Below are 144,179 nucleotides of genomic sequence, written 5' to 3'. Positions count from 1 at the left end.
TTGGGGAAATAATTCCCTTTCAATCCTGAGGGACCCTGGCGGCCAACTAGCCCACCAGGTGCTTCCAGTAAGCGCCACTGCTCTGCGTTGCAGAGAGGTGGTGCAGGCCGTGCCCCTTTTTACACCTCTCTGCAATGGCGCTTACTGGACGTACCTAGTGGGCTATTTTGCCCCTAGGGATCCTCAGGATTCAAGGGGACTTAATCTCCCAACTTAAAAAACGGCCACAGGGCGTGTTTATACAGTGGGGAAGGGAGGGGACGGGGCCTGAGGTGACGTGTGCAAACACGCCCTATGGCTTATTTTAAGTTGGGGAAATAATTCCCCTTCAATCCTGAGGGCCCCTGGGGGCTAACTAGCCCACCAGGTGCTTCCAGTAAGCGCCACTGAGCTGCGTTGCAGAGAGGTGGTCCAGGCCGTGCCCCTTTTTACACCTCTCTGCAATGGCGCTTACTGGACGTACCTAGTGGGCTATTTTGCCCCTAGGGATCCTCAGGATTCAAGGGGACTTAATCTCCCAACTAAAAACGGCCACAGGGCGTGTTTACACAGTGGTGAAGGGAGGGGACGGGGCCTGAGTTAACATGTGCAAACAAGCCCTGTGGCGCATTTTAAGTTGAGGAAATAATTCCCCTTCAATCCTGAGGGACCCTGGGGGCCAACTAGCCCACCAGGTGCTTCCAGTAAGCGCCACTGCGCTGCGTTGCAGAGAGGTGGTCAAGGCCGTGCCCCGTTTTACATCTCTCTGCAACGCAGCTCTGTGGCGCTCAGTGGAGGTACCTAGTGGTCTGGTTGGACCCTAGGGACCCTCAGGATTCAAGGGGACTTATTCTCCCAACTTAAAACGGCCACAGGGCGTGTTTACACAGTGGGGAAGTGAGGGGACGGGGCCTGAGGTGACGTGTGCAAACACGCCCTGTGGCACGTTTTAAGAGGTAGTTTTAATCCACTGCCCTATTATATACTAGGGGCTTACAGAGGAGGTCATGCTGATCACAGGTGGACCCCAACACATAGTGTTCCCTAGTGTATGTAGGTGTTTTCACTGTATTCTGAGTGTCTTTTAACATAGCAGTGGTTCTAGGACTGGTTAGTCAGACTCAGTTACCACCAGTATCCGTCGAGTTGAGGGTACAGGATGATTTTGCAACAAGGCTTCTTTCTGCTCTTCTGTTTGTTCTTTCTGCACGTTATCCTTCTTCCTGCACTTTTCTTCGTCTTTGAGGACTTCTGTTGCTTCTTTCTGCATTTCTTTTTTTTCTTTCTGCGCGTTTTTTCTTCTTTCTCCACAAGTCCTATCTCTGTAGGCATAGTTAGAAATTAGCATTTAAAAAACCTTTGAAATTCACTGAAAAAACCATAGGTTACAGGCATGTTATAGTTAGGAATTAGCATTTAAAAAACCTTAGAAATTCACTGAAAAAACATAGGTTTCAGGGGCGTTATAGTTAGCTGGACTTTTCACTCGTACAAAACCATTGAAATTCCCCCGTTATAGTTAGTTCAGCTAACTATAACTCGCGCGCCCGCAATGCACTGCTGATGAAGTCACATATTACATCACTCATGACATGATCAGTGACATCACTCATGACATCACTGATGACATCTCAAATGTAAATGTAAATGTATGTGTCTTGTAAAGCACACTGCTGCGCTGAGGCGTGGTGGCGCTGTAGACCGCTGGGGAACCCGTCCTGGCTATCCCTGTGAGATGGTCCCTCCAGGGTATCTCCAAGGTGAAACCAGGCATCCCCGGTGAATGTGGGGGGCCGTTGTGGAGATGAGGCAAGCTAATGCCCAGAGTTGCCGAGTGTGATCCCTGGTTAGAGTAGGCATCGAAGCGAGAATTATTGAGTCCGCTGGCCCTGGTCCACGACCCTGCCGCATCGGGAATTGAACCCTGGTCCCGGGCCGTCCTCTGCTTCCGGGTCTGCTGCCTCTAACCAGTGAGCCACACCACTCCACCAAATGACATCACTGATGACATCATCCTTGTGATAGAGTGGCAGACCTCCTCTCCCCCTAATATAACCTTTGATACACACATTCAAAAATAGAAACTAAAATTTTCAAAACAATGGACATACCAATATCAGTTACAACAACCTATTCAGTATTTCTAAGATCCACATATACATCCACTCATTCACCAACAGTCCTATACAGTCACTCATACATGTACTCACTCATCATATGTACTCATACACCTATACATCCTGTTACACAACGTCACTCATCCATAGAGTTACTCACACACATAGTCACTCATGCTATTAAAGAATCAAACATCCATTTACTTGCATATACAGTTATACACACACCACCACACTTACTTCTACAGAAACTTACACATACTTAGTCTTTTAAACAATCACTTATAGAAACACATATTTATTCATACAGGAACTCTTTCAATCTCTCACTCTCACATATACTCACTTATATACACCAATAGTCACATATACTAGTTTAAAACATATGTAGTTACTCATAAAGACACTATTGAGACAGTCATTCACTCACTAACACACCCATGCACACACTCATCCACCCATACAGTCCTGCACACATGCTGTCTTCAACACATACAAACAGTGAGTCACTCATTCATGCACCTATGCACTATGTAATACCCCCCACCGAACCATACAGACACTCAGACACTCATACTGATACTCAAAAAACCAACTAATAACCTATATAGACACTCATGTAGCTACTCACCAACCCATGCAGCCACGTATACACAAAGTGAGAGACTGATATGGATATTTACATATTTAAACATTACTTACTAAGCCATGTATTCACTAAGATACACTTAATCAGTCAGTTATACAATCAATTTTTAAAAAACAAATCATCCATTTAGACCCTTATATACCCACATATTCTTCCATCGACCTTGAGATATACATATATAAAACATATGTAATTTTCAGAAAAACACACATTTACTGGATGATGTCACCAGTGATGTCATTTGAGATGTCATCAGTGATATCATGAGTGATGTTACTGATCATGTCATGAGTGATGTAATATGTGACGTCATCAGCAGTGCATTGCGTGCGCGCGAGTTATAGTTAGCTGAACTAACTATAACGGGGGAATTTCAATGGTTTTGTACGAGTGAAAAGTCCAGCTAACTGTCTATAATGCCCCTGAAACCTATGGTTTTTCCAGTGAATATATATATATACATACATATATGTGTGTGTGTGTAAAGGCCATGTCAAGAGTGATATATTATGTGAGGCCATAAGCAGTGCATCACTGATGACATCGCGAATGACATCATTGAAGACATAATCCAGTGACGGAGTGCTTTTAAAACGTTTATGAGCGTTAAATATATACCAAGGAGTATTGATGAATGAGTGTGTGTATGAGTGCATGTATGGATGATTCAGTGGGTTCTTAACTGACTGTATAAGTGAGTGATCAGGTGTCTCAGTGAATGTATGGGTGAGTGACTGGTTGTGTGAATATCTGTAACTGTCTGTCAGTTGGTGTCTAAGTGGCAGTATGGGTGTATGAGTGGGTATGTGAGTTTCTGTATGGGAGAGATATTGGCTGCCTGAGTATCTCAATGGGTGTCTGAGTGGGTGGATGAGGGTGTGTGTCTCTGCCCCAGCGCTGCCTGACCCACAGGTTGGTGTTCGAAGCCTGTCTGAGCTCGTGCTTCTGCCTCTTCACTCTGCCAATTTCTCTTTTCTTTCTCCTTTATTTCTCTTTTCTCTCCTGGTTGCATTTATTTTCACCTCAGGTCACTTTTTCTCTTTTCTTATTTCCTTGTTTTCCCTAGGACTCTCACCCTCTTTCCTGCTTCTGCTGCCCAGCGGCCCCTCCCCGCGTTTCCCCCTCCCTCCTCCCAGCTGTCCTGCCCTCTCCCGACCCCTACTTAATGGCGGCCTGACCGCGACCAGCGCCAGGAAGCCTGGACCTCTGAGCCGCCAGCACTACAGCTACTTGGCCCTCCATGCACTCAACACAGGCCAGGACAACTGCAAGCGTTTTTCACCGATTAACACCCACAGACACTTCACCTGCTGCCACTGCCGCCACTTATTCGCCATCACCAAGACCCAGGACACACCACAATCCTCCTGTCTCAACACCACTGCACCCAAAACCCTGCAAAGCATGTTCCTCATATTCCGCTCCCTCCACAAATATGCCACAGAAATCGGGGACCTCCTCAACAGCACCACCCCCGTCCTCACAGAAACCTGGACGTACGCCGCCTCAGGACCATATAGCGCCATCCCCGAAAGATACAAGATCTCCCAGAAATACAACCTCAACTGCCCCAGAGGAGGCATCGCCATCGGCATCGCCCACAAATCTGACCTCTGACTGAGCGCCCACACTGGAGAACACACAAACCTGATGGAACACCTACACTTCAAGATACAGACCAACCCAACCAGCACCCTCCGGGGCACCCTCATCTCCAGACCCACAGACCTCGTACACCATTCACCGACTCCATCACTGACATCTTGCTGGGAGACCTCAACTTCCACCTCGACAGCCTCCAAGACCCCAACTCCACTTCTCTCCTGGACAACCTCATCTGCATCAGACTCAAACATATCGTGCAATAACCAATGCAGTCAGCAAGACACATCCTCGACCCCCTTGTCACAGCAGGAGACTCCATCACCTTCAGCCACACCTTCAAACTCCCTTGGACAAGCCACCACTGCATTAGCTTCACCTTCAAAACAACCATTACGTGCAAACCTCCACACCAGCTTCCAAGCTGAAACTGGAAACAAGGCCTCTGACTACCAGCTCACTGCCTCCCTCAGCAGCCCCACTCCAACCATCACGGACGACGACCCAAACACCACAGCCAGAACCCCACACAAATACATCACCGACTGCACCAACATCATTGCCCCCTCAAGAAAACCACCAACATATACACCAAGAGATCTAGCTGGTTCTCCACCAAACTCCGAGAATCCAGACGAACCTGCAGGTGCCTCAAAAAGATCTGGAGAAACTTCCAAACAAAAGTAACCCATGACAACTCCAAAGCAGCCAACACCGCCCACCATCAGCTCATCAGAAACACAAGGAAGGAAGCACTGCAGGAAAGAATCTCTACCCACGCACACAACAGCAAGGAACTTTCCAGCAGCATCAAAGAGTTTGCCCAATCCAACAGTGAGACTTCAGACATCCCCCCTCCCAGGACCTCTGCAACAAACTCAGCTCCTTTTTCAACCACAAAATCAAGACCATCTATGACAACTTCAAAGCCGAAAACCAACATATGGAACCTACACCTTCCATTCCTGACACCACGCAGTCAACAATGGACCGCTGGACCTCCCTCACCACAGAAGACACCCTGAAGACAATGAAGTCAATATACTCCGGGACCCCCACGGACCCCTGCCCCATCACATCTACCACAGAGCCGCCAACACCATCGCCCCTGAGCTTCCTTTCCCGATGACTAGAAACACACCGAGATCAACCGTCTCCTGAAGAAACCCATGGCAGACCCCACTGACCTCAAAAACTTCAAACCCATCTCCTTACTCCTGTTTCTGGCAAAAGTCATCGTAAAAGCCATTAAGAGCCAGCTCACCTCAATCATTGAAGAAAACAACATCCTCAACACCTCCCAATACGTCTTCAGGAAAAACCTCAGCACCAAAACCGCCTTCCTCACCGCAACTGACGACATACTCTCCCTCCTCGACAGAGGGGAGACTGTGGTCCTCATCCTCCTGAACCTCTCTGCAGCCTTCAACACACTATACCACCGCACACTAGCACGCAGACTACATGAAGTAGGGATCTGGGAAAAGGCCCTCGACTGGATCCAATCATTCCTCTACTGCAAAACACAGCGGGTCAGATTCCCACCCTTCCTCTCGGATCCCCCACTGATCACCTGCGGAGTTCCCTAAGGATCCTACATCAGTCCCACCCTGTTTTATTTATATCTACATGGCTCTGCTCGCCCCCATCGTCAGATCCCAGGGACTCAACATTGTATCCTACACAGATGACACCCAACTCATCAACTCCCTATACAACGAACCCAACGTATCCAAACACAATTTTCAAGTAGAAATTGAAGCAGTTGTCAAGTGGATGAAGAGCAGCTGCCTAAAACTCAACCAGGACAAAACAGAAGTACTCATCATGGGCCCACACATGGAACGATCCCTGGGGGCCCCTCGCCCTCGGGAACCCACCTACCTCCATGGACCATGCACGTAACCTCAGAATCATCCTGGACTCAGAACTCAAAATGGATCACCAGATCGACGCAGTCTCATCCTCCTGCTTCCACACTCTCCAACTCCTATGAAAGACCTTTAAATGGATCCCCCTTGAACACAAAAAGATCGTCACCCACATCCTCATCAGCAACAGAGTCGACTACAACAACGCTGTCTGCGCCGGAATCAACAAGAACCTCACCCGTAAACACCAGAACGTCCAGAACTCCTCTGCCAGACTAGTCCTCAACCTTCCACATCACTGCCATATCACCCAACACCTACGTACACTACACTGGCTCCCCATCAAGAAGAGAATTACTTTCAAGCTTCTCACCCACACCCCCAAACTCCTCCACACCACCGTACCTGCATACCTGAACTACGACCTCACATTCTATGCACATTCAAAGATCCCTTTGCTCAGTCTAGCAGCCCCTTGCTATGGTGCCTCGCATCAAGAAGACCAGAAGATGAGGTCTTTCCTTCTCATTCCTCATGGCCAAGGCATGGAACAACCTCCCGATCCACCTCAGACCAAGCCAACACTATCCAAGTTCATGAAGGACCTCAAGAACTGGCTCTTCGACTGATCTCCGTGAACATCCTAGACCTGCCCCCTCCCAGTGCCTTGAGACCCACGCGGGTCTAAACAAACTTATGATTGATTGATTGATTGTGACTGCCTGTATGGATGAGTGAGTGGGTGGTCACTGGCTGTATGGATTAGTGATTGTGTGAGGGGCTGTATTGATCGATGAATGTGTGTATAGCTGCATGGGTGAGGGAGTGGATGTGCCAGTGGTATATGGGTGAGTAACTAGGTGTGTGAATGGCAATATAGGTGGGTGATGGGGTATATGAGTGTCTGTATGGGCGAGTGAGTGAATGTTAGAGTGGCTGTATGGGTGAGTTTATGCTTGCATCACTGACTGTATTGGTGAGTGAATGCATGTTAGTATATGTATGAGTAAGTAACTAGGTATGTGTTAATTGTATGGGTAAGTGTGAAAGACCGAATGGGTGAGTGATTGGTTGTGTGTTTAGCTCTATGGGTGACTAACTCAGTGTGTGAGTGGCTGTATGGGCATATGAGTGGATATGTCAGAGGCTGTATTAGTTAGTGAGTGGATGTATGAGTGGCTGTATGGGTGAGTGAATGGATGTGTGTGTAGATCTATGAATCAGTGAGTGGGTGTGTAAATATTGGCATGGGTCTGTGGAGGGTCTGTGGATGGGTTTTTGAATGGTTATGTGGAGGGGGAGTGTATGAAAGGTTCTATGGGGTTTGTACCAGGGGGGGGGTTCAGTTCGGCCAGGCCCTGGTGACTACCTTAGAAGAAGGAGGCTTGTCAGAGACACGACAGAAACAAGTACTATTTTCAGAGTTGTTGCTTCTTTTTAATTGGTTTGCCTTTCTTAGCTGCTGGGTCACAGTACACCAGGGGTTCAAGAATAAGGAAAAACAAGGGTGGAGTGTCAGGCGGAAGTGTTCCGTGTGGGACAGAGTCTTCTTCCTTTGCGAAGTCCGTCGGCTGTTCTCGCCTCTCGTGGTGGACTCCAGGTCTCAGCGACATGTAAAAGGATGAATACACAGGGTTACTGGTTTTGTTCAGACGCTAGTCGGGTTGGGTGCCCCCGTCACCAGGGGTTGTGGGGGTGTTTAAGGATGCTTAGATGTGACTAAAGGGAACTGGTCGAGGTGTGACGGGGTGCTGTTATAAAGGCTAGGGCAATACACACTTCCCCTCCAATCCTCTTGTGCCCCGTTTCACAGCCCCATGCAGCTCTGCCCAGCCCACCACCACAGTGAACCCCGAGCGGTCACTTGCCTTGAGCCACGACCCAGGAACTGGGCCGCGGCGCTGGGACCTTGAGCGTCCTCGGTTGTTTCTGCACTCCCGGACCCTCCGGTCTTCGGATCTGCTGCCTTCCTCTCTCTTGGGTACCCGCTGGGCTCCTCACCACTGGGTGCCTCTCCGCTGGGCTCCTCTCCACTGGGCTCCTCTCCGCTGGGCTCCTTTCCGCTGGGCTCCTCTCCGCTGGGCTCCTCTCCCTTGGGCTCGTCTCTGCTGGGCTCCTTTCCGCTGGGCTCCTCTCCGCTGGGCTCCTCTCTGCTGGGCTCCTTTCCGCTGGGCTCCTCTCCTCCTTTCCCGGGGTCGTTCGCTTCTCTACTCTCGCCTTTCTCCGTCTCGCTGGCGGTCTCTTCCGGTCGGCAGACAGCGCTTTCTGCATTCCCCGCCTCTTTTCTACCCTCTCTCCGCCTCCTTGTGGCCGTTGCACCAATCCCAGGTCCGTGGTGCTGGTGACGCAAGGAGGTGTGTCTGGAAGGCTCGGGCCACTAGACCGCTCCGAGCATCCGGAGCGGATTCGCCGTCCCCCTCGCCTGGATTCCGGGTTCCGGAGTCATCGGAGCTCTCACAGGGTTGTTAGTGGGTGCATTAGTGATTTTGTAGATGATGTCATCAATGATGCCATTTGAGATGTCAACAGGGATGTCACTTACCATGTCATGAAAGATGTAATGTGTGAGGTCATAAGCAGTGTATTGCGGGACGCAAGCTTTAGTTAGCTCAGCTAACTATAACTGCTGAATTTTACAGGTTTTGTAATAGCGAAACCCGAGCCTTAATTATAACGTCCTTGTAACCTTTGGTTTTTTCAGTGAATTTCTAAGTTTTATTAATTCAATTTCCTAACTATAATGTCTCTGTAACATTACTCTTTTTAGTTAATTTCTAAGGTTTTTTAAATGCTAATTCCTAACTATAGATTCCCTGTAAGCTTTGGTTTTTTCAGTGAATTTCTATGTTTTTTAAGTAGTAATGGCATTTGCAGAGTAGTGAGGAAAGGGGGTGGGCATCTGACCAGCTCACAGGAATCCCGCATTATAGGACTTACAGAAAGTACCAGGAGGGCTTCTTGGCCCCCAAGGTCCCTTAGCATCCAAGAGGAGAGTGGTGTAAAAAAGGGCACGGCTGCTGAAAACCTCTTAGCAATCATGCTCTGTCAGACTTACTGGAGGTAACAGGAGGGATTATACACTCCCAAGGGCACTTCATCCCTCAACTAATAATGCACCAGAAGGTGTGTTTGCAGAGTGGTAGAGAAAGAGGTTGGGCCACGAAGACCTTTCAGCAATCTTGCAGTGTGGGACTTACTGAAGGTAACAGGAGGGATAGTTGGCTGTTTGGAGGCCATGTCCCCTTTCTCCACTACTCTGCAAATGTGCCTCTTGGTGCACTGCTGGCTGGCTTCGGAGGGTCACTGGGGGCCAACTACCCCTTCTGTTACCTCGAGTAATTCCCGCACAGTAGGATAGCTGAGAGGTTGTTGAAGGCCATGCCCCCTTTCTCCACCACTCTTCGAGCGCACCTCATGGTGTAATACTGGTTGAAGGAAGAAGTCCACTTTAGTCCAGAAGCCCTCAGAAGGCAAATGGGTTATCATCCCCCAACCAGCAGCATGTCAAGAGGGGCATTTACAGAGTGTGGCGAAAGGAGGTCTGGCCTCCAAAGATCTCACTGCAATCCTGCTGTGTGGGACTTACTGAAGGTAACAGGAAGCCTTGTTGTCCCCCAAGGACACTCTGGATCCAAGGGGACTTAATCCCCCAACCGGCAGTGTGCCAGGATGTGCATTTGCAGAGTGGTGGTGAAGTAGGTGTGGCCTCTGGTGACTTGCCTGAAGTATTTTTTCTTTTTCATTTTTTTAAGGGAGGGGGCTGCGTGGCCTATCTTCCCTGGACCTTTTGTTGGCCCCAGGGACCCCCATACACGGGGGCGAGACCTTTTTTCAATAGTTGAGCGGGACCCCCGGGTTTATTTTTAATTTATAAGGAGGAGGATGGCTCCTTTAATTTTTTTTTTAAAAGGAGGCAGATTTCGGCCCCACTGACCCCATCACCTGGGGCCTGCCCTCTCCGTTGGCAACCGCAGTGGCATTCAGGCTCCCCCCGCCGGCTCCCATTGTCCTTCGGGAGCCAGCATTGCTGTTGGACAGAGGGAAATGCTAACATGCAGCTCCCTCTGTCCAAAGCAGTTCTTGAAGCGGATCAGAGTTTGCTATGGCTTGGCGGTGCTCCCACCAAACTCCAGTGTCCCTGGGTGGACACCCCTTGACATTGCTAGAGCCAGCCCTGGGGGTGGCAGTCCTCACATCCATCTAGGGCTCCAGGAGGGGGCCATACAGCTCCCTGCTTTGTTTGTATTTGGTTAGCCCCGGGTGTCACCAGTCCCTCAGGGCTGTGTTTTTTGGGCCTGTGGGGGTCCCAGTAGGACCCCCCAAGATGCCTAGGGAGTCAGGGTGTTTCTACCCTGCCCCTTTTCTTTTTTTACAGGATGGCTGGCAACACTTCCTGATTGAAGTGTTGGCAGCCAATCAAATTTCAGCAGGGTGATAGCCTCCCAGATATCTATATTTTCTAAACGTAAATATCTCTGAAACTACTTAACAGAATTACACCATATTACAAAAAGCACACTTTCTGGACCACCATCTAGCACTCTGCTAAATTTGGTGTTTTTACCTTCAGCGGTTCGGGTTGTAGTCGTATTTTAAAAAGTCAAGAATCCCCAGACATAACATGGGGAAAATGTGCTTTGCGACCCCTCCTTTTTCTCAGCCCCCCCCCACTTCACGTATCACCCCCAAACTTTGAACACAACAGCTAAACCAAAAAGGGGAGGTTTTGTGAAAATGTCATGAAGATTGTCAAGTGGCACCAAAGTTATTGTCAAAACCAAAAACGCTTTTCTTATGGAAACTTTGGTCCTAACTATAACTGCCTATTGGCGAACGCCATACATGCTAAAAACCCAGTGCCATAGGTCAGCGTTTCCTTAGGAAATACGTTCTGTTATTGCTAATAACTTTGCACAGTTTGACGAATCTTCAAAAAGCTTTCCACAAAAGTGCTCATCTGTGCCTACTTTGTGCGTGGAAAGTTTTGGGATGCTGTAATAATTCCTGATGTTGAGCCGTCAAAGTAAAGACATCATTCCACATTATGACAGTCAATGGGTTGGTTATCTATAATTTGATTTGGTTGTTCTACATTTAGTTTAATGTGTTCTCAACATTTTTGTTTTCAATATTGTTTGTTTTCTGATATTTTGAATGCCAATATTTTTGTATATGTTTTTTCCTTTGGGGAGTAAGAGAGTTGATATTAGGATTATCAAGGTTGCTGTAACAGAACATTTTTCTACTAGATGTTGTAGCATACAGTCATGAAAAGAGCTCAAGAATAATAAACATTTTCTTTTACTTTGAATGAAGATAATAATCTATAGTGGTTTGAGAGGTAAGGTAAGGTAAAACAATTATTGTTTGAGGTTCTTTAAAACCATAACAATGTACCGTAGAACACACATACAGTTAAAAATAGGATAAAAACAGGATAAAACCAAATTATCAGTATGAGCTTGTAGCCAATAGTTCTGTCCTGCCTAGGGAGTATGTGGACTTTAAGTTGATCGATAGCCGGCAGGATGACACAGTCCAGGAGTGCAAAGCCATTAACGAAGATAAGTCAGCCATGAATGAAGATAAGTCCAGCTGCACCGTGTTCCCACTCATTCTAAACTAGGGTCGATTAGTATTCTAACACAAATTGCAGTGGACCAAGAATTCCAAGCCCTGTGCAGCTTTGTTGGACATGTGGAAAAAAGAGTCTGAACTCTCATTAAAAACATAAAGTGCAGGTTGTGTGAAACAAATGGCCTACAAGCCTGTTCGTCCCTGACTGTTGCAAGAAAGTAACAGCAGAACTGTAAAACAAGGGCAAACAACAGCAGTGGCTTAAGTTCATGACGGGAGCTGCGGCCATTTAATTGTCCATAGAGCTCTAGTTCAATAGTATAAGTGCTTCCCTGAGAAATGTCATGTATCTGGCTGAAAGCTGTACATCAGCAGTGCTCAGGCAAGTTTTGTTGCATTGACTGATGCCCAAGCGCCTGGATATCGGTTTTAGCCAGTAGCACATTAGACTCAAAAGGGCGGGACAAAGGCAAATGATGTGTAGAAAGGATTCTTTTCTAAAATAGTACAGTTGACAATTCTGATCTGTGGAGCCTTTTAAAGTCCCAAACTTGTAAGCTTTCAGGCAATTAAAACTAATTGCAGCCCAATAAAATCCTTTTTGAGTGCCAGTTCCATGGGCCTGGATAGGTGTGAAACTTTTCCCTGTTGCAATAGAATGTTGCACATAAGTCAGAATGGGCTTTTTGCTCTACTTCTTTCAAATCTTTTTCCCTTTATTTCATTTTTGCATTTTTAATTAGCATTTTGGAAGTTAGCTTTGGGGGCAGATTTTGGCTCCCAAAAGTTCCATTGCAGTTCCAATCTGAATTTTGTTTCATGAATTCCGAACCAGATCAGCTCTTTGAGGGATACTTTAGGGGCTGCCATGAGCTTGGCGCAATAACCCAGGAATCGGGCATTCAGAACGATCAGTTGTTTCAACAGACCAAATGCCAGCCAAGTTTGAGATGATGTAGTGGAAATGAGAAGAATAGCATTATATTTGTGCTTTATCCAGCCATGAATCATTTTGATAATTGAATATTACTGAACATTAAGCTAATGTTGGAATAAACTTGCCCTCGATCACTTTACATATGTCTGTGAGATCCAGGCTGCACATCTTTATTGACAATTTTTTAAAGCATGTCGTCAAGGACATGGTGGTTCCTTTTAAAGCAGAGAGATGTGTTATGTGTGATGGTTAAAATTAAAGCCCAGGGACTTTAGACTTGGGACTTGCTCCAGTCATACCCCATTCATAGTGAACTTAAATTTAAGGGTTGAGTTGTTGTTTCTGGCACCACACACCAAAACTTTATTTTTTGAGTGAAAGAGGATAATGGTACATATTTATTGTTTGATTAATTAAATCATTACAATCCACATATACAAATCGAAACTTATAAGACATTAGAGAATATTTTTCACTGAGCTCCTCCCATCGTTCTCAATAAAAATAAAGCAAAAAAATTGTTAATATAAAATTTCTTCTAGTACAGGGTAACCTTTGTTTAAGTGAAACCACATGGCGGCATAGTATCAATAACTACAATTAATAACAAATAGAGGTTTCTTCAAAAAAGCAACAGGTAGAACACTAACTTGAAAAAGAGCATCCCAAAGTTAATGGACAGTTCAAAGTAACAACAGCCAATAGTTAATGACAAGTTGTTGAATTTGGGGTCCATGTTGTGAGGCTGGGGCTGAAAACACTGGTTTTGCTGGACAGCAGCTTCAAAGATGTACCATTAATACAACCACCTGTGCTTATTCCCTGGTTTTGACACGGGGCCTGACATTTACTGATTAAGCTTGCGATCTGCAAGATGGATAAAGAGTGTGAAGCTAATATTTAAAGCTTTGTTCTGCAGATTCAATGCCGCGATGATACCCTGCCTACAAGACCGGACTCCCAATCATTTCCACTCTGACCTCAGTTTTGATCTGCGCAAGGACAGCAATGCCGGGCAGATGCATACAACAAGCTCCAAAGATTCGACCGATTCTCTGCAGCCCCTGCACAGAAGCTCATCTGATAGGCGACGCCAAAGGGGTAGATGTTTCAAAAAGTGCCGCTCCCCCAGCCTAAGTGTCATAAACCACAGTTTTATATACCGGGGGTATGTGCAGGGCATATATGATGGAAGAGAGGCCAACTGATAAGAACTGATTACTGCCCATGCGTGCTTGCATTTGGCAGGGGTCACTTTGTTAGAAGAATAGGAACACATTCAGATGCGCTTCTTGATACTTATTTTGAAAACTGTATTACTTGGGATGAGATTCCAGAGGTCACTTGCTGATAGTTGCTGTACGCATTCATGAAAAAACTGACTGTATGACCTGCCAAGATAGCTAGAGCTGATATCTGACCATAACAAAGACTCAAGGGAACCAGCTCCAACCTGCCTTAGCTTCTGGCACATTTTTAAATAAGTACCTGCGCTTAACATTTAATAGTTTAGGAGGTCTAGTTCTAATCGAAATTGTGCAGTGGATGCAGATTTTGGCAGCTGAAGGACCCTTTTGTAAATCTTGGTCACATGTTGATTTAATGTAGTGCTGAATTTACCCAAGGAGTTTTCGAAGCCGTACAACAACGTGGGGCCTATTTTAGCTCTCACGACTTCCAACATTGTGGCTAGGCTTGGACCTGTCTATTTTTAAGAAAGCTTTGAGTTTCACTTGAAGGGCCATGGCTTTCATGGCGATGTCCCAGCGATGTTTGACAAAGGTGCCCCTAGAGTCGATGTTGATCCCCAAGTATTTATATGATTTTCCTACTGAGAGTCCAGAGTTCCTATATGACCAGCCACCACCTCCATGATGCTTCCTGCCAAATATGACCACTTGAGTTTTCTTTAAGTTTACCTCCAGGTTGTTCATGGCAGTGTAACTATATAATTTGATTAGCAGTCATTGCACCCCAACTTGCCTAAGGCTGAAGAGGACAATGTCATCGGCATACAGAAGGTTGCTTAACTGAACACCACCAATCTTGGGGGATGGCTATTTATTGCGTCTAGCTCCGCTGAGAGGTCGGCAATGAACAGATTGAAGAGCAGCGGAGCTAGCACGCATCCCTGTTTGACTCCCCTTGTCGTCGTGATTTTTTGAGATAGGTGTGAGCCAGTGCCAAGCTTGACTTGTATCCAGGTGTTGGTGTATAATTGGACTATTGCCTCCAAAAGTTTGGCTGGGATTCCTCATTTCGTTAGCTCGGCCCAAAGTACTTCCCTTGGGACCCGGTCAAATGCAGTTTTGAAATCAACAAAACAGCAATAAACCACCTTGGATGAAACTATTGCAGTATCGATAAGTATTGACAGGGCCAGTAAGTTAGACATGGTGCCAGACTTTGCAATGAAGCCTGTTTGATTTTTTGTGATCAGTCCTTTCCGGTCAGCCCAAGAGCTCAGTTCTTTGAGTAGAATGCTCACAAAGTGCTTGGCCTCATTGTCCAGTAAGGCTATCAGCCTGTAGTTGTTTGGGGCGAATGAGAGCCAGACTTGTAGATTGGATGAATTTTTGCTCCTCGCCAAGTGTCAGGTATAATTGTGGTCCTTAGTGAGTAGTCAAAAAGGATTGCTAGCTGCTTTGACCAGAGAGGGATGTCGATTTAAACAGAGCCTGTGGCAGGCCTTTTGGGCCTGGCGCTCCATCTGATCTTACTTTAGGTAGTATTTTAGCCAGTCTTGTTTGGGTGATAGATATTTTCTCACTTGGATGTTGCCCCAGCTCTTGTGAGTAATCCTGGCAATCCTTAGGGGCATCCTTAATCAATGTGGCATTGTTGATTGCTATAGATTCTACTCCTCCATTAGCCTGGAAATGACCAGTCAAACATTTTACCCATTCTGCCTCAGTAATATTTTCACTCCCCTGGCTGATGTTTCTGTTGGATTGCCTGTTCACCAGCGCCCAGAATTTTCTTGAGTTCCGGTATTTACTTTCCCAGAGGAACAGGCACCAAAATTGTTCAAGTTAGTGTTGTTTATCCTTTTGCTATGCCCTTCTATAGTTTTTTTGTGCGATTTTATATTCGTTCAGTAGTTCTTCAGAGTCAGGATGCTTACTGGAAACAACCTGCTGTAAGTAGCAGGTATGCCGTCATTTCATCTTAAACGTTTTAGGTTTTCGGAATGAACTCCCCTATGAGTAATTGTAGCAGGATCATGATAGACTGAGTTTGGGGGTAACAGTAACGACATGTGGGCGGTGATCACTCTCGGATCATGCTATGATGCTGTAATTTTCCAAGTTTGGAAACAGGTCCAAATTACAGATGGTATAGTCTAAGTAAGAATGCTTTTAACCATTTGTCCATATCCAATTCGGTGTGATATCATGTGAAAATCTACCATTCATCACGATAAAACCAGCACTGTAAAGTTGCAACACACAGTGTTCCCCTAAGCCACAATACGATTGGAGTGTGGGTTTGATCTGATCCTTCAAAACCGGCGGAGAAAATGGTAGGAGACTTCCCAAATCCGCCGGGTTTCCCTGAAAGAGGTTGGTGTTAAAGTCCCCTGTAATCAAAGAATCTGCGTGAGGAAAGTCCCCAGCCAGGTCACACAGAACTGTGAGCAATCGGTTTAAGTGAGACCTTTTTGTTCATGCACTCAGATTAATGTAACATTGACAAGCAGCAAAGGGCGCTGTTGTCTCCACAAATTAATTTTAACTCCAAGCAGCCAAGCCTCATCGAGGTCTAATAACTAAATTAGGACTTTTAACTGCAAGACGTGTAAATGGACAAGCCCCCCCTTGGGCCGTCCATAATTGCAGAACCTTACAGCTGGCTTCCAGTATTCGATGTATCCTACTAAGGGGCAGTTTTGAGTAGCCCATGTTTCCTGGAAGACACGTAGGTCATTTCTAAGAATAAAGTTTTGAGTCTCTAATGAGGCCATTTTGTGTTGAAGGCCACTAATGTTCCAGGAGCATAGAGATGAGCAAGACTGTGACTGCGAGTTGGTAAGAGTTATGGGTTGAGGGTAAAGTTTGCTAAGTTTGACAACTTCCCTATGTTTTGAATTTTTGTGAGCATTGCCCGTCTGGTCAAGCTGAGTTATTATGGGACAGAGCTGCTTGCAACCATCCCCAATCTTGAACTTTGTTGAGAATAGGGGGTGTGGTCCATGGTCTATCATTTGTGGCTGCGTAGCCTACGGCATTTTTTAGGATTGAGTACGGCTTGATTCAGCCACCATTCGAGGTCCGGCAAGAACTTGGCTGAGTAACTGGTAACTTGGCTAGCTCTGTAGGATAGCCTGGTTTATAATGTGGGTAGATTTTAATTCCCAATGACTGGAAGATGTCTTTGCTAGCTAAGAGGGCGTGGGCCCAGATAGAGGATTTAAATGTTACCAGTGTTACTTCTGAGGGTTGTAGCCCTCTTGGAGGGAGAAATTTGATATACTCGATGGGCCCGATTCACAGAACTAACTTAAGACAAAATCCTAAACTTACTACCATTTTGGTATTCACAGAAGGCACTTACTCATTTTGGTATTCACAGAAGGCACTTACTCATTTCGTTATTCACAGAAGTTAGGAGTCCTAACTTTAGGACTCCTATATGCCTTCTGTGAATACCAAAAGTCTTTTTTTTTTTTTTTTTTTTTTTGTTCCTCATTTACTGCCATGGTTCCAGACTACTGAGAGCCAACTGTATGGGTGGCGAAAGTTGCGAGTGTACCAATGCGCTGTCACAGCTGATGCTGGAAGGGCAGTAGGTGACAAGTCAAATACAGGAGCCCTACAGCTGCCATGGTCACCCCAGCAGCCCAACCCTTACTAGTCAACAGACAGAAGTTAACCAACTTTAAGGTTATATGTGCTGTTGCCGTAGAGACCTACGAGCCTGGACCATCGGAAAAAGAGAAGAACAGCAAGATAGTACCAAGGCAGGATAATCATCTGAGCTGGGGAATAGAAAAAAAAAAAAAAAAAACCCCAGCCAGCACAACAAATTCAAACCAGGCCATCCAGCAACCTCCAAAAGTTTATCCTGTCACGATTACCAGCCCTGGCGATATCTAATATAGAGAACTGAAGCAGGGATCTACGCCACTCAAAGAAAGATGGTACAGTGGGCTCTTTCCAGCGTTTACAGATTTCTCTACGAGCCACCAACATTGCGTAGAATAGAAGATTACCAGCCGTTGATCGTGTGCAATCTGCTGTTCCAAAAATTACTAGCTTCAGATCTATTAATAGCGGACGACCCAGCCAGGCCGAGAGTTTGCTACTAATTGCGTCCCAAAATGGAGTTAAGTGAGGGCATTCAAAAAACATGTGAGCATCAGTAGCCTCCATAAGTCCACATCTCGGACAAGCCACCAGACCACCAGCCGCGAATTTCGAAAGTCTATGTGGAGAGTAGTAAGCCCTATGTAATGTAAACAAGTGATTCCTGCGTAGCCTAGCTGGTTTCACTAATTCCCACAGCAGTTTACAGGAAAACAACCAAAGATCTACAAGATTGGGGGTCGGTACCAGGGTACTCCACAGCTGTTCCGGGAGAAGAAAATCGCCGTCCATTTCATCCATTATTAAGGAGTACCATAGCGAGACCTCTTTTTTCACAGCAGGCTGATCAACTAAGAGGGTTTCCAACTGACTTCCTCCCCCTAGAATGAACTTAATAGAACGTGTAGGTCGCATTCTTACCGCTTGGGCCCAACTTACTATTTGTAGATATTTAAATCTCGAAAGATTGGGCCCAACTTTACGAACTAGGTCCTCCCAGGGGAGCAAAGTCCCTTCCACAAAGAGATCCCCCCAAACAACCAACCCAGATTCCCTGAGTGGTAAAGCCAGTGCGTCATTTAGCCAGGTTGGCGCCTCAGGGAGGTCCCATAGAGGAGCTCTGCTAGAATAATACCCCAAGTTAATACAGGATTTTATTTTTGCCCAAGTTCTTGCCAGACCCTGTAGGATCTTCAACTTGACCTTTTTGAAGAATTTGGGGTCTCCGAATTTAAACAGAAAACCAGACTGCCCAACTCCTTCGCACTTCAACAGAGTGGCAAACAAATTGCCGATCCTGACGCCAGAAGGTGTTTTTAAGAGCATACGTGAGTGGGAAAGCTGGAATGCCCAGAGATAAACCTGTAGGTCAGGCCCGGCCAAGCCCCCCTTCTCTCTCCGACGCCTTATCTTTTTCCAGGCTATCCTTGGGTTTTTATTACACCAAATAAAAGAGCTTATCTCGCTCTGGAGTTTAGCCAACAAAACGGGTTCAAAGTAAAGAGGAATTGTATTAAACAAGAAAGAAACCCTAGGGAGAATAGACATTTTCACCAGGTTAACTCTACCAATTACAGTAAGGGGAAGGTGTAGCCAAGCTCTCATCAATTTGCGACATTCTTTTGCAATTCTAGCAAAGTTGGTAGGGGCGATCTGAGAGATATCCTTAGTAATGTTTAAGCCCAAATAACGAAGAGTCTTATTTGAGCCATTACCAAAGCTGCTACCGACATCGTTCCACACCAATGTTTCTGTTTTGGCTGCGTTTACCTCATAACCAGAAACATTTCCAAATTCCACAGTCAGCCCAATGACAGCCGGGAAGGCAGAATCGATGTCAGAGGTCATAACCATGAGATCATCCGCATATAACGCAACCTTCTTCTCCCATCCCCTACATGCGAAAGGTATGATGGAGTGTTCTTCGCGTATTTTTTGAGCGAGAGGCTCAATATAGAGATCAAATAGGAGGGGGGAAAGAGGACAACCCTGACGGGTCCCTCTGGAGATAACAAATGCATCAGAAAGACCTCCGTTAACAAGTACCCGAGCTGTTGGGCGATTATATAGCAAACGTACAGCCCTTCGAAAATTTCCTCCCAGACCAAACTTGGTCAAGGCCCCCGACAGGTACAACCAATTGACCCTGTAGAAGGCCTTAGTCGCGTCGAGTGTTAAAATGGCCAGTGGAGCTGCACTCAAAGTGGCCATGTCGATAGCCCCTATTAGGTCGTATGTTAGCTCGAAGAGCTGACGGCCTGCAATGAAACCTTTTTGGTTGGGATGTACTAATGTTGGAATGTTACTTCTGAGGGTTGTAGCCCTCTTGGAGGGAGAAATTTGATATACTCGATGGGCCCGATTCACAGAACTAACTTAAGACAAAATCCTAAACTTACTACCATTTTGGTATTCACAGAAGGCACTTACTCATTTTGGTATTCACAGAAGGCACTTACTCATTTCGGTATTCACAAAAGTTAGGACTCCTAACTTTAGGACTCCTAAATGCCTTCTGTGAATACCAAAAGTCTTAAAATTAGGATTTATCTCAGTTTAGTAGTAGTATAGTTAGGACTCCTAACTTTAGGACTCCTAAATGCCTTCTGTGAATACCGAAAGTCTTAAAATTAGGATTTTTCTCAATTTAGTAGTAGTAAAGTTAGGACTCCTAACTTTAGGACTCCTAAATGTCTTCTGTGAATACCAAAAGCCTTAAAATTAGGATTTTTCTCAGTTTAGTAGTAGTATAGTTAGGACTCCTAACTTTAGGACTCCTAAATGCCTTCCGTGAATACCGAAAGTCTTAAAATTAGGATTTTTTTCAATTTAGTAGTAGTAAAGTTAGGACTCCTAACTTTAGGACTCCTAAGTGCCTTCTGTGAATACCGAAAGCCTTAAAATTAGGGTTTTCTCAGTTTAGTAGTAGTATAGTTAGGACTCCTAACTTTAGGACTCCTAAATGCCTTCTGTGAATACCGAAAGTCTTAAAATTAGGATTTTTCTCAATTTAGTAGTAGTAAAGTTAGGACTCCTAACTTTAGGACTCCTAAGTGCCTTCTGTGAATACCGAAAGCCTTAAAATTAGGGTTTTTCTCAGTTTAGTAGTAGTAAAGTTAGGAGTCCTAACTTTAGGACTCCTAAACTGAGAAAAATCCTAATTTTAAGACTTTCGGTATTCACAGAAGGCATTTAGGAGTCCTAAAGTTAGGACTCCTAACTTCTGTGAATACCGAAGTGAGTAAGTGTCTTCTGTGAATACCAAAATGAGTAGGTGCCTTCTGTGAATACGAAAATGGTAGTAAGTTTCGGATTTTGTCTTAAGTTAGTTCTGTGAATCGGGCCCCAAGTCTTCAGATGCCAGTGTATCAAAAATATCCGGTACTCCTTTTAATAATTTAATGATTTTGGCTCTGTTGAGGACATCATGCTGTTCTTTTGATTTGTATTCAGGTACAAAGAGAATTTGGATGTTCTTAGGGTCGCTGGCAACTCCCTGTTGGCAAGGACCAGAGTCAATTGGATTATAGTTTTCTGGTGCTGAGCCAGAGGCTGTTCCTAGTTTTATGCAGACAATTTTCTCGATCGTCTAGCTGACAAGTCAGGGGCTCCCCAAGTGACTTTGGTGAGTGCTTGATGGTTACTTTTAGGTGGTCATCTCCAGCAATAGATCAAAGAGTCAGAGGTCGAGGGTGAAGAGAAAATTGAGTTGGAGTGGTCAATTCGGTTGGCGAATTTATTTTCTCTACTTGTGGTTGACCGTTTGCTTTTTCCATGCCAGTTGAGAGCTCTTTTGATTCTTCAATAATTGCCACATCGTGGGGGTTTGATGAAGGTCTTCTTAAGCAAGGAGGGGAAGCATGATGAACCTGGTGGTGTACAAGAGTGGATTGTTGATTATTTAGTGTTGGGTTCGCAGTAATAATTTTCTCTTTGTGTTTCTGTGAGCAAGGACTTAAAGCTTGTTTATTGTCCAGTAATTTAAACAATGGATACAGCTTAAGAGACTCTGCTGTAGTTTTTATCATTAACGTATTTCTTTGCTTATGTTGACTTTTCCTTTCTCTCTTGCTAAGGGGATGGGATGATTGAGAGTTAGGCTTAGGATGTTGTGAGGCCAGTATGAGTGGCATAGGGTCCGGCTCTGGGTCAGCTGGGTCAACTAGAGGAATTAAGTCACTCCCAACTTGAGGCGCTGCTGGGAAGGTAATGGGACCTTGTCCGGCAGCATCAGAACTTTATTGTTGTAGAACGGATTTGATGCTATGCAGGGGTTTACCTCTCCACTCCCTGTCACCCCATGGGCAATTGGTGCCGGAGTTTTTTAATTTATTTTAGCAGAACTTGGTCCTGCACACTTTAATTGAGCTTGTTCTTGGCACTTACTATCACTGCCTCCAATCAGTTGTTTGACTTCGTCCAGGACACAGTTCAAAAGAGCTGGAAGCGCTGAAAGACTGTCAATGATGGGTGAACAAAGCAAATCCCCTGGTTTTGCTTTGTTCGCCTTAAGTTGGCAGGGTAGGCCCAGACGTGGGTCCCTTCCTCACTTTGCCACTGGATTCAAGATAGCCTGGCTGATGAGGGTTATGATGAACCCGAAACCGGTCCCAGGATGCTTGTTTTCGGTCCAGGGAAGACATGGCTTGGCAGTTCGGGCTGGACTTTTCCTATGGGGCACAGGGTCAGACTGATTTGCATATGGCCATGTCTGAACTGGGGTGGTGGAGTGAGCTAAAGAATGATGATAGATTAAACCCAGATCAGTTGACTGGGGGTGAGTGTTTGATTTGCTCACACGCTCCATCCATCATCCCCTTTGGTATCGCACCATTTTCTCCTTAGCAGCCCACAAGCACTTTCTTTGTTGGCAATTTTTTAACACTTGGAGAAACCTAGAGATTTCACTGGAAAGGGTGCACACTAGTATTGCAATATCTCTGGTCAAACTAATTAGGACTTCTCTGGGGAAAATTCTGTCTGGATTCCCATATGTAATCAATCAATAAGGAGATTGAGCTTGTTATACGCATACAGAATGCTTGTTGGTCCCAAACGCTTCTTCCATTAAGAGCTCTGCGGCCCAGAAAGTTGAGAGCAGTGGCAAGTTTTTATCCTGCCTTATCTGTTTTTCTTTTTTCCCAGAACACTTTCAGGGATTTGCCAAGCAGTGTATTCTTCACATTGCCACTGCAGTTCCAAGTAAAAACATGTTAAAATCTCCTGCCATTACCCACCAGTCTGCAGAAATTGTTGCCGTAAGCTTTTGGTGGTATTTGAAATTTCTATGGTAAGTAGTTTTTTCTTCGGCTCTTTGGGATTTATGTAGATGCTTCTTGCAGGAAGATTATGTCTCTTTTACATATTTCTTCTATTGCGTCGTTGTTAGTTAGGAGGCTGCTGAGGCCTCGAATATACCATAAACACAGTTGCTGGTCCAAATTGTAAGAGAGAGAGATCCTGTGAACTAGTTTGGTTTCTTGTTGGATTGTGGTGTGGAATACAACAGTTCACAGGGTGTTAGGGGCCAGCCAGCACGCTCTCCTATTTGTACTAAGTTCCATGGAGATCAAGATCGATTCTACTGTGATTTTTGGATGTTGTGGGCCCAAGGAACAACAGAGAACAAACTCCTGTTGATGAAGCTGATGGCTAATTTTGGCCAGTGGCCAATGATATTATGGGTTTTCCACTATGCCCCACTTTGCCAATGCTTTAGACTGGCACTTCACTTGCCTTATTATTGTTTCATCACAGAAAAACATTTTGGTTGCTTCCCCAGGGTGGTCCCTGCTCAATTGGATGAATGTGATTTATAACAAGTCTTTGGATGGCAGGTTCTCCTGATCGGGCAGGGCCAAGAGGAGTTTGAGTAGGTTTCCTCTATTCAGGATATTCTCCCTTACACGGAAAATGTATTCAGGGTGTGTAGGAAGCTGGCGCTGTATATACTATACCAAAGTGAGGTATAGTGTGCACAGAGTCCAGTGGAACCCCAAAGGAAGGCAATTGTAAAAGTAGATAGCACCTTACTCTCTATTTGTGGTAGTCTGGGAGAGCAGTAAAGCTTCATCAGAGGGCAGTGTTAAACATTTGTTGTACACACTCAATCAGCAAATGATTGCACACACTCAAATACAGAACTTCAAACCAATTGGTTTTGTATAAGAAATGTCTTTTGGTTATTTTATTTCCTAGAACCAAGCAAGTCTGGCACAGGTAAGTGATTTATACTTTGCAATAATAATACAGTTTGAATTACAGTTATATATATACTTTAGTTTGATTACCGTAGAATTACTGGTAATGCAATACTTTTACATAGTGTGCATATACTTTGTATTGGCTTATCAATAGGATGTCAAGTAAATTACTTTACAGATTACTTTTCTTACACAGTGCAGTATACCTGGACTGCACTGGACTATTTCCTGTAAACAGGTAAGTAAAAGCATTTTGGTTATTTGGTTACAGTTTTAAAGACTTTAATAGATTTTCCAACTCCACACTTAGAAACCTTTTCATGGAGAAACAGTCAATGTTATCCTAAGGGAGAACATAGTGTTATCGTTTCAGAGGTAAGTACTGTCTTGTGGGAGTTAGGTTTCTGGGGTTAGACTCAGGGTTGAGGATGCACTCTCAAAGCACCCTCTGCGGTACTATGGCAGCCGGGTGCAGAGTACTAAGGCCCAATGTTATCCAATGAGAGATAGGGGGCCTCTGGTTGGTGGCTGCTTACGAGCAGGCCATGAGGTTGTGGGAGCAAAGCTCCTGGACTTAGGTGCAGGGCAAATGGGGGTTCAAGTTAGCACCAAAGGTACACCCTCAGTGGCATTAGGGCGGCCGGGTGCTGGGTGCTGTTTTGTCGTCGGGTGCCTTGTTACTTTCAATGGGGATTCTCCGGTTTGCAAAACAAAATGCAGCCTCGGGGACGAAGGTCTTCTGGGAGTGACCACCACTTGGAGAGGTATGTTGGGATGCTGGGGGTTGGCTAGACACCGTTGGTTGGGCCACCCAAGGCCGTGGGGTGTCGAGTGCAGGGGTGTTTTTTAGGCTCAGATCTTCTTACCAGCTCCTGGTTGGGTCGCGTTTCAGGGGACCTTCTGGATTGAGGCTGCAGGCATCGGCTGGAGACTTGAGGCAGGTCAGGGATCACTGGATCTTGGGTCTGGATCACCTGGGAGACCTCCTCATGGTGTTGGGCCACTCAAACTCAGGCCGTGGGCAACGGCTGGAGAGTGGTGCAGACTCACGGATTTTGCTTGAGCTGTGGGTGAACAAATCCAGTGTTCACGGGAGACAAAGACCTTTCCATGGCTGGCAGGGCAGGTCCTCTGGGTTCTTGAGGTTGATGGCTGCAAGACACATCTGACTTTCTATACTGCAGGTTTGAGGTGGGGACAGGCCTGTAGAGCTGGGCCCAAGTCCGTGGACGTCCTTCTCAGCTTCAGCAAGGCTGTACGGTCCTTCTTCTTCTTTTCTTCTCGGACATTTCTTGTCTGAGGAGGCATGATTCAGGGGTGCCCCTAAATACTAGTTTTAGGGGTGTTACAGGTAAGTAAAAGGTTGGGACCAATGGGTCCCTTCCTTGGGGTGGGTACACCCCCTATTATGCCACCTTCCAGTGGAAGGGGGGATATGCCACACTCTGGTTGGCTGGGTCCCCCATCTGCTAGATAGCGGGTACTGAGAGTTGTGCTTCAACTCACCTTCCCCACCTGAGGGGTGGGTTCGCAAAGGTGGGCGCAACTCTTTTCCTCACTTGGTTTTCCCGCCGGGTCTTCCACCCAAAGGCGGGGGGGTCAGAACCAGTGGGTACCAGTTGCTGGAAGCAGCAAAAGGCCTAGGAAAGTTCACAAAGGCAGCAAGCCTTTGAAGCTTACCCTTTGTGGATCTTGCCCATCCTGGGGGAGGAGGCTTGGCACATCGTCCCAGGATGTGCATTGTTCAGTCCCCCGAGAGCAGCAGGCTCTTGACCCACGGGTCCAGAAACATGTTTGGTGGTGGCAGCTGGGGAACAGCCACTCAGTCTGGACACTAGTGTTTGGTCATTTTTCAGGGGGCATCTCTAAGATGCCCTCTGTGTGCATTTTTCATTAAATTCCACACTGGCATCAGTGTGGGTTTAATGTGCTGAAAGTTTGATACCAAACTTCTCAGTTTTTCAGTAAAACCATTATGGTGCTGTGGTGTTCGGAATGACAAACTCCCAGTACAATATACTCTTAATGGCATTACTGCACTTACAAAGAATTGGCTTAGACATTATAGGGGTACAGGGCTCATGCACCTGTACCCTCACCACTGGTATAGTGCACCCAGCTAGAGGGTGGCTGGTCTATGCCAGGGCAGTGGGTTGTAGGCATGGCACACAGGGATGTGTGTCATGTCGACTCTTCACTTTGCTCTGCACCAAAACACGCAGCCTGCAAAGGCAGTGTGTGAGTATAAAGGCACAGGGCCTCTAAGGGCAGCACAATAAGTAGTGCAGCCCACAAAGTCCTGCACTGGTCACAGTGCCCTGGGTACCTGTGGGACCATTTACTAGGGGCTGACCTGTGGCCAGAGAGTGCCAATTGGGTTTGGTTTTTCAGTGCAGTTTTAGGGAAAGAACTTAGGCCCGGTGGTGCACGAGCGGAATGGCCGAAATGGTGTGAGGCTCCCGCATCCTGGCACAGAAATCCTGTAATTATCCTCACCTTCATCAAAGAACTCGCCCTGAAATATGGCGGCAAGTGGAGCCCAACGTCCAGGGCACCCATGTGCTAAGTTTGGGGACAATTTATCACAGGACGTTATCTCTGCAGCCTTCGGAGTGAGTGCCCGTAAAAAGACCCTGCGTGGCGTGGAGCTGCCTGGCGGGCACAGTTGGCATGCAAGTGCCGTGGCGCCCACGTGGTGACAGGGCCGCGGCGCTGCACAGAGATGGAGCTTGCGGTGAGTGCCATTACAGCGTGGCTAGTGAGCATAGGCTATCTGCGACACAGAGGGTTCAAGTGATTGCGCTGCGAGGAGGTGGACTATGTTTGTGCAGCTCAGCAGATATCGGGCCTGGGGTCCCAAACGGGTGGCGGATCGGCCATAGGTGGCGGCCATAGTTTATGTGCGCCCTTGCTGTCTGCCTGTGATGAGCGCAGTGTACATCAAAGCAGCACACAGGAGGCTCTCCGCTGTGGTAGGCGCTGATAACGGAGGAAGCGCAGCGCTTCTTCACAGCACTGAATATTTATCCTGAACCCTGGGATGAGGATTTGAGACGGTGACACTTGGGCGACAGGATGGTGTGACTTCCCAAGTAGGAGGGATCACGCTGCTAATGTATTGGCTCCTGTGTGTCCCTTGAGGCTTGGGGCACCACTACTGGGACACAGGAGAATTGAGGACAGGGGACCAGGCTACCCCAACTACACCTCCTGGGTGGCACCCTGAAGGCTACGCTGGGTGCACGCTGACTGTTATCTTCCCCCCTCCCCCCTGCCATTGATACCAGCGGCCCTCCTACAGTACACATTGGGGGTAGACTGTTAACAAGGCGCAATGGGCAAGCCTGACACGCACCAGCCACGCCTTACATTCGGCACAAAAAAAGGCCCACGGCAGCACAGAGGTGGTTAATGACTCAGAGTGCTCAACACATGACTCTAATTCTGTGCAGGGGGATGAAATGCAGGCCAACCGACAAAAAGTATGACAGGGGATTACGAATATGGCTGATAAGATGGATACTCTAGTTACGCGAATGGATGCGATGGTCCACAAGCTTGAGGGCCATGATACGCGAATAAAGGAAGCTGAGCATCGCATATCGGAGACTGAAGATACCACGAGCCACCTCCGCAACATGGTCACACAGATGGACAAGCTGCTCAAAATAATAGCCGCGAAAAATGAGGATATCGAAGCGCGCAGTCGGAGAAATGATATTCGCGTGATTGGCATTCCGGAAAGTACCAACATGGGCAGGCTGGAACAGTACATTTAAAAATTGTTGCTGGAGGTGGTGGGGGTGGAGCAGTTATCTCCACACTTCATAGTCGAAAGGGCCCATCGCTCTCTTGGACCGAGACCTCTCCCAGGCGGTACCCCCGTCCCATTATAGCACGATTGATGAATTATTGGGATCGTGATGTGGCCATGAAGGTGGCAAGGGAACGGAAACAGCTACATTTCCCAATGTACCCGGACTTCACCACACATGTCCAGTAGGAATGAAGCAAATTCCTCCAAGTGAAAGAAAAACTGCGGCAGGCTCAAATTGATTATGCCCTTCTTTATCCAGCGCAACTTCGGATCACATATCAGGGCAAACAAATGATCTACGTTAAGCCCCAGCAGGTCGAGGATTTCCTTAAACAGATTAAGAAACGGGCAGCTGCATCCTCCACACAGGCGGGCTTGCCACGATCACAGTCACCTCCCTCGGACTGATAACTAGGTCGACTGTTGGATATTCAGCAGGTCACTTACCCGTTGGTGCGGATGTGGTCCTGCGGCTGAATGGACTGTGCCTCTATCATATGATCCATGACACGACGGGGCATTTCTTGGATTGGTTAAGAAACTCTCCACATGGGGGCGTGACGACTGAACTGACCAGGCACCCCTGACGCCTACTAGGGGACATCTTTGACATCACAGGTGTTCCTGGAAAGGCGAAGGGTTACCCGTGGACCACCTAGTTGTTTCTCTCCCCACAACGGGTGATCCTCCTTTTTGTCTCAATTGAGACCCGGTCACTGACCGTTACAGTTTGTAGCACTAATTGTTTACTGGGTATAAGGGAGGGGTCGGGATGTTTAGTGCTGGCATGATTGGGATGCTTCAGTGGGTGGGGGTGGTATATGGTTGGATTAACGTACTTCATGGTAGACATAATTCAGGGCTCATTTCCTTTTATGGTGCTTCTCATGTTGTCCGGTTGTGGTACTACGTAATGTGGTGCACTAACAGTTATTATATCACGGTGGAACATGGGGGATGGGGTGGATAGACACTCAGTGAATATAATGTCCTGGAATGTTAGGGGCCTAGGGGATCTGAGGAAGCGTAGGCAGATATTAGAGTATTTAGATCGGCAACAGATAAGTGTGGTGCTGCTCCAGGAAACTCATATAGACCCACGCTCCCCGGGTACCTTCGTATTCATCGTGTGCTAGGGGCACAGTTATCCTGATAAAGAAGCAAACTCCCTTTGCATTGGCTGGTGTCTTGACCGATCCACAGGGACGTTATGTGTTAATATGGGGCCGCTTGGGTAGAGATTCCGTAACTATAGTCAATTGCTACGGCCCCAATGTTGACACGCCTGACTTCTTTAATGCCATCTGGGGCAGGGTCGTGGGTATAGGATCCACACGTAATTTGGGGTGGTGATTTTAACGTTGCACTCAATCCAGCCCTGGATCGCTCTAATACCTTGCCGCATCACTACACTGACTCTCAGGCATCCTTACAGGGCTTAATGGCAGAGGGGGGATTAATAGATAGTTGGCGTTACACCCACCCACAGGTCAGGGACGGCATGCACTTCACACCACATGCTGGGACGTGGGCAAGACTAGACTATTGTTTGCTGTCCAAGGGTTTGGGCCAGGCCATTCAGAGGGTACTTCACCTAGCTAGGACCTTTTCTGATCACTGTCCCGTTAAACTCGTACTTACACTTCCAGGTTATGACACCCCTAGGCCTAGCTGGCGGTTACAGCCTACCGCTCTATTGGACATGGTCTTTCATACTGAGCTGGGGGAAGAGATACAAGATTTTTTCTTAAGAAATAAGGGCTCTGTAGACGATGTGGAAATCATCTGGGTGGGCTTTAAGGTCACAATACGGGGATACTGTATGGCAAAGAGCTTTGGTGTACTCAGGGATATCCAAACAAGGGTCCGAACGCTGGAGCGGGACCTAAGAGGTATGAAGGTACGGATGGGGTCTGGGGAAACGGGCCTGGTACAGACTGATTTTCGTGAGAAATTATCAGATTACGAGGAGACCGCAGCACGTGAGGCTAAATTTAGAGGACAGTATTGGGTGGGCCGAAGGTATGGAGAGGGCGAGAGGCCAGGGAGGGCTCTGACGGAAGTGATTAGACGCCTGCACTTCTCTACTCATACCCTCGAAGTTAAGGGGGTACTGTTTATCGAGACACACCCGACATACTTAATACCTTTACTTCGCACTATACAATGCTGTACACCACGCAACGCAGTGGCTCACTTGATATGGACAGCTTTTTGGGGGGTGTCGCACTTGGGTGGTTAAGCTATACGCAGAGGAATTTCTTATGCCTCCCATTTGAATTGGATGAAGTTAGGGAGGCGATCATGCAGCTTAAAAATGGGAAGGCACCCGGCCTGGATGGCATTTCCGCTGAATTCTATAAGCAGTACATAGATATCATGGCTCCGGTCCTTAGGGAACTCTATGAAGAATCCCTTGAAAGGGGAATACTACCCCCCTCGATGCATGAAGTGCTGATCACTTCTCTTTTGAAGCCAGGAAAGACCCCAGAGGTTTGCAATTCTTATAGGCCACTCTCCCTTATAAATTGTGATACAAAAATACTGGCCAAACTGTTGGCTAATAGGCTAACTCTCCTGTTGGATAAACTCATTCTACCCGATCAATCGGATTCATCCCAGGTAGGGCCACAACTCCGCACTCTTTTTTCTCTATTACAGAATGTTGCGCCTGATTTCCCGCCGGCCGCAGTTTTTTTAGACGCCACCGAGGCGTTTGATTTGGTGGAGTGGGATTATTTATTTGGAGTTCTACAATGCATGGGCTTTCCTAATTTGTTCCTCTCTTGGGTTTAGTTGTTATATCAGCAGCCCACTGCTAAGGTGTTAACCAATGGTCACCTCTCGCCGGCATTTTCCATAATGAGGGGCATGCGGCAGGGATGCCCATTGTCCCCGCTTTTATTTGCCATAGCGGTCGAACCATAGGCGTCTAAACTTCGCCAGCATCATCGCGACCGGGCGTTCCGCTGCTGTATGCATCACATTTTGATATCTCTATACGCAAATGACATTACCTTATACATCAGAGACCCCCAACAAAATGTGAACCCTATCTTGAGAGAATTCCTCGTGTTTGGCAGATTATCCGGGATTAATATCAATTGGAGTAAATCCCAGTTCTTTCCCCTAACACCTGCGGTTGATTGATTTTTGCTGGTTTTCCCCCTAGAGTGGTGCGGCACTGACCCGCGCTATCTAGGTATTCAGCTGACTGGAGACAGAGAAGCCACCATATGGCTCAATTATGGTACAGCTATTACGAAACTGTCAATGTCACTCGCTGGATTTGTCTCCCCCTCACGCTTGCAGGTCGGGCCTCTCTTATTAAAATGGCTGTCCTCCCGCAGTTTCTATAATTATACATGAATATTCCCTATAACCCTGGCTCTTATTTTTTTTTAAATCTGCGCACTGAACTGTTGCGTCTTTTGTGGGGAGGGAAGCAACCACGGCTCCAATGGTTCACGCTGACAAGGGACTATGTTCAGGGGGGTTACGACATACCAGACTTCGAGATGTATTTTCTTAGTGCACAAGTGCACTATGCTTACTATTGGGTACATCCCCCCAGGTACATGTCAGAAGATTGGCTCGCAGACCCTATTCCACTGTCTGGTCTCATATATGCCCCTGCTAGGACACGAGCGACGCCACCTACTACAGTCACTGGCACAGTGGACGCCTGGCATCGCATTATAGATATATCAGATACTCCTTTGCTATACTCTCCGTTGTTACCATTGAACTATCATCCTAGTATACCACTGCTGCAAGAAAAGGGATTTCATAAGCTATGTGTGCGGGTCAATATTGCAACATGGGGTGATTTACTTCCGCTCTGCAGATCATTTCTTTCATGACGAACGGTCCTCTCCTCTGGACTATTTCTTATATATTCATCTACGACAAGGTATGCGGTCAGTTCTCCCTGATTTCCCGCAGGAGCCAGCAACTCTAGCACCCCTGAACTTATTGCTTGGCTCTACAGATGGTAAACATTTGGTCCCAAAGTTGTATAACAGTATATGTATGCAGCGGGCGGATGTTTCAAGCTTGCCGCGTATACGATGGTCCGCAGAACTGGGTGAGGAAGTTTCCGATGAACAATGGAAGTATTGCTGCCTTCAGACTTCACCGATCTCTTCTAGTTGTAGGCACCGAGTCATACACTACAAATTCCTACATCGTCTATATTATACCCCGGCCAAGAAATTCAGGTTCAAACTATCTGACAATGATTGCTGTGAAAGGTGTGGGAGGCCAGAGGTCGACTTTCTCCATCTGGCGTGGGAGTGCCCCGGGGTACAGGACTACTGGGAACATTTCAATGTGGCAGTGGAAAAAATGATGGGCAGCACGCTAGTGAGGGATCCACGGGTGGCGCTTTTAAGTTGCACTGTGCAGATACCCAAGCCACAACGTAAGTTCCTGGCACTGTCCTTCTTACTGGCAAAGCGTAGAGTAGCATGTCGCTGGGACAGGGGAGGACCCCGAAATTCAAGACTTGGCTAGGTGACTTGCTGTCAGGAACAATCCAACATTTAAGCTGAGACACTTGCCTCTAGGCCTAGAGATATCTGGGGCCCACTACAAGGCTACCTTCTTTTAGGGGATGCAGAGGGATCGGACACTACTGTTCTGGAAGTTGCTGCTTAACTGTGTTGTACGGGCATTCCTTGCGGGCACTACTCTCCTTCGCTGGCACGGATGTGTGTTGTTCCCCTAATCCAGTGTCTTTGTGCGTGGACCCTTCTTGCCTTGTCATCTTTGCGAGACCATACCCACGATGTGCCTTGACGCATTATGTATGAAATTGTATCCTTCCCCTGTCTGCGGATATGTATATACAGCATCTTATGATTCTGCCTGCCCTGCACTTTTCATGTTCAATGGTCACCTGACATTGGGATATGTATGTAAAGATTCATCTGATTTCTATGTTGAAAAATGTCCCCGCATGATATTGGGTGGAAATGCACGATCTGTTAAAAAATGTAATGTTCATGGTACTTGAAGTACGTCTCCTCAATTTTTTTTTTTCATTTTTCTCGTTTGTTTTTCTCGTTTCAATAACAATGTAATGTTCATTACTTGAGATGAAAATACAAAAATAAAGGTTAAAAAGAAAAAAAAAAAGAGCATAGGCCCTGGGTACCTGATTAGCAGGAGGCCAGGGCACACTCAGTCAAAGTACATCAGCAGTTCAGCAAAAAGTGGTGGCAACCATGCAGAAAGAGGGCACTTTCTCACAGGGTGGAATATTAGAATTGCGTCTAATGCCTCAGCTTTAGATTGCTCTGGGTCATACACAGTGGGAGTCGGCTTGGCACCCACAGTTGACTTGCTTGACCATGTACCGGCGATCCTGGATAATTCAGGGGGACCGGGTATTCTCACTTCTCACTTGCTGAGTAGATAACTAGGGCGGATTTGCGTGATGAGGGGTTTGGGTTAGCCCATCGGGTCAGCTATCACCAGATCCATTCAACTGGCTATGTCCAAGGTGGGAGTCAGTGACGTGAGTCATGACTGATCATTTTGCTGGAAGCAAAGAGATATCCTTCGTTTGCCAGGTTTTGTTTGTGCTAGCTGACTGTTGGCAGTTGTGATTTGTGAAATACGTTTTGGTTTGCTGGATATAAGGTGACATCTGGTCCTTTCTGGTTATTTCCAGATTGCTCTGCTGAAAGGATTTTCCTTCTCCTGTCCTTGAAGTCGCATTTCCCTTACTTAAATGATTGCTTTCCATTCCAAGTGCCAACATGTGTGAAATGGTGATAATTTCCTCTCTTTGTGCTATGACAGAAGCTGATGTTTTAGGGGCACTTGGTGAAGAGCACTTTGCATCACTACTCCTATCTTGAGATACCCTAGGATTTGTTCCGGTCAGCGTGCGCCTCTTCAAACAGGTGATTCAAAGTTTAGGTTACAGGGATCTGTAGACAGGTGTTTAAAAGTTCAGGGTGCCTCCTATGAAACATCTCGTCCTGATAAGGACTCATTCATAACTAACATTTTAATATGGGTCAAAGCGTCAACAATACTAAATGTAGTTGATTGTAGATTACCGACACTTGTATTATGAGTGAGTCAGTCACATGTATATCCTGCCTTGTAAATAACACTGGTGCACTTTATGCTCAATTATTTCACTTGCACTGTGCTGTCACTCAATAGGAGCACCTAGTATATAAATTGAAGTTAAGAGGTTCTTTGAATCTTGAATTGTTCCTGATCAGTCCTGTTTGTCTGTCTAGATATAAAATGTATATATTGCATAGCAAACCTTACCTGTAGGAAGGGTTTTGTGTGAGCACTGCTATGGAGTCAAGGGTTAAACCTCATCTGTAGGGACCATCTTTGGTGTTGGAACTTGTCATTCCAAGGTCCCTGGGTTACTGGTTTGCACGGATTGTTTCAGAATATTGAGATACAGCAGGTCTGGTCATTCCAGAAATATGAGATGAATGAGTTTCCTCAAGAAGCGGTTGCTGATCCCCTGGAAGAGAGGTCGCCTGTAGCTTACAGTTTCTCCTTCCTTGGTGAAGTGCTCAGTATCTTGTTCTTTGTTTTAGGTTTTTAAAATATAGGAAATCATTTTGCATCTGATTTTGTCTGGTATTTGTATTTTTGTTTAGCTTCTTCAGGTGCCTACTGTTCTTTTTTGAGAGCTTACTTATTTGAGGATAGCCGCTCAATGGATTGGATAATTCAGTGAATTTGGAGTCTGTAATGCCCTCCACCTTGAGTGTAAAATCAGGGGAATTGGAGATCTCCAAGGCTTGATCGTGAGACTGCTGAGCTCCCCCTTTTGGTCTGAGATTAGATGGATTGACAATTTACAGGGCTTGGTCATCAGATGGAGGTAGGGAAATTAGATCAGAGCACTGGCAGGATAATATTCTGTTTGATGATATTCTGTTTGATGTTTCATGAGCAATTCTTAGGTTGTTGATACATTTATTTGCTTTGAACTCAGTTACTAGGTCGGATATAATCCCAGGCAGGCCAGAAATTATTTTCTAGCAGACGTTGGCAGTAAAATGGGTTGGAATATTGGATCACCATCTGCTGAGCTTTCACGATGACAGAGTTCAAATTATCTAATCGTGCATCTATCGTTTTAACTTAGGCCATTATTGCAGGATTAGTATTTGTTTATCTAATTTGCCTATGTGCATTATGACTGACTTACTCATGGTTGTCAGGGTACTGCCTACAGCTGACCACCAGCAGGAAACATTTTCTTCTGCAGTACCCTCTGAGTTTGTTAAAAAGTGTGCTTTGGAGTCTTGTTTTCAGCTATCTAGGTGGAATTCCTTGCTTGATGAGCTCTGATTAGGGGACTTAGTGCCTTTGCAGATCACAGGGCTGATGACATAGCACCCGCTTGTGGCCAATGGCTCATGGGGGCAGCCCAGTAGGTCCAACTGTGTTTGATCTTTCAAGGGAGAAACAGATGGGTGCATGAATAAGAATCTCATCATCGGTTATATGTTGTTTTTCTAGCTTCTCCTGGAATTCCCTATGTACAGTTGCAAGGGAAGTTGGCTCACATTCTGCTGACTTTACAACAGGGCGATACCAAAGGGGATGATGGGCGAAGCGATTGAGCAAATCAAACACTCACCCCCAGTCAACTGATCTGGGTTTAATCCATCATCATTCTTTAGCTCACTCCACCACCCCAGTTCAGACATGGCCATATACAAATCAGTATGACCCTGTGCCTCATGGGAACAGTCCAACCCGAACTGCCAAGCCATGTCTTCCCTGGACCGGAAACAAAGCATCCTGGGACCCGTTTCGGGTTCATAACCCTCATCAGCAAGGCTATCTTGAATCCAGTGGCAAAGTGAGCAAGGGACCCACGTCTCGGCATACCCTGCCAACTTTGGGCGAACAAAGCGATACCAAAGGGGATGATGGATAAAGCGTTTGAGCAAATCAAACACTCACCCCCAGTCAACTGATCTGGGTTTAATCCATCATCATTCCTTAGCTCACTCCACCACCCCAGTTCAGACATGGCCATCTGCAAATCAGTCTGACCCTGTGCCTCATGGGAACAGTCCAGCCCGAGCTGCCAAGCCATGTCTTCCCTGGACCGGAAACAAGCATCCTGGGACCGGTTTCTGGTTCATAACCCTCATCAGCCAGGCTATCTTGAATCGAGTGGCAAAGTGAGCAAGGGACCCACGTCTGGGCATACCCTGCCAACTTAGGGCGAACAAAGCGATACCAAAGGACCTGGCTTGGCAGTTCGGGCTGGACTGTTCCTATGAGGCACAGGGTCAAGACTGATTTGCATATGGCTGGGTTCAAACTGGAAAGGCATAGTGAGCAAAAAAACGATGGATTTAGGCCCAGATCTCTGTACTGGGGTGAATGTATGACATTGTTCTGCATTCTGTCCATCAACTGTTGTTTTTGCTTTTGTCACCCCGAGTGGGAAGGGCATGCCCAGCTGTGGGTCCCGTGCTCTCCATGCCACTGGAATCAAGATATCCTGGCTGAAGAGGGGTGAAACCCCGAAACCGGTCCTGGATGCTTGTTTCCAGTCCAGGGAGGACCTGGCTTGGCAGTTCGGGCTGGACTGTTCCCATGAAGCACAGGGTCAAGACTGATTTGCATATGGCTGGGTTCATACTGGAAAGGCATGATGAGCAAAGAAACGATGGATTTAGGCCCAGATTTCTGTACTGGGGTGAATGTATGACATTGTTCTGCATTCTGTCCATAAACTGTTGTTTTTGCATTTGTCACCCCGAGTGGGAAGGGTATGCCCAGACGTGGGTCCCATGCTCTCCATGCCACTGGAATCAAGCTATCCTGACTGAAGAGGGGTGAAACCCCGAAACCGGTCCTAAGATGCTTGTTTCCGGTCCAGGGAGGACCTGGCTTGGCAGTTCGGGTTGGACTGTTCCCATGAGGCACAGGGTCAAGACTGATTTGTATATGGCTGGGTTCAAACTGGAAAGGCATGGTGAGCAAAAAAACGATGGGTTTAGGCCCAGATCTCTGTACTGGGTCAAATGTATGATATTGTTCTGCATTCTGTCCATCAACTGTTGTTTTTGCATTTGTCACCCTGAGTGGGAAGGGTATGCCCAGACGTGGGTCCCGTGCTCTCCATGCCACTGGAATCAAGCTATCCTGGCTGAAGAGGGGTGAAACCCCGAAACCGGACCTAGGATGCTTGTTTCCAGTCCAGGGAGGAAATGGCTTGGCAGCTCGGGCTGGACTGTTCCCATGAGGCACAGGGTCAAGACTGATTTGCATATGGCTGGGTTCAAACTGGAAAGGCATGGTGAGCAAAAAACGATGGATTTAGGCCCAGATCTCTGTACTGGGGTGAATGTATGACATTGTTCTGCATTCTGTCCATCAACTGTTCTTTTTGACTTTACAACAGGGTCAGATTCACCATTGAACAATCTGAAGTGAGATAGTGTTGTCAGTGTCCCCGGCAGGCTGAGTATGGGCAGAATTGGTGTTGTGAAGAGCCAAGGATTCAGCAGTTTCCTGGCAGGGTTTCTCCTTAAACGCGGGCACCCTCTGAAGGATCTTGAGGGCTAGCGAATGCGCTATTATGACTTCTAGGGAAAGGGGCCAAGGCAGATTTGTAAGCAGTCTCTCCTCCCCGAGAATTATAATTTGGTTAGTGAGTGAGAAGACTGGATGGCTGGGGGATTTCTTTTTCTAACCCATAGATAGGACTGATTCTGGAAGGCTGTCTGGAAAGCCTTCCTGAGATGCTGGGAAGCTTCTGGTGTTGTCTCTTAGCTGTATCGTATGATCTCCGCGAGCCGCTTAAATGGCCTCCTGCGTCTGGGCCTCCTAAGTTACCACAGGATATTGGTTGGAATATATGTATGGCTGGTTAACCACTTGTGACAAAGATCTGGCTAAGGAATGGCACCACCCGTGCTCTGGTAATTTGGTCTCTTTAGCCTTTTAATACTTTTTTATTCTGGTAAAGAGGTGTGGCTGTTACTCCATAGTTTCATTTATGTCTCTAGTGTCCTCTGTTTCTAGTGGTGATGATTTAAAAAATATTAGTTCACTGCTGAGTTTGTGGGAGGGGAGTTTCCCCTGTTTTCTCTTGCTAGTGGTAGCTCGCACCCTGCTTGCCCTCAACGCTCTTGTTGTCCAAACTTTCAGGAGTGGAGAGCTTCTTGTTTGCATTTCAGGCACCTGGCTGTAGCCCAACTGTTCACAAACCAGCCAGTGGCTAGCTGGGGATTATGCAGAGCTGGTTAGGAGGTAGGAGGGTGGGCTTAGAAGCTGAAAGTCTTTATTACAGTTTGTGTACTCCTATCCAGTTACTGGGTTGCTGGGGCGCACTGCACGAATGTGCTTGAAGGTGCCCGAAGACAGACGTCAGCCAGGGGCAACTGGAATGGAGTGTGCAGTGTGCTATTCATGCCAGTTTCTGGAGTTTTGTTTTTACTACACCCCTCCTTGATCTTCTTCAAGATTTTCTCTGATTGTCTCCCTCTAGACAAAGTGGTTACTTGTGAGGGCTGAGAGGGGAGAAGGGAGTCACAGATGCCCTCATTTTCCTAGTTCCTGTGCGGCGCTGTAGATAGGGCTACCCCAGCTAATGGTGGGGGCAACAGTGGCAGGTTTCCCTGAACAAGCACAAGCCACACCTGCCTACAACTGGCCACCTCCATGCAATGAGCAGGAGCCACGACCTAGTGCTTACTGTCCACCTCAACCCCGGCACACTGGCCTCCCGATTCCACCACCGCCGCTATTTTGCAGAGTTACTCACACACTCTCATTCACCTTGCAGCCTCCTCACCTTCTATTGCTGCCGTTGCTGAGGCTCCTCTGGCTGCTTTTGGTTGCTTTTGCTGCCCAGGACTTCGGGACGTCAAGGCTCAAGGCTCCAGCCAAAGCGAAGCGAATATCTGAGCGCTTGTGATTAAATTAACTGAGGGGTCTGGTGCCCGCTGCTGCCTACTGCACGCGCCATGTGCGCAGTGGCTGTGCGGCCCCTTGGCCCCCTCCGCAGTGGTGGTGATATCAGTGGGCCAAGCAACCAGGTGACGGTGAGGCAGGATGGCGGTAGATAGTCAATAGAGCTGCTGTGGTAGACCTACACGCTGGCCAAACGATAACTCCTCCTACTCTCCGGAAAAGAAAGGTCACATGGAAGAGTCAGAAATGAACGGTTTGACAGTTTAAGGTCCCAGTGAATAAAATGTATTGCATAGGGTCACCTATTGATTTTATTTTAAGACTTCATCACTATACCTATTGGATATAAGTTGGTTGGTCTTGGGGGATATGTACTTTTGCTAAGATTACAATTCACTTATCGCCTGAAGAATGGGTGATTGAATATTAATGGCCATCATCTGTCGGATCCCTGTTTTTAAATAAAAAACTACCGGAGCTTCTATGCTAACTATAAAAAGTTGCTAGGCATCTCCTTCATTACCTTTTGAAAGAGCAAATTACAATATATTACTGAAAGAGAAAATCATCCCACATCCATTGCTCCGCTAAAATGATAATGACAGCATTCCCAAAACTAAAAGCACAAGTAGTTGTTAAAGGTGCGACTGTTTGTGCTTGGATCTTAAAGCTTGACTTTGACAGTTTTGTGACTTTATCCAACCTTGAGGGTACAGGCATGACCATATTTAATTAGAACGTGCAAATCCCTGCACTTTGAGCTCCCAACTGCGCTTATTGGCTCTGCCATGGAATATCAAGCCAATCTTTAGGAGTTGGTGAATATTTCCCTGGAAGCGAAATAAATAAACTGCTATCTGTGTCACCTCCATGCTCTGCCTACCTTGTGGAGTGATTTATTGAACATCACGGTCCGTAATGGGCTAATGTGCCATGCAAATAGGGGGCCCTCGTTTGCAAAGGCAACCTATACTTAAAGGAGCCAAATGATCAAAAGATTCTGTCATAAGACTAGAAACAAATTACTGCTCATGCTCATTCATTGCCTATTCCCTATTACTGTGCAAACCCCAGCATATTTTAGGATTTGTGTAATTATCAGTAATCTTATCACCCTAATTCTACTCTAGGGAGATTCCACAGTTGGGCGGAGATCTCCACAAGGTAAAATATAGGGAAGAATTGAAGTTTATTTAACTCAAAATTAAATATTAAAACTATTTTAATGTTAAATATTTACATAAATATATATTATTTATTTATTTAAAATTTAGGACTATATAGAAAATGCTACTGCACATTTAACTTAATTTTGAAATAAACCTTTAATTAATAAAGATATATTAAATTAAGTTAAAATAGTCTTTTTGCAATTTAGCTCTAAAAATTAATTTTCACCTAGGGAAATATAAACAAGTTTTTTACTATGCATTTATAAATATTAAAAGTGATGTAGTTTAAAATTAATTGAGATGTATTTTAATAAAAAATATTGTTACATTCATTTGTAAATTCAAAATATTTTATAATTCAATAAATACATATTATTCTTATATAGTTTAACATTATTTACTCATATTGTTACCTATAAACATTTAATTTTAGTTTACTAATATTTTCTGTGTTGTTTTTTTAATTCTACACTTTCATTATTTTCTATGTATGGAAGTGTGTTGGGTACCAGTGGTTGGCCATGTGTGGTGCTGGACCTACTACTTTTTATTGTTTTATTTTTAGTCGTAACTTACACTCAGATTTTGTGAATAAGCAAAAAGCCTTAAAGGTACCTAAAAACCTAAATTACTCAAAAGCATAATTTAACTTTACGAACCAAGCCTAGAGTAGAATTCCGGCCCAGATTTATCAAAACATCGCGATGCTCTTGCATCATACATGGTGACGCAAGGACAACAAATCCTTAAGTTAGTTTTACCTAGCCACACAATGCCACCTTGACTTGCTTGGTAAATCTGGAGTAACACAAGGCAGTGCAAGTCGCTGACTTGCATAACTCTGTGCTGGGAAGGCATTACATGGAGCGTGGGTGTTCCCATGCATCCACTCAGACTTTTTGGCGCATTCCTAAATTTCCCACGACTAGTAAACTTGGAAATGCCTCAAAATTGTATGCCTTCCCAATAGAGGTGTGACGAGGAGAAATTTACTTTTGTCTCCTCTTTGTTTCCAGATTCCAAGTGTGCTGCATTCTGCAAGGCACTTAGAAAGATGAAAACGCCTACAATGATTGTTTTTGTGCAGGAAGGTGTCCCTTTCTGAACAAAAAATAATCCTGCCTGCAATGCAGGAACCCTTCCACCATGGTGCTAAGGGACCTGCATTGATGTTAGGCTTCACATAGAGCGCCAGTGTGGGGATAGAGCAGGAATGCGCCATATCTTGGTAAATGTGGCACATTCCTGGCCATTTGAAGCAGTACAGCAAGCTGTCTTGCTACATTGGGCTGCATCAAATAATGATAAATATTCCCCTTTGTGTTTATGACTTTGGAGCTAAACTGACGACTTTTGAATGCAGCAGAATGTCACAAAAAGGAACTGTTCTGCCGCAACTACTGTGCGGTCTTGTTCACTTACTCAAATCTTGCATGCATCACGCACAATTGCCACACCAAAGCACCGTGCTATTTGCACATTATGCACCATCATACAAATTATATATATTTATGGCTTGAAATTAAATCCATTGTTTGTATTCTAGAAATACAGAGCTAATCATAGCTTCCGCTTCAGTGCAATTTTACTGATGTGTTCACTCAGTAACTAATTAGAAGATTTACCCAGAATCCTTGAATGGATAGGTAATTCCCTTATTCAATTTGAGTGAACCATCTGAAAATAGCACCATTTTGTCTAAAAGCACAATAGGAAGGCAGTGTCACATAGCAGTCACAAGGCAGGGAGACAGGACACAAATCCCACAAGCCCCAAGCTGAGACAGGTAACAAAGAAGGTAATCTGTGTCCAGTCCATACGCCTCACGCAGCAACCACACTAAAGGAAACTATTTGGGGGCCATACAGTTTATCTCAAAAGATAAGAATCCAAGTCTCACTCTAAGGACAAGTACGCTCCATCCCCAGGCCTAGGATGGAAACATTGGAGAGGATGCAAATTCTTTCCACCACACCAATTGACATCTTTTCCAAAGACTGCGACCTCAATACAATCCTACTAGGGTAGATGAAGCACTTGAACCAGCCCTGCACAGGATGGAAAGTAAGGAAAGTATAAAGGCACATACTGCAAGTCTAGTTCAGGTTACAAGCCCAGTAGGAGTCAAGGTAACCAGCAAAGAGTAGGATGACACCTCACTGGAGAAACTGCTGGCAAAATGAAAGACAACTCACAATGGCCTAAATGGAGCCTGGAAAGGGTAAGCAGGAACTTGTATCAAGACAGAGCAAACACATAGGGACCCATTCATAAAGAACCTCTGCATTTGTGGCAGACATTCTGCAGTCATGGTGGGACCTCAGCACTGCAATTGCTCATTAAGGAGATCCAACCATGAGGGTTGAGATTGCAGAGCTTGCACCACAACTGCATAGGCACATAGTGACTAACCCCAGAGGTCAAAGACAAAACAAAAATCTTCTGGGTACAGGTGCTCTTTTTAGGCATACCTAGAAGCTATGGGGTTGAACATGTTTTCTTTTAGATGGGCAGTAATTTCCCCATCTCCATTCTTAGCAACCGGTTGTGAAGGTAATGTCAATTTGAACAAAGAATTAAGATAAAGGCAGAGGGCACAGGCTCCATTCGTAGTTAAGATGCTTTAACCACTTGGACATTTTCTAATTTGCCTTTAAATAATCAAATGGCAGCTGGTGATAAAGTGCTTTGTTGGCATGGCGGGAATGATCTTTAAAGGATCCCAGGAAATGAGGAGCATATTTATGAAAATAGTGGCGCAGGGCAGCGCTGCAAGTGAACTTCCTGCTCTGCCCTTGGTCATTGCGGAAGGGCAGGAATGCACTGTATATATCCAATATGGCGCATTGCTACCCTGTCCCCTTGCGTTATTTTGGCAGCTTAGCCTCAATGCAGGCACCCTTGCACCATTGTGATATGCTTGACCACAGATTGTATGAGGTCAGTAGAATGTTGGGAGGTCGTGTAGTCGGTGAGCTCACAGGTAAAATGTTCGGTGTGCTTTGAGGAGAAGGACGGTTGTGGAAGTAGTTGTTTCCTACCCTGCTAATGCCAGGGCTTTGAGTCTGAAGAATAAACCTTTGAAACTAAACTGCGTGTCATTTGGTTCATGTACTTAATATAATGCAACACTTCGATTTGCGTGTTTTGCCTCACTCCAGATATTCGAAGCCATTCAGAGCCATGCAAAGTGGCTTTGCATAGCTTCATAAATAGCTTCATAAATCTGACATAGAGGCGTGTGCCATGCATGCACCACTTTGTGTGGTGCAAACGTAATGCAAGCCTCTCATAAATATGCCCATTAGTGTCTGCTAATGTACGTTACTCTTCGTTAACCTGTAAATGGATGTTTGCTTGCCCAATAAGACTCCTAGTTGTCTCTGTTAATAAAATGAAATGTACGTCAGTCTAACTTGTGTGCTTAGATATTATGTAAAGTGATAACGCTTTTCCATTTCTGTATCTTCATCTCCTTAGACATTGTAGTTAGGGCCTTAATGTGATTGATTTAAGTGTCTGGTGTCTATGGTGTCTGCAAAGGAATTACAAAGTAGAGAACCAGAAGCATGCACAACATCCCTAGCACAGGATTGCGTATTGACCACAGTCATGTAGCATATCAAGGATGTCCGGCCAGAAAATATTCAGTTGGAAGAGAGACTGGTATCGTTCTGAAAGGTGAAGAATAAATTATCAGTTAAAGAAGGTCTTGCTGAGAGCTGACAGATTGGTACCACCTGGAGAGTTGGGGGAAAGAGTTGTCAATCTGTACCATGAAGGCCACCCTGGTATAGTAAAAATCAAGAGCAGAATCAAAGAATCCTACTGGTGGCTAGGAGTAGATAAAGATATTGAAAAGAAGGTGAGAGCTAGCATCAAATATACTAATTCTGACAAGGAGATAGTTACATTTAAACCACCTTTACATCCTACTGAGGTTCCACAGATGTCATGGGAAAGAGTAGGTGTGGACATTTTTGGTCCTGTGCAGGATGCTAATAGCATATCTAAACTTATCCTGGCAATGGTGGATTATTTTTCTTAATGGCCTGAGATCAAGGTAGTACAGAAAGCGGATTCATGGGCATTGATGAATATCCAGGAGGAAGCGTTTTGCCAGGAAGGCCTGCCCAAGGTTGTTGTTAGGGACAATAAATGACCAAGTATAAAAGGAAAATTGTGAAACCCAAACGCTTTGATGATTTTGTAGTGGTAACTGCATAACATTGTACACTTATCCTGTTCAAAGTGTAAATGTAGTACTCTGTAATGCTTAATCTTAACAAGAATGATGTTAAGTAATAGCAAACACAGCTGTGTAATATGTTGCATACTTCAGGAATTGCAAGTTATATGTGATATAATCTGTATGCATGTACATGTTTAGAAAGTATACTTGTTATTTGTATATTTATTGATTATTATTTGTTTCTATTTTTAGGGTGTGTGTGTTGTGATATGCTTGATATGCTTCACCACAGATTGAATGAAGTCACTTGAATGTTGTGAGGTCATGGAGTGTGGTGAACTCACAAGTGGAATGTAGAGGGGTGAGTTCACAGGTATTATGTTGGGTGCGCATTGAGGAGAAGCACAGTGTGGGAATAGTGGTTTCCTACCCTGCTGATGCCAGGGCTTCAAGTCTGAATAATGAACCTTTAAACCTAAGCTGCGTGTCGTTTGGTTCATGTACTTAACATAATGTGACGCTTCGATTTGTGCTGTTTTGTCTTACTCCAGATTTTTGAAGCCATTCAGAGGCATGAAAAGTGGCTTTGCGTAGCTTCATAAATCTGACAACGAGTCTTGCGTCACGCATGCACCACTTTGTGCGGTGCAAACGTAATGCAAGCCTCTCATAAATATGCCCCTGAGTGTCTGCTAATGTACCTTACTGTTCGTTGTGTTGTAAATGGATGATTGTTTGCCTGATAAGGTTCCCGGTTGTCTCTGTTAATAAAATGAAATGTTCATCAGTCTCACTTGTATGCTTAGATATTATGTAAAGTGACATTTCTTTTTTATTTCTGTATCTTCATACAGTATAAAGTAGAAATTTTAAGAGCAACACCGTCAAAACAAAAAGCTGAATCAACTTGTGACTTGTGATAATTCTACTGGACATTTAAGTAACTGTTATGATAAGGGATGACCAAAAATAGGTAAGGTAGAGTATGAACGATGGGAAGGCATGGCTTTGCCGCAGGTGAGCTTGTAGTTTAGTAACACGAACCATTTTTTGAGGGATGGAGGCAGTGAAACAAGAGAAATCTAAATCTTTCTAGCCATAAACCTCTGCTGGTGTATAGAAGGTATAATTCAACGTTCGGAATGTTCTCTTGTGAGCTCCTGGATGGGGAAATATCATTCATTATCTCACAGACACCTGTCCAAATGTTCCAATACCAGGTTTTCTTTATTCTTTAGGATTTCCTGTCTGGTCAGAGGCACTAATGCTGATTTTGTTTTTGCGCCCACGGGGAGATTTTGACAGTTAAACTGCACTTGTCACAATGTTCCACCAGTTGCTCTCTTGAGATTATTTGGCAGTCTTGGAGTAATCACAAAAGGTTAGAGATCGTGACTGTGTTTTCTTGTGTATCTTTCCACCTTTAACTCGTAACTGTAATTGGTCATTATTTTCCACTCAGTTTTACATCATCTAGGCATTAATTATTTTAGGTTCAATATGGTATACTTACATGCTCAAATGTGTTGTACCTTTGTTCTAGAATGCGTTGCAGTATTGATATTAAATGTGGGAGGGGCAAAGCAGTCGGATAACACAAAATGAGGCATCCCTCCTGAAACATTTGCCATGAAGTTCATGAGATTGCCTCGCTTCACAGCTGTGAAAGAACTTGGACTGAGCAGGGGGCCTATTGCAATTACACTTGCCCAGATTTACAATGATTGTGCGTTGGGGTTGCATCACTTTAGTGGCATATCCTGGACTCAATATCCTTTTTGGCATTTACTAAACCACACAAAGCCACTTTGAAGCATTGATACTCTCTCCCTTTTACACAACGCATCACAGCAAGCTCTTAGTAAATGTGCCACTGCATTTACACACAATTTTACTACAGGACTTAATTGAGTCAGTACCTGCCATACGCTGAACAGCAATCGTAATTGGTTTTATTTAATATGAAGAGAACAAGTGAAGTGTTTGAAAAAATTAAATTAGCAGCATCATATCTCTAACTTTGTACTTGGAAGTCATCCTGATAGTCTTTATTGCAATATTTTTGATATGAGTTGAGGACCATCATCAACTTCAAAAACATGATCAAGCCAGTCTCCCATTGTTTCCTTGTGCTATCTCTCTCTTTCCATCATCTGTCTCTCTTTTTCTCCTCTCTCTCTTCTCCCTTCCTGATCACTTTAATTTTACCTCCCTCCTCCATCTCTTTCATCCTCTCGTTCTTGAATCCTCCCCGTGCCTGTTGTTATTAACCTCGTGGAGCTAGGGAAAGTGACAGAAGCACCATCACTGGCCTTAGGCTTTCAAAATCGGCCTCTGATGGGAGATGCCTGGTGGAATAAAAGACCAGTCCTGCAGACGGGGTCAGTAATGATAGTTAGCTGACCGATCTGCATTACGAGGTCAGCAATAACTCTGCAGATTGTGAATATTTCACGCCAAGATTATGGCTAAAAAATCTTTTTTATATATGTAAGGCATTTCGGAATCAGTGCAGAAAAATAAATTTTCTCTATGAGCCGTAAATGAGAATATTCCAGGATTTACCAATGACACAGAAATCAATAATTCTGTTGCAGATCTGAATTATTAAGCAGAAAGTAACAAACAAATAGAGTACGTCTGCGCTGTTTGGACTATCTTTCCACTCTTCTGTATAGTTAGAAACCAGAAAGTTTTCTTAAAATAACCCTCACTCACCAAGATTTCCCTTGGTGGCATGCTTCATCATAGAGTTCTTCCCGTCCCGCTGTGGAATGGGGCGTACTGCTACCAACAGAGATGTGGGAGCACTTTTAGTCAAATACTATGAAGAATTAGGTGATGTAAGAGTGGGGCTTATTCGCTTGACTCCTATGCTATCAATAAAAACAACCGACTACAAAAGTGAAAGTGTGAAAAAAAAGTGCAGTATTCCTTCTGGAGAACAACTAGAAGAGGATGTAATTAAGACCCTGTTGGACCCGGCCCTTCTGGCAGGTTCACCCCGGAACTTTTTGCTTTTTATTGGTGACTGGGTGTAGTGATTTTTTGGTTTCTGCACACTTTACCGCTGTGTCCCAGGGTAAAGTGCGTGAGTGTTGTGAGGTTGGCCTGCCCTCCCATAGGAATGCATGGGGGAATGTATGTGTCCTGGTAGTTCCTGATGCGTGGGGTGTGCAGGCCCGAGTTTGGTATGTGCGGACTCGTGTGATTGAATGCTGCGCGATGATGTGTGCGGCGTGCATGTACCTAGTGTAGAAGTGCCACTTCTAGAAGTGGGCACTTCAGTGTGCAGTATGAAATGTGTGGCTTGTCTGGCGATTGGCTGGTGGAGGTCATGTGACGGACTAGGAAAATCCCCAGAGTCAGGAGGAGTCACCCAGTGGTGAATGGGGAGTTTAGCATACTGATGGCTGGGGAGGAGTACACCTGGGTCCTGAATAGGACAGGGCTTTCCCCACACAATGCTGGCTCCGGCCCCTGTGGTGCGTCTAATGACCCTAGCCCTGCCAGTGAATAGGGAGAGGGGCTGAGCAAAACAAAGTGCTCAGGAACCTGTTGTAACTGGTTCGCCCCTTCCCTGCACCTTCAGACAAAGACTTTTTACTGTATAAAAAGGGGCTGTGTCCCCTTACAATTTGTTCTCTTGCAGGATCAATTTGAGGGGGGGCCTGCTGCTGCTGGGCGCCAGGAGAGACCGCCACTGGGGACTGCCTCCCTGCTGGAGGGCCCTGTGAGCTGGCTCTGGGCCCAGTCTTTGCCCCCCTGCTCTTGAAAGACTTTTTGTTGCTGGACTTTTGCTGGCAGCGCCTGGGAGCGCTTGGATCTGCTGTATAGCGCTAGGAGCGCTTGATTTGGTGGCCTGGCACTTGTAGCGTGCTCCTGTGTATCCTCGGTGCAAACAAGGGAATCCCCGGCGTAGGGATTCCCCCCCTCGTGTGCCAGGTCAGGCGGGAGCCCACCCCGCATTGTGGTGTGTTGGCAGGTGCCCACCCCGCTTATGTAATCATTATTGAGGGCGGGAGCCCACCCCGCCTACTGGTGTTATCGCGGGTGCCCACCCCGCTGATTGCAGTGTCCTCATTGAGGGAGCCCCCCCCTCATTGCCGCCGTTTGGGAAATCACCGCCGCGGCCGAGGAACAAGGAAGTCAGGCAGCCTGCTTGGGACGTGGGCGGGACTGCTAGAAACAGGAAGCAGACGGGAGCCTACCCCGCGCTCCTGTGACGGAGATCAGGAAGTGGCGCCAGCGACTCGACGCCGCGCAGGGCTCCCGTGGGTCAGAGGGAAGCCCCGTGCTGGGAGAAGGAACGCCGCTGAAAGAAGGTGCCAGCGGGAGCGGGCGGGAACCTACCCCGCACTCCCTCGACCCAGAAGGACTGCCGGCCAATGAGAGCCTCCCTCAACGAGGTCCGGTGAGTGGGGCTCTGACCTGGGGTGAGGCAGTACTTCTCGAGCCTGTGAGGCTCCAACGAAATCACCGCATCGAGGGTGCCAGAGAGCGAGTGCGCTTCAGCATAGAGGAGGCATTTGTTGGACAGGAACGAGCGGCCCCGGAAGGCAGCGGGCCGCTCCCACGTGGCCCCCACCTTTGTAAAAGAACCGGCAAGGCTCCAATGCTCAGGGGGCATATTCGTTTAAAGAGCCTGAAGGGCTCCAAACTACGCAGCATTGTGTTGTCTAGAGCCCCGTGAGGCTCCCGCAACGAGGGGGCATTCTGGTGTGCAGAGCTCCGCTCTCCAACGTCGGGGACAATAGTTTAATAGAGCCCTGAAAGGCTCTAGGGGGCATTTTGCGTGGCTAGAGCCAGGAGAGGCTCCACGAGAGCGGCAGATTTGTGTAGGAGGGCACAGTGGTGCCCACGCTCATTCCTCCAGCTGCCCAGCACTTAGTGGGCAGCTGCAACGTTTAGGTTGGGTACTCTACGCTAGTTTGCGCAGCTGGCGCAGCCTGACTGGGACAGAGCGTCCTAGCCCCGACAAGGCCAGTTGGCCCAGGGACTGCCACAGGTAGTGGCTCAGGTGGAGTTTTGCGCTGTTGTTCCAACCTGCACCTCTGAATGTATGTTTATGCGTCATGTGCCTTGTTTTACACCGCTGAATGTATCTTGATGCATCATGTGTTTTCTTTCGTAGCACCTCTGAATGTTTTATGCATCATGTGTTTTTCTTCCTAACACCGCTGAATGTTTTATGCATCATGTGTTTACCTGCCCGGCACCTCTGAATGAGTTTATGCATCATGTGCCATGTTCTACACCTCTGAATGTCTTATGCATCATGTGTAATGTGCTCATACCCCTACAGGTATTGTGATACTTAGGTGGTTGTTTGTTTTCTCCTAGTACAGGTGGTGCTAGTGAGGTTCTGGTTCCCTGCGCGATTTTCCTAAGGTAGTTAGGGTTGCGTAGGTGATGCTTACATGTTACCAGTGGTTACTGGTTGTGTTATATGTGTATTTTGTGCTACAGTAATTTTATATTCTAAAAGTGCTGATTCCTGACAGTGGTCCATGTGGCCCTGTCCCCTGTACATATAATCCCTTGTAAATTCTGCCCGTGCCTGTTGGCACATTGTAAAGTGTGTGTTTTTATCTAATGTGTTTCACTATAATACAAAGGCTATTTTTATAGAATACCTTGTGTGGAGTTTCCTTTGTGGTGGGCCTTGGGTGTTGTTGCTGGGTGCGCGCGCAAAAGCTTTACGCCTTGCCTCAGAGATAAGCCTGACTGCTCGTGCCAAGCTACCAAGGGGGTGAGCAGGGGTTATCTTTGGCGTGTAACTTCCTTGCCCTGACTAGAGTGGTGGTTTCTGCCTGGCTTTGGCGCAAGCCCTAGCCAACCAGAAATCCCAGTTCTAACAGACCCCAACCGTGACATCCAGGATACTCGCAAATTGGCGAGGGAAGAGCAACTCAGTTTGAGGTCCTCCGAAGCATGGGACCTACCCCTGTTAGGACATTACGGGGGTCTTAATTATATCCAAACCAAAGGTGGCTCCTAAAGCCTCTAAAACTCCTAATGGTGGTATGTACCGCAGTTGCGGAAAGGAAGCAATTCCTTTTGTTATTTAACCCTCAAACACCCTATTGGTGTCATGCTTCATCATCGGGTTCACTCAGACTCCTAAAGGTCTGGGTGGGCTCGACCGTTTTTCAGGGAGCTCTTAGGAGATGTAGGCCATGGGGACTTAAAGATAACAATTCTACTACCACCCCAGGTATCCATTTATTAATGGGGATGTAGTGGATATTAAAAATTAATAAAAGTGGGTCTTTTCAGAGATCATGGTCCTAAGACCCTACAACACTGCCAACATGTTTCAGCCCAAAAATAAAGAGGCCAAAAAATTACCCTGGGCTTTTGTCAGGGCACGATAGAGTTCCCTCCCTGGATTGATCAAAACATATTATGCTGACCTATATATTGATTTTTTTTGAAGGTGCAGAAAGCTGCCTCCTTCGTAACAAGAAGTGACAATAGAGGTTAAGTGACAATAAAAATTATTATAAATCACAGTGGGGAGAATACTAATCTCCCTTCTTCTGTAATGAAAAAATTCCGCCCAATTAGAGAGGAATATGCGTGTCTCGGGATCAAGATAGGGTAGCCTTGTAGTCACACGTACTCCAGAGGTCCTGCCCGGCAGTATACCTATTTGGTATCTATGATCCCCCGGCTTCCGGAATTTTTTCATTACAGCAGAAGGGGGATAATATTTCTCCCCACTGTGATTTATAATAATGTTTATTGTCACTTAACCTCTATTGTCACTTGTTGTTACAAAGGAGGCAACTTTCTGCACCTTCAAAAAAATGTTTTAAATATAGGTCAGCATAATATGAACGATGAAGCATGACACTCTTTGGGGTGTGTGAGGGCCCTTGTTCCTAATTGGAGCTATCCAAATCTTAGTTTCCCTTCTACACCAGGAACACCAGGCATCCACTATCCACCATCCCCTTCCATCTCCCTTTTACCTTCCATGCCCCCTTTAGGGAATGCATACCTATGTTCTTGCCAAGTAGCTTTAAATGCCAAGTCGAAGTGACAGCAAACTGCACACACAACCCTAAGTTGACAGGCCTGAAACACGGTTAAGGGGCTACTTATGTGGGTGGCACAATCAGTGCTGCAAGACCACTAGTAGTATTTAATTTCCAAGCCCAGGGCACATGTAGTGCACTTTAACTAGGGACTTATAAGTAAATCAAATGAGCCAACTGGAGATGAACCAATATTACCAAGTTTGGGGGTGAGAATGAAAGCACCTTAGCACTGTTTAGTAATGATACAGTGTTCAGAGTCCTAAAGCCAGCAAAAATGGGCTCAGAAGAATTGATGGAAGGGGGCAAAGATTTGGGGAAAGATCACCCTAAGGCTGTCAGGTCTAACAAAGTTTAAATCAAAGTAATTATAGAAGAGAAACACAAGATTGAGAGACCCACCACAACTACAACTCTTCTGTTCTTCCTCTTCAGATGGCCAAGATGGTGGCCAAAGAGTCTTGGGTTCAGCCAGTATGCTCCCATGAAAAAATGTCCAGTTTTCTCCTTGGGCATGGGGATCATTTTTCTATTTTTCTCTTCAGCTGGCCAGGCTTTTACTGGCAGTTCCACAGAGGAAAAGAATATCAGATCATCCACTCTAAATTGGGTGGTCAATCTGATGTTCTTATGCCAATGTCCCCAAGTCCATCAAGCTACTGCGCCAAGGTTTCCATAAGCAGACCCCATGGTTGCACCACCATCAACTCTAAAGAAAGCTGGTGGACCTTCAATGTTTGGGTCAGGGAACACTGCCAAGTTTGTGGTGGAGTACCTTCTTCTTTGCCAGTCTCTAAATCAGGCCTGGTAAAACAAAGAGATAAATTAGTTGTGTGGGGGCAAAGATTGCTAAATGAGACAAGGACATTAAAGAAGACTGGAAAGTGGAAATTATGGAAATGGGAAAGAGAGAGAGAGAGGCAAAAACACAGAAGGGTGAAATTTAATCAAAGGGGAAGGTAAGACAAGTGTAAAATAAAAACGGATACATGAAGAAAAGGGAGGAAATGTGAAAACAAAGAAGGCTCATGGGAATTAAGGAAAGATTAAAGAACTGATGGCTGTTTGGAGAGCTGAAAGACTGGATAGGAGGGTGAACAAACAGCTGCATAGTAAAAAGGATGGGTGGATAGATGAAAGGGTTGATAGGGAACATGGTTAGAAGACAGGATGCATGGGAAAAAAGAAACTCTAATAGGGATGGTCGAGTGTGATCTCTTTGCTTAGTAGGTGTAATAGAAGTCTGGTTCCAACCAATGACGCTTATTTTAGTTTTCTAAACTCTATCTTCTCCAGCAGTATCTTTGCATGCATCTTCACCTTAATAAATATCTGGGTTATGGTATACCTCATCAAAACCATATATAAAGGTGGGGTAGGGCGCAATCCCTCCAAATACCTTACATTATTGCTAATTTGATTCAGTGTGAGTAAAGGGGGCAAAGTCAAAGAATCCTCTTTAAGGAGAGCAGCAAGAAGCCTCTTTGTGCCATATGCACAACATGGCCTGCATCAACCCATTATGTTTGCCACCTTCTCCTTAGTTATTTCAGTGTTTGTTCTATTCACACTTTTGACAGTTGATGAAAATAGTCCATTGAATTACAAACATACAAGTATTTTATAATTGTTAAACAGACATGGGTACTAATAAAATAATTATTTCAAGTGTTAATAAAAGGCCCAAACTTCTTGTAATCTCTAGTCTTTCAGATTTCAAATATGTATGCCGATTGATGTTCAACTTGCTTCTTCTTTGCAATCATCTATGTTTTGATATACTTTTAAATACTGTGCATTTTCCAACTTACTAATTGCATTGTAGGAAGGATCAAAAGGCTCCTCCAATCCATCCCAATCAGAGTAGATGGCAGCACCTTTGCTCCCTTCAAGGTCTGCTGTGTTAACTGGAAAGACTCGCCTTCTAGGATTCATTAGGGAAATCCATATTAGAAGTCGGGATGCACTGAAATAGGCTGCATGGCCTCCAACAGAGTTCAGCTCTAAGATGGCAAAAGTTTTTGCTCACTGAGGAGACTGTGTGCCAGGGATGGGTGGCTGGGATCACTCTGAGATTAGCAACATTCTGGAGGCTGAGCCACACTCTACAAGTGGAGGGCTGTGGCTGCATCAGCAATTCTGGTTGCCCTGGTACTTGGCAGCCTTAGCTCCCTAATCCTTGCACAGGCAGAAGCCTGAGGTGGTGTGTGGAAGGGTCCTTGCCTCCGCGCACATCTGACTATGATGGCTGTTGCTTGTTCAACATTCTCATGGTTTATCGGACCCTGGGAGGGGCTGTTTGTACTGTGGTCCTACCTTGACTGCAGTGGGAGTTGATATGGTACCTGTGGACCTTCAGTCCCCCATGGTACATGCAGTTGTTTGCTGCCCTGGGGTTTTGGGTTCCTGGGAGGCACATACTCCTCCGCATATTATAGCTCTGGGTAAATGTACAACCCATCACACATTTTCAATATAGCTGTATTATGTGCACAGCTAGGCGTGGATCTCCTGCTTGGACTCAGACGTACATGTAATAACATGGCCTGACTCCTCCTCTGATCTGATTCCCTCTTACTGTGCAGCACTGCACTGATGACCTTGGGAATGCTGTAATTTGTATCAGCCACATTTGAGTCTGCTATGCATTGTAATTGCTTTACAGGTGATGGGTGCCTTGCACTAGACTTAATGTGCCAAGTCAGCTACTACCTGATAACCTAACCATTCAAGTGTGCAATAAAAGGCAACAACAATTTGGCAATACAATTATGAGCGACCCAACCCTGCTCCCCTATGAGGAGCACTTACTCTCTCCCTGTGTGAACCGCCACCTTACTGCACAGTGTGCTTTGGTTGATGGCCTGGGAACAGATCTCACTGGTTCAGATTTTCATCATGGGGAAGGGTGATGCTAAGTAGCCAAAACTACTGGTTGAGTCAAAGAAAGGTGGTAGAGCACACTCAACTGACTGTGAGATGCCTTTGCGGGGGCCTGCGATGACAATGAGGACCATCATGTAAAAACAATGCTACTTAACATGCAGAAAAGCTTAAAGTCAATTGATGCCAAATTAGATATGTTGACATCCATATTAGACAACCTTAACACCACCCTTAACAAACACTAAAAAGAAATAACCACCACAGAAGCCCAAATATCAGCTAGAAACAACAAGAAATGACTGTATATGGCCAAAGTCTTTAGATCATCAAAGCAAACAATTAAGACTTGGAGGCCAAGTCAAGGAGAAGTAGTCTGTCAAAAGTTGGTATTCATGTGTCTGCCAACACTGGGAGCATGGCTAGCTGCATCAAAGTTCTACTTAAATCAATCTTTGGCTCAGACAGTTTTCCCATTGTTCACAGTAGAGTACACTCAATGTTCTCTGAAGCCCTTGCCCCCCAAAGTGTGGCGCTTCACTCAATCATGGCCAGGTAATTTAATTTCACACAAATGCAACCTCTGTGCAGTCCACCGGCACCCTCTACATCTAGGAAGCTTTTATAGCACACATGCTTGGGATCTTTATAGCCAAGCAGCATGGGATCCATCAAACCCTTAAATTAAAGACAGTCTTAACCAGCTACAGTGAAATATTCAGGAACTACTCAGGCACTAGACAGACAATACATGTATTATCATAACCCTCATAAATTTGCAAAGATTGGAACCAAGACATCAGAGTTTTCAAAAGTTGCAGAGTAAGAGGTCAAACACTTAAACAAATACTATAAAGCTAGAGTATATGGACTGGAATATGTGATGAAGCTGAAAGATGTGGCAGAACTCCCACACTACTAGCTCATCAGACAAGAGAGCCACAAGAGGTACTGCAACTGGTAGGGTACATTGGTGACATGCAGTATGATGCTGATAGTATACTGGCAGAATGTTTTGACTATTACTCTAGGCTATACACATTCTTCATCTCAAGAACACAGGAGGAGTTCGCGACCTACCTTGATCACATTGCCTTGGCAGGGATTGAGGGCACCCAATGTCTATTTTTGGACACAACACTTATGATAAAGAAATCACAATGGTCATTGCAGAGCAGCCTTCTTGTAAGGCCCCTAGAAATGATAGGTTCCCCTCAGAATTCTTGAAGATTTTTTTACACTCAAAAGCCCCCCCCCCCCGACTTTCGTTGCTAACAGCAGAGGCTAAAGTCCTGACCAAGGCATTGGCCAACCGCTTAATCCCAGTTATAGGTAAGCTTGTCCACCCCGACCAGTCAGGATTTATGCCCGGCCGTAACACAAGCCTAAATCTCTGCAGACTTCACAGAGTGCTGGGAAGAGTCAATACCATTTTGGAGGATGTGGCATTATTGTCAGTGGATGCTAAAATGGTGTTTGATACTATTAAATGGCCCTATTTATTTGCCCGGCTCGAACGCCTGGGGTTTGGCACTCACTTTATACAGTGGGTTAGGCTGTTGTATACGGGTCCCATAGCCCAGGTGGTGGTTAACCATCATACTTGCCGATGCTTCCGCTTAGAGAGGGGGACCAGGAAGGGTTGCCCCTGTCACCTCTCATTTTGCTGGTGACTTGGGTCAGGGGTGACCCCATGATTAGAGGCCTGAAGTGGACAGACCAGCATGAGGACAGGATCTCCCTCTATGCTGACGATGTCTAGTTATATGTTGCAGCTCACTATACCTCGGTCCATAACATCCTGCACATTTTCGCAATCTTTAGCGCTCACTCTGGCTACACGATTAATTGGTCAAAATCTGTTCTGTTTATGCTGCGGGGTCCGCCGCCACGGATGCCTAGGGCCACCAACATTGACGAGGCCACGGAAGGCTTTCGATACCTTGGTATCTATATTGCCCCCCACCCAACCCACTTTTATGAGGCTAATCCTCAACCCGTGTGGTCAGATTTCAGAAAGACGTACTTCACTGGTGTATGTTATCCCTAAAATTGCTGGGAAGAGCGGCGTTGTTCAAGATGCTAGCTCTCCCTCACTTTTTGTACGTACTACAAAACTCCCCCCACAGGGTCTCAGATGCCTATTTTGTCAGTGTGGAGAGCGAGGTTAGGACTCTTTTATGGGACGGGAAAAGTCCATGCATAGCAACACACAAGATAACCAGAGGGTCGTATGAGGGGGGAATTGCGCTGCCTGACTTAAAACAATACTTCCCAGCTCGCAGTGGTCAATCAATGGGTCTTTGCCCCACCATCTGAGCCAGCGTACCGCACGTACAGATGGGTAATGGCTAAGGGAGGCAACCAGCGTGCGCTCTACTCTAACCCCAAAAGATTACATCTTACCGGCCCTACTGCACACACAGTCTCGCTCTGGAATAGTGCGACGAAGAAGTTGGGTTGGCACAAGAAATTAACATTGCTCACTCCCCTATGGGAATCCGAGCAGCTTGGTGTATTGAGTAGATGCCCAGGCTTTGACAAGTGGGACCTCATTGGAATTTCCACGGTGGGGGACCTTTGGAAGCAAAAGTCTATGTTTCATTCGCTGATCTCCAAAAAGAATACAAGTTGGCTGAGTCTGAGACATTTCACTACCTTCAAATCCGACACGCAATTCCCACTGGAGGATAGGCGCCTGACAGATCCCCTACCACATAAATCGATTTCGCTCACCCATCGCAAACTAATTATTAACAGGCCTGATCCACTGGTACGACTCAGACAACTGTGGGAAACGGACTTGGGATACTTAGACGACGACGACTGGCAGGAAGTCCTTTCCTCCCCGAGGGAAGTTGTCATCCCAATGTGTCTCCGACTTATCCAGCTTAGAACTCTCCACAGAACATATCTCTCTGCACACACACTGGTCAAGATGGGCAGTCGACCGGATCCTAGTTGCCTTAGAGGGTGCACATCCGGTGGTACTTTCTTTCATTTAATCTGGGAGTGTCCAAAGCTCCAGCCATACTGGGGTAAATTGTTTCCACTCTGGGAAGGGTCAGTGGGAAAGATATCGTCCACTCCCCGCGCCTATGTCTGTTGAATGTGTGGGAAGCCACAGACCTGACCCAAACAGAATGTACATGGGCGTCCTTGGGATTTGTCCTGGCTAAGAGAAACGTGGCTCAGGGGTGGGGGACCAGAGTTCCACCTAAATACTCAAAATGGGCCAACGATATGGACAACACCATGATAGCGGAGAAGGATGTGTTTAAGAATAGAGGTTGTCCCGGAAAGTGGGATCACAAGTGGGCGAAGTGGAATAAGTTCCGTGGCAAAATTTGTATCTGTCCTTCAGTTGAATTGTGGAAAAATTAGGAAGTTCTTGATTCCCTTGATGTTTAATGTCAAATTCCGATGTGATGTAATCTGTGAGCATGTTCCTGTGGCTCTTTCATTGAATGTTCATACTGTCACTGTACCATCACAACTGTTTAATAAAAAGAGTATTACAAAAATAAATGTCCCCGTCTTCTCCAAGTTTATAATTAGGTGCTGAAACAGGGCACTCGTCCTCCCTCATTTACTGGGACTGTCCTCATTACCCTTTTAAAATCTGATAAACTGCCTTTACACTCTCATAGCCCACTCTCGCTTATTAACACCAATGCAAAAATGCTAGCCAGATTCCTGGCAAGTAATTTTCTCTTGCTCCTTTCTGACTTGGTCCTCCCTGACCAGGCAGGCTTCATCCTGGGAGGGTCAATGGCTCACAACCTTAGGGCTCTCTTTGCCTTGCTGCATTAACTAAACCCTGATGAAGAGGCAGTGGTGGTATTAGATGCCATAAGACTTTTGATTCCTTAGAATGGCTCTTCCTATGTGCTGTAATATCTTGCTTGGGATTAATGACAAGTTTAATTAGTTTAGTACAATTATCATACACAAATCCCACACAAGACTCCACCTTAATGGTTTGCTATCTGACCCATTTCACATAGGGAGGGCACTAGTCAGGGATGCCCACTGTCCCCTCTATTGTATGCCTTGGTGTCAGAGCACTTGGCATGCACAATCAGGCAGCTCCACCAACATAGAGGGCTTGCCTTTTCTTCACATAATATAATTGTATGCCTTTAAATTGATAACATTGCGCTCTGTTTGTGCAATCTGGCCCAAAATCTCAAACCGATCAGTAGGGAATTCCCTCTATCCAAAGCATTGCCAGGTATAACAATTAACTGGAGTAAGTCAAGCATTTTTCCACTAATACCGGCCACGCGGACCCATGAGCTGATCTTCCCACTCACGTGGTCTATGACCTCTGCTGAACATTTAGCAACATGAATCAATAAAAATAAGGTCACAGTAATCAAGGAAAGTTATGGTGTTGTCATTGAGAAAATAGGGACCAACAACAAACTGGAATAATTTCCCGATATCGCTAATGAGCAGGACAGCTCTTTTTGAAATAAAATGATCATACTCCCCAAATTACCATACCTCCTCCACAATATTCTGATACTTCTTACTCAACAATCCTTTTTATCAATTATGTCTACTCTGGTGTGGGCAAGCAAACAGGCCCAGCTCAGTTAGGAGACACTAACTATATCATACAAACAAGTTGGCTTGACAGCCCCAGACTTCGAATTTTATTATCAGTGTGCACACACACTATGGTCATTATTGGCTGAGACCACATTGTATATGGCCCACCTGGCAGTAGAACATAACTCAGAACATACTGTTCATTTTTGAAATATGAATAGGCGAGTACCATGGAGTCACTATGTAGAGATCAGTTCCGTGGTAAGCACTCAGCTAGCATAGGGTGGGCTAAGCAAAAACCTGGCATGTTCCCTATTTTATTCCCCCTTTAAACCCATAATGGATTTTTCACTGTCCCTTTTCAGTAGTGAGGGAGCTGTCCATTCAAAACTGCACAGATCAGGAGTTCACTCGCTGAGGGGTTCTTTTTCCCAATGGTCACTACCTGGTTTACCCTACATATGCTGATGTGGAGAGTCCCACTGTACTTGATACGTTCACATATTTCTAACTTTGAGCCCTCTGTAAGGACTGCTATTTCACCTTCCCTCCTGAGCCAGTCATTTTTGCAGTCACTATAATTACTGTTGACCAGCTAATCACCAAAACGCTTGGGCCAATTTCATCATTTCACGCAACACAGCAAGACACCTTTCTGCTTTGCGCTGTGTGTAAGGTTTGGGCAGTAATGTGCCATATCTGTCAAGATATGGTGCATTCTTGCTCCCTGCTTATGCTGGTCCATAAACTGCTACCTAGTGCCAACACAGACATGAGTGCCTGCCTTACAGGCAAAATTCTTTGAGGCTCTTTATTCAATGTGTGCTGAAGAATGCAGCTCATTTAGAAAGAGGATAACATGACGAGAAATAAAAGATATTTCTCCTCGTTATGCTCCCCTGGGAAGTCATACCATGTTGACACATCCCCAGGTCTACCAGTATTGGTAAATCTGGGAATGCTTCAGAATCCATTGGTGGATGTGATGGAGCGGGTATTACAAAATGTTGTATACCCCCCCATATTGCATGTTTATATTAATCCGAATAATCTATTAATTGTAATATTATTACTCTGTTTGAAGTGATAACTCACCAATTATATTAACAAAAGAATTACATGTGGGATTTGCATTTTGCATGGCTAAACTAATTGTATACTAATATATGTACGCATACTAATGCTAGAAAATTAGAATATTGCATGATATATGTTGCTTTTGTGACGTAATTGTAAGTTGCACCAGATGACATCACTGGGTGAATATAAACGCTTTAAATGTTGCTATTATGCTAGGTAATTGCATACACATAGGAGAATTAGTGAGGGTTTAACATTTTATTAGCCATTTCTATGTTTTAATTATGTTTTGTGTTTGTTTTGCTTAAGTTGACCGTTTGGGCCTAAGAAAAGATGGCTGACTGAGACACACAACGTGACTGCTACCGTTTCACGAGGTTTCGGGTGAAATGCGCCTGCGAAACAGCAAGCAACAATGGCCTCGTCCTGACCCCAGGCAAGATGTACCAACCAAGGTCGTACTGGGAGAGTTGCCAGGACCACAAAACAAAGGACTGTCTTTAAAACCAGAACCAGCAAGTGTGATGACTTAATCGAATAGACTATGTGAGAACTTCACCGAATGACCCCAAACCCACCAATCAGGACTGTCTAAAAGTCATTTTTGATACATTTTGACATTAAAATCATTATAAAAGTCGGTAGAATAGTGAGTTAAGTTGTTCGTCGTTCGATTTGTCTTGCTGTGAATATCCTGACGTTATGCTGACGAAGAGGACGGTGACACTGCTGGACAGCTGTTTCCATGAATCTTTGACAGACTGAATTGCAGCCTGACTTGATGAATTAAAGAATTTTTACACGACTTGATTGACTTAGAGGACGACTAATAGCCAGATTAGGTAAATATGATGTTCTGCGGTTTGGTCGATGATTTCTAAAATTTGCAATTAATTAGATAAACAATGCTTTGATTAATAGAAAAATGTGTTGAGTGATTTTTTGAAGAAATTAGATTAAGAGAAGAGTATAAATAAAAGAATTGGATTACCAAATACCCAAATTCAACTAACTGATTCATCGCCAAATGACGGGAATATCACGAGGTTTGAAGTTAATAAAGGTATTCAATGTATATTAGGGTTTAGGTGAAAAGATATTCCTTTCATTGTCAGCGTATGGAAACTTATCCCTCCCGGGAGAGCAGATCAATAAAGTGTGAGTGTTGGTGTTATGGGCCCCACCAATGAATGTTATTGAGTTAATGTGTTATTGCGATATTTGGTCTGTGACGAAGGGAGGATTTGACATTCCACGCTGCAACAGTTTTTCTGGTAGCAGAATGATGGTTGTTATTGTTTTGGTTTGGTGATTATAGCTTGTAAATTGCTTATTGCTTATTGATTGATATTGGTTTATGTATTAACACTCTATGTTGAGTCGCGTCAAGTTCTATGTTGTTTTCACGGCTTCTGGGATGTAGGAAGTTGGAAGTTTGTAACGGTTCCGTAGTAGAGCAGAGGTAAGCGCTGCTCTCTGGAAAGATGGAATTGTTGTTGCCCTGTAGGTACACAGGGAGAAAAGTGCAATGATTGAAGTTGCATGACGCATTGTCTGGGTTTGATTCGGTGACATTGTCGTGTGTTGCCATTAGAGACATTTACTGTGTGAGAGAAGTGTGTATGATAGCGAAGGTCACCTGTGAAGTTTTGGTCTTAGGTACTAGGAGTCCAAATGGCATTCGATTACGCTTATCACTAGAAAGGTAATAGGTGCTCCCTAAGCTTGCTAGAAGGGTAAAGTAGAGGGAAGTGCTACTTTATCAACGTATGTCATAATTCTGTAATAGGACAGACTGTTCGCTGTTCTCGGGAAAGACAGGATTCTGCGTGAAGGTACTACATTTTCTCGTATGAAAGTGCGTGAATGTGAAGGCATTTGGGTTAATTGTGAAACTCTAGTTTTATTTCTCAGGAGCATTGGGTCTCCAACAAGTGTCTTAATTCTGGAGAAACGGTTAGCTAATGCTTGTTAGAAGGGTAAGGTAGAGGGATGCTACTTTATCAACGGAAGTAACGATTCCGTAGTAGGGCAGAGGTAAGCGCTGCTCTCGGGAAAGACGGAATTCTCGTGAGAAAGGTCTATTGCTATTCCTTGGTTAGCGAAGCGGACAATGGTGGTGTTTTTATGTTGTTACTAACAGAATTTTTAAATTTGAAACAAAACTAACTGAGTGGATTTTGTAAAGGAGGGGTAGACTGGAGCCGGAGTTGCGGCAGCGGCTGCTGACGTCAGAACGACTGCGCTGGGATTGGCCAGTCAGTCGGAAACATAGAACGCTCCGGATTGGTGCGTTAGTGTACGCCGCGCTAGGAGTGGAGAAGCACAAGGTGACGTAGACGCTTCTGAGTGGTGCGTTAGTGTGAGTCGCGCTGGGATTGGAGAATTGCAAAAGTGACGTAGACGCTCCGGATTGGTGCGTTAGTGTGAACCGCGCTACGATTGGGCAGAATAGCGGTACAGTTGTAAGGAGAGACTAGCGATACACGGAAGACAGGAAAATGTATTATGATCCACCAGAAAAGGAGAAAAAGTCCTGGTTTGGGAAAATTAAGAAGTGGTTTATAAAAGACAAACCGATTGTGACAAGGAAAGGACAATTACTTCCTCCACCGAAAACCCCTGCATCCTTTATGGTTCCGAAATATGAATATCACACCTGTATTTGGTTAGACAATTGGGTCAAGTATACTGAAAAAGACGGAGTTCTGGCTTTTCCAGAACATGGTTCATTTAACTTGGCAGTTTTGAGAAAGTTAAGAGAGAAAATAATGAATTTAGAACCAAGGCCTAGACCGACACAATTTGAAGCATTGACAGAATGGGAAGATGAGATGCATGACCGAGAAAGACAGAGAAATGGCGGAAGGTATAGGTACATCTTTGGTAGGTCATATGGACATGAGAATCATGATGATCAAATGAGAAGATGGCGGAATGTGAGTATGACTGAGGGTTTGTTTCCCGTAAGAACTGCAGGAGAAAATTAAGGAAGAAAATGCGTAGAAAAGAGACATAATGTGGAAACGAGAGGGTATGGAGTGAATGAATCAGAGGACGATGTTCTTGATGACATGTTCTATAAAAATCCACCCCCATATCGGCCAGAACCAGAAATATTAACTCCAAGTGCCCCAATGAAAGAAACTTTACGAATCATAAAATCAGAACCAGAGTTTCAAGATTTGGGGAAAAACAATTCCATTAGAGAGGTAGAAAAGAAGTCCAGAGGTAAAATAGATGGTGAAAATTCAGCGGAACTAGCAAAGACTACCTTAGAATTAACAGAGAAAATGAGAGAATTAACCAAAAATCTGGAAGCTGTAACAGTCCCAGTAACAATAGGTCCAGTAATGCCTATTTTCGATAATCAAAAAGATGTCGAACATTGTTTAACGGTCCCTTATAAAAGCAATAAACAGGTTGAACAACCAAAACTGAGTCAAAATGATAATCTATGGAGACAGTCAATAAGTATGATTGAACCAAATGTTTCAAATAATCCGTTTGTAGGCCAGAATTGTGCAGAAAGACGTATAACAACAGTGGAGTCAATATTAGAAACACAAAAGGATTCTGGACAAGGAAATGTAGAGAAGTCAGTAGGACCATCTACAGAGGAATTAAGTGAATGGTTGAGAAGTTTGCAAAAGAAAGACAAAGAATCTCAGTCAATAGATGTGGCCAAACTATGAATGGTACTGGAAGAGTTAATAGTAGGAACTATCCCTACAGAGAAGTTAAAAACCTACCAGGAAGAGGAGTTGTTATTTCTGTGTAAAAGCATAACTTGGAGAGCAAAAAGTCTCCATGAAAGATTAGAAGAAGTGGCAAATGAAATGGGTATAGATATTGAAAATGTAAATGCCATACAGAAACCATATTGAGTAGATTTCACTGAAAAAGACATTGAAAATATGAAGACATCTAAAACAATTAGACGATGAAGAGCTATACATCTTCGCCATGATTGCAGGAGTATAATATAAGAGCCACTTACTAAAGAAAAGCATACGTCGCCAATTGGCGCCTCGCACAACCGTAAAATTAAATTTATTTAAGATATTCCAAAAATTATCAGTTATTTTAATGTTTTCCTGCTTCTGCCACTTTTTTATTGCTTTAAGGCTTATATCCTCTTCCCTACTTTGTGCTAAACTTTTTTTCCATTTTCCGGGATTTTTAAAAAGTGGGGACCAAAAAAGGTCATTTGTTAACTGTAATAGTTGATTATTTTGTACTAAATCGAGTTGAGACAGAGATTTATACAAGAGAACATATGAGCCTATAAGTAAAAAGTTTCCACAGATTAAAGTAGCCATCTCATCAATAGTCAGCCATATTCCATTTTTCACAAAGCTCGATAAAGTTGTAAACCCAGATCTGGCCCAATTTTGTATGATTTCTGACCCAATATTAATCCCTAATCCCAGAACAGCATCCTTCAGCGGAGTTACTAGGCTCAAAAGAGGGAGAGAGTACCTTTTTAACATAACTTCACGTTTTTTAAAAAACCAACTCAGGACCTTATATCTAACTAATTTGGGTGATTTAACTATCGAAAGAGGAGAGGGAATTTTGGACTCTTTACAAATTAAATCGAAAAAAAAGTTTATGAACAAAACGACTCTAGGTATTGAGTATTTAAATCTTGAAAGATACTGTGCAAAATAAGCATAGTAATAGTCTTTCAGATTTGGCAGACCAAGACCCCCTTGTTCTTTATCTGCATATAAGACATTAATAGCTACTCGAGGTTTTTTTTTAGCCCAGACAAAAGCTGAAAATAAAGATTCAACTTTTGAAAAAAAAACACTTGGGAGAGAACAAGAAATAGTAGAGAACAAAAAGTTAAATAAGGGAAGTATTGCCATTTTAATCAATGCCACCCTACCCAGAATAGATAAAGGCAGTAAATTCCATCGTGAGAGCATATCACGGACTTTTTGAATCAGCGGCTCAAAATTCAATGTGTATAGATCCCGTACTAGAGGTGAAAAAAGAACCCCCAAATACTTTTTGGGTCTATTGTTAACACAGCTCTGAATATCAGGGTGCAATTCAGGATTATTCTTACCACAGATTAAGATTTCCGTTTTCTTCTTATTAATTCGATATCCCCCCAGTATTTCAAATTCAGTGAAAACGGAAAAGACCAGTCTTTGCGTATGTCTCTCAGGTTTCAGCAGCAGCATAATATCGTCTGCATATAATTTAATTTTGTCCATGCCGGGAACAGGCGGAAGAATATCCTTACTTTCTCTAATTGCAACTGCGAGAGGCTCAATAAAGAAGGCAAAGAGAACAGGAGACAAAGGACATCCTTGCCTTGTCCCTCTTTGCACCGCAATCGAGCCAACTATGAATGAATTAACAAGGATATGAGCCTTTGCCCCCTGATATAAATTCCTAATTAGGGTAATGATTTGAGAGGGAATACCAAAGTGCTGTAATATAAGAAAAAGTGTATCCCAAACCACCAAATCAAAAGCCTTTTCTGCATCTAAAAGGAGAACTAAAGCAGGAACCCTTCGTACTTCAAAATAGTCTAAAGCCTCAATCAGATAATGTGTATTAGTCATTAATTGACGGCCGGCAATAAAACCATTCTGGTCTGCGTGAATCAATTGTGAAGAGACGTGATTAAACCGAATAGAAAGTAATTTTGTAATAATTTTATAATCTGAGTTCAGTAATGTTATGGGTCGATAAGAGTTAGGATCTGAGGCTTGCTTCCCTTTTTTCAAAAAACTGACTACCGTTCCATCATAAAAAGACGCGGGAATTGGGCCACCCTCCAACATAGAATTGACTAGTAAAAGAAGAAGCGCCGAAAAAGAACTAAAAAACGTAACATAGAATTCCGAGGGGAGTCCATCTGGACCACAAGCCTTACCTTGCGGAAGGCTTTTGACAACAGACTCTAGGTCATCAGAGAGAAATGATGATGCCATTGCTTCTTGGTCTAATCGAGAAAGAGTAGGGAGACCAAATTTATTTAGAAAATCGTTTAATCTCCCCTGATCCGTAGTGTGATATGAGGTATAGATATTCTCATAATGGGACAATATAATTGTTCCGATCTCTCCCTGATCTGAAGTATCCCCCCCACTAATTGGTGATTTAAGAGACCGAATTACATTAGCCGCAGAACGTTCTTTAACCTGCCATGCTAGGAATTTGCCCGTAAAATTACTATGTTCGTAAATTTTTTGGGTTTGTCTGCAAAAGATTTCTTATCTATATAAAGGAGCTAAGGGGCAGAAAGCAGGTCATCCCCCACTCAGTACATTATAAACAACAAGGACCTGCTCACAATGTGAACCAATAGTTTATACATCCGTATTGATGGCTATGAATATTAGACCCTCATTTGTAGCTTGCGATGCTATCGTCTAAGCTAATTTACGGTGTAGTTCACAAAAAGAGGACGAAAAACAAATTGTCTACGTGGTGTGTCAGAATGGCTATCTGTGTATACTAGTCCTATGTCTCCCCCACCCAAATATGGTGAAGTGAAAAATGGAAGAAAAAAGGAGTGAGAGGAGTGTTGGTGCCTCACGGTAGCGCCACCAAAGAGGGTTAAGCAGGATGGTACTCGCCTGCTACCTCAATTTCTCATCATCAGCTACCAACACTCCAAAAGCAAGAAATAGTGTCTGATACTAGTGATAAACTAAATAGGTGCTAGGGTGTATGTTTAAGAAAGAAAAAGAAACTGTGCTAGAATATGTGCACGTCTCAACCCCTTAGTGATATGTAATAATATCTAAAAGAGCTGAATCACACTGGCTTGTATACTTTATTCTCAGCTGCGTGATAGCTCATGTGTTAAAATGCCAACAATTTTAACACATGAGCTATCACGTGCACGTCTCACTAAGGGGTTGAGACGTGCACATATTCTAGCACAGTTTCTTTTTCTTTCTTAAACATACACCCTAGCACCTATTTAGTTTATCACTAGTATCAGACACTATTTCTTGCTTTTGGAGTGTTGGTAGCTGATGATGAGAAATTGAGGTAGCAGGCGAGTACCATCCTGCTTAACCCTCTTTGGTGGCGCTACCGTGAGGCACCAACACTCCTCTCACTCCTTTTTTCTTCCATTTTTCACTTCACCATATTTGGGTGGGGGAGACATAGGACTAGTATACACAGATAGCCATTCTGACACACCACGTAGACAATTTGTTTTTCGTCCTCTTTTTGTGAACTACACCGTAAATTAGCTTAGACGATAGCATCGCAAGCTACAAATGAGGGTCTAATATTCATAGCCATCAATACGGATGTATAAACTATTGGTTCACATTGTGAGCAGGTCCTTGTTGCAAAAGATTTCCTCACTTCTAGTGAAATAATGTGCATTCAACTCCCGTTTTGCGGCATTCAATTGATTTTGTATCTTGAGAGAGGGATTACAGTACATTTGGTTTACTAAAACCTGTATGTTTTGCTGCAATTGGTTCTTTGTATTCCTATAGATGGCCGATTCCTTTGCATCCCTTCCAATAACTGCCCCCCGAATAAATGCCTTCAGTGAATCCCATACAACATGTATGGGGGCTGTCCCCAAATTTCGTTCAATATACTCCCTAATCTCGTTTTTAAGAGAAGAAACCCATATTTCATCAGAAAGATAGGCCTTGTTAAAAACCCATCGTTTCTGAGAATTCGTGCCTTCTTCCAGCACAAACTCAGCCACTAACATCGCATGGTCGGAGAAGCCATTATATAACATCCGATAATGCTGAATTTTTAATTTTGAAGAAACCAAAAGAAAATCAATACGAGAAAATGACTTATGCCTCCCTGACCAGCAAGTATATTCTCTTTTATCAGGATTCACAGAACGCCATGGATCCATGAGATCGAAAATCCTTACGTTGTTCGTAATTATCTGAAATGATTTAGGTTTCAACTGCTTTTTCCCACCAGTGGTGGAATCCAAGTTCGGTTTCATAAGAATATTAAAGTCCCCTCCAATAACAATATCTCCCCCAACCATCAGTAGGGACTGAAACATTTCGTCATATATCTCAGGGCAGTCATTCAAGGGGGCATAAAAGCTTACGAATGTGACATGCAATGGTCTATTCTTTAATTTACATGTGGCCCAGCACCACCTACCCTGGGTATCTGCATCTGTTTGAATCAACTCCACCTCTAATCTCCTACTAATAAAGTGTGCGACTCCTCTCGCTGATTCAGAGAAGAAGGAAAAGCCCCGATGCGAAGCCCACCCCTTAAACATGGAAAAGTTATCAGATTTTGAAATAGGTATATGGGTTTCTTGTAAAAATATAATTGCTGGATTTTCAGACAAAATCCAAGTCTCTATTGCCCGCATCTTCTTTTTATTATTTAGACCGTTCACATTAAAAGAAATAATTTTCAAACTTATTTTAGTCATAATTAAAGCCCGAATTTAGAGCCCACAATCCACAATTTCCCTTTTTTTTTTTTTTTTTATCCAACATAACTTTAAACAGTCAATACAAAAATCAATATTCACCAAATAATCCAGCAAAAAGACCATGTTACAAAAAAAAAAGAAGCAAAAATTTTTTTTTGCCAAAAACTTCATTTCTAACCTTTTAAACCTCACCCACCCCCTCTACAACCTGTGGCACCCTCCTAGCACTGCCTAGATCTTCCCACGCGTACCACAGGAACCAACCCCTTAACAATGAGGTGTCCTGAATTTACACCCCTCAACCCCGAGGCCGTGGCTCCCCCTCCCCCCCCCTTCAGAGCAAAAAAAAGGATCACATAATCTAGATTATCACAAAAAACATTCAAAAACGAATACATACGGCCAGACTAGCCATTCTAAATTCCATGGAGCAAAGCCTGTGCTTCCTCCACGTCTGATAACATATGAAATCTTCCTTTAATGAGTACTCTAAGTTTGGATTGTTGTACAATCACTGCTTGAGCCCCCTTAGCTTTAAACAGATGTAAAATTTTAACGAACTCCTTCCTGCGTCTCGCTGCGGGTGCAGACATATCAGAGAAAATTCGGCATTTCGTTGTATCAGTTACAGGAAACTGCCTTTGTTGAATTGCCTTGGAAAGAATTCGCTCCTTAACCCTAATATCAGCAAAATTTAGAAGGATAGTTCGTGGAAGAGTTGAATTCGGAAATCGGCGAGCAGGTACCCGGTGGGCTCTAGTAATAGTGAGATCATCTTTACACTCCGGTATCACCACCTGGTGAAGAAACGTGGTCACCCATGTAAGCATGTCTGTCCCCTCAATTCCTTCAGGAACGCCCACTATGCGTAGATTGGACCTTCTATTATAATTCTCCAAATCATCCATTTTGATCTCAAAAGCCTTGGTTGTTTTAACGGCATCTTTGGACTCTTGTTTCACCACAGTAATTTGGTCCTCTAAGGAAGAGATCCGTTCCTCCGCCTCAAGTAAACGAGCTGGAAAAGAGGAAACTAACTCCTCAATTTTATCCATTTTGTCCAGTCTCAAATAAATTGCAGAAAGTTCGGCGTTTTGCGACCTTTTAATCTCTCGCACCTCATCCAGGATTAGGTTCAGCATATCCTTCACGGACATCTTCATTTCACCCTCCATCTCTGTATCCATCTCTATCAGGGGGCCCAGGGGATCTATCGCCATCTGGCTAATTGGCCACACAAGCAGACCTGGCTAATTGGTCGCATATAATGGCCTTCTGCCCTAAACTTAAGTCCTTTTGGAAAGGAATGTTTTCTTTGCTTTCTCTTCATTTACATTTCTCGTTCATTAGGTACGAAAATTTAATCATATTCGGATTGGATCTAGAATTAAAATTGCCCGAGTCTATGGCGAAACTTTTGTATATATTGGTGGCAGTGGCCAGATCACTGATTCTTCAGCACTGGAAGACAGAAACAGTGCCAACTGTAGATGAATGGTTTCAAAAAAGTAGGAAAGTCAGGAAATCCGAATTCATTTTTGCACAAAGGACCGGAGCACTACGTAAATTTACCAAAATTTGGGAATCTTACTTTGACTAATAGTCATTCTTTGAATGGGGTAGACAGATTTCGATATTTGTTACTATATTTTAAATTGCTGAAATTTTCTTATATATGATTTGTGTGGATCTCTCTTTCTTTTCTCTTTGTTGATGTATGATGCTTTGTCCCAGCATATTGTTTATGTTTGATAAACTGTATTGCCAAAAACTCAATAAAAAAAAAAAAAAAAAAAAGAAAATATGAAGACCACAGGACGAATGAGTCAGATTAAGGAAATATTTATTTTGTTGAGAAAATGGAGAGATGTAGACAAATGGAAAAGTAGATGGTATCGAAAACGAGATGATGCTTCAGATAAAACCTTTTCAGCTTTCCCTGTTAGAGAAAAAGAGAAGGTAGTAACAGAATGCCCTATGAGAGAAATTCCAGGAGGAGGATATGTACATGTCCCATGGACTAGGCAAGATATTTTGTCATTTACAAATGACTTCCCTCGACTACGTGAAAAACCAGTCGAGTGGTATAGACAGGTGGACAGATTTGTAAAATTGTCCAAAGTATTGTGGATTGATCTAAACAGCTTGTTTGACATAATAGTACCAGCAGATTTATGGACAGAGTGCAAAATCATGATAGATTGGCCAACACAAGAATACCCAAGGGATCCAAAAACAGGGGCTCCAGACCCAGAGGTAATGAAGAAATATGAACAGGTTATTGCCTTTCTGAAGAATAAGGTTCTACCTAAGTAGACAGATTGGGTCAAAATTGACAGAACTCATCAGGAAAGCAAAGAGTCAGTACATGCATATTATGAGAGGCTGATTTTGGCCTTTAAACAGTTTAGTGGAGATGAAAATCTGAGTGAAAAGGATTTGAGCCATTTTGTATACAGATTTGTATATGGTCTACATCCAGAAATTAGTGAGATGATAAAACAACATACTGTAGATTGGCAAAATAAGAAAATAGATGAAGTATTGAGACATGCTAAATATTTCAGTGATGAAATTGAAGCAAAACAGCGAAAATTGAAAGAAAAGGCTATGTGGGCACAGGTAAAGGTAGCAGAGAGACAGGAAGCTCAATTAGCAGAACAAGCGAATAATACAGGATCAAGACAAAAATGCAGTATTGGGAAAGGTAAAGGAAATATAGAGGAAGCTAAGAAGAAATTTCCGTGTCATAATTGCGGTAGGATAGGGCATTGGAAATGCGAGTGTAAATTTCCCCCAAGTACTAACGATGAAAATGCATCATTGAATCCACAGGTGCAGAATGAGGTGAGTGGTCAACTGCAGCGACAGCATCAGGTTGTAACACAACAGAATCAGGTGCCAAAACCACCTTTTCCACAGAGCAAAAATTCCCAGAGGTATAGTAATGAAACGGGATTCTACAACGGAGAACAGTTAAACAAGCTGCCGCGCGCTAGCGCTGCTACGCAGTATTGGCTGCAACGCTATGAGAGTGATTCAGAAGAAAGTTATTGACGGTGCCGAAGGGAGGAAGAAGAGTGCATACTTGGCGCAACTCTAGAAGTAGACCAGTCAGGCCCATTTGTAGATGGGAAGATTAATGATGAAAGCATTACTTTCCTAGTTGATACTGGTGCTACTCGATCAACTGTCAGATCAGCTGATGTTAAGAATCTTGCTCTCTCGGATGAAACGATCCAAGTAGTTGGTGTTTCCAACAGGCAGATTAAAACGTACCTTACAGATCCAGTGAAAGTTAGCATAGGGAAATTTTCTGAAATGCACCGCTTTGTTGTGTGCGATACCAGTCCTGTGAATTTGTTAGGTAGAGATTTGTTGTGCAAAATGAACTGCACTATATTTTGTACCCTGGATGGAATAGCATTTGAAACCCCAGATGATGATGTGTTGTATAAAATGACAATGGCAAACAGAGAGAAGGAGGTTACTGAAACCTATGCTGTATTTAATCCTGATGAATTACCTAAAGAATTAAAACAGTCTGTAAAAGCAGAAGTTTGGGATTTCACAGGAGAAGACGTAGGATTAATGAGAAGTGTAGATACAGTAAAAATAACAGTAAAAGAAGGAGTAAGTTATCCAAATGTCCCTCAATATAAATTGACACCTGAAATAATTGAAGGAGTGACTCCTGTGATTGAGAAAATGATAAAGAAGGAATTTTGAGAGAAATAATGAGTAGTCCATGTAATTCACCAATAATGGGACTGAAAAAACCTAATGGGAAGTTCAGGATAGTACAAGATCTGAGAAAGATAAACAAAATAGTTGTGTCGTGTTGTCCCATTGTACCAAATCCATCTGTGATTCTATATCAGATTCCTCATGACGCAGAATGGTATACAGTAATTGATCTATGCCATGCTTTCTTTTCCATCCCATTGCATCATGACAGTCAGCAAATTTTTGCATTTCGTTTCGGCGTGCGTATTTTGGCTTGGTGCCGAATTCCACAGGGGTATACAGACAGCCCCTCGATATTTAACCAGCTATTGAAAAAGTCTTTGGAAAGTCTAGAAATGCCCGAAAATTCAGTACTAGTCCAATACATCGACGACCTTCTTGTGGCGTTGAAAACCCGTGAGGCTTGTGAGCTTGACACGATAGCCTTGCTGAATCATTTGGCAGATGGAGGACTTAAAGTGTCACCATCAAAATTACAATTCTGCAAGAAAGAAGTACAATATTTAGGACATCAAATTGAAAAAGGACTGAGAAAAATAACAATAGACAGGCTCAAGATTATAAAAAGAATGAGTCCACCCATTACCCAAAGAGAGGTGAGAATGTTTCTGGGAAAAGTTGGATATTGTCGTCAATGGATTAGCAATTTTTCGTTGATTGCAAAACCTTTATTACGACTGACAAGAAGTGATGTGAAAGATCCCATTGATTTGAACAAAGAGGAATTGGCAGCATTCAAAAGATTGAGAGATGAGTTGTGTGAAGCACCTGCATTAGGTATGATTGATTATGAGAAAGAGTTTGAGTTGTATTGCAGTGAGAGAAATGGATGTGCACTCTCTGTTCTAATACAGAAGCATGGAAAACTGAGGAGACCAATTGCATATTTTTCATCAATGTTGGACCCAGTAGCTGTAGCCCTACCTGGGTGTTTTGAAAGCAGTAGCTGCTACATGTTGGAGTTTGGAACAGAGTGAGGGAATTGTGATGGGATATCCTGTGAAAAGGTTTGTACCTCATGATGTGGCGATCCTTTTAACGAGTCGTACTCAGTTTATGACACATAGTCGGCTGACTAAGTTTGTAAAGGTCATATTAGGTGCAACAAATGTAAGTCTTGTGAGATGTTTGAATGTGAATCCTTCAACATTGCTGCCTGATGCTGAGAATGTGGAAGTACGAGATGAAGCAGATCATGACTGTCTGGATGTACTTGATTTCTGTACAAAACCACGACCTGACATAAAAGATGAACCCTTACCAGAAAGTGATTTCGTTATGTTCGTTGGTGGGTCTTGCTTGAGGACAGATGATGGAGTGTTAAGTGCAGCATATGCGGTATGCACAGTTGCAGCAGTAATGGAAGCATTCTATTTGAAAGGAGTAAAATCGGCCCAAGTAGCTGAACTTGTTGCTCTGACGAGAGCATGCAAGATTGGGAAAAGTGTGAGAGTGACTGTGATAACTGACAGCCAGTATGGTTTCGGAGTCATCCACGACTTCGGCCAGATATGGCTGCAGAGAGGATTCTTAATATCAAGTGGAACTCCCATTAAGAATGCTGAAGTGGTTGGAATGTTGTTTGAGGCGATACAGTTGCCTAGGCAATTGGCTGTTGTAAAGTGTGCTGCCCACAGTCACAGTGGTGATTATATCGCCACTGGAAATAAATTTGCGAATGACATGGCACAATACTGTGCACGAAATCAGAATTCAATTAATCGGGCTAAGGAAAGAGAGGTGATTTCTTGCTCTTTGATGTTTATTAACACTGTGGGAACATGGGAAGAAGTAAGACAATTGCAGGAAGAGGTAGGAGAAGAGGAAATGAAGCAGTGGGTAACAGCAGGATGTGCACCAAGAGAGAAGGATCATGTGTGAGTCTATCGGGATGGAAGACCAGTTATGCCTGATAGCATGATGTCTGCCATGGCACTGATGTATCATGGTCAGGGACACATAGGGAGAGATGCCATGATCAGGTAATTTAAACAAACCTGGTATAATGCAAAATTCAGACTTGTAACAGAAAGTCTTTGTCAGAGATGCTTTATATGTCAGCAATACAATCCTGGAAGAAAGACAGTAGTGAGTCTAGGAACAATAGGTCGAGAAGGAGGGCCTTTTACCAGAATGCAAGTGGATTTCATTGAGATGCCTCCCTGTAACAGGTTGAGGTATGTTTTGGTCTGTTTGTTTTCTAGATGGGTAGAGGCATTTCCAACAAGAAGAAATGATGGGATGACAGTGGCAAAATTACTTTTGAGGGAATTTATCCCTAGATTTGGGTTCCCAGTGACAATTGAATCAGACCGAGCAGGACGTTTTCATAATGAGATCATAAAACTGATTTGTATAGCATTGAATGTACAGCAAAAGCTACATTGTGCCTACCGACCAGAGGCTTCTGGTGTGGTGGAACAGATGAATGGTACTATCAAAAACAGGATAGGGAAAATGTGTTTAGCCACAGGTATGAAATGGCCTGATGTTTTGCCTCTGATACTCATGACTATTAGATCAATTCCAGACAGAACTACAGGGTTAAGCCCATATGAAATCATCATGGGACGAGCCATGCGCCACGTGTTTATACAAGTCAACAAGCTGATGACTATAACTAATGACATGGTGTTGGAATACTGTAAAAGCCTGGCTGACGCAGTTCATTCTGTGTTTCATCAGGTTGGAGCGGATGCCACCACCCTTGAAAAGAAGCCAGACCATGATCTAAGCCCAGGAGACTGGGTAAGGATAACAGTCCACAGAATAAAAAACTGTTTGGTTCCAAGGTGGGGAAAACCAAGACAAGTCATCTTGACCACAACAACAGGTGTGAAGTGTGCTGGTTTGAAAAACGGTATCTATGCAAGCCATACTTTGAGAATTCCAAATCCAGTGGACAGTACAGAAAACGAGTATTTTGATTAATCAGAATCTAGCACTGAGTCAGATGACGGAGAGCCAAAAGCCAAAGAAAACCCTGAAAGGGGGGAAACAGAACCAAGTTTAACATTTGTTCCCAGAAGTAGTTCCCTGAGGAGAAGGTTACAGATTTCTGATACTAGTTCAGACTCAGAAACCGAACAAGGAGACCAATGTTCCAGGAAAGAGCAAGGAAAGAACAAAGAAAAAGACAGTGAAGAGATGATAAAAGAAATTAATGAAAAGGAAGTGCCAAATGAAAGATTAAGAGAAATTCCACCTGAAACAACACATTTAGATGGACAGGTGCCAGATACAGAGAGAGAGGGAAAGATTATTGCGGAAGACCCCCGAGGAGGTGTAGGGAACTCCAACATCCAGTTAGAAGCAGGGACAAGTAGTCAGCAGGAAGATTGCGTGTCGGAGATTTGAGGAGGGACAGAAGTAGGGAAAACAAAACAAGTGGTGGAAAAAGAAACTGTTGAGAGTAAAAAGCAAGTTGAAACAGAGTCAGAGGAAAGCGAAGATGAAATACCTGAAGGTCGAGTTCTAAGAAAGAGAGCTTGGAGAACTGAAAAGAACGATAAAGGGAGTAAATAGAAAAGAACTGCGAAAGACGACGTTTGGCCGATTAAAAGAAAAAGATTGAGATATCGACTGACACAAGTAAATTCACCAAGGGCTGAACAGGTGAATGAAGTGACGAGTCAGGAGAAATCAAAAGAAGAAGAAACAATTGTAGTTAAAGAAAGCAAAAAAACAAGGAAACCTAACCAGAAGTATAAATCACCAGAATGGACGTATGTGGCGCTGCTTGAAGTAAAAGAAGAGGCGAATAGCCAAGGAAATCCAGAGGTGGTTGTACCAGAAGTGGTTGAGGAAGACGAAGGATCGTAAATCCTGAGACTTATATTGTCCGATATTGGAGAAGAAGCGGATGTTCAGGACATTCTGTATACAGATCACAAAGGAAAAGTGAAAGATGATGAAATGCCAAACTGAATGAGATAAGAAAACTATTGATGGAAAGACAATAAAATACAGAAAAAGACAAAAACTGGTAGAACCAAGTAGGTGCTTAGAGCCTTGGCTTAGAAAAACTAGTTGTGAAGTAGAAGAGGCTAAGTCAAAAGACACGGTCCATTTTAGCAAAGATGGCAAACATAGATAGTAGCAAAGGTAGATGTACATTTTTGAGGAGATGGTGTAAAATGTGTTGTTGTTGTACAGGATTACTAATGCTTCTATGGAGTATACTTGCTCTACTGATCTCATTCAAAGTTACTATAGATATATTAGAAGGACATAGTAAAAACATACCTAATATAGGGAAGATTCAAAAGGTAGTTCTGACTAGAATAGATAAAAATTATTTACATAAAGACAGGTCTATAACTGATTTTTCTAATAATGTGTTTTCAAAATTGTTGTATGAATATGTAAAGACAATGGACGTAAGGGACTGCTACGTTTGTATCCAGTTACCTGCCTCTGTATCGGAGGGAGTGACTTATCACCACCTTCCAGTAACTTATGGAATAACATGTAGTGTAATAGCTAGTTTATTTGATCAAACAGGGAAATTAGAGTATTATTTTTCAGATGTAGATACTATATTTTCATAAGTACCGTCAATTAACAAGCTAAACAAGGTAAAACCTGAAAAGGTGTTAGGTGAATTTTTCTTAGAGACTAAAGACCTAACATTAGAATACATATTTAGAAATAATTTTACTTGCAGTTTAAAGAAAGAGGAAAATAAATTTTTAGATTTGGTTGAAGAAAGGAGACTGGAAATGCAAAGAAAAGCATCTGAAGGAAAAGTGGAGAAGACAGTCTGGGATGTAGAAATGGAAAAACATCTGAAAGGTGAAGCTAGTCCAACTATGGCTTTAGATTGGCCTCAGAAAGGGAAATTGTGCATTAGGAGGAATCAAACTACATATGATAATTATTTTGTAGGGAATAGCGAGTGCCATGATACATACCAAATCATGGGTGGATGGGGATTTAAAGGTGGAAAAGATCCCATTTTTCCTGGGTTATATTTCATTTGTGGGAATAGGGCATATTATCGTTTGCCAGACCATTGGTTTGGCACATGTTATGTAGGCCTGGTTTTTCCAAAGATTTTTCATATGGATAGAGGAGAAGATGGTGTACATAGTTTAGGTAGTTATTTAGCACGTAGTAAGAGAGAATCTTGGACAGAAATTGTGGGTGACATTTTTGGAGCATTGATACCAGCAGTGGGAATATCTCTGAATGCAAACAAAATTAGAAGACTTTCAACAGTAGTGGATCGCTTGTCCACAAGCACCGCTGGAGGATTTTTATTAGTAAATACTGCAATGGTTGCCATGCGTGCTATGGTAATGCAAAATCGACTTGCCCTTGATATATTATTGGCAAAAGAGGGTGGAGTCTGTGGAATGCTGAAAGTTCAACACTGTTGTACTTTCATTCCTGACGAAAGTAAAGATTTGAAAATTTATATTAAAAATATTACAGAATTGCATGATGAAATTGCACCACTGGTTGAAGGTGTTTGGGAAAAGATAGAAAAGAAATGATCAGCTATTAAAGATATCATAGTAAAACTAGGCAGTACGTTTTTAGGTAAGATATTATTTCCATTAACATGTGTGATTTTCATAGTATTAATAATTAAATTAGGGTGTATTTGTCGTAAAAAGGATAAAAATCAGAAAAAGTTAAGAAGAGAAAATTTAAGGAGAAGAGATAAGAAACAAGAAAGAGAATTTGAAGAGATAGAATTGGAGGAGTTTACGGAAAGTATGTATAAATCAGCAAAAAGAGAAGAAACAGGGGAAACTGAAATATGAATAAAAACAAGAAATCACTTTGAAATTCTGTAAAAGGGATACAAAATTTTGTCGGTGTGGTGATGTAATCACCAAAGGGGGGATTGATGGAGCAGGTAGTACAACATTTTATATACCCCCCCATTTTGCATGTTTATATTAATCCGAATAATCTATTTATTGTAATATTATTAATCCGTTTAAAGTGATAACTCACCAATTATCTTAACGAAAGAATTACATGTGGGATTTGCATTTTGCATGGCTAAACTAATTGTATACTAATATATGTACGCATACTAATGCTAGAAAATTAGAATATTGCATGATATATGTTGCTTTTGTGACGTAATTGTAAGTTGCACCAGATGACATCACTGGGTGTATATAAACGCTTTAAATGTTGCTATTATGCTAGGTAATTACATACACATAGGGGAATTAGTGAGGGTTTAACATTTTATTAGCCATTTCTATGTTTTAATTATGCTTTGTGTTTGTTTTGCTTAAGTTGACCGTTTGGGCCTAAGAAAAGATGGCTGACTGAGACACATAACGTGACTGCTACCATTTCACGAGGTTTTGGGTGAAATGCGCCTGCGAAACAGCAAGCAAAAATGGCCTCGTCCTGACCCCAGGCAAGATGTACCAACCAAGGTCGTACTGGGAGAGTTGCCAGGACCACAAAGCAAAGGACTGTCTTTAAAACCGGAACCAGCAAGTGTGATGATTTAATCGAATAGACTATGTGAGAACTTCACCGAATGACCCCAAACCCACCAATCAGGACTGTCAAAAACTCATTCTTGATACATTTTGACATTAAAATCATTATAAAAGTCGGTAGAATAGTGAGTTAAGTTGTTCGTCGTTCAATTTGTCTTGCTGCGAATTTCCTGACGTTATGCTGACGGAGAGGACGGTGACACTGCTGGACAGCTGTTTCCATGAATCTTTGACAGACTGAATTGCGGCCTGACTTGATGAATTAAAGAATTTTTGCACGAGTTGATTGACTTAGAGGACGACTAATAGCCAGATTAGGTAAATATGATGTTCTGCGGTTTGGTAGATGATTTTCTAAAATTTGCAATTAATTAGGTAAACAATGCTTTGATTAATAGAAAAATGTGTAGAGTGAATTTTTGAAGAAATTAGATTAAGGGAACAACATAAATAAAAGAATTGGATTACCAAATACCCAAATTCAACTAACTGATTCATCGCCAAATGAGGGGAATATCACGAGGTTTGAAGTTAATAAAGGTATTCAATGTATATTAGGGTTTAGGTGAAAAGATATTCCTTTCATTGTCAGCGTATGGAAACTTATCCCTCCCGGGAGAGCAGATCAATAAAGTGTGAGTGTTGGTGTTATGGGCCCCACCAATGAATGTTATTGAGTTAATGTGTTATTGCGATATTTGGTCTGTGACGAAGGGAGGATTTGACATTCCACGCTGCAACAGATGCGCAGGATCATCCACACTCCACCTATGGAACGCCTCTCTGGGTCAGAGTAACGCAAGGCAGCACCTTGCACTGCATTGCATTACTACAGATTTACCAAGCCTCCCCAAGGTGGCCTCGCGTGGCTTGGTAAATCTCATCTAGGTATTGCGTCACCCTTGTGTTACCTTGCGGTGTGCAAGGCTGAGGCACAACTTTGATAAATATGGCCCTTGGTCTTTGGACTCTACTAATGCAGATGAAGACCATAGCGCTGGTACCAGGCACAAGAGCAAAATGGGAGACTGATCTAGGTGATCATATCTGAGGTATGGACTGGTTATATTGTTGCAGTCAACTAGAGACTTTGTCCCATAACAACCGTTAACTTCTCATACACTTCACATTCGTCTACCAGATGTGCCACTTACCGTTAAAGCTTTTAAGGATTCATCTGAAAGGTAATTTCATGTGCGTGAGATGAAAAGCCCAGGATGCCAACTTCATACATTTAGCCAGGTGCTGTCCTCCTATGTATGGATACTGGTGCCAGGTCTTCCAAGGCCACTCCGACTTAATCAATATGACAGTTGCACCATCCTTAAGTATAGCTTTGCTACGTTGTACAAGGATTATACCTGAGAGCGTGCAACAGCTCCCATTGGTGACACTGGTATTAGCAAGAGAAGAGTGGCTTGTGTGTGGGGTAATGACAGCACTACTCTGGGGGAAATCTGGTTAAACGATCTAATTTTTTGCAATGAGCAGCTAGAAATATATTATCCCTCAATCCCACAGGCAACCAAGCCTAAGGACGTATGGAGCCCTCTGAAATCCTACCTCCTACCCCAAAGTAGTTTCCCACCTTGTGAAGCAGGCGAAGCATGTGATTTATGAAGGTGGAGAGGTAATTCTATATGGATTCCACACTTTGCTCATTTACAATCAGTAATGAATATGGTCTGGAGGTTAACCATTTTCATCAAACTTAACCATACACAGCGGATCCCATGAAATGAATAGTAGCATTTGGAATGAACAATTTCTGTAACAAAGATATTGTGCGGCTAACTCTATTTCTCTGTCTCTCAATAATGATTACCTTGGTGTCATTCGGCTTTCTAAGTATGTATGATGTATTCTGTTTGTATTTTTTTGTCTTGTCAAATAATGAAATAAAAGCAATAATAATAAAAAAACAATAATTCCACAGGTGCAAAGAAGTGCAAAAAGCACACATTGCTCTGAAAGCTAACATTAGAAGTTGAAACTGAGCAGACATTTCAGGTTAGGCTTTAAAATGCCTAGCCCTAGTGGTGGGAACATAAACAAATTAAGCATTTTGCAAGCGTATATTCTTGTTATGGTGCATTACTGGTAGCTTTTGTTAGGTCTATTAAAGAACCTAAATTTGGAAATATATATATATATATATATATATATAGTAAGAAAAAATAAAATAAATAAGAGTAGGGAAATGACAAGGGTCAAAGTGCACAGCACCCAAAGTACACACCAAGTGGTAGTTGCCCACTGCAATCAACAGATTAAATCAAATCGAAATGATTTAGGAGGCACCAAAAAATGAAAAATGTCAAGGATACAATTACTTCTGAGTCAGTGTACATAGATGTATTATGTCATAAATCACACATAGATCACATTCTTTATTATTTTTATTTTATTTTATTGACTCATCTCATATGACCTCCGCAGCTATAGCCCCTATTCGACCTGTACCATCACTGATGCATATTAGCTTGGTGGTTCCACTCTCAGCTGATGTTCTTAACAGGGAATACCCATGACATACAACTTGAGCTGACCAGAGGTTTTAATCACTGGGTCATCGTCCTGTCCCTAAACTTAACCAGATGCCATATCATCCAAAAGATTCCAAAACAGCCCCTTATCTGGCTTTTCTCTATAAACATTTACTCTTTGATCTAACATTCTGAAGAATCTAACAGAATTCCACCAAGCATTCCAAGTGGGAGGTATTGTCTGGTGCCACAATTTACAGATCTCCCTCCTGGCCAGTAATATCAAATAGAATACCAGTTTTTGTTGGGGACCTGTTGGGTCAGCTATTCCCCCCAGTGCAGGAGCAAAACCAAATATTATGAGAGATGGGCTTACCTCCACGATGCTACCCAAGGCCCTGGAGATAGTCTTACCCACATTTGTCCAATATTCTTGTATCTTAGGGCAAGAGACAAATACGTGGACATCATCTGCATTCTGCTGGCCACATCTCGGACAGCTGGCTTCTCCACCACCCTTTATCTTGGTGACCAATAGATCCTGTGGAGCGTGAAAAAGTGTTTTTTTCTGAGTGCAGCATATTTAATCAGGGGGTAAAGAATATCTAAAGATACTTGCCATAAGGTTTCCAGCTCCTCCCTTGGCAAGTAGTTCTCCCAGATTCTGTATGGCTGCTCCATCTTTCTATCTGTTGCTGCCAAGAAATGATTATACCATTGCACCACTTCTTTTTTTCTGGGGGCTAGGTCTTGTAGTTCGCTTTCCATCCTGTTATCATCCAGGAGTGGCCAGCATTGACTTTTACCCCAGGAAGAGAGCTTATAGAACTTGAACCTGGACAGAGTACAGTTAGTAATTTGGCTCCAATATTCCCAGTTGTGACATTTATCGCCCAGTACGAGGTCTCTCCAATATGTAACTCCTGCCTCTTTTAATGTATAAGCAAGAGTGTCCAAAAGACACTCCAGTGTACTGGGAGAATCCCAAACTGGAGCCCATTCACTATAATAAGGTATCCCTAAACAGTTTCGGCAGTCTGACCACAACCTAGCCGCGAAACGTAAAGTCTTTAAGCGGATTTTTTTGAAGAATGTAGGAGAGCCGAACTTGTACATGAAACCTAGCTCCCCTTCCCCTGCTAGCATGGCTTTGAACATATAGCCTATCAGTGAATCGTCCGGAGAGAGCAATAACATCCTACAGTTCTTTCATTGGTAGTCCCAACAGTACAGCTGAAAATCTGATAGGCCCACCCCCCCTCGCTGGAGTTTACGTCTAAGTTTTTTCCAGGATAACCGAATTGCTTTACTTGCCCAGATAAAGGAGGATATTTTGCCCTGGATTTTGAGAATATCAGATTTTCCAAATTCTAAGGGGATGTTATTGAAAAGGTAAGTGTATTTTGGAAGGACAGACATCTTGATCAGATGAACTCGCCCATAGAGAGACAATGGGATACTCTGCCATCTTTTTGTAGGACATCGACATCCTTTGAAACTCTATCTAGATTGGTTTCAGGGATTTGGGCTGGATCCTGAGTTATTATAACTCCTAAGTATCTTAGCTCTTTAGCAAAGTTCTCCTCCTGATCCTCGATGTTCCCGGCCATAATCTCAGTTTTCTCATTATTTATCTCATAGCCTGATACAGTTCCAAACATTTGGGCTATAGCTACAAGCTCTGGGAGTGTAGTGTTAACATTAGATGATAAAAGAATCAAATCATCCGCGTACAGTGCTAACTTTCGTACAAACCCATTTATTTCAAAAGGGACAATCTTCTGATTTAATCTTATGCTCTGAGCTAGTGGTTCTATGTATAAATCAAATAAAATGGGGGAAAGCGGGCAACCCTGCCTAGTACTGCGTCCTATCTTGACTACAGGGGAGAGATTACCGTTAACCAGAATTTGAGCCCGGAGGGACTTATATATTTTTTTCAACACTTCCCTGAATCTATCAGCAAAACCAAAGATCTTCAGAACCCTGTCCAAAGGCCTTGGCCGCATCAACAGGGATGATTGAAAGAGGGAGATCCTGTGATGAAGCCAAGTCAATTGACCCAATTAAAGTATGTACTAAATCCGACATCTGTTGACCTGGCAGGAAACCTTTTTCATCCATGTGGATTAATGACCTTGCAATTTTACTAAGCCGCCTGTTCAAGATTCTGGCAAAGACTTTATAGTCGACATTTAGTAAAGAAATTGGGCGGTATGACTGACATAGTGTTGGATTCTTCCCTGGCTTTAAAATCAGTGCAATGACTGCATCACTCCAAGAGTCAGGCTGGGGAGATGTACCGCCTAAGATACCATTATACAATTTCAGCCAGACTGGGATAATTTCCTCCCTCATAATCGTATAGACCTCGATCGGGATGGCATCGGGATCTGCTGCTTTTCCTTTATTTGAAGCTTCTAAAATAGTTAGAATCTCAGATCCTGTTATTTCTGATGTGAGGATCTCCTGGCTATCCTCAGCTAATGTAGGAAGATGTTTCTCTTTAAGCCACCAATCAATATGTTCTTCTGACACCTGGAGATCTTCTGGGTAGTGTTCCTGGAAGAATTGTGCAAAGGCTCATTCTATACTACCCTTATCCTCTACCACTTGAGAGCCAACTTTAATCTTGGTGATATAGTTATTAGATCTATCAACCCTGCTCTTCATTGCGAGGAGTTTACCACAATTCTCCCCTTGCTCGAAGTCACTCATTTTGCTTGGATCTCCTCAGACCTGATTCTAAACTTCAGCTGCAGCTCTTCAACTCTCATAATTAAATTTGTGTTATCTACCCCAGAAGGACCACTCGCCTTTAACTCTATCTCTGCCCCCGCAATTTAGCTAATTTGTTCCTCTCGGCCCTATCCCAACCCACAACCGCTCCTTCTAGTATCCCTCTCAACCAGGCCTTAAAGGTGTCACAGACCACATGTACACTGGCTGAACCCAGATTCTCCTGGAAAAAGCAAGCAGTTTCTGACTTCAGAAAGCCAGGAGTTGAGGATTGCAAAAGAAATCTTCTATTTAGAGTCCACCTCCTCAGAGATGACTCTGGAGGGAGTTCTAGTTTCAGGAGTATGGCTCCATGATCAGATAGATGTATGGGCAGGTATTCTATTGAGCAGATTTAAAAAAAATCGGGATGCTCCATAGACATATAATCTATTCTTGAATAATAAGCATTCTTCTTGCTGTGAAAAGAATATTCCCTTCTCTCACCCTTTTTTTCTGCCATACATCAAAAAGATTAAGATTCTTTCAGCATGGCAAGGATATAAGCTTTAACACGCGGGACTGCTACCTGGGATATAGGAGAGGATCTATCTAATTTATTGTTTAGCAGTACGTTAAAATCTCCACCCAAGATCAGAGCTGAATCGTAGTCTGCTAGTGCGAGACAAAGGTTATTCAGAGGAGTAATATCGTCCTCATTAGGTCCATAATAACTAACTAGTGTATATTTTGACTCCCGACACTTAATTGCCACTATAACCCAACGCCCTCCGTAACCATCTTGAGACTTAATTACCTCTACTCCTGAATTTATTTTGGTTATCACTGCAACCCCTTTCGAAGAGCATTGCTGGTCTGTTGCTATAATTTTATCCACCCATCTCAATTTTCCAAATAGTGTCTTACATTCTGATTGTAAAAGATGGGTCTGCTGTATCATTAAAATACTAGCTGAGCTATTTTTTAGGTACTGAAGGATCAAGCGCTGTCTTCCTTTCACCCTCAGTCCAGTTACATTCCAGCTTAGTAAATCAAGATGTTGCTTCCCTTCCCCCGTGGGCCTATCCTCCATCACTGTCTTGTCTCCACTCACTACTATAACTGCTAAAGCTACTCGAGGCTATTATGTCACATGAGATTGTTGTTACACCTTTTTTAAAATTATTTCCCAATGCTCCCCGCCAATAAACGTGAATACCATTACCTTCCCCACCAACCCCACAACCCCCCTCCCTCCCGCAGGAACCCTCCCTGATTACCCATTGGCAATAAAGTATTGCCCATTCAGGTCAGGGCCCTTCAGCCTCAGAAAAAAAAAAGAAAAAAGACAACTGAAAAAGAAATATAGAGAATGATATTTAATAGTAACTGGTAACTAGTAACTAGTGCCGACAGAGACCCCCCTTAAACTTAAGTTAACTGGGTTTAGCCTGTGCCAGAAAGCTATCTACTTCCTCTAGAAATCTGAAATTATACATTTTGTTAGCCTATTCAACTTTTAAAAAGGCAGGGAATTGCAGCTGTATCTGGGCTCCCAAATCTCTCAATGCATCCGTTCTCTTGCCCAGTTCCCACCTACTATCCTCTGTGACCCGGGAAATATCAGACCGAATCCTAAAGGTAACATCCTGTACCTGAATGGATTTAAGTTTAAGGGCAGCCCCCAATAGTTGCTCCTTTAGCAAATAAGATTGGATGTAGATTAGTGCTTTCCTGGGTTTTTCCGAGTAGGATTCAACTTGAAGGGATCCCTGTGAATTCTCTGGATTTCAGACACCCAGATATTAGCTGTGGCGATTTGAGGAAAGACTTTAACTAAAAGATCAATAACATAGGCCTTTAAATTATCCCCTTCTAAACCTTCTTTTAGATCTAGGATCCTGATATTATTTCTCCTCTAGATTTTTTCTAACCTCTCCAACCCCTCTGATAAATCCCGCTCTTTATCCTTCAGTCTCCACACCTCACTAGAGTTATCTTTAACCTCTAGGCCCAAATCCTCCACCCTGCTCTCAGAGACTCCATCCAATGCGTCAATGCTGTTAAATTTTCCTCTAGGCTAGTGCAAGTATCTCAAATCTTCTTTTGATTTGATTCCGAAGTAGAAAAACGCGATCCGATCTCAATGGATAACTGCCTTAGCATTCCGTGTAGCGGATCCGGGCTTTGTACTACTGAGGCCAAGGATGAGTCACCTGGCTCATTTACTTAATCTGACTGCCACCTTCTGTCAATGAAGCCATAGACGCCATAGGGGTCTCACTTAACGGAGTTTATCAGTTGGAAACCGGAACTGCAGCCAGTAAATCCTGATTCTCAGCCGACGCTAGTGCCGTCACTGAATCCGTCACTACCTGAATAGCAAGACTCCCAGTGGCCTGAGTATTAGCCATGAAATATGACCGGAGAGAAGGGGTCACGTTAACTAAATGCTGTTTTTTTTTCTTCCTGCTCTTCACAGGAGTGGGTTTCTCGAATTTTCCTACTTTATTGCACGCCTTCTTTTGCTTAATACTTACTGCTGTTGCTGCTGGAGTAGCTAAAACCTGACCGGCTTGCTCGTGCTGTCCAGCAAAAGGCCCCCCACTTAAGAGGGTATGTGATCTCAGTTTATATCTCTTACCAAGAGACAACTCCAATTTATTTAAATTAGACTGGCCCCCTCTATTTTCAGGCGGACCTGATGGGTGTACCACTAGCTCCATAGGGCGGAGGGCACTTTCATTCCTCATCTCCTTTACCTCAGTTTCCTTGATTAGTGCTTCCGGATGTATAACATGGCAATGGTACTGGATTGACTATTGTGTTCCTTGAATATCTCTGTATTCATCAAGATACAACTGTGAATGATAAGAGCCCTTCCAACTTTGGCTCAATATGGGGAATAAGCAGGGACTAGGACTACAACTAGTCTGCCAGTCACAGTGAAGCCAAGCACGTCGGTGCACAGCAAGTGCCCCTGCTGCCTTAAAGAATGGGAAGTGTAATTCACCAAACATTCAGGGACATTCGGGGACATTCAGGGCCGGAAGCAGAAAACAATGAAAACAAGTATTTACAATTATCCCCCTTTCTTCTCCTCTAGCTCCTACCGTATGTTGGCTGAGCAAGGCAAAACAGTAATGTAATGGGCAGCGGTGGTAGAGCAGTGAACAGCACCTAGGTCCAGCGCTGCAACCCCCTCCACGCCTCCACAACCTTGGTCCTTTCCCGACCGCTGACTCCTCCCGCTGGTCACACAGCTCCGGAGCCGCAGCAATTCAGCAATTGAGCCACTCCCCGGCCTCCTACAGCTCCCAGAGTCACTGCCAGAAATCACTGCCACGAAGAGCCACGAAGAGGGATGGAGAACCAGTCACCACCTCAGCGAAAAATTAGCGGGAAGCGGCAAAAAGCAAAAACAGAAAATCCTCCTCCGGACCACCGAGCCCGCCCTGGCAGCCTCCCGGAGCAAAGCAGAGCAAACGGAGCAAGCGGGCAGGATCACAACGGGGATACGAGGCTCCGGTAGACAGAAGGCAACCCCCCCTTCGGAAAAGAGGCTTTTTAGGGGTTTCTTAGAAACACACTCTCGAGCACACTCGAGCGCCGACACTTCATAGAGATAACATTCTCATGGTTGAGGCCGGAGGGAAAGCGACCCGCGACCTTCTAGCTAGCTGGCTGCCATGTTTCCGCCCCGCCCCACAGTCATTCTGCCCCACAGTCATTCTTCACATATTGTAGAGATGCACAAAAGCAATAAAAGTTTTTCCAGTGTTGGTAGAGTGACTCAGATTGGTATACTTCAATATAAATACAATCCTTCAATACACACACAGTCAACATATATTTCGCAGCTCATGCTGCTTTTTCAAGGCTATAATGATATAAAACAAACAAACTAAGTGATCATGTAGATAATTAAATGACATTGTAAACACACAAAGACATAATAAACATTTAATACAAATTCAAATAGTTCTAAGATTGTACTACTAATTCAGTAACAGCAAAAAAGGAAACTTGATTCATAAAATACCAGAACAAAATGCAATGTTGTCAATCAAGTAACACACATTCCAAAACTAGGGTCAATCAACAACACATTATGCACATCACCAGACAATAGTCGGTAAACAATTTTCCAACAGTATTATGCAAGGCAACTGTTCCTCTATAATACGACTTACTTTGTGTTACAGCTTCAAGAAGTAGAATAAGAGAAAATAGAGAACACAAGTTAAAAAAAACCTCACTTCAATGTGGAAATTACCTCAATTTACAAATGATAAATCTATTACCAGTACTAGATCCAACATAATCACCCCCACGTCCTATTCTTCAAACAATATTCTTGTTAGTGAAACATCACCACACCATGAGGACGTCTCTCAAGGTAATAAGCACAGAGCTCAAAAGGTAATAACAATGAAATCCCAGAAAATTGGGAAACCATTTTGAATGATATCAATATTCAGTTGGACAAATACACAAAAGAAAGAAATGAAAGAAATAAAGGCAAATAAAAAAGGACAAAATTGATTTCAAATTAGGCGAAGTTTACAGTTGGCCTGAAGTCTATGAAAAAAATTGACAAAATCGGAGGACAACTTCCAATGAAGAGACTTCCTCTGGGGATTAGGAAGATGTAAGCAGGAAATGCCAGAGGCCAACCATTATCTTACACAACGATGATTCCTTGCAAGATATAGATAGAAATCAACAAGCCAAAGCTTCAAGAAGTTAATGTGTTTACATTTATACATTTATGCACACATTACGACTCTGACACTTTTTTTAAACATAGCGGATGGTGAGTCTGAGAGTCACACCATAGTAAACTGAAGCAGAAAAGCACGTTTCTGTAACCGGTCAGTCACAAAGTAATGGACTCTTTGAAAACCATAGTAAACTTTGATATAAGGAGTAGAGGCCAGATGTACAAACTTTAGGAAATTGGTATTCCTAATGTATGAAACTCATTGAGCTTCATTTAAGGATTTCTTGTGGGTCGCAAATCGACCTACCTCCTGAATATTAATAAGGTAGGTGGCAGTTTGAGACCCATTAGGAATCCCAGCCATCACATGGATGGTGGCCTGCTGAGGTCAGCATAACACCATGTCTGTGATTGCTTTTTAATAAGGCAATCTTTTTTTTCTTAAATGCAGCCCGTTTTCCATAAAGTATAATGTGAAGTGCTTAAAAAATAAAAAAATAAACCTTGACGTTTTATTTGTTAAGAGTGAGCAGTGGCCCGAGAACCACTCCTGGTCTTAAAAAATATTATTATTTACAATCTCAAAGGGAAAGGGGTCACTTGAAGACCCCTTTCCCTTTGTGAATGTGTTACCACCAGTTTTAAACTGGAATTCAGTTGCAAAACAGTAAAACATACCAGACTGAATTGGTATTTGGAAGGGATGCCTAAAACACAATCCTTCCACATACCAAATCACAAATGCAAAATGTTACCAAATCACATTTTGTACATTTGAAAAAGCATTTTTCTAGTCATAAATGGCCCTATTCTGCAAAGCACCTACGGCCCTAAGTTACTTTGAAGAAACAATGTCATCATCACCCAGCCAACAAGGAGATGAGCATTATCAATAAACTTGCAAAAGATACCACAATCACCTTTTGCCAGAGGACAAATAAGGAGACATGGTAATCATGGACTGACAATACTGTATTCGGAATGTTAATAATTTTCATGTCACTGGGGGTGGCACATACATGGTAATGGAAGACAATCCCACTAAGAAATTCTCTATGGCTTTAGAAACCATTTTAAAAGAATCAATGAACAAGGGCACCATTTCTGAGAAGGATAAGAGGTATGTGACTCAAAAATATCCGAAAGCTCTGAGAATATACGTTATGCAAAATCCAGAAAATCTTAAACAATCAGCCATTTAGACCCTTTGGGCCCCATTACGATGGTGGGCACACTGTAACGAAAAATGGGACCAACCACCAGAGGTGCGGTGGTCCCACAAGGCCAATTAGATAGCGCCCACTACACTGGCGGGCGCATTCTTGCCTTTAACATTGCGGCGGGCGGTGCTGTAAACAGCACCCACCGCAATGTTAAAGAGGCATGTTGTGCATTGCAATGCACAACATGACAGGCACCACGCGGTGCCTGCCACCTTGTGTATGGCAATGTAGGGGGATACCATAGGTATCCCCCAAGTGCAGCCCTCAACCCCCAACCCCCCCGGGGGCCCGTAACGGGCCCCAATGCAATTTCCTCGGACGCCGCCATGGAAAGGCCTTGAAAAATGCACATCATAGTATGGATGGCGGTGCCTGCTCGGCACCGCCACCATATTGTGCCCCAGATCTGCACGGCAGGCAATCGTAACGATTGCCTGCTGGCGGAAAAGCGGTCTTTCCGTCTGCTGTGTTACCCCCGCCATACTAATATGACGGGGGGTAAATCAGGTACAGATGACGGGTGGATACTATCCACCAGAAATTCGATTCATGAGCTCATATGAAGTATCCAGATCATCATTTACAACAAAGGGGCCAAATCCGATTCCGGCCGCAAATCGTACCGACCGACACGGACCCGGAACGGATACCGACCGACACGAACCGGTGCCGTACGACCCGTGCAGTACGATGCAACGCATGTGAATTACAACCGACACGCATGGAATACAAGCCATACAACTGAGCTGTAGGGAAAATAGTGATTCGGCGCGAAAACCAATCTGCGCAGTACGATGCAATGGGTGTAAACCCAGACCGACTTGCACAGAGCCCAATCCGCATGACCGACACGCACAGAAAACAGGGCCCTCAAGCAATAGAGAGCTCCACGACCGACGCGTATGAAACACAGAAGAAAGTCAGCATGAACGAGGCGGAGAAGCCCGCACGAGCCAACATCAGCGTCCGTCTCGGTCAGAAGAACGTTTCCTTCAGGTCTAGAAAGCCCAAAAGAAAAAAGACAAAAAAAGGACCAAACAAGCAATGACAAAGCCAATAAATATTTTTAAAAAACCTGGGACAAAGACACACCCACAACTCCACCTATATAAAGGACATCAATCACTACCATGATCCTTTGCAAATAGGAGACAACAGCCAGCAGCAAACACCATCACACAGCAACCACAGACACACTCACAACTCACCCATCACACAACTCACACACCATTAGCACCTCACCAAAAGCACACACATATACAGCTAGCAAAACCAACACTAACCCACCCTCACTTGCACCCTCATACACACATCACTCACCACCACCATCCATCATCATGCCCCCAAAGAAGAATCCAAAGTTCGCAGATAGTGAGTTAGAAGTGCTGGTAGATGAGATCTTCAGAGTAGAGCCAGATTTGTTTGGTACATTGGTCCAAAGGACCCACATGTCACAGAAAACCAAGATGTGGGCGAGGATTGTGGACAAGGTGAACGCACAATCACCAACGCTGCATACAAAGGACGATATCCAGAATAGGTGGTATGACGTGCGCAGAAGGGTCAAGAAACTCATCGAGAAAGATCACGCCTTGAATCAGCGCACTGGCGGTGGCCCTCCTGCCAAACCAGTCTACTTCAGGACCTGGGAGGAGAAGGTGCGGGACATCCTACCACCAGAGAGCATCCATGTTCTAGCAGACATACCAGAGCCTGGTGAGTACACACACAACATACTCAATATGGCTTGGCAAGGGGACAGTGGAACCATGCACCGTTAGCAAAGCCACAGTAACCAATAGATAATCATCCCAAGATGTGTATGCTAGTCAGACAAACACAATACCTGCTATCTCATAGTGTCTTGGAACTGTCTCATGACATGTACAAACCTACCAACAAATAGAGCAAGGCAGTGGCACAAAGCCAAATAAACACTGTCAGACAGTTTGCCAACACAAACACACTACCTCACAGTGCAGCTGCCTGACAGGAAGGAATAGTGGGTATGCAGGTGAAGTGAGTGTATCCAAAAGCATGATGGGGTTTGTAGTCACAGATAATGCTCCCGCCTCCAAATTTGCCCATCAAGACCTCTCTGAAACATGCCCACATCACAGGGAGTGGAAAATGACTGACAAGATGGCTGACACTGTGTCCTGCTGTGAGGAGCACAAGGCCCTGGTAGGGGTTGTGTACAAATCAGAAGCAGGACACCACTGACTGACATCCTGAAAGACAACTTGCACGCCCTCCAATGGAAGCACGTTTCATGGTGGATGTCTGGCAGGGTGGGAAGGAGGACCGACAGCTCTGACCATACTTGCCAGCATGTGGAAACACACACACCCCTCAACACAAACTCAACACAACTCACCGGGTAGAATGCATTGACCCACACCTCAGTGAAATATCAGCAAAAGATACACCGTACTGGGAGCTGCTGTGTGAAGCACAGGGGCACTCTTTGGACTTGTAGCCAAACAAACACCAGGATTTCACAATCAGCCATCTTGCCATTGCTGTCACACCCCCTCACAGGGAAGCAGAGTCAAGAGGAAGGAAGTATGGGCATGCTGGGAAGGGGGGTGTAGCCAAGAGCATGATGGGAGTTGCAGTCACAGACAATCCCCAGCCACCCACATAGCCCAGCAAGCTCACACTGACCCATACTCGCCTCACAGGGAGTGGGAAGGGACTGACAGGATGTCTGATGCTGGGCTCTGTTGTGGGAGCACAAGGCCATGCTGGGAACTGGGCAACAACAAACACCAGGACTTCACAGTCAGCCAACTTGCCATTACTGTCACACCCCCTCACAGGGAAGCAGAGTCAAGAGGGAGGAAGTATGGGCATGCTGGGAAGGGGGGTGTTGCCAAGAACATGATGGGAGTTGCAGTCACAGACAATCCCCAGCCACCCACTTGGACCAGCAAGCTCACACTGAGCCATGCTCGCCTCACAGGGAGTGGGAAGGGACTGACAGGATGTCTCACACTGGACTCTGTTGTGGGGAGCACAAGGACATGCTGGGAACTGGGCAACAACAAACACCAGGACTTCACAGTCAGCCATCTTGCCATTGCTGTCACACCCCCTCACAGGGAAGCAGAGTCAAGAGGGAGGAAGTATGGGCATTCTGGGAATGGGGGTGTAGCCAAGAGCATCATGGGAGTTGCAGTCACAGACAATCCCCAGCCACCCACATGGCCCAGCAAGCTCACACTGAACCATGCTCGCCTCACAGGGTATGGGAAGGTATTGACAGGATGTCTGACACTGGGCTCTGCTGTGGGGAGCACAAGGCCATGCTGGGAACTGGGCAACAACAAACACCAGGACTTCACAGTCAGCCATCTTGCCATTGCTGTCACACCCCCTCACAGGGAAGCAGAGTCAAGAGGGAGGAAGTATGGACATGCTGGGAAGGGGGGTGTAGCCAAGAGCATGATGGGAGTTGCAGTCACAGACAATCCCCAGCCACCCACATGGCCCAGCAAGCTCACACTGAACCATGCTCGCATCACAGGGAGTGGGAAGGGACTGACAAGATGTCTGACACTGGGCATGAGAAATAATGTGGCTGACAATCACACAGATGCACTGGCCAAACAAAACCCGGTCGCACACACAGCCATTGCAACCATATTTTCAAAATCATTGTCTGGGGATGCAGTGTCCAGGGGTGCCCCCTGGCTGGGCAGGGGAGGTGTGTCTTGCAGATGACAAATGTGGAGAGCCATATATGGTACATTGCACAAAACACACAGGAACTCACATATACATCATTGACAGGGGACATCTGACAGTGAATGGAATGGACACACCAATATAGCCGACACCATAGCATGTTCGCATACACACTCGGTGCTGTTGTGAGCTGCATTCCACTCCTACATCGTGGTGAAACATACGCATCCTTCACACAACACACCATTCACTGACATAGACACTGTAGACACAAGGTCAAACCTGGACAGCATTGGAGGAGACATGCTACTCACAGCAGCCAAGCAGCAACACACACACCAACGGCCCTCACTGTCAAGAGCATTGAAAAGCCAGAGTGCTACCTTGCCCAATCCATGTCACCATGGAGAACATTGACAAGTCAAATCGCATATGCACGTACAAAACTCAGCAACAGACTCATTAACAATGGTGACATCATCACTTGTATGAAATGAGATGGGAACTAGGAACACTGTAAAAAAACACTTCCTCCAAAGAGATCACAGGCATACCGGACTGTGACCATGTCGTACCAATACACCAATGTGGCACACAAAGACTAGCAAACTCTGCTACCACACATGCCCCAATAGTACAACATCTCCCCAGCGGAATAGCACGTATGTCTCACATGTGTACAGGGATGACATACCTGTGTCAGCAATGTGATGGCCCTTGAGTAGTAATGGTCATGTACAGACAAATCTATCCATGAGCTGGGCATGCACACACTTTGATATGCACATTGAAATGTTTCATTTTGGATGGGCAATGTGCAACAACAATATCAATCTCCTGTCCGTGACAACCCGGAACAAAGCAGCGTACAGGCAGGCATACATTCGTACAGTTGAAAATGTCATGTTTGTGAACCATTGATACCTCCGGTGTGAGTCATCATGCAGCACCAGCAGCACCAACATCTGCACCCCCTGTACCCACACCTCCAGCATCTGGAAACAGACAGGGCACCCCTGCCAACACAGACAGACCAAGGCCACAGAACACCCACAGCACAGGGACACAGGACCCCCCAGAAGCTACAGCAAACACCACCAGCAACACCACCCAAGGGGTCCCAGTGTCACCTGTGCGTGCCGCCGCAGGTCCTGCCCATGTGGATAGGGGTGCTGGGAGGGGTGGGAGGCAGAGGGCACACCTTGCAGAGGGGTCTAGACTGCATGATGACCCCCAACTGGCATGCATCATAGATGCGTACCAGGATAGCACCGGAGGATTTGGCAAGGTAGTGGGGATCCTCAAGGACATACAACAGGAGCAGGCTGCCCACCATGCCCGCATGGAGGCAAAGTGGGATGCACTTACTTTGGTGCATCTGGACATACTCCATTGCCTCCGCCAGATCATCACAAACATGTCCACACCTCCCTGTGTGGCCACAACATCTGTTGCCACACCATCTGCCAGTGCCACAGGGAGGGAGGAGGACTCTGGCGGAGAATCCCTTGCACCGCAGAGGCCTGCACCTGAGGATCCCCCACCAAGAAGAGGGTCGTTCAAAGAAGGACACGTGAGACACAGATGTCCCTGCACATCCCCCAGGGCCTCTAAACCTGTTCTGGACAATGTTCTTTGTGCGCAACCCGTTCACCTTGTCCGATCGGACACAACTCGCCCACATGACATGGAGGGTTTATGTTGGTCCAATGTAGCAGATGACTGTGGACTTTACTCTGGACATTTCATCTACCAACACTTCCAACTCTACTGTGAACTTTGGATTCAAAACCCAATGTACAGCACCCACCATCCTGTGCACTTTCCTCACACATGTTCGTAAATAAAAAACTCACCAGTACACCATACTTGCCTCTGTTGTGATTCCAACTTGTCATGTGTCATGGAGATGTTGATCTGCCAAACAACACAGTACATGCCAAATACTACAACAATGTGACCACCGTTATGTGAGTCATGGCGATGTGACACATGTGAGGGAGACACACCACTATGGCACCACAACACATACTCACCATGGCCATGTTACTCATCCCACACAATGATGTTGACCTGAAACACATTGGTATGCACAGACACAACACCTATCCACAGTCAGTGGTAACAAGTCCACATGTGAGGTAAGCAAATGTCACTCGGATGTGGGAAGACAGACAGCGCACCTAACAAAGCATAGCACAGGTTCATTACACATCAGCAACATGTTTATTCCACAATAGTTGCAAGGCAATTGTACGTTACGGTGGACACACGATCACAGAGTGTCTGAGAATTGAAGTCCAGGGGTGTGTGGCACATCACTTGATGGCAATGGACTACTCCCACACTGGTGTCAGATTCTGGGTGTTGGGGGTCAGTGTTGACCAAACAACAGGCAAAGTACCCTGGGAAGGACAGACACAAGACACAGTCAAAATCACAGCAGAACAGGAGAGAAATGCAATACACATGCACAAAACATGTCACAAGAAACCGACACAGAAACAAGTTAGCAGTACTACACTATTGTGGAGTACAGACCACCTGAATGGACACATCACTGCACGCATCCAGTAAAGTGGCACACAGACACACTCAGACAGCAACAGAGCAGCCACAACACATTTCAGGCTAACTCCATACATTACAACCCTGTAAATTCACATTCAGGTGAAGAAGTTGTTGATGAGCTATGTGCGGACGTCACCCTCATCTTCATCATCACTGGCATCATGGTCCAGGCCGGGATCCTTCACAGGTGACGGAGGTCAGTCATCGTCATCCTGGATGAGAGGCACCTTCTTCCACACAGCCATGTTGTGTAGCATGCAGCATACAAGGATCATTGTGCACACCTTTGCAGGGTCATATGGGAGGGCCCCTCCGGTCTTCTCCAGGCAGCAGAAGGGGCTTTTCAGGAGACCAAATGTCCGCTCAATCACCCTCCTGCTCTGAACATGTGCCTCATTGTAGCGCATCTCGGCTGGTGTCACAGGGTGCCTGAGGGGTGTCAGCAACCATCGCATATTGGGGTATCCGGAGTCACCTACACACAAACAATTGAACAATTAGCTGAGTTTTGAAGGCGTGCGGAATACAACATTGACAAACACACACAATGGTAAACAGTCAGTACACACCGACAACCCAGGCACGCTGGTCTGGCATCTGTGACATCAGCGTTGCAATGCGACTACTCCTCATGATGTAGGCATTGTGCGCAGAACCGGGGAAACGTGCACACACATGTGTGATACACATGTCTGAAAGACATACCACCAGAGCATTGATGGAGTGGAAATGTTTCCTGTTCCGGTATGCCTGCTCATGTGCCTGTGGTGGTATCAGGGCCACATGTGTACCATCAATAGATCCGATGATGTTCGGCATCCTCCCCAGTGTATAAAAGGCATCCTTTATTTCAGGGAGTTGAGCTGGGCTAGGGAACTTGATGTACAGGTCAAGGAAATGCAGCATCCCCTCCAAGACATCGCGTAGCACACGACTAAACATAGCTTGCGACATGCCACCAGTAGTAGCCACTGTGTACTGGAAGGTACAAGTAGCAAAGAAGTGCAGGGCTGCCATCACCTTCACCTCTGGGGTCAGTGCTGTAGGGTAGCCGATGAGGCGCCAACTGCTCCGCCAACTCCTCAATCAGTGGCCTGGTGAAGCGGTACCATCAGATGCAGTCGCGTTCCTGCATGGTTTCAAGGTCTGGGAATGGTCTATGGACAGCTGGTGCCCTGCAGAACAGAGATGCACAAAGGAAGATTGTCGGTTCATCCACCCATGTGGCCATGACCAAGCAAAATATCACCTGATACATCATGACAATACACAATGTACTGAGGTGTGTGCTGTTGGGCATGGACACATATGTCACCTACATAGACATCACCTCACATCTCAAGTCCACATGTCCACATAAGTCCCATGTAGTGCAATGGCCAATCATTGGGCTTTGTCAAGCTACCTATGTACTTCTGTGACGTTACAAACACACACCACAGTGACAAGTGAGGCCTGATGTCTCCCAGGCATCACAGATCTTTGCCATGCAGATGCCCAGGGTCCCTGTATTGCCACATCGACACTGGCATTACATGGCGTATCACGTACACGCCACAAGCCAAGTGTGAGTCCCACAGGTAGTGGCCACTGTTGTCTCTGCAGGCCCTACATGCACGTCTCTTAGACACACACACAACATCAAGGTTGCTGCACAAACCACATGGATGTGGAGACTGTCTCCCATTGGGCACATTTGATCAGCCACATCTGAGACACAACATGCACATAGACTGTGGGTGTACATCAGAATTGTGGCTACAGGTCTCACTGTGACGTACATGTCATCACCCCCAGGAGTCAGGGTGTATGTGACATGTCCGAAACATATCCAACCTGCAACTGTGTCCATGACTCATGCTCATAACTGTACAGTTGCACATCACAGTGGTTATGTGCACAACACACAAAGGATTCTGCCCCCATGAACACGTGCTCAGCCTGGGAGTGGCTGAACAAAAGTGCCACCCAACAAACCAAATGTTGTCCCCCCAACACACAGGGAATGCAGCCTTACATGCCATGGGACACTGTGTGGCCAATGCTGTAGTGTGGTAGGCGTTCACATGTGTCCCTGGCAAGTAATTGTGTGTTGAAGCCGTCAAATAGTCACACCAATGAGGTCCGACGAGGGTGACAATGCGTACGCATTGCATGGTTCATGACCGAGCCGTGCGTACGCTTTGCCATTGACTGGAATGTGGTCCGACGCGGGTGACAATGCGTACGCATTGCACGGTTCATGACCGAGCCATGAGTACGCTTTGCCATTAACTGCAATGTGGTCCAACGCGGGTGACAATGCGTACGCATTGCACGGTTCACGACCGAGCCGTGCGTACGCTTTGCCATTGACTGCAATGTGGTCCGACGCAGGTGACAATGCGTATGCATTGCACGGTTCATGACCGAGCCGTGCGTACGCTTTGCCATTGACTGAAATGAGGTCCGACGTGGGTGACTATCATGCATGTGCGTCAGGCAGGCATGGTCCGAGACAGGCGTACGCCTTGGCCATTGAATCGTATGGAGACGGGTGCATGTGTATTTTCAAAATACGCGTTGTACAGTCAGTTGACCGAGCCGGGCGCACCCATTGGCTCTGGACTGTCATGGAGACGGATGCAGATTCAAAACTTGTACGAGTTGTGCGCTGGAAATTCAGTTGGATGCCTACAACAATGTTGCAATTCCTAGGGTTTCATGAAGGTGAAAATTTGAACGATGTGGCAGACGTGTACGAGTCGTACATTTCCATGGATTGGCCAGATTCATAGAATGCAACCGTGTTGGACCTATCACTGGGGACACATGGCACAGAGTCTGCCTCTGCAGCACAGATATAAGGCTGGATGTCCCACAGGGAGCTCACTTGCCTGCACTACATGCTACTGGACCACATCCCTGCTACCACTGCTGCTGTCTCTGCATCCTCTGGCTACTGCTATGGCACGTACTCTGGAGAGTGCCCCAGCCTTCACTGAGGAGGAGAACCGGGCCCTGCTGGACGGGCTCCTTCCACAGTACAGCATGCTGTATGGGAAACCAGGGGAGCAGGTGAGTGTGCAGTCCATTGCCTTCCTAATTATGCATGTTGTCTGACTAGCAGTACTAGCAGTGTGTACACCAGTGGCAAGCATACTCACTGAGTACTTTTATCCCCCAAAGTGTGTAGGTACATGTAATGAACAGGTGTTCTGCAGCTAAAGTGCATTTGTGCAAGCTTAAACTTCCCAGGCATTGTTAACATGTCAGACATGCAGGTCATTTGTCCTTTTCCATTGGTGCACTACCTGTGTCACTCATTTCCCTTTGTGATGATGACATGTATATCCAAATGTGTGCAGCACAAATATGGGGCATGTGTGTTAATGAACTTTTAACTTTCTCATCCTCACAGGTTGATGCCCACCAGAAACAGGAGATATGGCTGACCATCGCTCGAGCAGTTTGGTCGGTGGGGGTATACAAGCGCCGGATCCGCAACTGCCAGAAGAGGTGGCAGGACCTTCGAGGCTCGACCCGGAGGATCGCAAGGGTCCAGCTGAAGCTGTCACCTCCTCACAGGAGGGGCGGACACCGGACCCTGACCCCCCACATGCTCCGGATACTGGCGGTGTTCTTCCTGGACCTGGATAGGCAGCTGAAGGCCAGATAGCAGCAAGGAGGGGGTAAGTCCATGCCTAATCTGTGTACTAAGTCTGACATGCTAATTGCAGTCTTTTGGCCTGGTCACACTTCCACATTACGCAGGTCTTGTAGTCCAATACCCATGTCCCTCAATTGTGTGATGCACCCTCCTCATCTGATCCACAGGTGTGGCCCCTACAGTCTGTTGCTTGTGTCCCTAGGGCACTGTGTCCCTGCACTCAGCTATACTTCAGCTTCTGGACAGCATCAGTTACCGTGACTCTGTTGTGTGTTTCATGGGTGGGTCAATTGCTTATCCAGTGCCTGAGATCTGACATGTGATCTGTGTGTGCCCTTGATATGTGTTCCAATTGCTGGTCTGACTCGCCACATGTGGCTGGGGTATTTCAAACAAACCCATGCAGTAGGGGGCTCCAATTTGTGTGCCACACACACCTGCACACCTGCACATTCATACAAAGCCACAGACAAGGGCAGCACACAAACACCCAAACCAAGGTCTAGACATGCACACAAGCAAGCACAGGGGACTGATACCACACTCACAGGGGATGGTTTGCAGACACACACACAGTCATCCACAACCACTCTGCAGTCCTACGATCCCTCACCCTCCCAGCCCCCTTCCCTTGCCTCACCTGCAACCCCATCTCCACAGAAGCTCTTCCTCTGTGACCTTGGCCTCTTCCCCACCGACCCAGAAGATCCATCTTACAAGGGGAAGAGGAAATCCCCACACACAGAGGGGAGTGCCCCACACACCTGGACACCCTCCCCCAGGCGCAGTCACACTGAGGCCCCCACCCGCAAGTCCCTCCAGAGTCGCAAGAGCAAGACCCCACCCCTGCCCCACAGCTCCACGGCAAAGTCTCTGTCCTCCATCCCCCAGGCCACCACTCCAGAGCTTCCCCCGCCACACTCTGCCCCAGGTTGCCCCACCCACAGATACACCATCCCCAAAATGCTGAGGCCCTCCCCCCTACCACTTGCTCTTCCACCCCTGGTCAGATGGTTAGTGCCACTGATGTGGGGACCGTGTCCCCCCCCTCTGTCCTGCCGACCTCACCTGAACCCCATTCCGCTCCCATTGAGTTGGGCACCCCATCTGACTTGGGCACTGCAGTGGGGACCCAGTCCACTCCATCTGACCTGCCCACTGCAGTTGTGCCGGCACCCACCCCATCTGACTTGTGCCCCACAGTTGTGACTGCACCCACTACTTCAGTCAGCTCCACTGCAGTTGCCAGTGACTCTCCTTCATCCACCACCCCTTCACTGCCTCCTTCTGCTGCTCCCTGATACTGTCGCTGCGGTGCCTGGCCTGCCCCCATGTATGCCCTTCCAAGGGGATGTCCCCTGTCCTTAGCAGTGCAGGCAAGCAACGTGTGACAGTTGTTACTCAAGTTCACTTCTTGTCATTTAATAATGAACTGGCCATTGGCATTTGTTTTGAATGGACTTTTAATTTTTCATCTGCTGAATAAAGCGTTTTTCTTTATCCTTGTGAATTTGATTTAGCTGTACATTATGTTGATGATGTTTAGCATGAACTGCCAGTTGTAATGCTGTATTTCAAATGTTGAATACTGAGGTGTTGATGTGAGGTACTCCATGTGGTCCATGAAATGTGTATCCTATTCTGATCATTATCCATATCATCCTTTGCAGCTAAATGGGTGTGTCATGATTAGCAATTAGTGGACACTCTGTAAACATTTCATTTGCATGATCACATCTGTGGCTTGCACACATGCACATTTGATGTGCTTCCCATTGTACAATTTGTCTATTTCCCTGACTGTGGGCGCATCTCCACTGGACATGTAAGTGTGGGCATCATTTTTGTAGAAGCAACTGGGTCCTCTGTGCAACTTGCTGGAAATATGTATTGAGTATGTGCAGATGACTTAAGGGACACTGCCGTACCCAGGCTGTTGTGACCAGAGCCTTCATTGTGTGGTAAGTGATGGCTTACCAAGTGTTTTGCTGACACGACTGAGACCTGCTGGGGCTATGTTTGGCACAGCTGAGCTTCCACAGGAGTTGAGTCCCCTCAAGAACGGGTGTTGTTCCGTGACATTGCAGGGCCCATGTTGTGTGTTGTGTGGGCATGTGTGTGTGTGTCCACATCCCTTTTCATACACAGGCAGTGTTGCCTTGATATGTCCCTGTTGTTGATGCTTGCTGAGTGGTACTGTGTTCATCCCACAACTTTGCCATGGGCTACCAGATGTGTGGATGCATGACACATTACTGTTAATTTGTGTTTCATCATTGGGATTTGTCAGTTCTAAGTGGTGATGATGTTGTCAGATGCAGATGGGACACAGTCAGGGGTCCCCAAGGCACTTGTTTGTTCGCAATATCATGTAGTTGTCCCTAGGTGGTACCATTCAGTGATTGAGACATGTGTATGTGTGTGTGACTGCTCCCACTTGTCCGGTTCAGGGCTCCAATGTTTGCAGGTGTTAGCATGTGTGCCTTGTGGTTCTCCTTGGCTTCTGCATTATCCTGGGACTGTGGCAGGGATTCCGCAGGTTACGTGAGCTTTGACGTCATGGCCATGTACCGCATACTGTGCAGTATGTCTGTCATTCACTAGGGTTGTAAACTGTCCTTGTGTGATGAGTCTGTGCACCTTAGTTCCTCCCAACATTACTGTGTTTGTCATGGGTGCATGTGCAATGTCACCTGTCCATGTGGGCTTCACAGATGCACATTGGTGCAGTTCAGGGTGTGTGGTGTTGAGGGTGGACTGATGTAAATGTTTGCATGGATGGTCCTCTAGCTCCCATTTGTCCATGGATGACGAGCCATGCTGAGTGATTTGTGTTTGTGTAGGTGTGATGTACGTTTGTGGCACAAGACACATGTCTGGGTTTCACAGTTTGTACGACATCTACCTTTGTCAGCACAGTGGACGTGTCATGCATGCTTGTATCACCCCAATGTATGGTCCCTGGGGGTAGTGCTGTTGTGTGTCAGTCTCTTGCTGTGTTATTGCTGTTCATTCCAGCTTGTGTCACATGTGTCTGTTGTGCTCCCTCTCATCTCACAATGCCTGATTGCCCACTAAGGGGGACCCATTGATGGGTTACTTTTGTATGGCACTGTGTCCACATCTGTCTCACTGTGGTTCAGCCTCCCTCATGTGTTGTGTAGTTGCCTGGGGATACTGAGACACACACACACACATGTTGTGTCAGATGTGCAGTGTGAGGTTGCCTGTTTGTGTTAGTGCATCTGCACCAGTGCATTGGTATTGATGTTGTGGGCCATTGTCTGGATGTTGTTTTTGTGATTTACCCTGCAGTCCCTGTGAGTCATATCACATCATTGTGCACATTCATCCTGGTTGTCAGGTGCCATTGCTGGCATGGAATGTGAGTTTGTGACCTGACACCTAAGTCTACACAGGTTGTTTTGATTAGTGTGTCTATTTTCGAAATGTGTGTATGCTTTGTGATGGTCACTTCTGCTTTTGTGTCATTGTACACTGTATGCATTGTCAGCCCCCATGGGTGGTGCTTGTCTGCACATGGCCGAGAGTATGTTAGGTTATCACAGCACTGTTAGCCTCACCACATTTCTGTGGGTATGGGACACAACCACTACTTTGGCCCAAAAGTGTTTCATGTGTTGGGACCAGAAATCATACATGCTGTTTGGCATTTGCAGCTTTGTCCATGATGACACTTACCTTTTTGTCACTGTGATGAGGGGGTGTTTTGGACCCCATCACCACAATGCTCAACATCTGCTGCAGTTTGGAAGCACACACTTAACTTTTTTATGCTACACAGTGAGGGGGTGTTATTTTTACATTTCCACAGTGCTAGTGATGCTTGCCTTGTGTAGGCCACACTCAGTTTTTGGTCACACATGTGATGGTAGTTACATTGTATGTTCGAAGTCATGATCACTGTTGTGGGCATTTGTCACAGACTACACACTGTTGTCATGATGTTAGGGGGATGTATTTTGCTGACTTACCTAATGTTGGTGTATGATGAATGTGTGACGCATCACACATCCTATGAGTGGGGGTGGCATTAGTGCTGGGCAACATAGTCCCTATGGGTGGGGGTGGCAGTAGTGATGGGCAAGAGGTCTCCTATGGGTGGGGGTGTCAGGAGTGATGGGCAACATAAGCCCTATGAGTGGGGGTGGCAGTAGTGATGGGCAACATAGTCCCTATGGGTGGGGGTGGCAGTAGTGAGGAGCAACATAGTCCCTATGGGTGGGGGTGGCAGCAGTGATGGGCAACAGTTCCCCTATAGGTGGGGATGGCAGTAGTGGTGGGCAACATAGTCCCTATGGGTGGGGGTAGCAGTAGTGAGGGGCAACATAGTCCCTATGGGTGGGGGAGGCAGGAGTGATGGGCAACAGGTCTCCAATGAGTGGGGGTGGCAGGAGTGATGGGCAACATAAGCCCTATTAGTGGGGGTGGCAGTAGTGATGGGCAACATAGTGCCTATGGGTGGGGATGGCAGGAGTGATGGGCAACATAGTCCCTTTGGGTGGGGGTGGCAGGAGTGATGGGCAACAGGTACCCTATGGGTGGGGGTGGCAGTAGTGCTGGGCAACATAAGCCCTGTGAGTGGGGGTGGCAGGAGTGATGGGCAACATAGTCCCTATGGGTGGGGGTGGCAGTAGTGAGGGGCAACATAGTCCCTGTGGGTGGGGGTGGCAGGAGTGATGGGCAACAGGTCCCCTATGGGTGGGGGTGGCAGTAGTGATGGGCAACATGAGCCCTATCGGTGGGGGTGGTAGTGGTGCTGGCCATACAACCCCTATGGTGGCCAGGATATGGATCCCCTGTGTGTGTGTGACAGTTTGCGGGTACGTGTCGTTTGTTTGTGTGGTGGGTGTCTGATTTACCGTCTGCGCCTTCCACATCTGTTCCTGATCCAATCATAGATGTAGAGTACTGGTATGACCTGCGTGATGGGATTCATGATGTGTTTGTCTCGTACACGCTGCTTGTTGCTCCGTCTCATACCCATTGCAAGCTGGTCCGTCTCTTAGCCGTGGATTGAGTTGTGGCGCGAATCGTACCTGATATGCTTCTTTTCCGGATGCTGTGACGTGCCGTAGGTGGCGAGCCGTCCGGCGTGTAGGAAGTACGCATCGTACTTGTGCAGCCGAAAACTGCTACGGATGCTTCTTCCGGGCGACTCGGTTCGGCGTTCGGATGTACGGCTCGGACGGAGAATGAAGCTTGAATCACAGCCTACGTGTCGGTTAGATTTTTGGCAGTTATGCGCATCGTACTTCATCAACTGGACGGACCGGCTCCGGGTACGAGTCGGTCGCAAGGTAAGGCTACGAACAGCTCTCGGAGAGCTGTCCGACCCGGATCGGAATCGACTCCAAAGTGTACAATCTAATCAGTCCTATCTAAAGGACACTACTGATTTTTTGAGGAAGATACAAATGATAGCGTTGGATAATTTAAAATGTATACTACTCTGTGTAATCAATGTGAGATCACTTTACACCTCTATACCCTATGATTGGGGGTTGTTATTTATAGAGTGCCCACAAACAAGTACCCATGAAGAGGACCTGAAAGTTTTCATATTCGAATTTAAACATTTACACTGTTCCACAGATATATAGAATGCAATGGCAAATATTACATACAGCTCACATGGACATCCATGGGCAGTTGAGCTGCTCTGTGCTTAACTAATCTATTCATGAAAAACTTTGAGAAGGATAACATCCTATCTAACATCAGATGAAAGAAACACCCAGGAGCATATTTACTAAGGACTTGTGTTGCCCTTGCATGATACAAGTCATTGCAAGGCAACACAAGTTATTAAACAGCAAGGAGGTTTTCTAAAGGTGGAGTGTGGGTGTTCCCCTGCATCCACCCGTGTGTTTTGACACAATCACAGATTTGCTACAGTCCGTAAACCTGGGATTGCCTCAAAATGCTGTGCCTACCTGACCAAGGCATAACAAAGAGAATTATCTTCATTTCATTCAGCAGCATGCGTACAAGAGGAAAATGCCTCAAAGGTTTGTTTTTATGCAGGAAGCTGCCCGTCGTGTACAAACATAATCCTGTTGTAACACAGGCTCCCTTACAGCATCGGTTATGGTTTGTAAAATTGAATACACAAATATATGAATATTTGATTGGCAATATTGCTTTTCTTCATTTAAGAGGACACACCACACCCCTGACGAAGGACTGCCCGCTTTCAGGAATGCATTGATGATCGGGAATTAAATGTACTAGTAGACAAATCAACATAAATATGAAAATGGATTCAAACAGATATTTGAAAACAAACTTCAGTACGCCAATCCAATGCATTAAAACGTGGTTAGCAGTCATGACAAAACTTTGTTTTAAGTGGATCAAACCAGGAAACCGAGTGGAATCCCAAGCAGAGTGATACTCGGAGGGTCACACAGTCCCGATTTAGGATTTGTGCTAATGGACATTCATAGCGGCATCTAGGATCAGCAGGTAACATCCTGTAAGCACACCAAACAGGAACAAACTTGCTTACCTGCATAGAAATCAGAGACGTGCACTACTTTGAGTAAACTGTGGCAAACGTTTTTCTAATTAATAGAATCCTGTACAAGACTAAATGGAGGGCAAGTGGTTCCATGCCCAGCTCCAAATACAGTGGTATAATTGTGGTACACCGGGCTCAATTTTAGCAAATTACGAAGGGAATTAATGTTCTATCACTTGAAGTTTATTGGCTTTAAAGATTCAGCAAATCTCGGCTCCATAAATTGCTGCTACAATATTTTTCTGCCTATTCGTTTTTAAAATAGCAGCTTTGTTTGGGTGCTTAATTTCCACGTACATGCTCCAATTAAGCTGAAGTTGGAAGTGCATGCCTTCGTAGTCATTCTGATATAACCCTTAAAGTAATGCGCTGTTTAATTTAAACAATTTTATTAGGGGCAGCACAGTTTCATCAGCATGATGTTAGTATGATGCACATAATGGACAGATCTTCGTTCATACAGTACATCTCTAACATAGCTTGCATGGAGCTCTCTGTTACATAAAATAAAACTGCAAAATCAGTGCATAACAAGATAGGTACCATGGTTGCAATCAACTTGGGGATGTTAAAATTGGATTCCTCAAGATGGCCAGTAACATAGGTTAAATTGGTTAAATAAAATAAGGACCAGTACACAGCGTTGCCAAACTTCTAATGGAATTGGGAAGGAGGCACTAAATTCTCCATTCTCCCCAAATTCATCATATTTGTAGTATGAAGACCTCTTATTTCTGTTAGCCAGAGTGGATACATTCCCAAATGAGAAAACGTACTCCAAAGTTTAGCTCTGCACATGAGGTCAAAGGGTGACTTTAGATTTATAAATGTCAGATACAGTAGGCTTTTGTTGATGACATTAAATGCAGGTGAATTGTCTGCTTGGTGATTCGAAGCCCCAATGTACATTCTGATTGCAAATTGTTTAATATTCAATTTATGTCTACCCAACCTTGTAAATGCTTTAAGAGCACCCACCCCAATATTTTCCTTGCTCCATCTAAAAAGGAAATATGTCTGTAGTTAGTCAGGTCATTGCAGTTTCCCTTTTTGTGATATGGGCTATAATGACTGAGCTCCAAGACATCAGAGTACAATTTGATGTAGGTGTTGTATTGTTCATGTTGGTCAGAATATCTGGCTAGTACTCTGGCTCTGCTATAAAGACGTTTACAGGGACCAACACTGTGCCTGAAAAATGAATTCCAGTCTCAGAGGGATAGAGAAAGGAGCATAAGAAAAGGATGAGAATAGGTTTTCGTAACAATGTATATCAAATTTTTATCGTGCCACGCTGATTTTAAAAATTGTGATGAATTTTACAGTGCTTTCAAAATGTTATTATCTGGCTCAGATTTGATGACACATCTTTGTTAAAAAATAGTTTTATCTCCTCTTTTCATTTCTCATGCAAATTATACTTAATGGTTCAGAGAAGTAAACTGAGGATACAATCTCTCTAAATTATAATGCAGATTCTTCATTCGTATGAGAAAATTGTCTGGTATGTTGAGTGAGTTCAGTATGTTGAACGTGCTTGCTAATCGAGACACCTTTAAGGAGAGGAATTTGAGACCATTTAGTAAAACAACAATAAAATCTACAGAAAAAGAAAAAATGCCAACGTTTGTAAAGTGTGTTCTTCACAAGGGCATACCAGAATAAAATTTGGATCATATAGGCCTAGGGGTAACGAAAGCTGACTCCTTTTTTATATTTTTTTATTTTTGTTCTCTTATGCCTTATTTGTTTCTACTGAAACCTCCAAACTTCCTTCTTATTTGAAAAGTATCCTGCCCTATTCGAAGAAGCAGAGATTACAGCATTCTGGTCGAAGCAGAGGAGAAATATTGACTACTACGTCATTACCCCCGCGTGACTGCAATCATCGAACTCCAGCAGAGTTAATAGTGCCATGCTGGGTCATTAAGATCCCTTTTTCCAGCCAACATTTCAGGGGGAACCATAGTTTGTTAACTTTTTTTGTTGCCGAGCGGTTTATCTCTATCTCATATACATAGAGAGCCAAGTCAAGTCATTCTGCCTTGGAGGGGCTGTCAATTGGAGCCAATATTTGCAGATCAGCCTCCTTCCCAATAGTATTAAGTAAAATACCAACTTATTCCCAGAGTCCAGCTTGGCTCCAATCTCAGGTGACAGCCCAAAAATAAATAATTCAAGGCTGACCTCCAGTTGCGTATGCAAGAGATCTGTCATAAACTTACATACATCCTTCCAGGAAGGCTGGCTAGAGTAGCAGCTGACAAACATATGGGCGTCTTCGGAATCAATAAACCAGCATTTTTTTACAGTGGATCCCCTTCAATCCCTTCAATTTCGACAGTCTCTTTTGGGACCAAAAAGCTATAAAAAATGATTTCACTGTAGATGTGCTGGTTTAATCACCTTATATAATAACTGGAAGGATACCTGGAGTTCAGAGTTTGTAGGCGGAATTAATCCACCCCACAGCTGTGTAGATATATTGTCCCCTTCGCCTTGAATGTCAATGATAAACTTATACCAGGTTGCCACCACCTTCTTTTGTTGGTTACTTGTGATTAGGTGCTCTTCCAAGTAATTTATAGTCTCCCACCAACTGGGCCCCACTCTGTAGTTGTATACATTTTTACTTGGACACTGTCATCTTGGTCATTTGTTGGAACAAGTCCCAGGAGCACAACTGTCCTTCTTGAAAGATCTGGTCCCATTCCATAATTCCTGCTTCTCTGAGACTGACTGCCAGCCTATTTTTTAAAAAATCAGGAGAACCCAGAGAGTCCAACAATAGGGAACACTTACAATAGTATGGTACATTAGTTATGTGTCGTATCTGCCCCCAACTGTTAAGCTGCTGCTTGCAGCACCTTTAATTAGATTTTTCTAAAGAATATCTGGTGTTGAAACTTAAACATGAATTTGGGCCTGCCTGTTGCCACCTCCTCAAGTAGGGTCTCCCACAGCCTCCCACCTTAACTGATAGAAGAAATCTGACATTTTTTAGTTGAAAAAACCCAAGCATATAATCGGAAGTCTGGTAGTGCGTTACCCCCTTTATCGTATTTTTTCCGCAGCTTTCTTCTTGTGATTCTTATTACCTTCACTGCCCAAATAAAGGAGTCTACACTACCATGGAGCTGTTGAAACCATAAGTTCTTAAAGTGTAGTGGTATCATATGAAAAAGAAATGTGGATTTCGGGAGGATCGACATCTTGACTAAGTTAGCCCTCCCAAATATTAACGGGAGATGTGACTAGGCTCCTATTAACCTATTAGTTTTAGCCATTGTTTTCCTAAAGTTGAAATCCACCAAATTCTCCAATGAATGGCTCACCTTTGTTCCCAGGTAATTTATCTAATCTTTTATCAGGTTATGCCGCTCCTCCATGTTCCAAACCATTACCTCTATTTTGATCAGATTTGCCTCATATCCTGCAACCTTCCCAAATTCTATCACCAATCGATCTAGGCTCTCCACAGTTGACGATAGGTTTTGTGTGTAGAGCATAATGTCATTGGCAAATAGAGATATTTTTTGTCTCCAAACTTAAAAGGGGTGATTTGTTGTTCCAACCTCATTTTATCTGCAAAGATTCAACATATAAAGTGAATAAGAGCGGGGAAAGTGGGCAGCCCTGCCGGGGCCCCCCTGGTTATTGTGAAACCTGGGGTTAAAGTCCCATTCACCAAAATCTTTGCAATAGGGGCCCTCTATATCCCCTGTGTGGCCCTGCAGAATCTGTTACCCATATTATAGCGATTCACCATAGAATACAGGAATTGCCAGTTCACCCTGCCAAATACTTTGGTTGCATCAAGAGTGATGATAGCTAACAGTATTTTATGCTTCACAGTTAGATCTATTGCACCAATAAGTTCATGACTTAATTGATGCATATATCTACCTTTCATGAACCTCTTCTGGTCTTCTGCTACTAAATTCCCAATCACTTTACCCAATCTATTAGCATGTATAATAGCATAGAGTTTGTAATCAGAGTTTAAAAGGGAGATTGGCCTGTAGGCCTGACAGGATTTAGGGTCTTTTACCTGTTTTAAAATTAAGGTGACTACTGCTTCCTCCCAAATATCTGTAAATAAGTAAATAAGTCAGTCAGTACTGGACACAAGGTATCACTATGTTTTATGTAGAATTTAGTTGGGAGCCCAACTGGGCCAGCTGCTTTTTACTTTTTTCCTTTTTTATGACTGCGTGCAGCTCATTATGCTTTATATCATCTTCTAGAAATTGTTGTTCCTCCCTTGAGATCTTCTCCACTGTCTGACCCTCAAGCCAGCTGTTAAGCTGAGTCTCCAAAATATGCAGATCCTCTGTATATAGCTCCCCATAGATGTAAATAAAAGCTTGTTTCCCTACATGTTATCTCATTTATATCATTCTTTGCAGTTTCCGTTTTCGCTTTCCAAGCCAGGAGTTTTCCGGCACTGTCTCTATATTCAAAGTGTGCTAATTTACTAGTTTCCCATCGAGCTCGATCCCTACCATCTAAAATGTCAATAAGAGCACGTTTATACTCAGATTTCCTCCTGCCACTTCTCAATGAGATTTATCTCTTGTGGTGGTTCTCTACACTACAGCTAAAGTGCTGTGATCCTTTGTTCCAGCTCTTCGATCTTATTCCTTTCTCTTTTGTGCTGAGATGCTAATCATAACCCCTCTTATAAATGCCTTATACGTATCCCACACAACATTTTTAGAAGCCATAGCCTTGTAATCTAAAAAAACTCACTTGTCTTTTCCTTTAGCTTGCCTATTACAGTCTGATCATATAATAATGATCTGTCCAACATCCATCTTCTTTCATGTCTTGCCATCTCCACCTTTATCTCTAGTACAACAGCTGCATGGTCAGACAAGTGGGCTGGAAGATGTCTAATACTTCTAACATCTGTTCCTACAGATTTATCTATTAAGACGAAATCAATCCTGGAGTGATGTTTATGTTTTTGATTGTGAAAGGTAAACCGCATTTCGGTATTATGCATGTCTTGCTGGATATCACACAAAACATACTGTCTCATTAGAGATTTACCATAACCTTGCATCTTGGGATTAAATCTTGATCAACTATTATTAGATCTGTCCAGCTGATATCTCATTACAACATCAAAAACATCATACCAAATGATCGGGAATTGAAACTGCATCAGTTCTCAGGCCAGTGCTTGTAAGCGCTCTATAGCAAACACAAGGAGATTGTTAGAAAGGATAGACGGACCGGGAGGGTCGGCCGGGGTCAGGAGGAGAGGTCTCCGGGGAGAGCCATCTCCAGTGATCGTACAGACAAGTAACTTCCCCCCCCACAGACAGATACCACACACGGATAAGGTTCAGTGTTCTTTATAAGCACTTCTTAAGGTACGGTTGAATGGTACAAGGAGGTCTGGACTCAGGGGTCCCCTCGATTCAAGTCTCTCAAAGCAGGGTAAGGGGTAGCGGGACAGTCTGTCTACCAGTCAGGTAGTTTGGATGAGATGATGATTAGCTCACAATCCTCGAGCTTAGTTGGTACGGGCCGCGGCAGCGCCAGCAGGTCCCGGAAAGATGGTCGATGTACGGTCCGCGGCAGCGCCAGCAGGTCCCGGTGAGGATGGTCGTTACAACGGGCCGCGGCAGCGCCAGCAGGTCCCGGAAAGATGGTCGATGTACGGTCCGCGGCAGCGCCAGCAGGTCCCGGTGAGGATGGTCGTTACAACGGGCCGCGGCAGCGCCAGCAGGTCCCGACGAGGATGGATGTTGTAGAAGGCCGCGGCAGCGCCAGCAGGCAGGACGATGGTTCACAAGAGCGGGCTACGGCAGCGCCAGTAGTCCGTCAAGGCTGAGTTCTCTCGGTGTCTCTCGACTCCAGGATACAACTGCCTTCCTGCTCCGGAGTTGCCCCAGTTATAGGGCAGGCGCCCTTTGATGTCCGGACCCTCGCACTTGGAGGTCGGAGGGCCCGGGATGAAGGTGTCCAGACACCCAGCAGGGGGTGGAGCCAGCGCCTGGGGGAGCTGGAGGCGATCGGCACCTGGCGGGGGAAGAGCTCTTGACACTTCGTCCTCCCATTGACCTGCCAAGTGGTCCGCTCACCTCCCGGGTGGATGGTGGTGCCGGGATGTCGGGGCCGGCCAGGCCCGGGGTTAGGGTCGGGGCGAGGCCACGCGGCCTCGTGGTGCAGGGCCCAAGATGGCGGCTTGAACCGGCCGGGGGAGCCGGTGGGGCTGGGCCCCGTGATGAGTAGAGGTCCGAGGGCAGAAGATCCGTCGGGAGACGGGGTACAGGTGCTTTTCGTGGATTATGCCTGGTGGGCCGGAGCTCGGGCCCTGTCGTGCGGGGAGGGAGCAAGCCCTTCGTGTGGCCTGTCCAACATGCGTCCCCCCCAGCTGAAGGCGGGGAGAGTCACCCATCTCCTTGGGGACTCTCTTCGTCGAGGCGGAAAAAGCGGGACAGGCCATCCGCGTTGGCGTGGTCTTGGCCTGGTCGGTGCTCCACAGTGAAGTCCATTCCCTGCAGGGAAATGGACCAGCGCAAGAGTTTTGGGTTCTCCCCCCGCATCTGCATCAGCCACTGCAGGGGTCGATGGTCGGTATGTACCCGGAAGTGGGTACCGAAGAGATAGGGCCGGAGCTTTTTGAGGGCCCACACCACTGCGAAGGCCTCCCTCTCGATGGTGCTCCAGCGCTGTTCTCGGGCCAGGAGACGTCGACTGATGAAGGCCACCGGCTGGTCATGACCTTCGGGGTTTAACTGAGAAAGGACGGCTCCGATGCCGTGGTCGGAGGCGCCGGTCTGTACCACGAATTCCTGACCGTAATCGGGGGCCTGGAGCACAGGGGCGGTGCACAGGGCGGCCTTCAGCTTCTCGAAGGCCGCTTGACAATCGGGGGTCCAGTTAATCCGCTTCGGTTGGTTCTTGGACGTGAGACCCGTGAGGGGCCCCACGATGCTGCCGTAGTCCTTCACGAACCGCCGGTAGTAGCCGGTGAGCCCCAAGAAGGCTCGGACCTCGGTCTGGGTGACGGGGGGCTGCCAGGACTGGATGGCAGCAATCTTAAGTTGTAGCGGGGCCACCAGCCCGCTTCCCACTTGGTGCCCAAGGTAGGTCACAGACCCTTGGCCAACTTGGCACTTGCCGGCCTTAATTGTGAGGCCGGCCCGCTGGAGGGCCTGTAGGACCTCTTGGAGGTGACGGAGGTGGTCGGGCCAGTGGCGGCTGTATACAGCGATATCGTCCAGGTAGGCAGCGCTGAACTCTTCGAGCCCCGCCAAGACCTGGTTCACGAGGCGTTGAAACGTGGCGGGGGCATTCTTCATGCCGAAGGGCATGACCTTGAATTGGTAGTGGCCATCGGGGGTAGAGAAGGCTGACCGTTCCTGAGCCCTGGGTGTGAGGCCGATCTGCCAGTAGCCCGCTGTTAGGTCGAAGATACTGAGGTAGCGGGCGGCCCCCAGCCGGTCGATCAGCTCGTCTGCTCGGGGGATCGGATGAGCGTCGGTCCGGGTGACAGCGTTCAAGCCCCGGTAGTCGACGCAGAATCTCAGTTCAGGTGCGGTGCCGGGGGCAGCGGCTTTGGGGACCAATACAACCGGACTGGCCCAGGGACTGTCCGAGGGCTCGATGACCCCGATTGTGAGCATCTTGGCCACCTCCTCCTGTATGCAGGCCCGTACCCGATCTGGTACGCGGTAGGCCCGGTGTCGGACAGGGGGACTGTCCCCGGTGTCCACGTCGTGCAAACACCAAGGGGTGACCCCGGGGGTGAGGGAGAACAGGGTAGCGAACTGCAGCAGGAGGTCCCGGCAGCCCTGGCGTTGCTCCGAAGTGAGGGCGTCAGAGAGCCGGACCCCGTCCACGGAGCCGTCATTCTCCTGAGTCTTCAGAAGATCCGGGAGGGGTTCGGAGTCTTCCTCTGCCCCACTGTCCGTAGCCATCAGGAGGCTGAGTTCTGAGCGCACAAAGTGTGGTTTGAGTCGGTTGGTGTGGAGGACCCGAAGGGGGTTCCGGGAGGTCCCCAGGTCGATGAGGTAAGTGACGGGGCTTTTGCGCTCGACCACTTTGAAGGGCCCCGTCCACTTATCTTGCAAGGCACATGGTTCGGTGGGGGACATCACCCATACTTGTTGTCCAGGCTCGAACTCAACGGAGGAGGCATTGTGATCATACCACTTCTTCATGTCCTCCTGGCTGGCCTCGAGGTTCGCCTTGGCCATCTCTCTGAAGCGCCGGGTCTGATTGCGTAGGGCCAGGAGGTATTTGAAGACGTCTGGAGGGGTCTTTAGGGGGGCCATCTCCCAACCTTCTTTTACTAGGCTGAGGGGCCCTCGCACAGGGTGCCCGTACAGGAGTTCGAAAGGGCTAAAACCGAGGGACTTCTGGGGAACTTCGCGGTAGGCGAAGAGGAGGCACGGGAGTAGTACATCCCACTGGCGACGGAGGGGCTCTTCCAATCCCCCAATCATCCCCTTGAGGGTGCGGTTAAAACGCTCCACTAGTCCGTTCCCTTGGGGGTGATAGGGGGTCGTGAATCTGTAGGTGACCCCGCATTGTTGCCAGAGGGACTTCATGTATTTGGATATAAAGTTCGTGCCTCGGTCGCTGACGACTTCTCGGGGGAAGCCTACCCGGGAGAAGATCCCCATTAGGGCCCGGCCAACCACCGGAGCTGTCACGGTCCGTAGGGGCACCGCCTCGGGGTAGCGGGTGGCATGGTCCACCAGTACTAAGATGAACCTGTGTCCTTGTGCCGTGCGGGGGTCCAGAGGCCCCACGATGTCTATCCCCACCCTCTCGAACGGGGTGGTGACCACAGGGAAGGGTTGCAGAGGGGCTTTCAGCTTCCGACCACTCTTCCCGCTGGCTTGGCATGTGGGGCAAGATCGGCAGTGGTTCAGGACGTCGTTCCTCATCTTCGGCCAGAAAAAGTGGGTCACTAGGCGGCTGTACGTTTTATCTTGGCCCAGGTGTCCAGCCAGGGGGACATCGTGGGCCAGGTTGAGCAGAAAGTCTCTGAAGCGGAGAGGTACCACCAGTACTCGACCGGCCCCCAGCTCGGCGATTCTTTGCTCGCTGTATAGCAGGTCGTTATCCCAGTAGACCCAGTGAGTTCCGGTGGAGTCCCCTGCGTTCTGGGCGCTGGCTTGTTGGCGGAGTCCCTCGAGGGAGGGACAGGTCTTTTGTTCCTGGCGGAACTGTGCTTGGGTGGGCCCCCCCTCTTGACGCCACTGAGCCAGGTCAGGAAGGTCCTGGGGTTGCGCGTCCCCTTCGGCCGTCGGGTCTGGGAGGCTGGCCTCGTCGTTGTCTTCTACTGGGGCGACTGGGGGCGGAGGTGCTGGCCATTCTGGTTCTTCTGATCGAGGGACGGCACGGGCGGCCATGGACCGGGTGGTTATGCAGGCCCAGTCCGGGAGGCCCAGCATCCCCAGGTGCTCTCTTCTCTCAACGGTGGCCCACGGGGAACTCTCGAGGTCATTCCCCAGGAGGCAGTCCACGGGGGCATCGTCCCGGACCGTCACCTTCAACAGGCCGGAGACCCCTCCCCATTCGAATGGAACGCAGGCCATTTGACACATACTTTCAGAGTTGTCTGCCGAGCGGACGGGGCAGAGAATGTTCGGCAGGATCTGCTCGGGCTTCACCAGGTGACAGCGGACGGCCGTCACACTGGCGCCTGTGTCACGCAAGGCCTCGGCTCGCTGTCCATTAATGGTCACCCACTGACCGTATTTCCTGGTGTTAGCGGGTAGGGGAGCCCGCGGGACCATGTCTCTTCCCCCTAAGCACGCCAGGACCATGGCGGCCGGTTCCCACTCTTGCTGGGCCGGCTCATACTCCTCTGGTTCCTCCAATGATCGCTCTTCCCCCAGGGCGGCGGCAGCTACCTGGCGGGGCTTGGGTGTTTGGTTCTGCGGGCAGCTCGGGTCATTGGCGTAGTGGCCGACTCGCTGGCATCGGTGGCACGTGACGTTGGCTCGGACCCCAGGACGCCACGGGGGGTTGGCCCGACCGGCCGGAGCCGGGGTGCTGGCCACGGGTGTTGCGGGCAAGGCGTCTCTCCCTCGCCCCTGGCCCCCTCCTCCTCCCCGAGGACGGTGCTGGCCTTGGTTGTTTCTGTTCTGTTCGTGTGGCCCCCTCCGGCCCACTCGGGTGCTTTCCCATCGGTCAGCTTCGGCGGCGAGCTGCCGGGGGTCAGTCAGCTTACTGTCGAGGAGGTGCTGCCTGAGCTCGACGAAGCAGTTGTTCGACAGGTGCTCCCATACCATCAGGTTAAAGAGTTGTTCGTAGGTGGTGACCTGGCTCCCCTTTATCCAACCCTCGAAGGCACGGCTGAAATAGTTCACGTATTCTACCCAAGTTGTACCTGGGATCCGGGTGCAATCTCTGAACCTCTGGCGGTACATCTCGGGTGTGAGGCCGTAGCGGGTGAGGAGGGCAGCCTTCATGTGGTCGTAGGACGACATTTGGTGATCTGGGAGCTGCAGTAGGGCATCGCGCCCCTCGTTGATAAACCTCCCCCAGAGTCCGGCTCCCCAATCACTCCGGTCGATCCGGTGGGAGGTCATGGCGATCTCGTAGGCTTTAAACCACTGTTGTATGTCGTCTTCTCGGACATACTCGCGGACAACATCCTTGGGGATGTGGACTTTTTTCTCGATTGGCCCCGGGGTGTGTGGTCGCTCAGGCACCCCCAGTTCTTTATTCTGTTTCCGAAGTTCTATTTCCGCCAGTTTGCGCTCGTGCTCGAGCGTTATTTTTTTCTCCTCCAGCTCTCTCTGTCTCTGCTTCTCTTCTCGTTCATCTCGGAGCCGCATGTGCTCGAGGTTGAGTTTCTGTTCAGCTAACTTGAGTTCCCCATCCATCTTGAGTCGTGCCATTTCCAACTCGTGCAATCTGGTTCTTTCTCTTTCTCGGATCTCCTCCTGCGAGAGGCCCGTTCCCCGCTCCTCGGGAGCCGTGGCGTTCCCCTCTGGTGTGATGCTGCTTTGGTCGGAGGGTCCGGCGACCCCAGTTTCTGTCCACGACTCTAGGGCGTGCTTTAGATCATCTTTGGTACTCAGGCCGGTGGTAGCAATGCCAAGTTCTATGCAGAATTGTCTCAGTTTGCGGTGGTTGTATTCTTCTAATTTATCCATTTGGAATTTCTCGGTGGAGTTGCTATCTTTGGCTGACATCGTGTTGTTGTCGTGGGGTGAGCTACTCTCTGTACGATTACGCGTTGATTCGGATCGCGCCGCTGGCCACCAATGTTAGAAAGGATAGACGGACCGGGAGGGTCGGCCGGGGTCAGGAGGAGAGGTCTCCGGGGAGAGCCGTCTCCAGTGATCGTACAGACAAGTAACTTCCCCCCCCACAGACAGATACCACACACGGATAAGGTTCAGTGTTCTTTATAAGCACTTCTTAAGGTACGGTTGAATGGTACAAGGAGGTCTGGACTCAGGGGTCCCCTCGATTCAAGTCTCTCAAAGCAGGGTAAGGGGTAGCGGGACAGTCTGTCTACCAGTCAGGTAGTTTGGATGAGATGATGATTAGCTCACAATCCTCGAGCTTAGTTGGTACGGGCCGCGGCAGCGCCAGCAGGTCCCGGAAAGATGGTCGATGTACGGTCCGCGGCAGCGCCAGCAGGTCCCGGTGAGGATGGTCGTTACAACGGGCCGCAGCAGCGCCAGCAGGTCCCGGAAAGATGGTCGATGTACGGTCCGCGGCAGCGCCAGCAGGTCCCGGTGAGGATGGTCGTTACAACGGGCCGCGGCAGCGCCAGCAGGTCCCGACGAGGATGGATGTTGTAGAAGGCCGCGGCAGCGCCAGCAGGCAGGACGATGGTTCACAAGAGCGGGCTACGGCAGCGCCAGTAGTCCGTCAAGGCTGAGTTCTCTCGATGTCTCTCGACTCCAGGATACAACTGCCTTCCTGCTCCGGAGTTGCCCCAGTTATAGGGCAGGCGCCCTTTGATGTCCGGACCCTCGCACTTGGAGGTCGGAGGGCCCGGGATGAAGGTGTCCAGACACCCAGCAGGGGGTGGAGCCAGCGCCTGGGGGAGCTGGAGGCGATCGGCACCTGGCGGGGGAAGAGCTCTTGACACTTCGTCCTCCCCTTGACCTGCCAAGTGGTCCGCTCACCTCCCGGGTGGATGGTGGTGCCGGGATGTCGGGGCCGGCCAGGCCCGGGGTTAGGGTCGGGGCGAGGCCACGCGGCCTCGTGGTGCAGGGCCCAAGATGGCGGCTTGAACCGGCCGGGGGAGCCGGTGGGGCTGGGCCCCGTGATGAGTAGAGGTCCGAGGGCAGAAGATCCGTCGGGAGACGGGGTACAGGTGCTTTTCATGGATTATGCCTGGTGGGCCGGAGCTCGGGCCCTGTCGTGCGGGGAGGGAGCAAGCCCTTCGTGTGGCCTGTCCAACAGGGATGATGGACGGAGCGCTGAAACTTTTCTGACACTCACCCCCAGTCACAGATCTGGGTTGAATCCATTATCATTCTTTAGCTCACTTCGCCACCTCATTTCAGACCCAGCCATATGCAAATCAGTCTTGATTCTGTGCCTCATGGGAACAGTCCAGCCCGAACTGCCAAGCCAGGTCTGCCCTGAACCAAAAACAAGCATCCTGGGACCGGCTTCTGGGTAACACCCTTTATAAACCAGGCTAGCTTGAATCCAGTGGCAAAGAGAGCAAGGGACCCAAGTCTGGACATACCCTGCCAACTTAGGGTGAACAAAGCCAACACAGGGAGATGATGGACGGAGCGCTGAAACTTTTCTGACACTCACCCCCAGTCACAGATCTGGGTTGAATCCATCATCATTCTTTAGCTCACTTCACCACCTCAGTTCAGACCCAGCCATATGCAAATCAGTCTTGATCCTGTGCCTTATGGGAACAGTCCAGCCCGAACTGCCAAGCCAGGTCTTCCCTGAACCAAAAACAAGCATCCTGGGACAGGTTTCTAGATACCACCCTTTATCAGCCAGCCTAGCTTGAATCCAGTGGCAAAGAGAGCAAGGGACCCACGTCTGGACATACCCTGCCAACTCAGGGCAATCAAAGCAAACACAAGGAGATGTTATGTTATGTTATTTTATATATCATTTATAAAGCGCACGTACACCATGTGGTTTCATTGTGCTGCTCTAGAGATGCTGTTCTCCTGAACATGAGATGATTGACGGAGCGCTGAAACTTTTCAGACACTCATCCCCAGTCCCAGATCTGAGTTGAATCCATCATCATTCTTTAGCTCACTTTGCCATCTTTGTTCAGACCCAGCCATATGCAAATCAGCCTTGACCCTGTGCCTTATGGGAACAGTCCAGCCCGAACTGCTAAGTCAGGTCTTCCCTGAACCGGAAACAAGCATCCGGGGACCAGTTTCTGGGTAACACCCTTCATCAGCCAGGCTAGCTTGATTCCAGTGGCAAAGTGAGCAAGGGACCAACGTCTGGGCATACCCTGCCAACTTAGGGTGAACAAAGTAAACACAAGGAGATGATGGATGGAGCGCCAAAACTTTTCAGACACTCATCCCCAGTCCCAGATCTGAGTTGAATCCATCATCATTCTTTAGCTCACTTTGCCATCTTTGTTCAGACCCAGCCATATGAAAATCAGTCTTGACCCTGTGCCTCATGGGAACAGCCCAGCCCGAACTGCCAAGCCAGGTCTTCCCTGAACCATAAACAAGCATCCTGGGACTGGTTTCTGGGTAACACCCTTCATCAGCCAGGCTAGCTTGAATCCAGTGACAAAGTGAGTAAGGGACCCACGTCTGGGCATACCCTGCCAACTTAGGGCAAAAAAGCAAACACAAGGAGTTAATGGACGGAGCACTGAAACTTTTCAGACACCCCCAGTCACAGATCTGGGTTGAATCCATTATCATTCTTTATCTCACGTATATGATAGGGGGCAACCCCAGGTTGATCTAGCTCTTTCATTAGGGGCTTAAGGCTTAGAGGGTGGCCAACTTCAGTTGCCTCTGTCATGGCCCCATTTGCTCTTCCTGCAAGCCGGGCTTGAGTCCCACTCTCTCTCTATGTTGAAATCATCTCCAGCTAGGCATTGCAATCTATTTGGGCTCACAGGAATCTGAAGCGTTCCTGCTGCCCCGCCATACTTATTTGGCAGCATCATATTATCCCTGATTTCTTTTTTTGCTGCATGAACCTCTCTAGATACCAACATGGGCCTTTAGAGACCTATGGAGGGGGCAGAAGTAGTACCTGGCAATTGGCTGTCCTCAGGGGTCTTTTCCTGCAACTTAAAGTATGACCTGAAAGCCGAGGTCATTTTTAAACTCTTAGATGTTTTCTTAGACTTTCTCTCTTTGTAAAAAGGGGCCTGAGAGACGTTTGCACCTCCTTTTTGAAATACCCCCCACTTCGCCCTGAGGTGCCACAAAATTAAAGGTTTGGGACCTTTAATTTTGATTTTGATTGAGGGTACTTTCGGCTCCTTTTCCAAAGGTGCTGTTTCTTTTTCAAAATTAAGGGAAACCCCCTCCAAAAGCTTCTGAAATCCCTAATGAGTATCTGTTAGGCTTCTGAGCCTTCTGTCCCTTACCCCTCATTGGCCGTGGCCTGGTCGCATCCCTACCTGCGAAGGAATCCCCCTCCCTTCTGGATGTTGTAGCCGGTGTACAGTGTTCTGCTATGCCGACCTCCTCAAAATTAATCTTGACAGGCTCACCTCCAGCTCTGATTGTGTACACAGCCGGTCAGGAGCACCTTGAGCACGGTTCATTCTTCCTGCACCCGTCGCAGACAACACGCTGCCACCCCAACCTCTCCCAATAATCCTGGGAGTGAGCCCCCACAATCTCATTGTCTCCCGGGCCATCCGTCTCCAAAGCTCACAAGCCTCTGATTCCCTCAGCGGCAAAAGAACACCCATTAGCTACAACGCTCACCGGCCACACCAAACACCACCACGTCGGGCACCACTCGCCGGACAAACCGGGCGTCGGCTGCCTGCACCACCAAGCATGTGTCTTTTCCTGCGACCGCTTCACCTAAGTCTATTTAGATGTAGGTATAGGTATTGGCTGTGTTACTGAAGTTGTACGGACATTTTCACCCCCTCCTTTCTCTCCAGCACCCTCCCTTCCAATAGATGCGTGGGCAGCCACTAGCTGTCTGCCATGTTTTCTCTCCAATTCCCCGAAAGCTGACTCCTTATGAGTCTCAGCCTGAATCTACTCAATAAAGTTCTGTCCCAAGTTTTTGGAACCCACTCCAGATATGGTTCCAGCCCTAATGTGGTTTGGACCAACAGATACTCCCTATTGGCTAGTTTGGTCAGCTCCAATAATTCTTTCAACCTTTTAAAATCCTAGAATGTGGAACTAACCCATGTTTTATCACTGTAGGAAAGTTTAGCGGGCTGAAGAAATATATCAGGTTTGACTAACTTGATGCAGGTGTCCTTGGTATAACTATGGGATACAAAGCCCCCTGTTGCATGACACACTGTCCACTATAATCTTCTTTTTCAGGCAGACTTCAGGTTTTTCCAAATGTAACACCATATTATCAGTGGTGCCAAATCAATCTCATCAGCTACATAGGGTATATATACCAAGTTCCTCAGGTACATAGTACGCAGACGATCCCTGCAAAACACCAAGGATTTATCTGCATACTCAGTTCTCCTCTTGCTGCAGGAACCTCATTCCCTTATAGCAGCTAGCTTCATATGTTAAGACTGGTGTGCACTTTTGTTTATAAATCTCTACCATGGTTTCAATAGGTTTGTCACCAAGTTTAGAGACAGCACTAAAAAAGGATCCAATTGAGTTGCAAAACTTAAGTCTCGTCAGCTTGAAATAGGGGCCCTAAGTTCCCTGGGAGTCAAATGCTACCCCCAGGTATGACAATTCATGCGTTCTGGAAATGGGGACCCTCCACAAGTTTGTAGCTTCATATTTTTGGGACCACAAACCTTAACAAAAGACTTAGCAGAGTTTGCAACTAGGCCTAGGCTGTCCATAAAATGTACAAAAATATTGAAGAGTTGCTGAAGACCCTTGAGAGTAGGGATAATAGAAGAGCATTGTCTGTGTAAAAGAAGATGGGGATGCACCACACACCCGCAGGTGGCATGTCCTTTCCCTTAATAACTAAGTTAAAATCCAAGCTATTGATTTATAATAAAAATTGAATAGGCACTAAAACACAGCCTTGCCAGATGATTCGGCCCAGGCCGAAGCTTTTACTGCTTTCGCCATTAGGCCCATATCTGACGGTAGCTTTTAATCTGTGTGAAGGGCTTTTAAAAAGGACACCAGGCTATGATCCAACCCCTTAGCTTCGAGTACCTCCCAGATTTTGAACCTGACCATGCTATCAAAAGCTCAGGCCAGGTCCATACATTTACTAATTAACAGGTGTTCTTTGAGACACTGCTCTTGGGTTCCAAGGCCAGTTCTGAAACCATATTGAACATCAGAAATAATGTGGTTCCCAGTAGACCAGGACACGATTCTATCGACAACTACAATGCCAATAACTTTAACATTGGAGTCCATAAGGAAAATCGGCCTATAAAAACTAGGGGAGGCCCTGTTGCCTTTTTAAAAAATAAGCAGAATATTAGTTGAATGCCAAGACTCCGGTATGCCTTTTTTACAAGCAACATTAGCAAATACGGTGACAATAGGAGCCCATAGATCCAAATCCAGTTAATACAGGTCCATAGAAACCCCATCTGGTACCGGGGCTTTAGACTTGAGGCTCTCACGGCTTGCCTCCGTGACCTTATCAATGTTTATCTCGACATCTAAAGGATATATGGGCAGAATGGAATGTGAAGGCTGTGGTAAAAAGCTGAGCGTGAGGCCTCCAAGTCTGGGCATTTGAGGTTCTTTCAGAGTTCAGCCTATCAGAGGCTGTCACTCACCTTCCAAGGAATTAGGAAACTGTGAAACTGTGTGAGCGACTGGAGGCTGGCCCTAGGGGAAGAGGACGCTATGTGAAGCATCTTTTTACAGAGGGAACATGTCAAGAGAGTTTAGTCGGTGCTAGGGGAGATTGCCCTAGACAGCATAGCTAGGGTTCGCACCGAGGAGTTATACTGTGTAATCAAAATGCACCTAAACATTTAAAATAATAAAGCAATGTATGTAAAAAACTACCAATTAAATATTTAATTAACATAAAATATTAATCAAAAGAAAGAAAAATGGATAATGTAAAAGACTTTCTTCGTTATTCCCATGCAAATCCCACTGCCAGCTACTAAATTGTAAATTAGTAACTAAACTATAGAGAAATAAAATTACACATTAAGCATCACAAAGTACAATTACAAAAATACCAATTAATCAAATAAATGAGGTAATAAATTACCATTTCTATATTTTATCACCATAAACCTTTATTTAAAATAAAAATTCAATCATTTACAAATTAAATAATTTTAATTCATATCCCCTAAAAAGCCAACAACCCACAACTAAACCTCCATCAGGCACCTCGTATGCCCCTAAAGTCAATGACTTGTTCCAGGGGAGAGACGCTGACCAGTTTCAGGAGAGGGATGTCAACTGTCAAGGACAGAACTCACTTCCAGGAAGTGCAGTCTGTCCAATAGAGAGAAGAGCAGCTGCACATCCGAGCTGGAGGTGATCCAGCGCAAGACTGGGAAAATGGGGAACAACATATACCGATGTCCTCCCTACGTCGCAGACCCGTCGTCACGCATACTCATTCATACATGCATTCATTGGTGGGGCCCATAACACCAACTCACACAGGTCACCATTCGCGGGTCTACACACACAGGAGGGATGAGTAATTCAAGCACTGGACATGTGGGGGAACACCTTATAACCTATAGGGAGAAATAATTATTTTACAAAATATACATGAGCATTCGTCGCCTATAGATCCCTATTCTCAAACATCAAGGCACTCCACCCACTTAGTCGGCGGACCAATTAGTTGGATTGGTTGATGGTGATTTAGAACCAGCTAAAAACACATTTTAAGAATCAGAATCCTTATTACTCTTAATGAAAAACCACAAACTCATATTTCCTTGTTAATCAATTTTTGTTTATCTAAATTTTCATAATGATTTATATTTGCATTTGTCTCGTCAAAGTATAGAATTTCTAGGTCAATTAGAGTATATCGCAGAACATCATATTTACCTAATCTGGCTATTTGGGATCCTCTAATTCATTGGCTCTGCATAACCGAGTCTGTCGCAAATTGTCCGAATAAAGTAGGCCAAAGCTCAAAGTCCAAAGTCCTCTGCTCGGCATGTTACAGTCCCCAATTTATCAAAGGACCAGAAATCGTGCAAGCATCTATCATAGCCCGTGAATTTGGAAAAAGTTTGCAGTCATCAAGCGGTTGGGCAGCATCTGGACTATCAGGAAAAAGGCGTCAACGACGAATGTACTTACCCCTCTCTATTCTACTACCCTATTATAATAATATCAGGTTAAGAAAATACATTTTTAGGCTTAGGACAGTCGTGATTGACTGGTTGGGATCGTCCGAATCTTATTCCCAGGTTCTCAGTACAGTTCGAGGGGTGAGGTCATTAGTCCGCTCTTGTATCGGCTCGCCGGTTTACTGTAAGGTTAATTGTTCCCTTATCTTGGCTGACCACCAAATTCTTATCCTTGACCAGGAACATGATGAGCAAAGGTCGCTGAGAAGTTAACAATACTGTTCGTACATGCGCAGCTGACTCTGCGCCTCACAAGAAGGTAGCCACTTCTGCGTGCGATGTCAGCGGCCATTTTGGATTAGGCCCAGATGTCAACTTAAGCGAAACAAACACAAAGGAATAATTAATTCGTAGAAATGATGATTCTAATGTTAACCCCTTACTAATCCCTCTATGTGCTTGTATTTATCTAGCATATAGTGACATTTAAAGCCATTATATTCACCTTTTCCGATCCTCCACGATGATGCAACGTCACAAAGCAACATATCATGCGATATTCTATTAACACATATACTATTTATTAATATGCGTACAGATTTTAGTTATAAGAGTTATTTAGCCATGCAAATAGCAAATCCCATGTGTAGTTTATGTTTTTATAATGTTGCTTAGTATTTATGCAACACTTGTTTAATAATATTATAGTTAATAGATTATATAATTAGTATTTTCATGCAAGAATAGAGGAGGTATACAACATTTTGCACTACCTGCTCCATAAGAGGCCACTCAAGAGGTTAAGGATACTAGGTTATCTAATGTTCAGGACACCATGAATTATACATAAATCAACGTATGTCATAGGTATGAACCAGAAGGCCCATTTGATGTTCTGAATCAGCACAACCACCTGAGGGTTCTGCATTGATTCCCAGATCTTGAGCATCTTAAATCAAATGACCTCCTATTAATTCAATTCTTGACTGACTATAAGACTAGAATAGAATACACTTGAACAACCTGGTCTAACCCACCTCATTACATAACATACTGGAAAAAGAGGATATACTGGCAAACTGGGGAATAAAGTTAATAACTGTGGAACAAAGAATACCCACATTTCTTGAAGTCAGAAGCAGGCAGAGATAATAACCCCAATGCTACTACTTTGGCTCATAGGGTAGCATTCAAAGGCCCAGAAAATGATTCTTCCATGAATACTAATAACCTGGCAATAACAATAGGTCCAGCTGGCAAATGGAATAGCCCAATACAGATTGTGTCACAACCATTTAGTAACCTACACTTGTACAATTTGCAAGGGCACAAGTCCTGATGCAGCACAGGTCAAATTAGTGCTGCAGATGTGTTCTTGAAATATTGCAGGCTGGAAAAGACAAACAATAAATCATCATCAGAATTGATACAGATTCCTGAACTCGTATGATAATATTTGTTTTCATAAAACTTGGGAGACAACAGAACTGACTTTTCAAAATGACACATCCTTGGAGGTATTTGCAGCAGAAAGCACATGTGGAGGCCTAGTAGTGGATTGACAATATTATTGAAATGCAGCCAAGGAGCATCTTATTATAGATTTTCTTATAAATCTCAAAACATATCAGAAGAATGGATAAAATACAACACAAACATGCAAGCCCACTTAATTAATGTTTATATCCCACCTGCAGATGCCCCGGAAAAGAAGCGAAAAACTTCTCTCTTGGAGAAGATTGAAACTGTGATGTGGTTATTCTCAGGCACTGAGGTTGCCTTGACAGGTGAATTCAATAGTAATCTGTACCAGGGAAGCTAAAAAGCACCTTGGGGAGACTCACTGGATCAACAGCTGAGAGTCCCTTCCCCGATTGTTAAAGACCGGAAAGTTACAAGTGTGGGGAAAATGGTTAGTTCCATTCTCATGAATTTGTGGCTACGCAATTTATATGGTAGACGTCTGAATGATCAGCAGCCTATTCAACAAGATAACATGTAAAACTTTGGATATTGACTAGGCATTTATTAATGCAGTTGACTTCTGAAACCTTCCGGACTTCAAAATAATACCTAGATCAAAGAGTGATCATAATACCCAGCATGTCAGTCTAAGCGTCCAGAGAGCAGAATATTGAATGGATAAATGCCTGGGCAATGAGAATTTTATAGTAATAGGAGGGAAAATGGTAATTTTAATCAGTCAGCACAAAATATCTGGCTTCAACCTTCCTTTCTTAATTTGTCCTCTGTGATAAATTCATATACGGATGAATCCCAGTTGGCTATAGATTTGTTTACATATGTCCTGGCACAAATGTCTGACTTAATAGCAGGCAAAAGACCTAAATTAGCCCATGAAGTCTGACAAATGTAAGGGGAAGCTATTGGCAATAAGAAAGTTGAAGGCTAATTTAAGAAGGGAAATCACAAATACCGTTATCAGAGAACGAGACCATATATAGGCGGATCTGCATCATGCAATGAATACAAGAAGCAGCTGGGAATTCTGGTCTATTGTCAAAAAAGATCCTAAATCCAGTAAGAGTAAGGAGCAGTGGACAAGGCTGAGCCACCTTTAAAGGGTATGTAGGATAGATTCTATTTTAAGATTAATCAAATGGAGATAAGGAATCTAATCTGTTACTACAATCACACACAATCACCTGGCCCGAATGGCATCCCGGTGGCTGTAATAAAATGTAATCCAGACAAGTGAGGGCTCATTATAACCCTGATGTTTAATGTGGTCATATTTTAGCTGGATTTACTACAATCAAGGAAAGAGTCAATTATTCATCCTCTCTGTAAGAAAGGTCCAAGTTGCAGTAGTTTCGGGCTCATAGCCATATTGGATGCAGATGGTAAATTATTAGTGAAGCATCTGCTATCTCACCTGCCAATATGGGCAGAACAGTCAAATAGATTAACCTTCACCAGACAGTCTGGTAGGACAAAAGACCTGTCTACATGAACAGAATTTGTTTACATGTTTTATTGACAACTCTACAGCCTTCAACAAGTTGGATTAAAATAGGCTGTGGGGGGAGGTGTGCAAGTGGGGTATCCCCCCCTGGTCTTCTACAGCACATCATTGACGTAGATAGTAACTAGGGGTGGGTGGTAATCTCTGTTCCGCCCCTGGAGTTTTGCCCACTCCTGCTCCAGGCGCAGTGTGGAGTTCCTGGTAAACTCCACAAACTGCCTCTTCGCAGAGATTTCTCATGCGCAGTCTACCAACATTAAGTTGGCGAGCGCGAGTGAGAAAAATGTTATGCCAGGATGAGTCCCAGTGTGTTTTCCCAACACAGGCAGTTGCTGCAGGTTGCTACTGTACGCTTTGAGAAAGCTGCCACTCGAGTAGAAAATCTACTCGAACGGCAGAAAGAAGAAGGTCCATGGTGCAGTTACTGCTGATTTCACAATGCAGAACAAGCTCCCGCCGCAAAAAATCGGCACGCGCAACATGACGTGCTGAAATTCCCCTGCTCGCGGAACCCAGCGGAATCTCGCTGAGTTTTTATGAAAATCCATGGAATTCTGCAGAGCAAAACTCTGTGAATTCCACCCACCCCAAATAGTAACATCTGGGTGTTAGCTGTCAGATAGCAGTGGTCTCTCTCCGAAAACTTTCACGTACAATGGAATTAAACAAGGATGTATCCTGGCTCCACTTCTGTTTAGCCTATTCACATCTGACCTAGCTGACATTTTGGTGCATTCCTAGGTTGACATCCCAAAGCTAGCAAGAACAAAAATGTAAATTTTAGCATGGGTAGATGATTTAGTTATCCTGTCAACTACCCAGATAGGATTACAAAAACAGCTGAGCAGAATTAAATCATTTAATGCAGTAAATAACCGCTGCATTAATTTTAATAAAACTGAAGTAATGTCCTTCGGATGGCGACAATCCAAATACACCTGCACAATGTGAGGTACTAAGCTACAAGAGGTTTCAGAATTCACATACCTAGGAGTGATGCTTGACAAAACCTTGAAATGGGAAAAATCACATAGAGGTAGTGCAATGGGTTTTTCATTAGATGTCTCAAAGGTCAAGATTATTCTGCTTCTTCTATATGGGTCTTTATTGTGTAATTGCAAACTAATGAAAAAATTGGATAAAATGTTTTTGAACCCCAAGAGAAGATTATTTACTTCATGGCAACCTGCTCCCCAGTGCCTGATAATGCTGGAATTTGTCCTCACTTCTTTGGTGGCCGCAGCAGATATTAATATAATTAATTATTTCTTAGCCTGTAAGGCCGTAGGTGTTAATACCTTAAAAATAATTATTAAGAAGGCCCTGGATACGAATATGCCCCAGGCAACATTTCTGAAAGCTCAGTTATAGAGCAGTTGGACAAATATAAACTTCCACCAGTTGGGGTTCTAACATATATGATAGATTAGCACAAAAGGAAAGAATAATAAAAAAGGTATTAAAGAACAAGCTTTGCTGACAATCTTGAGTCTGCAGGAAGATACATACACAAATAAGTACATTATAGAAACCTAAAACTTTTTAAGAGAAGATTATATTGATTTTACTTTGCAAGCCTGGGACTAGAAGGTCTTTATGCACTATAGGTTTCTGTATCACCCCTTTAAAGACTTTAATGGCTCTTGGACCTCAAAGGGGCACATCTACAGCATATGCAGGATGTGTACATTAGCCTACCAATGTATTGAACATGTCATATGCCTATATCTATCGTTGTTAGAGGCGCAGAATAAATACCTCAAACTGGTCTTTAAGGCTAAAGTTATCAGAACTATCTTGGAGGCACTGCTGTTTTAGGGACAATGCATCAAAAGTGTTAAGCTTGGCATACAGGATGTGGGAAAATGTTTTCAGACAGTTGATGATGGCAGGATTCAATGTATCAGTTTCTTCTTTTCAAATAACTTATGGATTTTTATGATAACTTATTACTTAACAACCATAATTTTAACCCGAGTAAAATATTGTATATGGTTTTTAATGAAACTTAAACAGTAAACGTATAGCTACTACTGGCACTACTAAATTATAAGTTACTAATTAAATGTAAAAAAAATATTAAGACATTAAAAATGACAAGCTGCACTACAAAGAAGTTAAACAATTAAAATAATAACTCCATCACCTAAAATTATTATGCTAACTAATATATTTTAAATTATTTAAATACAATATTTAAAGATGTATTTTATTGACACAATATTATGTACAATATTCTTTAAATATTCTATACATAAAAATATATTCTTTCCTTCTATATTCAGTTCTTCTTTATTTTTGTATTGATGCATTGATATTTTTGAGGCAATATTCATGCAACTCGGGGGTTTTTAAACTATATTTTTGTCGTTCACGAGCCTATCAGCTGAAAAAAAAGTGTTTAAGGGGAAGATTTACGAAGATTTTGCTCCATGTTTGCGTCACAAAAGTGACACAAATCGGTGCAAAACTTTTTTTTCCAATTAATTTTCCAGCGCTAAACTTGTTTAGTCCTGGAAATAATGGAAAAGTAATGCAAAGCTACGCATGGCGCTGCTTTACATTATTTAGCACCATGGGGGCGTGCCAAGGGTGGAGCATGGGTGTTCCCATGCAACCACTCAAGGGGGGAGATTTACAAACATTTTGCGCTGGGTTAGCATCGCAAAAGTGACACAAACCTGCGCAAATATTGTTTGCTAGTTACTTTCAGCGCAAAACTTGTTTTGCGCTGGAAGCACCCTCAAAGTAGCGCGAAGCACTGCTTTGCGTTACTTAGCGCCGAGGGGGCATTACATGGGTGAAACCTGGGCATTCCCTTGCAACCACCCATGCCTTTTGATGCAAAACCATATTTACAAAGATTTGTAGACATGGTTTTGCGCCAAAAGTTAACGCCACTTCAAAGGAAGTGCTAACAGGAGCAATGCATTAATTTCTCCCTGCTTTTCTGACTTAGCATGCGTGCTGCACTCTGCAGCATGCATACAAAGTGGGAAACGCTTCCCATCATGTCTAGACATAGTATTTTGTACAAGAAGGGTACCCTACCTGTACAAAACCTATGCTAGACTCATGCACACACCCTAGCGCTATGGCACTGTGGTGTGTACATGGCGCACAGCTGCTGAAATCAGCACTGGCGCAAGGGAAAGGGGAGGATAGAGCCATATCGCTGAAGGTATAGGGCTCTCCTGCTCCCTCCCTGTCGTGCAACGCAGCGCAGCCTCATGGGGGGCTGCAATACATTGCATGACTTTTTTGTAAATCTCCCCCAAGGTTTCCCACGCTAAACCCAATTTACTAAATAAAGTAGAGAAAACTGCGCCCTTTTTAAGTAGGTGCAAAGAAGGAGAAATGTTTTCATTTCTCTTTCCTTTTCCGACTTTGTATGCATGCTGCACTGTACAGCACGCTTACAAAGTGGGAAAAGCTTAGCAACTTGTCTAGACATGGTATTTTGTACAGGAAGGTTACCCTTCCTGTACAAAACCTCTGCTAGACTCACACACACACGCACCCTAGCGCTATGACGCTAAGGTGTGTGCGTGGCACATAAATGCTGTAATCAGCACCGGCGAAAGGGAAAGGGGTGGAGAGAGCAATATCTTTGAAGATATGATGCTCTCGTGCTCCCTCCCTGTCGCACAACGCCGTGAAGCCTCGCGGGGGCTGCGCTGCGTTGCGTGACTTTTTGGTAATTCTCACCCGAAGTGTCATTGCTCTGAAGTCTATGGCAGTTTTAGAAACAGACTTTACTTCTCTCTTTAGCTTCTAGCAAAATACTTAAAAAGACAATATAGAGATGAGGGTGACAGCATACCCTACCTGAGTCCATTGTTACTGTAAACATCTTCAGTAGTAGTAATCTCATCTGGCTTCTTGCCCCAGCACCATACATTATGGTAAAACATACAGAGAAAATAAGCTCATGGATGGGGAGCTCCTTATTTTATCATTGTAAAGTAGCCCAGTATTCCCTCTCCAAAGCGATGGAAAAATCCCCAGCTTCATATTCAGCAGCTCTTTTAAAAACTACAACTTTGACAATGTATGCAGGAGTCAGTTACAATACAACTATTTTCTAAAGGATCTAAAGGCTCACTATAACTAGCTTATTGCTGTAATTAATTAATTGGACAGCAATGAGTAAATGCACACACCATTGACTCTCTTCATTTCGGTTATTTGTTTGATGCTGGCATGAAAACTCTGCTTCAGTGGTTGACTGATGTGAATATTTTCCTGATAACAAAGCTTCCCTATTCTCCAGCAGCAGTATGGGGAGGTTAGACTGAATACAGCCAACAGGAGTAGAAAAAAGGGTAGAGAGTTTCTCCCGATTGTCATGAGCTGCAATGTAGTGGAACGTTGCCATATTTTCATACGCTTGGCCTCGGAAAATTAACATCTGTGGTAAACAAGGCAGATCTTTTTATGTAGAACATAGGTTAAGCACATAATTATTAAGATTTTGGATTTGCCACAAGAAAAAGCTTATATCTAGTTTCCCTGAAAATAGGTGTCCATTTAAGATGTGGTGGCAGTAGAAAATTCAATCATTATGAGTCAGTCGATAATGACCAGCCAAGGCTTTCCTTCTATGATGCTGGTATGGTCAGGGACTTGGACATTCGGAAGAAACATCAACATCATTATAGACCACATTCAATGATACAAACATTGGTTTCAAACCATCTGCAGAAACAACAAAGTCATGCAGCAAACATGCCCCAGTGACAACTGCAGTTGAAGTTATAGTGGTGCTTCGTCTTATTCTAGCCCAGAATGATGAATCATATCTTTTTAGGTCTCGCCTGATCCAGCGCATGCGCTGGTCTGGCCGAGACATTTAGTCAGTGGCATTTCAAAGTGCTACCAAACCAAAGGCTTTTCCCCTGCCACCAGCTTGCGATTATGCGCACAAGCGCGCACGCCTCGCTCCACCCCTCCATGTGCCTCTCTGTCATGTTCTCCTTCTTTGCGCCCCTTCCTCTCCCCACACACAACCCGCCCTTTACCTTCTTTACTCCTCCCGCCTGTCTCTGTTCCCTCCCCTTTCTTTTCTTCGCGTCCGTCCATCTGTCTCCTCACTCCCCTCCCACAGTTCCTCTGTGACACTCGCGCTCTCCTTTCTCCTGCACCTTGGCTCCTCCCCTCTATGCCTCACATTCGTCTTCTACCGTCTTTCCCTTCTATGCCCTCCTTGCTCCCAGTTCTAGCGCGGTCGGACCTTGCCCTCGTGCCCCCGTGTTTCACTCGCAATGTTTCCTATTAGTTCTTCTTGCGCGCCCTGTCTGTCGCAGTCCAGTTTTCTTACTTCCAGTCTCTCATGCCTCACGGCATAATTCTTGTTTTATCGTGCTAGCAGTTTGTCCAAATTACAGATAAGTAGCTGCGCATTTTCATTCTTCAGATTGGTCCTGCTGAAGCGCGCCTAATGTGACACGGTCCACCTTTTTTTATTATCGATAACGTCCTCATTGGCAGTCATATGATTGGCATGGTTTGGTGCGTTGCTCCATGCACTCTTTGCAGTGCATGTTTCATGTATATCGTATTTCTTTCTGTCCATGGACCTTTTGTGTTTGCTGTCTTGCTCAGCTGGGTCATTCTTGAGTGTTATGGACTCGTTGTTCAGTGGTGAATACATCGTGGATGTAGTTTCGGGAATCAATTCACAAGGGAATTATTGGTTATTGCCATCAAATAACGACAGTTGTATATGCCCATGCTGCCGTTTGTGGCTGCGTTAGGCTCCGTTCTTTCCGCTCTGTTGTAGACTGGAGCATGTGTGGCTGCAAGTGTGGGTGTAGAGTGTGGTCCGCAGGGTAAAGAGGGGAAGTTTAGCTTCACTTTCATACATCGATGCAGAGAGTAGCACATCCATGCTTATCTTTTATTTGCACCTTATTCATTAGCCTCCTGATGTTCACATTTGGGAGTTTTGGACACCCAAAGGACCGTGTTTTTATAGGCAGTCTCCAAAAGTGTAATGTTATTTCATTCATTCATTTATTATCTTTATTTCGACCTTGTAGTGTCATAAAAGAGATCGCAATACAATTTAAAACAGATCATTACACACTGCAATATAGCTTTCTAAAAAATAAGGAAAATACATCTTCCAAAAGAAATTAAAAACATCTACGTTACTTATAAAATACATCAAGAGGAAATCTCACTCATCAATGGAAAACTCATGTATGCTGGGCAAAGTCTCATTTTACCACAAAAGTTCTTCTAATATTCCACACAGCAGCTAAATATTTGCTAACAGCAAAAACAGTTAAAGGGGATAGGTCGGATTTCAGTAATCGATAGGCATGCAAATGGTGCCTAAACCCCCAATTTCTGCAAATGGAAATAATCCACTTTTTCCTAGATTTCATATAGGAAGGACAAAAAAACATAACATGAATGTCGTTCTCCAGCTCCTCAGTGCAGGCTGGGCAGGCTGGGCAGTTTTTAGTGGTTGGTGGGTGCCATCTACTGGTGAGGGCTCTAATTGGTAAAGCGTTATATCTCCATTGGAGAAATAATTTCCTCAAGCCAATGGGGTTAATATCATCCAGGACTGTCTCCAACTTATAATAGTCCTTCATTGTTAGGAATGTGCTGGACATTATCCCCATTTTATCACTCGATAGGGAAGCAGACAAATTACAGTCATAATACGTTCTGACCAGGTCTTTGCGAGATATACTTCTACAGGCCTCTTCCGGGTTTGTCCACAAAGCCGAAAACCCCAGCCTCTCAAATTCATCCTTTATATATTTCAGCCATGGAATTTTCCGTACAATTTGATATTGAAATAGTTCCGTAAATTCACGCCTGTAACTGGAGAGTTCAGGGGTTACCCAGAGTCGCCTCCAGAAGGTTAAAGGCTTTAAGCCTAATTACTCCTTTACTGATCTTAGTCTCAGGTCAAGCCTGAGAGGAAGAAGGGGTGAACTAATAGGTAGGGCAGCCAGGTTCCTAAGGAACTTGTTTTCCGTCGCAATGATTTCGGGGGCATAGTTGTGTCCCCACAATTCGCCGCCATATATTATTGCCCCACGTGCCTGCATTTTATTAATTTCAAGTGGCGATCCAATAGATTTTGTCATGGATTTATTCCATAATTTAATAATACCCCCCACCTTTTGGGTTAACTTTACATTGAATTTTGTCTGATGATGGACCCAGGCCAGTTTTTCATTTAGAGTCAATCCCAAATACTCAAACGTGTGAACTCTCTCTAGACTAACACCATGAATAACCGGGTTTGGGCGGGATAACTTTGGAGGATTAAAAATCATGAATTTTGTTTTGGCCGTGTTTATTTCTAGCCCCCGGTCATAACAGAAAGAGACAAAACCATCCAAAACTCGCTGGACACCCATTGCTGTCTTAGCGAGTAACAGGGTGTCATCAGCAAACATAATATCTGAGATCCGTATACCACCCAGTCTTGGAGCGTCTCTGTTGGGGACCTCATTCAAATGGGAGATGAGTCCATTTACATAGAGGCAAAACAGGGTTGGCGCCAAGACACAGCCCTGCCTAACCCCCCTGTCAACGGAAAAGCTAGATGATAAATTTCCTTCTTTCCCACATCTAACCCTTGCCAAATTTTGGGTATGGAGTCGGATTATGATTTGCAAAAGGGGGGCTGGGAAACCTAGTTCCCGTAACACAATCCAAAGTTTCCTACGTGGAACCAGGTCGAAGGCCGCACGCAGGTCTACAAAGACAGTGTAAAGGGAGCCACCCTCGACCTTAACTGTCTTCCAGAAGAGCATACTCAATCGAAAAATCTGATCAGTAGTTGATACGCTCTTTCTGAACCCCGCCTGATACTGGCTCAGAATCTCAAATTCCTCCATCCAGTCCAAGAGGCGGTCTAGGATTAGCCTTGCAAAATGTTTCTGGGCAACATCTATTAGGCTAATTGGCCTATAATTGACTGGGAGCAGAGGCGACCCCCTTTTAAAAATAGGGACTACCTCTGCTCCCAGCCAGGTGGAGGGAACTGGCATACCCCCGGAGATTGCGTTAAATATTATTAAAAGATAGGGCGCACTGACTCTAGGTTCGTGTTTATAAAGGTCTCCGGGGACCCTGTCCAACCCCGGTGCTTTGCCTGCAGGAAGCATGGATATAGCAGCTTGGACCTCACCCAGAGTAAAACTAACCGGCACTAGTCCAGCAGCGCCACTCGGCACTAATTCAGTCGTTGGGACCTCCATACAGGAATGATCCCCCTTATACAGGGTGCTAAAATGATCTTCCCATACTTCCGGAGCAATATTCGAGATTACTGCTGGATCAGATTCCACTGAGCCAGTAGACACAATCTGCCAGAATCTCCGCGCATTCCTACCCGCAAGGGCGGATGTTAACCTAGCCCAATTTTCATTGCCCCACTCAAGCTTGGCATGGTGAATTAACTGCCGATATACTCGTCTCCTATGTTGGATAACATCCCTATTTACATTGTTTTTAGTGCATCCAACAATTCACTCTTTGCCAATCTACATGCCCTATTATACCATGGATACTTTCTACATGGCCTTTTCCCACAGGGGACTGGGGGATTTAAAATATCTATTAAACTGATGAATAATGCTTTATTGAGTTCACCCAGTTTTCCATAGGAATCAGGGAAGGGTTGTTGCTCAATAAGAGTAGCCACGTCATCCAGAACTGGGCTAACCCTAGCATAAACTTGAGATAATTCCTCTGGGTTACTAACCAATTTGACCCATCTTACTCTACGTCTTTTGTTGGACAGGATAACTCTATTGGATGTATCAGATTTGGATAGGGGTAAAGAATCACCCGTACACAAACCTGGTAAGGAAAAATCCAATATCAGGGGATTATGATCACTCTCTCCCCTGGATACCACCTTAAAATCAAGGACTCTATTCCACTCCTTACACTAAACAAAAATGTAATCTAGTCGAGCCTCTCTCCCTGGCTTATTGTACGTAGGCCTAGAAGGATTGTCAGATGTTGTTCGACCATTACACGCCCTGATCGAGTGGGCCATCGTTAGGGAAGTGATTTGAACGGCCAGAGGAGCCCAGGACCTTACCATTGGGCCTACCACATGTGGGATTTTCCATATATCATCCTCCTCCTGATTTATAGCATCCAGCAGCCCCTCAAGTGGTTCGAAGTGGGAATTAAAGTCTCCTCCGACAACGAACATAGTACCCTCGGGGATCTTGGTTAAAACAGTGGATAGCACATCAATAACCCCTGATTCCGCAGATAGACTCATAGGTCTAGAATACACATTGATCACAGCTAATTTAGGACCTATCCGCCAGTCCAGTAGCACACAAAGAACATCATCAGACCCTGTATCGAGAACACTGGCACTACAGCCCAGATGGGTGGCAACCCAGATTGTTAGACCTCCTGACGGTCGGCCCCTTCCTCCCTACCTGGCCGGGACTAAAAAAGAAGCAAACCCCAAGCGAAATTGCTCTTGCCTTGCCCATGTTTCCTGGAAACAGCATATATGCTGGAGGTCTATAAAAGAACCCCATACAGGACAGGGGAGCTTATTATGAAGACCAGCTATATTCCAGGAAAGAATTTTAAGTGCAAATGGGGCGTTTGAAGTGACAGAGGGGTTTTCACACGCATCAACTTCACTAGGATTCACCATAGGTATTAAATGACCACCATCAGGGGCGGAAGGGAGAGACTGTGACTGGGCAGGGCACGATGACCCACCAACATCACCGCAAATACCATCCTCCCGACACAGTCAATCAACCTCCTCGAGGCAGCTGTACCTATTGGTACAAAAGTAGTCACCTCGAGTAGGCACATCAAAACGAATGTGCCTGTGCCTTCTGCCTTGTGGGCTGGGTCCGACCCTGATCCATTCTTCCGCACTCCCTAACCCTATGGGTATTTTGTGGAGGATAAAAGAAAGACAATGGGATGGGGTTTGATGGATGTACCTCCCGTATTACCCAGCCAGTTACGGATATATGAGACAATCTGTGGATTACTAAAATTCACCAAAATGCAGTCACCCTTAATTTTCTTTATAGTGTTTCCCAGCCAGGCGACCCTCCTGACCATCAAAACATCACCTCCCATGTTTGGGGGGAGAGGCCTATGTGTATTCAGCCAGCTGATCACTTTATTTTTAAGAGACTCATAAGTTTCTAAAACAGAATTAGTAGGCTCTGGGACACCCCTTAAAATTATTACATAGGGTGCTGCCTCAGGGGGAAGATTCACTACGTTTTTCCATCTTAAACTGGTCGTTTCTTGGTTAGTACGGTCATCAGAATCATTAGGGATCTTCCCTGGTTCTATTAGATTTAATTTGGCTAGCCGATTAGGATTCCTTACCGGGGAGGATAATTGGCCCTGTAAAAGTGGGGGGGTAGCAGTAGTGGGAAGTGAAGAATTAGACATAGGTGGTAATATTCCTGCTGGAATAGGATTAGTTACAATAGCAGATTTTGTCATACCAGCAGAATTAGAAGAGGTAAACAGCAGGGGATCTCCCGTATTGTTCGAAGCCACACTTTGAATCGTACCATTGGTCCTCGCAGGATTCGCAGTAGCCCCTGTAACCCTTTCTATTTCTTTAAGCCTAGCATCGATAGTGTCGAATCTGGCCATCAAGGGGGTAAAAAACCCCTTCAACACATTTGTGAGGGCATTTAATAGACAATCCTCCCCCCCAACCGACCCTGTTCCCAAGATTGAAGAAGAAGGAGGCTGGAATTGCAGGGGGGTTTGTGCGGGGGTTAGATTAGATGTTACATTAGGACTTGCAATTGCCCGAGTGACCACTACAGATGACATGCTTGGTAGATTGACAGAAGGGCAATCCATTCTAGCCTTTTTTCCCCCCTTGAGCTTCCTGTCACCTTTCCTTTTGGGGACTGCACCCTCACGCGGCCCTCGTACACATGACAACATAGGATTACTCCTCACATCAGATACTACTTCCAATGTAGAGGGAGGTACACACTCAAGAATAGGCTGGAGTGAATCTCTACGTGAGGATGTATTAGTCTTAAGATCTTGCAGGACAGATTCAATTGTTTGATCAATACTATCCATAAGAGCAGTATGTGAATCATCGAATCTGGCAGGAGATCTAACAAATGCAAGTAGACCCAGCGAGGATCTTCTAGTACTATCAATCCTATCTGAAAGGCGTCTTTCTAGCATATTCAACTCATTATCAACCACGGAATTAGCCCTGATAATGAAGCTGTCCAGAGTACCTGCAACCATAGGAAGTGCTGGCATGGTTTTACTTCGGGTGTCCATTAATGATGATGCCTTGGTCCCCGGCCTGCGGCCTACGGAAGCGCCAAGAGGGGGGGCCCGGTCCGGTCTTGTCCGTGTTTGAACGGGCTTAAACGGGCCCGCCCTTTGCCCGGGCTTCGCCCCGGTCTGCGTCCCGCTCGCGTCCCGCTCGCGCGAGACTGGGCGTGCCCTAAGTAATCAGAGGGAGGAATCGGGAAGAGGGCCCCAGATGCTGGCGATGTTGAAAGCGCAAAGCGCACTGGTCCTCGCAGTCCCGACAGAGATATCCCACTGTTAAAAGCACACGTTCCTGTTTAAGACCCCGTCTGTTCCTCGTAGGCGATTCAGGAGTGTCAGGAGGTGAAGAGCAAATTACCAAGCCTGCGAGCAGCACCCGCGAAGCGGGGGCCGAGAGGCGGTAAGTTCCTTGCGGGGGAGGGGTCGGGAAGAGGGCCCCAGGTGCTGGCGATGTTGAAAGCGCAAAGCGCACTGGTCCTCGCAGTCCCGACAGAGATATCCCCCTGTTAAAAGCACACGTTCCTGTTTAAGACCCCGTCTGTGCCTCGTAGGCGATTCAGGAGTGTCAGGAGGTGAAGAGCAAATGACCACATTGGTCAGCGGGCTTAATTTTTCAAACATTTGTGCCTTCCAGGAGCAGACATTGCGTCAAGTATAGCATTTGAGGCCCATGTTTAAGATGAGCTGTTCAGCTGTGTTGAAGTTATTATTGAGATATTTAGGCGGGCAGGCGTTACAGTAACATAAGGTCTGTAACTTTAACTGATGCTATTCCCAGTACCAGTATCACTCTGGACCACCACAGCATCACTCTGCAGCGCCACAGCGTCAATCAGCATCAAGACAGCAACAGTCAGCACCACCACAGCATCACTCAGGGCCACCACAGCATCACTCAGCACCACAACAGCATCACTCAGCACCACCATAGCATCACTCAGGGCTACCACAGCATCAGTCAACATCAGCACAGCATCAGTCAGCAGCACCACATCATCACTCATCACCACCACAGCATCACTCAGGGCCACCACAGCATCACTCAGCACCACCAGGGCATCACTCAGGCGACCACAGCATCACTCAGGGTCACCACAGCATCACTTAGGGCCATCAGGGCCACCACAGCATCTCTTTGAACCATCACAGCATCACTTAGGGCCATCACAGCATCACTTAGGGCCATCACAGCATCACTTAGGGCCAGCACAGCATCACTCAGGGCCACCACAGCATCACTCAGGGCCACCACAGCATCACTTAGGGCCATCAGGGCCACCACAGCATCTGTTTGGGTCATCACAGCATCACTTTGGGCCATCACAGCATCACTTAGGGCCATCACAGCATCACTCACCTTTACCACAGCATTAGCACAGCATCAGCACAGCATCACTCAGCACCACCACAACATCACTCAGGAACACCACAAAATCACTCAGGGCCACCACAGCATCACTCAGGGCTACCACAGCATCACTATGCGCTACCACAGCATCACTCTGCAGCGCCACAGCATCAATCAGCATCACCACAGCATCAGTCAGCAGAACCACAGCATCACTCAGAGCCACCACAGCATCACTCAGGGCCAGCACAGCATCCCTCAACACTACCACAGCATAACCCAGGGCCAGCACAGCATCACTCAATGACACCACATCATCACTCAGTGCTTTTTACACTTTTTAATTACAACTTCTTAGCATGGTGCACAGCAGCCACACTTCTCTACAGCACAGCTTAGAGACATTGGCAAAGTCAATAGCTCTGACTAAACATTTAAAAGGCGCCCCAATGCAAAGACGATAGGTCTCGCCTTTAGGACATTTTAAGTGTTTAGTTATCCAGCACAATATCCTTCATTAAACAACATCAAGTGTTGCATGGCTAAACACTTATAAGATCCCAAAAGCGAGACCTATTGGCTATGCCAATGCTTGTTGTCTTTCCTCTCAGGCATCTCGACCATGGCTGACACATCTTTGCGCATCCCTGACGAAAAGGACTTGCGAGTTAAATCTACCATGAAGTCCAACTTGTTAATTACAGGCACATACGTACATGTAAATGCATCATCTGCCTAAAGAGGCTTGATATCCTAAAACACAGTCAAAGTTTATGACCCCTATAGTGAATCCTTACAGGGAATTGAGCTTTTTGGTTCACACTTCTTGTCTTTGATGCAGCCATATCTAATTGACCATACCATTTGCGCGCACTGGTGAATGAAAACTAAATAAATTAAAAGGTCCTTCGATGAAGTAGTCATTATAATATTACTAGGTAACTGCTACCAGCATTTATCTAGTAATTCCTTCTAAGGTTAGGTCAAACATAGTTTAGTGACAATAAAGACAGTGTAATGTTCTTATATGGATTCTATGTAGAAGGATGTTTGTTTTAATACATCTTCTGGGCAGGGATGGGTTTTGGCAGTCATTCTCGAACCCCATTTTTATTATCCATGTGATTTGACAGTAGAGTGCAAGGTCATTTCCCTATTTCCTTAAGTTTTACTTTTCTTCCCATTTTTAAATTTAACCTCTTAACTTCCAACCTTTGCTGAGCTTCTCAATCTCTCTCCCACTATACTGAAGTACTTGATATTACCTAGGTTATGCGTGAGTCTACTTAGTTGGTCTGCCAGGAAACACTGATATCTGACCAGAGTCTGTGGTTAGGTTTAAGAAAAGATGGTGAGAAGCTGTCCTCCTAAAAGGAATTCATCTGCTTTTCTGTTACTCCATGATATCTCTTTGCCATGGTACAAAGGCTCCCAAAGCTGTTTATGTTATTTTGTTTTTGTGGATCTTGACATTGTATTCATTTCACTTTTGAGGTGTTGCCTTGGATTCCGTCCTCAGGATTCACAATTACTCTTAAGTACTGTACAAGTCCTGAAGGATTTTACTTTTATTGTAATTTTGGATTGTCTTCCGCTTCTGTTGTCTTCTACCAGACAGTGGTAGGTAGAAAATCGTTCTCCTATTGGCCTCTTACTTCTATCAGGACAACTGGATGAGTCAACATGTGTCCATGGACTATTCCAGCACTGGCAACAGCCTAAAAATGATAGCAGCATGCTATAGACTAAGGTCAGTCTTTCCCGTTACTGGCCTTATTATGAGTGATGCATTATGTTTTAAATGAGGTGCACAAACTGTACTTGCAACTGGGTTATTTCATAAGTAATAATATTGATGTATTACCAGGAGGAATTTGCACAGAGACATGTCCTGCTTGTTTTTTCCTATTTCCACTAGGAACATGTAAACTTGGGAACAGAAAAATCTCTGGGGCAAATGCCAGTACATAGAAGGTAATTATCTCAGGCATGCTTCATGCCTATTTTTCAACATCACAGGTGAATTGGGGCTTATATGAGAACATGCAATTCACAAAGTCCTACCCATCAGCCCTGCACTCCTTCCCCCTCCTAGTACTTACATAATGGTGGCTGCAGGGTGGATGCGCAGTGGAAGCACACACAAAAGCATGTCAGAGGCAAGCCCACCTGCACCCATCCAAGCCTGGACCACAGCCAGCACATAAAACCCTGGTTCTCTCATGCCCAACTGCTATCACTCGGATCTCTTCCATCACTTTATCCTCAGCTGCTGCTTTCCACACTGCTGCCATACTGCTGCCGCACTGCACCACACAGCACGGAAGGCACCTGCACCTCCTGCCACTTGACTTGCATCATCACACCCAGTACTCCTACACCCTCCAAAAGTGCACTAAGAGCACCCAAGACCCCGTATGCCCAAGCTCCCACAAACTAAATCATCCACAGCGAATCCTCGATATCAGGCATGCTCCTCAACACCTGCCCGCTCAGCAAACATGCTACAGAGATTTGGATCCTGCTTGACAATGCTGCCTCCACCTCCTTTTCCTCACACCACAGCATCAGCATGAGACATTACCACGGCCATCTCTGCCTGTTACAAAATGGTCAAGCTAGACTGCCAATACAGACCCAGAGGCAGTATCACCATCATATTCAAAGAAACTGTCAGCTGCTCCACCAGCACAGAAGCCAGAAACTAACTACATTGAACTGTTCAACTTCACACTGTAAATCATTGCCAACTTCACCCTAGGCGAGACCCTGGTTTACCAGCCCCCAGGACCCTGAACCAACTTTTCCAGCAGTTTCCCAAACTAGTCATCAACTCCAGCACCTACATCCTCCTAGGAGACCTGAACTTTCACCTAGAAGACCTGACCAACCCAACTCCTCAAAAGCGTCAGACACCTCTAACTCACCTAACACATTTCATCTCTGACAGTTGGACACATCCTGGTCTTTTTTACCTCACTTTGAAACAACACGATCAACACACCCACTTCCATCACCTGGACCGACCACACCATTGTCAGCTTCTCATCTGACATACCAGACAACAGAAGAACCACCACGAGAGGCCCTGACTGCCGTCACTGAAACAACATATCACAGGTGGATTGGGATTTAGCACACCACAAAAACCAACCACAGCTTACAGGTTACCTACCCAATGACTTCAACAACCAACATTAACAACCATATCACCATCTGCACTGATACCCAGACCCCTCAAAAAATAAGCTAATTAGTGATAATGCAAAGGAAGGCCAGCTGATAAACAAAAGAACTCAGAATGACCAAACAGAAATGCAAGCAACTAGTATGGAGTGTGAATCAGGAAGAACCGGACAGGGAAGTATTCAAATCTGCCCAGAGACACTTGCACCAGCAAATCTAGGAAACCAAATGGAAGGCCCTAGCTGAGCACATCAACAACTACTCCAAAAGCAGCAAAGAGATGTTTGCTATTAAAATGGACTTCACCACACCAGCAGCAACCACCAGCAACATCACCTCAACCCAAGAACTGTGCAACAACCTCAGACTTCTTCTGTAATAAAAACACACCTACTTACAACAACTTTGGCACCCGGACTCCAAACATCTTACAACAAGTCACCCAGTATTGAACAAAGGCGACACCCTAAAAACACGGACTCCCATCGCCATAGAGGAAACCACCTCAATCATTAAGACCTGCCTTGAAGCCTGGAAGCACACAGCCATCAATACCCTCCTGAAGAAGCCCTCAGCAGACCCAGCCAAACTGACAATCTGCCAACCAATCTCTCTCCTACTGTACCCAACCAAGATAAGGGACCTAAAGCCAGTCACGTTGACAAGGCACAGGATACCGACACAAGGCACAAATGGCTAGGACAAGAAAATGCCAACTTTCTAAAAGTACAAAAGAAATCTGCACCTGGAATGCACTCTTTTAAACTAGTTCAAACAAAATAATAATTTCTTCCAAAATACATACTAATAAAGTGTGCACCTAGTAAGGGGCTCTGCCAGCCACCTAATTCAACAATGAAACCTACCTAGCCCACATATATCTATGAGAATTCTAAGTGCACTACATGTACATCACTTAACACTAAGTGGACATAAACTTTACACTCCACTTAAGCAAATAGTTACAAATGAAAACAGTTCTTAAACTCTGTGACCCATGAATGAATCACTATATCCAAACCTTCAAAAATAGATCAGACGTGAAGAGTTGTTCAATCTGCTTTTAATTTCCTGAGTTGCAGATGAAATCAAATCCACGAGGGAAACTCAAAAGTTGCTTAACAAACAGCAAGATGATCAACAGAATGATTCCTCCCAATGCCTTTCGGGCTTTTTCACTAGCCCTTCGTCAGGGGTATCTAAAAACATTAACATCTGAATCAATGATAATAATAACTACTGATGAATCATGCAGTATTAAAGATGAGTAAAGGAAAACATTAGAAGGGCTCATAGTAGGGCAGG

Source organism: Triturus cristatus, chromosome 1_2 (assembly GCF_964204655.1).
Source record: "Triturus cristatus chromosome 1_2, aTriCri1.1, whole genome shotgun sequence".
NCBI lineage: Eukaryota > Metazoa > Chordata > Amphibia > Caudata > Salamandridae > Triturus > Triturus cristatus.
This window is presented reverse-complemented; position numbering follows the sequence as displayed.